Raw genomic sequence first — 143,657 nt, 5'->3', positions numbered from 1 at the left:
AGAAATACATCAGAGAAATTTCACCATAAATGACAATAGTAAGTGCTATTTTCAAATATACAAAAAGATACACAAAACAAAAAGGGCTACATCTCTGTGGCATATCAAAATGAAAGCTAGACTGTTTTTTTATCGGGTTTGCAGTGATTGTTTTGCTCGAATGTTCAGATTAAAATAATGACAGCAAATAGCTGAGCTTTGTTGATCTAATGTATAGGGGAAATCCTTGAAATGTTTCTGATGCCCATAATATCATCTTAACAAGAAGAAAATAATCTTCTGACCAGAGATGGGTTTTAAGTAATTCTAAATAAAGGAGGAAACCAGCATGCCAGAGTGATTCATTGATGAAATCAGACCGTAATATGAGACGGATACAGTAATTTGGACGGATACATCTGTGGTTGTGTGGTTCTCAAGCTTGAGGGACAACAGAAGTCATGTGAATGGAATGTGATGACTGTGGCATATCCAGATAGGGAACCAGATAGGGACAAAGGCTCCCTGGAGACGTAGGAGCTCAACTTCTGCAAAATCAAACTTTTCTAAGCCTTCCGGGGTATGGGACAGTGTCTCTTGCAGTCTGTTCTATCTTACGCAACTGATGGTAAATTTCACACAGCTCTGTCAATTTCAGAGGGTTTTCCAAAACTGATAACTGTGCAGGACTCATTTCATTAATCAAAGCCAAACCTGATCTCTGTCTGTGAGACAATAGTTTTAATTTGTCATAAATCAATTTCTCCAATGTGAGTTGTGATTCATGTTGTTTACTACAGCAAACCTTTAAAAGTGGGCAGGAAATGTCATTTGTCTTGGGTGTAATGTGTACCTATTAGTCAGGGCCTTAGAGAAATAGAACTTGCAGTCCCGTGGCCTCAAGCAGTTCTGCTACTGCTGCTTGTGACAGAAGGGCTGATGGTTCTGGCAGAACCCCAGGGAGTAGAAGAGGTTTGGTTGAGATATCCAAAAGCTGTTGCATAATGCTTTGAAATCTTTCATCCATTCAACATTTGTCTGCTGTCACTTAAGGCACAATATGATTTCGGGCTTGTCCTTGTCTGACAGGAAAATTTAAGAATTCACAAAGCAAGGTGGGATCCCATAATCAGGAGAACAATTAAGCTTGCACAGATTAAGGGCTGGGTTAAAAAGCCCTTGCATTTGGTGCGCTTTATGGTCATGCCCCCATTGATTAGATTCACTTGTAATTGGTTAGTATGTCCATCCATTAAAAGATGGGCATATTGATATGGCAGCAAATTTTATTTTTATCCTCTGCTGTTTGCTTGCTGTCTGGCCCTCCTTATCTGTGATGAAAGCAAACTTTAGGGTGATAGCATCATGGTGGCAGCAGGGTTGCAAAGCATCATCAATGTTTTCCCTGTCATTTTGTAAATCTGCTGGTTAGCTCAAGTGTTCTATCACAGTGCAGCCCAGTGTTTTTCTGATGGATAGAAAAACAAACAGAAAACAACAGCAGGAATAGGCTGTTTCTACAAACACACTGGCTTTGGGGATTTATCTGGTGTGTGTTCCTGAATGCCTTGATTCTTACATATTTGAACTGGCAGGCAGGCTAATCCTTGAGAGTTGGAATTTTCCCAGATACTTATTGTTGACATGAATTATTATAATTAGATAGTAAGAAATCAGTAGTGTCATTTACGTAGAATTAAAGTGAGCTGGACAGCCAGATCAGTGATAACGACTCAAAACAGGAATATGACCTGCATCGTTAACTGATTATTTACTATTGAAAGAAAGCTGTAGTGTTGGAGAGTATCGGAAATATCAATCACGACTCTTACGTTAGAATTAGGGAACTGTCACATCATTGAATTAGTAGCCAGTAATCTTCTGACAAAATGGTCAACCTCATGCAGTGATTGCACATACATTTAAGTATTCCCCTCAAACAACTGTTGACCATTATGGGTGGGTCACTCAGCTGTCCAAGCACATCTTAGTGTCTTAAATTGGAGCAAGTCTGACTTAAAATCATTTCAAAAGAGACTATGGTGGGACTATTTCATTTGAAACTTACTGAACCTTTTTCCAGTTTACTCTCCACAGCTTTTTTCAGGGTACACTTGATAGCTTTTATGTAAAACTAATACATTTCAATCCACAAATCCAATGATTATTGGCTGATCCCACCATATTATGTGTTAATTTGATTCTCTGGTGGCCTTTATTTTCATTCCATTGAAATGTAGATGTGACATTTATAATCAAGTTTGTTCTAAATAGCATATCTGGTACAGCAGCAATTATTCGTTATGCTTTGGCAGAAATAGCGAAAGACACAATAACTCATACACAACTTAAACCACATACTTAATATTTAGTACTTTCTACTTCTACTGTAGACAGTGATTATAACTAAAGTCGGACCCTGTGGCTTATAGCCTTCAGTGATCTGCTGCTATTTTACTGCTGTTAAGCATCATGGTTGGGTGGAAGCATTTCAAGCCAGCTACTTAAACACCACAGAGCGCTGCCTTTTTTGATTATGATTTAGCACAATATACAGCTGTCGAGATTTGAAAACATGCTCCTACTATTTCATCAAGAAAGCCTTTAGGTAGTACATACATTGTATGACTAACACATCAGCAAAAATCAGGAAACGTCTTTCAGAAGGATAAATGTCAGATACTGACTGCTTGTTTAAAAGGTTTTATGTTGAGACATCGCGTGAATGTTTACAATAGTTGCAAGTAAAATCTCCTGGATGTCAAAGCCAAGAACTGGTGGTTGCCAAGCTGTCTTTTAATAACTTTTTTATTAAAGATATGAAGTTATAATTCACCAGAAGTGTTTTCAAAGCTGTGAATAAGTAAAATAACGCAGGAAAACAATTCTTCCTTCATATCAAAGAGACACGTTATTACATTCTCCCCTTCATGGAACTATGTCATAAACTTATGATGAACTGTTTTTTTTTGTTTCTTTTTTATTTATTCCCCCTTAAAAAACCTTCAAGAAAGAGGAAAAATACAGTCGGTATTTTAGATGGACCTTAATTTAGATGGACCTGATCAGAAGGAGTACACCCTTGATCCACCTTTTTAGAAAGGGGGATCACCACCCCGGTCCATGCCATGGGGCAGAGGCATGTCAGCCAGGACAGCCCTACAGCATTGAGGAGCCCAGAGCCTTTAGGGACCCTGGGCGGGCCTCATCCACCCCCGATGCCCCCCCTACTGAAGAGCTTTTTTGACTGCTTCAGCAACTTCAGCCCCGAAAATTGGCGTGTCTGCTCCAGAGTCCCCAAACTCTGCTTCCTCATTGGAGGGCGTTTCAACGGGGTTGAGGAGGTCTCGGAAGTATTCCTGCCACCGGTCTACAACGCCTCGAGTTGAGGTCAGCAGCACTCCGCTCCCACTGTACACAGTGCTGACGGAGCACTGCTTCCCACTCCTGAGCTGCCGGATGGTAGACCACAATCTCCTCGACGCCCACAGGAAGTCATTCACCATGGTCTTCCCGAAGGTTGCCCGAGTTATTGCCACCGAAGCCACATGCTGCTTACCTGTCAGCTGCCTCCGGAGCCCCACAGGCCAGAAAGGTCCGATAGAACTCCTCCTTCAGTTTGACAGCATCCCTCACCACTGGAGTCCACCAGCGGGTTCGAGGGTTGCCGCACCCCAACAGGCACCCCATCAGGCCTTACAGCTGCAGCTCAGGTCTGTCGCCTCAACAATGGAAGCATGGAACATGGCCCATTTGGACACAATGTCCCCCGCCTCCCTCAGGACGTGGTTGACAGCTCCGCCCCACACTTCACCCAAGTGTTCAGGACATGCGGCCGCAAGTCTGATGATTCGGACACAAGGTTGATCAAAGAACTGTGACCTAAGGTGTGTTGGTGCCAAGTGCACATATGGACACCTTTATGTCTGAACATGGTGCTTGTTATGGATAATCCGTGACAAGCACAGAAGTCCAATAACAAATCCACAATCTACTAAATATGACTATAATTTTTCAGCCACACAATCAATACTGACACATCCTATAATGCCTATAATGGGGCCATTTTTATACAAATATTCCCTGGTGTTCAGTAACTGTCAACGTGGTAACTTGTTTTGAGTTGTGTTTTTGAATCCATACTTAATGGTTCTGCCGATGTTAATCAAATAATAATTGCTCAGCAATCCTCTGACCCCTTTTAGGGTCCTGACCCTGTGCTGGAGAAAAAAAAAACAAAGCTAAAACTTGCAAGAAGTACCAGTAACCTTCTGAAACATTTGCATCATGTCAGCATAATGATCACACCTCTGGATAAATAGACACATATTTATTCATTTATGCATCATCTTCCTATCTTTTCTCTCATGGCTTTTCTTGTTTTTGTTGTGTGACCTTATGCTACTTTACATTTGTATTCATTGGACTTTCATCACTTTCAAAAACTAGATCAAGTAGAGTAATTTCCTGTTTATTCTGCCTCAATGTACTTTGTAATGGCATGCACACTAATTATCTACCCATGGAAAACTGTAAATCACTAAAATTACTGAATAGATTGGTAAAATGTATATTGTATTTACTTATAATGCATTCAAGCAGGCATTTTTGTCAGCTTTGACGAGTGCGGATATGTATTTGGTCCCACACTGTGAGGGCTTGATATTTTCAAACAGTGTCTGACTAATAACGTTTTGATCCATAAAAGGCTATTTATGTAATTACTGCAGCTGTGATTGAGCTTTGCTATTCTGATGAGGGAAAATGTTTGAAGAATTTTCTTTATGATCGTGTAAACATTGCCTGGTCTTTTTTAACATGACATTTAATGATGTCATTTTTAATTTTGTTTGACAAATGACATTACCATGCGGCTTTAATGCCCACTTGTTCGAAATCCGCCCCCCTTAGATGTCAGTATTTGTGAAAGCTGTTATGTGGCTCTCTTGTTTGTTTAAATTTCAGAAGATTTAACATAAGTGGTGATAAAAAATGTACCTGTTGACCAGGCATGTGCGACTCAGTTTGAATCATCACATAAATTGAAAATCATTTATTGGTTGGGTTCTTTGCCTCTATATGAGATCAGATCAGTAAACAATAAAGTGCTGTGGTTCGTGCATGTGCTTGGCACAGCTGGCTGAGGAAATATTTATATTAACAAAAGCAGCGTGCTTGGATTGGACTGTCTCTGTCTTTCTCTTTATCTGTGTGTCTGTCTTGTCAAGTTAATCTAGATTAATTCATTAGCATGATTAATTGCCTTAAAAAAATTAATGGAAGTAGTGCATGCACAGGCCATTGTGACTCAAAATCCTCCAATTCCACTGACTTTAACACTATCATGATGAACAACTCTAAAGAACTTACTGGCCTTAATTTCAATGGAAAGTCTGAGTACACAAAAACCCAGGACACAAAAATTGACGACAGTTTTAGCACGTTTTTGAGAGCTTTTAATTCACTAAAGCGCTTCCAGGCTAAGGAGCAAAGAGTCTATATAACATGTCTTATTAGGCGTTTATTATAAGGAGAATGGATAAGAAAGCAATACCTTTTAGAAGATTCCCTTCAGTAGAAATTTTTGACTACACTTCACAATGTTCAACTTTCATTTTAACAGTTTGAAACTGTTTGATTATCTTACAAATTGATTTTGTGACTCATACTCAAAACATGACATTTTTTTCTGATATCAGATTCATCTGATGTTCGATGGAAATGTTTTGTTCGTAGGTGATTTGCCACATTTCCTGCTCTACCATTGTCTGTGTAGCGATTATGGGAAGAAAAAAAGATAGAACCACATGGACTCATAATAACTTGCAAAATTCTCGGTTAATTATGGCTCATTTCACAGTGTTACTGGCATTGTTTCTGCTTTGACCGAATATTCTGTTTACCAATTTGTTGTCTCGTACTCCCCTCTTTACCACTGATCTTGTTGATCTTGTTTTCCTGTCAAGTGGTGTGATGCATCTTCCCTTGTCTCTAATTTCTGTGTCTCTTACCCATGTTGTCACTTGCAGTTTAAGTGTTGTGGGGGTCAAGAGTATAAAGACTGGGCGGTCAACATGTACCACAACTGTACTGCACCTGGTCCTTTAGCCTGTGGTGTCCCCTACACCTGCTGCATTACTACTAAAGTAAGTATCACTATGGTCAGTTTGTAAGCCATATTAGCAGCACTCCTTAATAAGTAATAATTAATTAGTAATTTAATTTATTAGTTCTTAATTTCCTGCTACTTTAGCTGCTTTAATTTCGATACCTGAACTAGTGGATACACTTTCTAGTTAACTCTGTACTGCTAAACTACACTGCTAAGCTCTAACTATGTGTCTTGCTTATTTTATTTTATTTGAGAATAAACAGATGCGGTATGCCATGAAACACCTCACTGAAACAATATGTGCCAGTATTTTTGTGATTTCCTGTTTTATAATTGTTTTCAAAATTCTACAGCTGCTTTGTACGCTTTTTTTTTTTTTTTTAGATCTCAATGTGCCTGTTTCTTTTGTCTGATTCCCAATTAAAGTGAATATTGAAAAATATTCTAAATAAGACACCTAAATAAAGAAACTGGAACTGAATAGTTAAAAGTAATACAGAACAGTACATAGTTTAATTTTCCGCTGCAGTGACTTTAGAATTGTAATTCCAAAAATCCTGGGACACACCATGAAATATAAAACAAACTAACAAACAAATACAACCTTGGGCACCTATTGACTGTGGTTGCCTAGTAAATAGAGTGCATATCATGTATAGTGCTGGTATACTTAAGCCCCATTTTGAGTGCCTTACAATGCTGGCAACCATGCAAGTGCATGGGGAGAGTCAAACTAGCACCTTTCTAGTTGGTAAATTTCTGATTCTTGTTTAAGGGTTGGCGGTTAAAATTTTGGCTGATTATAAATATACTGGATAAAACAAGTGGCCAGCAGATCAGATCCCATGATGAATGTGATGAAATAGATGGCACTACCCTCATTATACATTTTTTCAATTTATACTTTATTAATCTCATGGAGAAAATTCCTTCTTTGCATTTAACCCATTATGGATGAACCATGAGCAGTTGGCTGCTGTCCATCTGCACCAGGCGAGAAGTTGGGGGTTCAATGTCTTTTGCTTCAGAACTTCGACACACTTTGAGGAGCCAGAAATCAAACCAGGAATGTTTGATTCCAAGGAGGATCGCTCTACCTCCTGTGCCACACCGCCCCTGCCTTATTAAATTTTTTCTTTTCTAAAGTCATGGCTATAATAGTTATGTTTCAAATACATCTCATTATCATTATTCTGATTATACTTTTGCTGTGCAAGTCATACTCTCAGGCAATTTCCTCCCACACAAAACAACATAGTATGTGCTCCGTGTTGATTTATACACCTGCACACTGCCCAGGCTTAAAATTGAGAAAAAAACAACTCCATATTCAGATTGTCAGCAGCTCTGGTGTACAAACTTGTTCCCCTTTAACCACAAAATCATTTTGTTTTCTACTGTTTTAGAACTGCATTTTCTCAATTAATTGAGGCATTGAAATTCATTTTTATTGAATGACCTGTACAAGGAACCAAAATAGGCATCAGATCCTCTGCCCACCCTGACTCAGTTGGTGTATAAAGTCCTTCTTGTTTACCTTTTTTCTGACCCAGTTCAAACATTTTAAGAAGTATACTTAACATTCATATTTATGGCATTAGATCTCCTTGTAATGATCTGGAAAAAGTATATCTGATTTTAATTAAGAATGGCTTTACTTCTATGATTATGATGGTGTAAGTGTTAGCAGTTTCAGCCAGCTGGAATGAGTTTCCCAGTTACACCTGTCCCAATCTGGATGAGTGATTATGCATGACTAAGGTAAAACTATGGTAACCATCACTATGAAGCCATAACAGTTTATAATATCATTAGACTTTCTATTTGAACTCAGTTATTCCTCTTCCTCATGCCATGCATTGAATTTATTGAATAGGACAAAAATAATGGACCACACAGGAATCATCACAACATTCAGAATATATCATGGTGAAGAAAACCGTATTCTGTCAGATGGCAGTACTGAATTATCAACATTATTAAAGTAATAAACCCCTTGTGACTGACATCGCAATATTGTATGCAGCTCTTTTTTTTTTAGTAACACGATGTCATCATGTGCCATCTGTGAGTAGACTTTACAGGCATCTCCATATCTCACTGTCTGAAGATCTGCTTGACATTATGTGCCGTTATGTGCGATTGTTATAAAGCCATTTAACCTTGGGGTCCAGAGCAGGGCAATCATTCAAGACTGCAAATGCTATTGCACCCTATTGTCTTGTACAGTGCACAATGTATTTGACTTAACATTGCTATATTGTGTATATATAATCACTGTATTTTACTAATGTTTTGTTTCCATCTGGCTATTTCCTCAGCCCAATGAGGTAGCCAACACTCTATGTGGTTATGAGGTCTTGAAACAAGAGGTAAGAAATCCATATGTAGAAATCATGTTTTCAGTATGTTACACTTATTATATACCATGGCATACTCTTATTTTTAGAAAATGTACAGAGCTTTATTAGCACAAGTGTACAGTAATTTAAACCTTGTTGTTCCAATTGAAACATAAAGTGGCTGTAGTTCCTCGGGTATCTGTTTCATGATATTTGGTTGCTTCTCATTGGCATCGCAATGGATGTAGTTATGACAACGGTATGTGCTCTGTCAGTTTACAAGTCACATATTGCTGCTCAGTAATTTTATGTAAGCAAACAAGTGTTGAAAAACTAGTACTAACCGCAGTGAAAAACGGATTAGGCTTTGAGAGATAATTAGATTGGATAGAATTAGATATTGGAGTTGAAATAACTTTAACATGAAAAATATATTCAAATCAAATTGATACTTGTAGTGCCCTCTTGCTCTACATTTTCTAATATATGATGTGGAATATGCTGTAAACACAATCTTGACTATCTCTCAGCGTTTGGACTTGATCGACATTATTCACATCAGAGGCTGCACTGATGCTTTCTTCATCTGGCTGATGGACAACTATAAGATTATGGCTGGACTTCTGTTAGGAATCCTACTACCCCAGGTACACACACACACACAACACACACTCATAAAGACAAAATTAATATATTCATGTTTCATCTTGGCAAGGCTATGGGAAGATCGTCACACTGACACCAAACAGAAAATAAAAAAAAAAACACACCGACTGCATTGCTATAGTTTACTATCCTGACTGCCCCTAACTGCTATCAGCTGGTATGAATTTGAAAGCAAAACTTTGTTTTCTGTTTCCTCATGTAAGGCTGAATCATGTTCAATTAGTGTTTATCCATATTCCACTGCCTGGTTAACTCAAGCAAGTCAGATGGCTAAGTGGAATAAAATTCAAATCACTTCACCTCCGGTCCATCCAACAAACCAGCTCCTGACACCAGCTGGCAGCAGCATTGGTAAAATAAGCAGTGCTTTCTTCCACAAAGTGCATTTCATGCCAGTGTATTGCATTCAGGTTTGCTGTTCATTGAGATGAATCATGCATTTTGGTACATTACTCAGGTGTAATAGATAAATAAATAAAAATAAATGTAAAAAATGAGTTCATCAGTTCATGGAAAACGTGTTCTAATTACATCTTTTTTTTTTTACATTTTCAAAGTTGAGCACTTTCTAGTACTAAGGAATATTTTCTCGAAGCTGCTGTGACCCTTATTATATGAACGAGCATGCTCATCAATTCACACCATACATGGGCACGATCGAGGCTGTTTAAATTCCCAAATTGGATATTAATTGATAAATAAGTGAACCTCTCAGTGACAAGCATTCTTAACAGATCAGTAATATGTGAAATGTTATGAGTTTCTGCTTCTAATGGTGTTGCTGAACTGTTAGCATTCTTCTGAAATGCAAATGGACTTCATGGAAGACTTCAGCGCAGGCTAACAAGTATCTAGATTTCTGTTGCCTCCATAACATCTGCTGCATATTTAAAGCATCATTCGACAGATCTGGTAATGGCACTGAATTGACAGAGGTGCTGTATCATAGCTGCCCTGGAGCCTCTACCAGCAGTCTGCAGCTACCTAGAGTATGGGGTAGAAGCAGTCTTTGCTTAGAGGGGTGAGGCAGTTTTGGAGTCAATGTCACAGCCCCTCAAAAGTGTAGACTTATGGATAGTTGGCCTTTTAAGCTGCTTCATCTTGTTAAGCTGATCAAAGTGCAATTGTTTGTTTCATTTGTCTCTTTAGTTCTTTGGCGTGATAGTAAGCTGGTTGTACATCACTCGTGTTGAGGATGCCATTAATGAGTGTGGTCACTACATAGACGGGCTTCTGGATTCACAAATGCAACAAAGAGCAGCCAAGAGGCATGGCCGCATGTCCAAATGGTTTAAGTGTATGCCCGAGATCGACTGATGAAGACAGATAACAACAAACAGTAATCACTTCACTTCAAACCACTTCAATATCACAGCTGCAGCCATTGACCTGCAAACTTTAAAATTTACTGTAGGGGAATAAAATAATAATTGTGGGAAGAATTTTTTTTTTAATCACCAACCTTTTTGTGAGCTTCATTTTTGCTTTTATGCTGTTAATGTCTGAATTTGATTGACTACATTTTTGATGTAATGTCACCTCAAACTTATTTGGTTGTTTTGCTTTTAGCAACATTGTGCCTTAGCCAGCCTCAGGGATAAACACATTGACTTGGCACAGTGACCAAATGTATTATACTGCCAACGACTGCTTTTTATTGTTTTTGCAGCTTTTTTCTCCTTTACCTTGTGTTAAATGATGATATGAAATTATGAAAATCATGAAATGTCTGTTGTGTGGTAATTACAGGAATCACAGAAAATGTGGATTTAACCTTGAGTAAGCAAGATATATAAAAGATCATAGAAATTATGAATTTGTATCTCTGTTAAGGCTTTTTTGTCAGTTTGACCAAAAGTGATAAATTATCTCAAATTATGTCTCTACAGCTACCAATATCCAATATTCTCCAATACTTTCTTTAACCAGCCTTCAGTTCAACTAAGCTGTTATTTTTTTTATAAGTAAGTATGAAGGTGTGTGTGTGTGTGTGTGTGTGTGTGTGTGTGTGTGTGTGTGTGTGTGTGTGTGTGTGTGTGTGTGTGTGTGTGTGTGTGTGTGTGTGTGTGTGTGTGTGTGTGTGTGTGTGTGTGTGTGTGTGTGTGTGTGTGTGTGTGTGTGTGTGTGTGTGTGTGTGTGTGTGTGTGTGTGTGGTAACTACTGAATGTTTGTTCAAGTTCAGTGTCTTATTGATTTGGTGCCTACAAACATAGTCAGATTATGTTTGTAAGTATACACTGTATAATACTGACAACTGCCCTGGTGTCAAGAACATCTCATTTTGACATAATGGCACTCATTTTTTTATTTCATTCACTTTATCTCATCGAACAACATGCAAACATATTGAATATGTGCCTTAAGGGGATATTTGTTTTAATCTGAAATTTTGCATATCATAAAACGTTTATCCTTTTAAAAGTTTTGTTGTTCTTTTTGAATTGAAAGTGTGTGCATCAAGCGCTGACTCAAAATAAAGTTTACCATCACGTTTTATAGCTTGCTTTGTTTTGTGGAGTCCAAAGATAAAATAATAGAAATAAAAGAATTCTGTTATACTACAATGGAAAAAGCAAATGTCTTGAATACAATTAGTGCCATCATTTTAGCCTGGAGGAAAAAAAAAACATTTGCCTGGGCTCACAGGCCATGAACCACCCAGCATCCTTAGCCAGACTCAAGAACTGAGGCAAAGCAAATACTCTATTAATAGCCTTTAGAATAACATCCACAAATCAATGAAAAGATAATTTTAACACGACTGATTTTGGAAATTACTCCAAAACATCAAAATTTTTTGCAAAAAGTTCAGTTCCCTAGAAAACAAAAAATTCTACCTGAAATTATATTTAATGTATATTAAATTCAATTTCTTGATTAGATCACGGCAATTGTAAAAAAAAAAACAATTAGAAAGGATTTTAATGTATGTGGGGGGAAAAGATCCATTTTTATTCCATCATATTTTCTCCCTTTTTTTTCCATTTCCTTGATTTCCAGAAATTGAAGTTCAAATTGCCTCAACATTGTTTTTCGTATAAATTTTCTTTTCAATAAAGGTCTCCATTTCAGTAAAGCAGATATCTGGTCAGGGAGTCTAGTCTGTGTACGTTGTATCTTACAAACCAAAATGGACATAATGTTCACCCTGGGATTCATGTATATATTTAAAGATACTGACTTTTCATGGCATGTTAGCCCAAAACCCCAAAACCATATTATATAAATTTGGTTTGTTTACAATTGTAAAATTAGACAACAACTTTCTTTCTGACATGTGTTGAGTTTGATTTGAGTGCAATGATGGTTTTGTGGTGTACGGATATTTTGCAGTTCATGTGATTTAATAATTTATGAGAACATCAGACTGTTCATTTTTCCTGTTGGGCATCTTCCTGAGGAGCTGGGGTGTGTAAATATTTCATAGAATAGGTGATAGGCTTAAATATTCTTTTAATCTAGATGAAACTGGATTTGGCATAATCCTCTGTGACCAGAGCAGTGGTGGGTCATGCCTGTTTGGCCTGTAAAAATTCTACATCATAAAATAAAAGCTTTTTTTGGTGTCATAATTTTGCTATGCATTTATAGGCTTTTTTTTTTTTTTTTTTTTTTAATTTCTCTGGTTGGTTGGTGCTTTAATGAGAAATGTATAAATGGTTTAAGAGAATTATCAAATTGTGAATAGGAATCTAGATTAAACTTATTGACATGGCACTGAGGAATGGACTGGTTTGTGCATTGCGAAATGTTCAATGATTTTCTGGTCAAAGATGTTGCCATCTCGGGAGCCCTGTTTTCTGTTCTAGGATAATGTCTTTTTCATGAAAACAGAACAAAATAGCAATTTATGTATGAAATTAAAATGGAATGCAATGGAAATAGTGTGTTGGATGACTTGCCAAGGATGCAGGTTGTTGAGGCTGCCCTCGCATGTCCCTAGCTAACTAGGAAGAGGCAGGCATATTTCTTTAAATCAATAGATATTTAATCTTTGCAGTTATTTGGAGGATGAGGAGTATGAATTAATAGTTGAGCTGTATTAATCTGTAACTAATAAATTTTCTCAAAATTTTGAAAGGTATATTCTCATGTTATGGAAAGCTAAGCACATATCTTTATTAAGCTGAATATTTCTGACTTGCACATCGGGACTTGATGATCTTTACGACTATTCCTAGACCTTCCAGATTGGACTTCAGTGGGATGCAAAAAAAAAAAAATCCATCCATCCATATAATAACATTTAAGAACTTTGACAGAAGGGATTACTCGACATACAGTGGGGCAAAAAAGTATGTAGTCAGGCACCAACTGTGCAAGTTATGCCACTTGAAAAGGTGATAGAGGCCTGTAATTTTCATTATAGGTACACTTCAACTATGGGACAGAATGAGAAAAAAAATCCAGAAAATCACTTTGTCAGATTTTTAAAGAATTTATTTATAGATGATGGTAGAAAATAAGTATTTGTTATGATCAATAACAAATGTTCATCTAAATACTTTGACCTCTGTCATTGCCAACAAAGGGTATATTACAAATATTTTCTGTAAGTCTTCACAGGGTTTTCACACACTGTTGCTGATATTTTGGCCCATTCCTCCATGCAGATCTCCTCCGGAGCAGTGATGTTTTGGGCCTGTCGCTGGGCAACACAGGCTTTCAACTCCCTCCAAAGATTTTCTGTGGGGTTGAGATCTGGAGACTGGCTAAGCCACTCCAGGACCTCGAAATCCTTCTTACAAAGCCACTCCTTTGTAGCCCGGGCGGTGTGTTTTGGATCATTGTCATGCTGAAAGACCCAGCCATGTTTCATCTTCAGTGCCCTTGCTGATGGAAGGAGGTTTTCACTTAAAATCTCACAATACATGGCCCCATTCATTCTTTCCTTTACACAGATCAGTTGTCCTTGTCCCTTTGCAGAAAAACAGCATAATATTTCCACTGCCATGTTTCACAGTAGGTATGGTGTTATTTGGATACAGCTCAGCATTCTTTCTCCTCCAAACACGACAAGTTGAGTTTTTACCAAAAAGTTGTATTTTGGCACGGCGTATTGTGTTACTGATGGTAGCCTTTGTTACTTTGGGCCCAACTGTCTGCAGTTCATTCACTCGGTCCACCTGCATGTTTCTGAGATTTTTGCTCACCGTTCTTGTTATCATTTTGACCCCACAGGGTGAGATCTTGCGTGAAACCGCAGATCGAGGGAGATTATCAGTGGTCTTGTATGTCTTCAATTTTCTAATAATTGCTCCCACATTTGATTTCTTCACACCAAGCTGCTTACCTATTGCAGATTCAGTCTTCCTAACCGAGTGCAGATTTACAATTTTGTTTCGGTTGTCCTTTGACAGCTCTTTGGTCTTGGTCATTGTGGAGTTTGGATGTGAATGTTTGAGGTTGTGGACAAGTGTTTTTATACTGATAACCAGTTAAAACAGTTGCCATTAATGCAGTTAACATATGGAAGACTAAGGATCCTCTTAAAAAAGAAGTTACAGGTCTGTGAGAGCCAGAAATCTTGCATGTTTGTAGGTGACCAAATACTTATTTTCCACCATAATTTGCAAATATATTCTTAAAAATCAGACAAAGTGATTTTCAGGATTTTTTCCTCATTCTGTCTCTCATAGTTGGAGTGACCTATGATGAAAATTTCAGGTCTCCATTATCTTTTTAAGTGGGAGAACTTGCACAATTGGTGGCTGACTAAATACTTTCTTGCCCCATGGTACCTTTCTCACCGTAACCAAGGGGACCTGGAAAGAGAAATAAGCCACAAGATGCTCCCTCACATACAAACATGCAGAAACACAAATACAAAGCTACGAAAAATGTTTCCAAATTGAATACTTCATCTTTTATAATCTAGTTAGTAAGTTCTTACAATTGAGACCTCGGGGGTGACCTCGAGAAGTGGTTGTTTTCCTGTTCTTTCTGTACTCCACGGCCTCCAGCTGTTTCAAGGACTTCCTGCTGAATGGACGTTATTAATATTTTACTCTTCCAACCAGAAAACGAGAAGTGGATTGAACTGAGACATCGCTACCAAAGAAGGAGAGGCAGCTGTGGTCTGGAAGAAGACACAATGTTGCTTCACTCCTACACAGCAGTCTAGAGCTGCTTGATGGGTGTCTCTCATTCTCTCCTTCACACTCTTAAGGAGGTGTCTTAAGAAGCGAGGTAATCAAGCAGTTTTCATAAGACAGTTGTGGTACATCAGAATCATTGAAACTCCTCCAATTAGGGGAGACAAATCGTTTCTCTGATTCTAATTCTATATATAACCAAAGCAATGCGTTTCTCTGTTACAGTGCTTCCTTCCCTATAACATGCAAACTAAGCTGAAATACAAAATGTAATGTTTTCCTGCATTTCAAAGCAGAAAAGAGAGGGAAATGATGGAATGAGAGATTGACAAGCGGATAGGTTTGGCGTCAACAGTGATGTAGACTCTGCACCGGTCTGTGTGGGTGCTGAGCCAAAAGGCGAAGCGCTCAGGTTGATATACATTCCTACCCTCACCTATGGTCATGTGCTGTGGGTTGTGACTGCAAGAAAAAGGTCATGGATGCAAGTGGACAAAATTAGTTTTCTTTGTAGGCTGTCCAGGCTTTCCCTTAGAGAAAGGATGAGGACTTTGGCCTTTCGGTACGGGCTTAGAGTAGAGTTGCTGCTCCTCCATGTGGAGAAGAGGCAGATGAGGTGGCTTGGGTATCTGATCAGGATGCCTTCTGGACACCTCCCTGGTGAGGTGTTACGGGTATGTCTAAGTGGTAGGAGGCCCAGGGAAGACCCAGGACACAGAAGGAAGGACTATGTATCTAGGCTGGCCAAGGGATGCTTCAGGATCCCCCTGGAAGAGCTGGACCAACTGGCAGGGGAGAGGGAAGTCTGGGCCTCTCTGCTTCAGCTGCTGGACCTGTGACCTGACCCTGGATAAGCAGCAGAAAATGGATGCATGGATACAGTCAGCATAGATTAACTTTCATCACCTTTCCTTAATGGTGCTTTGACCTTCATCAATTAAATCCTGTACTTTTAGTAATTGAAAACTGACTAAGAAAAACAAACCTTTCTTTTCGTAATCAAACACTGGGCAATAATCTGATTTTGTTTTGAACAGAACACATTATTACATCATACACTTGCTTGATACAGAACCAGATCAGTGTGTAATAGAATTACATGTAAAATTCCAGGTAAAACGAGGAAAAGTCGGCATTTATAATCAATGTGCATGTTTGAGGATTTTAATTTGAGGAGTTTCAAAGTAGACTGACACCTCATTTGCGAAGCTTTTTTCCTTCCATTCCCAAACATTTTTGACCTTCTAGGTTTTCAGTCCTTTGACATCTCGACAAGCATCAATTCTCATTTTTCACACGTTCTTATTCTTCACAACAGTTTTTGAGCTTTTCTGTCTAGAAAATGATACAAACATGCAAATGAAATCATTGACACTTTCCATTCTAACCTGATGAGAAAACCATGTGACATATGAAAAATTACTTTTAAATCAACTCATTGCACATTGTGCAGATTGATAATTTTTTGATTGTGGTGGGTGATCTTCATATGAAATGGAAAATGCTTTCAATTTGCAACCAGCAACCTGATCCCTTGTATGAAGCCAGCGTCTCTCTCTCACACACACACACACACACACACACACACACACACAGACACACACACACACACACACACACACACACACACACACACACACACACACACACACACACAGAGTAACATTGTGTCACTTTGTCCAATAATGTGAAGGAGAGTGGGAGGCTCAGGTCATTCATTAGTCTGGCGGCTGACATTTAACACTGCACAATGGAACAAGATTGCCTCCTCTCTTCACAGTGATGCTGGCTGGAGCAAAGATTGACAGGCCAATGCCTTTTTATTATGTTCAGGGGTGAAAATGGGGAATTATTTCTCACCACCCAAAAATGTGTCTGTATCATGACTGTAGACCATTTGCACATTTCTTCTCTTGTGTTCTCTCTTTTACTGTTATTGTAACAATTCATGTTTTTATTGTGCCGGTCAAAGAACAGGCATCAGGGAATTCGGTCTGTTTTGAATGTATCAACCAAGTTACTACACTATGACAACCAATACTACACGGGACTCATCTGTTTGCCTGGTAATCATCTGGATTTAATGTTGGCATTTAACAGTGAGCAAAACACTCAATAAACTAATAGGGGAAAAATGAGTCTGCAAGGCAAAAACAAACACAGCTTGGACTAAACAGAAAAATACAGATGTAATTGATGAGACTGGCACAATAGAAATAGTAGTTTTTTTTATCGTGTCAGAGAAGCAAGCTGCTGCTTTTCTAGAAAGGCTAATCATTTAATAAACTGCAACTGATTCTTAAACAGCATTTCCCCCCTGCTTGTGGACCAGTGGGCTCATGCAGCACAGTGGTCTTTGCCATCTGCATATTTAACTGCATGCATTTTTTGGTTTAAAACTGAGCTTATAGTGAAAGAGTCGACTACTTGTTCTGTGTGATGGGCAAGGAAAGACAAATGAGTGTGATGTAATGCAAAAGCTTAACTGAAAGATGGACAGAATAAATAAAAAAACTGCATCATAAAATACTTATCAATATCTGTTTCTATATCTGCCTGTTATTAGGTTTTTGTTCGTCTTTCAATGCCACACGGACTGACTACTTTAAATTGAGTAGAAACTGACATCCCTGTAATAATGTCAAGATAAAAAGATTTTTGCCAAATTTCCTGAAAGACTGCTGTTGGGACATTTTGATCACCTCATACACAAAATATGATGGAAGTGATGCTTTCACAAGTTGTAATTCTCCAGTTTTTGAGCGTCATTTAGCCCTTGAAATGCGATGTGTGGATTTTGCTAACAAAAGTGGAATTCATTCACATTTAGTCACAAACCAGAGCAATTTGACAGATCACTTAATCACTTAAAACTGACAAAGGATTTAGATTGAGAGGATAAAAGGCAGCAGGTGCAGTTTGCCTGCACTTTTATATACATAGATGAGGAAGCCTCTCAGGCCCAAGACCCACTTTGACTCTACTCTGTGTGTGTGTGTGTGTGTGTGTGTGTGTGTGTGTGTGTGTGTGTGTGTGTGCGTGCGCGTTAGTGTTTCGCACACAATCAGGGTTTTTTTTTCGAACTTTCCCAAGAGGCTAACATCAATAAAAAAAACAAAAATGTTACTTATTTGATTTGAAGTCGTACGTGGTAATTTTATGTACTCAATGAAGTATCAAGGATGGGCTTTATGGTAATATTGCTAAGTATCCTACTTATTCACTGTATTATTCTCAAGAATACAAGGAGTAAACAAGAGTAGACATTATTAGTTATTTCCCTGATTCATACATCTGCATATCTAAGTTTATTAGTTATTTCTATCTGAACATAACAGGTGGAGATGGGACTTCATCAGGGATGAAGGTCAGAGGTCAGACAGGAATCTTCATGGACCATGATGTTTGCAGATGACATTGTGATCCGTAGTGAGAGCAGGGAACAGTTTTAGGAAAATCTAGAGAGGTGGAGGTTTGCTCTGGAAAGGAGAATAATAAAGGTTCATCACAGCAAGACAGAATTTATGTGTGTGAATGAGAGAGCCCAGGTGGAATGGTGAGGCTCTTGGGGGTGGAGATCAAGAAGATGAAATAAAAGATGAATTAAACATGCTTATATTAATAGTTGAAAGGTTACCTTACATCAAACTGGGAGTGTGTGTTGATAAAACCAAAGTAAAGTTGTTTACTTGTAAAAGTTGGGATCAGATTTATCTCTTGAAAACACTCACAACTTGTGCACAAGACCTTATTATGCTGTAACTGAGAGAAGGGAGTTAAACATCTTGGTCTGACAAACGTTTGCCATTTTTAAACCAATGTAAATAATTCTCTGTTATAAAATGTGCATGTGACATCGTGGATTATAAAAAAAAAATCTATCTTGGTCCCACAGCTAGATCAGAAAACATTATTTGATGCTCTGCCTTCGCTTGGCAGTCATGGCAGCATAGTTTGTCGATCATTTTTGTATTTATATCCATGTTATATAACAAGTGTTGGGTGGGATGGTAACATTGTTTTCATTTTTTATATTTGATTGTAGAACCTTATATATTAGCTTAAAATACAGGAACTGATTCCAAAGTTGAATTATATTGCACGGTTAATGGTATGATGTAGTGTTTCATTGTGATGTTTGCACCCTCCAGTCGCTTTTTTTTTATGTGATACAATTTGCTGTTGTGACTAATTTGGCTTCATTGCATCGTTCTTGAATATCTACACTGCTACGACAAAATTACTCACTTTGTAGAAGAAAAAGATAGCAACATTCTCTGAAAATGATTTTATAGACTAATTTAAAAGGAGATAATGGTGAAGGAGGAAGCCCTGGTATTCAACGTTTCAAGGACTGCTCGCTGTCAACAGAATTCCATTACAATTTTATTACATGACTTTCCCACAAATTAGATTCCATTTCCGGGTTTCGTTTCCCGGTGCAGTGGCTGAATCACAGGACTGATAATAGAGGCAAAGGCATGACAAAGATCATAAAGATCAAGGTCCGCAAACACAGAAAGAGCAGATATGCAACACTGGAGGTGGTTGCATGGGAGGCAGGCCCTGAGATTTACATCAGCAACATTCACTTCATGATTTGGGTTCAGATAATGAAAGTATTTTGATGTTCATTAGTGAATTTAAAATATACAATCTGGGTTGAGAGATGTATGGAAGCTCTTTCTTGGGACAAACCTAGTGGTCTTTCATGAAACAACGTGTAAATAGTGTGTCTTATTTGAAAAAAAATTAAAAAAAAATAACAGAACCACCCCTTTAGTACTTAAGTTGCCAAATATACCCCACTTCTACTACTATGAACTACTATGCTACTATACTTTTCTCTTTGTTGAATTTATACATTTATTTCAAATCTAATTCACCAAAAATTCCATTAAACACAGGAATTTTAGATGCAAGGTTTTCATCACGATTGTTGTGCATATTGCTTTTTTATTGAAATGCTTAAATTGCTCCTCTGTTGCCCCTCATGCCTGTAATCAGCCCACCCTGTGCGAGGATGACAGTTGAAAAGCCCTTTCACAGTCTTTATGATTTTAAACAGCATGAATGCTGTTGATCAGAGTCTGAGGCTGATGCCAAACTGCACTTGGGGAAGCGAGGCTGGTATCGCTGGCCTTAAAAAAGGTCTAGAAGTGTGAGTGCTAGTTTATGTAATAATTATGTGAATGCACATGTAAAAAAGTGTTCAGCACCTTTTTTTGCATTTTTAGTGTTTTGGAATCATGCCGTTTGTCATCATGTGTTCTCTTGGGTAATGAGCAGGAGTGAGGCATTGGTCCTGTTTTACATGCTGTCAAATGGTATTGGGTTGTTACAAATGAATATAGTTAAGGATCTTTACATGTTGTCTCATTTACACATATTGTAATGAAACATAAGATTAATTGCAGAGAAGTTTTTATGGAAGATTGGTTTTATGGGGGTGATACTCATGTCGTGGTTGGACCAAATGTAGATACAGTCCAATCCATTAATACTTGGAATTTTCAATTCAGTTAACGATTTGTTTATATATCTGTTATATGATTCTTGTCAAAATCTTCTCATAAAAACTGGACTTGATTTTCTTCCCTTTAAGAGGTTTCACTTCCATCTGAGAGGCTTCTTCAGTTTGAGCGATCTGTTGGGAGTTTCCAAATATAACCACCGTGGTTTGGGACCAGTCTTGGTTGGGATGGCTTCTAATACAAACGGGAACGTTTTTTGAAGAATCTTGGTCGAATGGGGGTGTTGTGTTAGTGCGGTTGTGTTTAGGTGGTATATCCAGGTGTATCCAGTATTCTCAGAATGTGAAATAAAGGGGAGAAACATGTTGGATCACATGGGCTGAGGCTCAGTTGGTAATTACCAAGTTCTGATTCCGATGGTGGATCTTTTTCGGTGGTGTGGAGAGTGCAGGGCGGCTTGGTCTGTGTTAGTTAATGTCTTGGGATGGATCTCGGTACGGTGATCCATGTTGCCGAAAGGTCCAGTTATTACAAGAAGGTGATTTTGACAAGAATTAACCATGACCAGGGTGTACCCCACCTCTCGGTCGATGACAGCTGGAATAGGCTCCAGCATCCCCTGACTGCAGGATAAGCAGTGGACAATGGATGGATTAACCATGACCAGGATAACTTAGGACCTCTACAGACATATTTGTTGCTTGCTTGACTTCCATTATATCAGAATAAAGCATACTAATGAACAGGGAAATGGGCTTATTTGGGTAAATACATCAAATCTAAACATAGAGGATAAGTTCTGTATATTAATTCAACCATAGGCTAAACAATACAACAACTAAAGCACAATTTAATTTATTGCTCAAATTGTTAATGATTAAAATTATGGAATTAGTGAGACTGACATGACCTGTTGTCACAGCTCATGAATGACTGTATCCATGTGCATAGATGTGTAATCAATGTAATCTGTGAGCACACATTCGTGAGAAGTCATTAATCAAAATAAGCTCCTCAGGCCTGCCGTGACCCCTTATTTCCTTTCCAAGTGACGAATCTAAGATCTGAGTTTAAGCCCAAGGTTAATTAAATGTGTCTTATGATTAAGTGCTAGATAGGTCAACTACCAGGTCCACCCACACAGAATGTCTGCATCTTCAATAGAAATGAATATTTTTAATATTTCATTATAATGTGACTTGTAAAAGAAGTGCATGGATTCTAATAAGACCTACCTATCTATCTGTAAAAATAGCTCAAATACAAAATATATAACGTTATAACACAAGGCAGTCTGTGTTATTTTAGTATCCGATTGAGACGTTTTTGATTAAACATCCAGTTTTTTGGTTGCACTTTCAGGAATTTTGCTTGCGAAGGAAGTTTTCAAACATGAAGAGCTAAGTACTTCATCCACTACTGGTCACTTCTTTATTGAACAGATGAAAGTAGTGAATTTTCAGTGTCAAAAATCTGGTGGGAGCAGGTGGGTGCTAAAGGAAAAGCCCTTAAAACAAAAAGGACAACATACCTTTGTGTATCAAATAAAAAAGAAATTTTTGATCTGTATCTCCGTGTACTTTCAGTTGGTTAATGTGTTTCTTTCAGGACTGTTAACAGCTTCAGACATCTGGCTCCTCTGTGTCCCCCGAGAATCAATTTACAGAATTCGCATTGTGTTAGATATTTTTTGGTTAACTGTGTCTGCCTGTGAACATCATGTGTTATTGTGACTGCGTATGTTGAATAAGTGTTGTTCATATAGGACAAGGAAAAGATAAATTTAATTTCAAGCATTTAAGAAATCTCATAATTAATGATGTTATTATTTTTATTTTCGTCTGGTAAGAATAACATAACATTAATAACAGAGGAAAAGAGGAAAGAATAATAACTTCTTGTTGAAAACTTCTTGTCCTGGTAACTGGACCTAATAGATCATTAGAACTGAAGAAGCCTCTTGGATGAGGAGTGAAACGTCTTCAAGTGAAGAAATTCAAGTCCAGTAGCAAAGAAAAGAAGATTTCGGCAGGAGTTCACCATGACCTGGATGCCGGGGAACCTCCACTGACAAAGAGTAATAACCTCAACCAAGGTGGGATTTTCATAGTGATAATTTAAATGGATTTTAAGGGAGATGAGAATATTGGAAAAAGAATGAATCAAAGGAAACGAGAGAATCATAGGGGAAGTTAATGGGTTAAAAATACCTGAGGGGTAGTCGATGAAAAAAGTAGAGGAATAATGACCATGTTAAAAGTCTTGATGAGTTTTATTTTTCGATTTTCTGCTCTTTTCATCAATTATCCATCCTTAATGACATTTGTTCGCTGGAGATCATCTCCTCTCTCTTTCCACACTGGAGTGCTCTAAACAGACACATTCCATTAAGTTGTCATATTTACATGAGAGCTGTGTCACAGAATGCAAGACACGTGTCACACATTTACAACATTTAGTTCAATAGACGTCAGTCAAGAGATTCCTTTGAGATGATCTCAAAAAATATATTATTTTCTGGTAACCTTTGGGATTTATCAAATGAGAGAAGTTTATTGACTCATTACAGAATGTATATGTGTGCATTATTTCTATGTGTATTGTAGATTTCCTGTTGTGTATTGTAAAGAAAAACACTATAAATGATGGTGTTTAAAATACATGATATGTACATGAGATACAATAAGGGACAGGACAAGAGTTCACCCGGGGACATGAGAACATTACTTGGAAAATATAAGTTAGCACATGCACCCACACACACTGACGGAAAACGACATAATGCAGAGACCTCTAAAAGTCAATTTTAACCCCATTTCCCAGGGAACAAACCACAAGCATTGCAGTTCGAGTTAACAATCGTTATCCTTCCTGTCAATCAGATCCTGTAAACAAAGCAACTCTATTTTATAATGAATAACCTATTTTCTATCTTCCTGAATGTTCACACATTGATAATGTTTTTCATGATGCCCACTGCCATTCACCTCGTTGCTCCAGACAGATCAGCTTACCATGAAATATAGATGAACAAAATAAAGTTATTTTAGTAAGCCTCTATAACTATAACTATAACCTTTTCGATCACTCCTTATCCTGCACCTTCACACAAACGTTTCATTATCTTGTCAAAGCATAGCACTTCAATTAAGATAGCTTACTCAGATATTTGCGCAGAATAATACAGCTGTAAGATGGTGGTTGTTCCTAAAATGGTCCCAAGACTGACATAAAATGTTCTATAAATTCACTATGCTATTAGAAAACGTATGGCCCATTAGTTTGCTGTTCACGCCAAACCGATTGTGATTCTATTTGTGTAGAACATTCAACTCATTCAAAGAATAGGAAAGTAATGAAAATAACAAGATAGATTACAGTTATGACAATGTTTAGTGAACTTTCAAAGAATAACACACCCCCAAAAAATAAAATGAAGACAGATGGGAATGGGTTCAACTATTTGAAAAGCTCTATCGTCTTGCAGGCAGATCACTAAAAAGCAGATCTCTACTGAGCCCAATTTGTTGCCCTAAGTTATGTGATCGCTCCTGCACATTCAAAATGCCTCGCAGGTCTTTTTCAGCAGGGCCAGAATTATTCACCTACCAGACTCATATCGTCTGCTGTGCAAGTTACTAAATTTCATCAGTCTGAAGAGAATTATTTAAGAAATGACAAAGGACAAGGTTCACCTGCAAAAAGAATTCCACATTTGACCTGAAACTAAAAGATAATGGTGCTGTTTGAATCCGATGCCTCCTTAGAATACCCCTACATTGTCTCACATTCAAACTTTCCTTTATGGAAATGTTGTCGTTATGGCCATGCTATAGTTACTGTATGTTATCTCCTCTCTAGATACATGCTCGTGTTGAATTAATTCTGACATGCATCCATGCAACAATGCGTTTTCATATTGTAACATGATGTTTTTGCAGAAAGAAACAATGCTTCCTTATAGTAAATAAATAAAGCAGCTTTTTACTCTGCCTTCTGCTTCGCAAAAGTGGTGGCATGACTAGTGCACTAAGGAAATCTACTATTTCCTATAATATTGATAAATAATTGACCAATCTCATTCTAGTAGTCCAGTAATTACTGACAACATTCAGTCAGGGTTATGGTAAACACAAAGAGGATCAGCCCATTCTGTAGTCCTATGTATATTTCAAACTAGAGTACCATATCCTGAGAAGCAATCCAATTTAAATGACTGCTGTTTGAGCCTCGACCTCTTTGAAGTGGGGATCTGTTGCACTGTCCCATGCTGGCTCATGGGAGCCAGCATGGGAATAGATGTGTTTTCACAAGTGCACAGAGCCTGAAACCTACAGTATCTCTGGTCTTCTGTTTGAAAAGAAAATATAAGCAGGCACATCTGTGAGTCATACTGTTATAATACACACACACACACACACACACACGTCATTATCCACCACCCAGTAGTGTCAACAGTAATGTCAAGACCTGATTGTTGTGTTGATGCTCTGCAGAGGGTGAGCTTTCAGTCTTCTGTTCGATGACATCCAGAGACACTTCATTGTCACATAAAAAAGCATTTTTTTCAGTGTTATTTGTGAGGAGATATTTCATTTCATATAAACACCAAATAGAGATGAAGGTTTGGCTCTAATGGCATCTACTACCAAAGTTGCATCATCATGTTGAAACCTCCTGTATCGCAGGACACTTATCTGTCTCTTGCAACAGGAAGAGGCATACATAATTTAGAATTTTCAATTGATCTCAGGTTCACTGAGGGAATACTCTGACAATACCTACCAGTGCATAAGTACATCTCTGTCTCTTTGGGTTCTTGAGCAGCAATAAGCAGACAGCTGTCAGATAGAGTTTTACAAAAACTCTTTATCTTGTGTGGCATCGTTGAATCCCCTTCACACAAATATCATACCATTCAAAGTACTACATAATTAGTGTCACAATCTCTGTGATATGTGATTTAATCCTAAAATAAAAACATAACACCCTCCTTCCATAGAATTCTAAAATTATATGAAAGTACAATTTCATTGAATGAAATAGGGAAAATTTTTTACTTACCATCTTACTACAGAGTGCAGAATACTGGACCAGAATGGAGGACTACAACATGAAGGTGGCTGTAACTGAAGCTCTTTGAACTAAACTTCTTCTGCATACCTGCCATCTTCAGCTCTGTGCAGGGATTGCTGCTTTGTGTTTTCATTTTTTCTATTTGCTTCATGTTGATTTGGACTTTCCCACCACCTGTCACCTGGCAGGTTTATGCCATTTAACTAAATAGGAGGGACACTTCACGGTGACAATTGCTGCCAACTGTTGTTTTCCTCTATCTGTTTGCTCACTGAAAAATCTCTGAGGGGACTTCTTACCTGAGTAAAATACTTCAAGGTTTATACTATAAATCTCTGATGCTCATGTCTTTAATTTCACATCACGTAGAACTGTGAAATATATTCTTTCATTGTTCTGCAATGATCACAGTTCTGCCCTCCAGGACTTCATGCTCAGGTGTGAAGCCTCCTGCCAGAAGCTGAATGTGAGCAAGACTAAGGTCATCGTCATCATGTTCTCCAGTAGACAGAGGCAACTGGCAGAGGCAATCACCACCACCATACAGGGGGAGCCAGTAGAAACGGTAAAGGAGTACAGATACCTGGGCACTGTCATTGATTACCTCCTGAGGTTCTCCTCTAACATCAGGAAATGTCACCAATGGCAGTATCTGCTCAGGAAAGAAAAAATAATTGGCTACCCCTCAGACCTCTCTCCCGCTCCCATAACATCCAAATTTTAAAAACAGCCACAAAGATCCGCACGGATAAGTCCCGCATCTTACACCCGGCCTTCAAGTGGCTCCCCTCAGGTCGCAGATTCTGCTACCCTGCCTGCAAAGCCCAGAAGCCCCACCAACCTTTGCTGAGTGTAATGCCACTCATGATATATTTAATATATAAATACAGAGTGCAGCTTACTTCACAGTCTCTTAACAATGGTATATTTGCACAATTCTATACAGTAATTTGTTATACCTATATTTTATATATATATATGTATATATATATATATACATATATATACTATAACATGAAGGGTGTACCCTGTTCGTTGCCTAGCGTTGCTAGGCGATCAGCTTCATTGTTTTTTCCTTCTCAGGACCAGCTGTTTGTAAGTGACCTTTCCCCTTCTTCCAGTGTCATACCCCGGTCCATCTGGCTTGTGACCAGATGGTTGCAAGCCAGGAAGAGTTCAGAGTTCTTAACCTTGCCTCTGCCATTTCTCCTACTGTTCCTTATCCACACTGGGAGATGAGAAATGAAGATGTGATGAGCGTAGTTGGAGTCTGCACAGATCCCCAGCTGAGCCATAGTCATCTTGGCGGCTTGTTGGAGTGCGATGAGGACTGCGGCACACTCCAGAAGCGTTGTGTCACTTCAAAGACCCTGGGCAGACTTGATAAGGAAATGCCAGAAGTACAACAGAGGCTCCTTATGGAACAAGAACAACGACAGGGACTGTTTCAAACCCTCCAAGGTACCATAGTCACTGTAAACTTACATTCTGCCCTCATCAACAATACATTGCATGCCTTAGAGACCCTTTCCGAAGTTGTCAAGGAGGACATAACATGTGAGTGTTGTTAGAGATCTATTTTTCTATATATTCACCCATTTATTTGTTGACGTCCACAATTTGATGCTGCTACCCAATGTGTCCCCCCCCCCCCATGAGCCTCTCAGGGACAAATAAAGTTTTTTCTGATTCTAATTCTAATGAAATCCTTTTGGGATGCCACCTGCTCTGACAGTGGCTCAAGGGCTATTGCAGTATCAAAGGTAAGAAAATGAAGACCAAACCTTCTTCCCAATTATTGTTTGATGAGTTGAGATGCCTATTTGGTTCCTCAAATGCTTGTGAATGATTTTCTTTGTAATTGTTTTGCAAAATTGACCATGTAAAATTAATTCTTCTAATTTTAAGGTAACTGTAACTGGTAACTGTCATGTATTTTTCAAGTTTCATGGGAATTTCTGTTATTTAAAGCATTTATGGTTGGTTTCAAAATAACATCCGCATCACTGATCTTGAGTTGAATGTGTGATTTAGAAAATTGCATTCACAATTGCAATTTGCATCTCTTTTAGTAAATCATTTCTATGGGAATATCAAACCTGTTTTAATCCTGACTTTTAATGATCACATCCCTGCCATGACAAGGCTTGGAGCTGTCATAAAAAACATATACGGTGTTAAGTCAACATTCAATCATGTGTTGAGATTAAAGCCATAGATTTGAAACAAGTTAAATAAAATATATAAAATGAAGTTCAACAGTGATCGTTAATCAATGAGTTTTGCCATTTGTCTGGAAATTCATCCGGAGTTAAAAGCTCAAGTGTACGTACTTATTTCTGCTGTCTTTTAGAAATACCAAGCGGAGCTGTTATCTGAAATCTATAGGAAGCTTTGTGGTTTAATCGACAGTAGGCTGCATCACCGATTTTCTGTCGGCTGTTCCCAGAAATGTCCAATAACCCAACAACCAAAGAGGGGAGTGTTCTTGCAGGAAAGTAGTGGACCCTTCCTTGTTTGTCAAATTCTGCTGGATTATCTGCCAGAATTACAGATGTGTCTGCCAAATCCTTGATAAATGATAGTGGCAGCTTAATGAGCTTCACATGAGCGAGCATGATAACAAGACTGATTGTTAATTTGTACGGTGAGAGTAAAAGGTCAGTGTGGTCAGGTGCTCAGGTGATCTTGCTGAATGTTTGCTTCAAATGGGTTCAGCATAACTCAATTAATGCTCTGTATCACTTCTTCAATGTGTGTCTGTGTTTGTGAGTCCATTTTTCTCTTCTACCTTTTGTGCTCTTATTTTGGCGATGACCTTTGCAAGAACGGGAAGGAAGCAAGCCAACAAAACAACCGGAGTCTGAAACAAAGACTAAACTAAACAGTTTAATGAAGAGGAAATTAGTCAAGCAGTCAGAACATTAAGGATCACTGACTGTTGCCCTAGTTTTTCACATTGCTGTTGGCCCGTGATAAAAAAACTTTAGACAGTTCACTGAGATAGGCTTTTAGCAGGTGAGACCAATATTAAGCTCCAAATAACAATTACAAATGCACGCATTTGACTTAAAGGTCAAGGTGAATGATCAGAGAGATTACATGAGAAAAGCACACCAGAGCAGCCGAAGTTCAAGTGATGACCTATGGAAATTCATTTATCTTTTTTTTTTTTTTTTGGAGACAATGCCTCACTGCTGCAAACACTTTGCATTTAATTACAGGAGAAAAGGGTAATGGAGAGAATAATGTTCTTGTCTCATATCCAATGTATACTTTAAAAACAGTGTTAGGGTGTGTTAGGTAGGAAAAGCAGAGGGGGCAATATACTTTAAATTATTTGAATGCATTTAAACAAAATACACATTAAATCAATCAATTTAATCATAAGCTTTTCTAAGCTTGTTTTTTTAAGAAAGTATGCATGTTTGAGGACATTCTAAGTGAATGGACCAAGTTCACAGCTCAGGGGAAACCAGTCTGAAAAATCACTCTTGTTGTGCAACAGAATGTGAACTTTGCTAAAGCAGTATGAGAGAGGGAAATTATTTATACTCTATATACACTCTGTGCAAGGTACAGTGAATAACTTAACTTCAATTACATGCAGTTTTTCGGAGGTGGAATTATACACGATGTATCTGTTAATATTTAAATGTGGTAGTAATGTGTAATAATTAAATTGGATCAAACAAACTAGAACGGATCGAGTCATAAAATAGGTCCCACCATAAAATAGGAGGGACCAATTAATTTTACTGTTCCCAAGTAAATCTCAAGTCTACATTTTAATCTAGTCGAAGTCCAGTCGAAAGAAACTGCATTAAAAATGTGTCGGGCATCTACCCAGAGCCACTGTCTGGGTAGATGCCCAGAAACACTTTGAAATGTGAAATGTTTCAACTTGTGGTTGTATATATGATAAACACTTTGAATCTTGAATCTGGCTGCTACAGTATCAAAGATAAGAAAATGAAGAAGAAACGGTCCTCCCCTCTCATGTTGATAAGTTGAAATTTTTGGCATTTTGGCAAACGCTTTGACCCTGCAAAAATGTATTCATGTTTACTAATTGCAAGGTAACCATCATGTATTTTTTTTATAGTTTAATGGACATTTTTTTGGTTCAACACATTTTCGATCGGTTTCAAAATAACATCTGCATCTGCAGTGAAATGTATGACTCACAAAATTTCATTTACAACAGCAATTTTCAGATAGAGTTGACATGCCTGTTTTTCCTTCCTTTCATTATCACTGACCTGCCATGACAAGGTTTGTAGCAGTCCTAAAAAATGTATATATAAACAACATCCATCATGTGTCTTGATTAAAACCATAGATTTGAAACAAGTAAATTAAAACATATTACAAATGTATGGTTTAAAAATTGTTACATTTTGTGAAGGGTAAAGAAGCATACTAATTCAACAAAGAGTGCATCTGTTGGCCCACATTCAGTCAAAATGGACTGAGTGAATGCTGCCATCTCTTGGGCCTATGCACCATTATATGGTTGTGAAACAAAAAGAGGCTGAGGAAGAGTGCACTATAATATGTAATATAGAGTTAATCATTATCTTGCACCAAAAAAAGCATCCATAAGTGAATTTGGATATCCTAAGACCCACAAACTAACTTTGTAGTTTTGACTTTGTTGCTTTTAAAATTATCCAAGCCCAAATCGAAAATAAAACAATGTAACAGCCGATTCATGCCACTGCAACCTGGATGAAAAGTCAGTGTGAAAAGTGACTTCCACACGGGATACAAGGACAGAAAATGAACAAAACAAACAATGTTTTACCAGATCTCACCAGCAGAGGACAGACCTTTCACCCGCTTGTGGAAGCGGAACTGCTTTTTGACGCCACGTCCTGTGCGCCAAATGTAATTCTCGCGAACTCCTATAAACGGGCGCAAAGAAGGTAAAAGCGAGTATATTTGCGATTGCTCTCCGCTGGTTTAATATCTAAAGACTGAAAGGGGAGTCACTATTTTAGCCTTCCGTTTAAATTAATTTTTATCCTAACTAAGACATGGAGAGTTGGCTGTTAAACCTCATCGAAGAAGACAATGGAATTTAGGCTAACGTAATATCTGGAGCCGTGTTTTCCACGCATTCTCAATGCAGAAAGCCAAGCAGATGAGGACAAAGGTGAGCTTTCTTTTGCAGTTCTAAGACATAAATCTTCATTGCCGTAGCTGACAGCCGCGTTTGCTCGTCTGACGTTTTTTTTTAACCAACCCTGTTTCGAATTTCTTATCAGTAAAATTCAAATTCATAGGCAGAATTCAAGTTGTTTGCAGACGACATTGTGACCTGTAGTGACAGCAGAGAACAGGTTGAGGAAAATCTAGCGAGGTAGATATATGCTCTGGAAAGGAGAGGAATGAAGGTTAGTCGCAGCAAGACAGAATATATGTGTGTGAATGAGAGGAACCCAGGTGGGACGGTGACGTTACAGGGAGTGGAGATCACGAGGTTGGAGGATTTCAAGTACTTAGGGTCAACAGTCCAGAGCAACGTAGTGTGGAAAAGAGATAAAGAAAGTGGTTCAAGCACGTTAGAATGGGTAGAGAAAAGTGTCACGGGTACTATTTGATAGAAGACCTTCGGCCAGACTGAAATGAAAGGCGTACAAGACGCTGGTGAGACCAGCGATGCTGTATGGCCTAGAAACAGTAACATTGACGTAAACAAAGGAGGCAGAGATGAAGATGCTGAGGTTCTTTTTGAGAGTGATGAGATTGGATAGGATCAGGAATGAGTCCATCAGAGTGACAGAAAATGTTAGATGTTTTGGAGAGAAGGTCAGAAAAGCGAGATTGAGCTGGTTCGGTCATGTGCAGAGAAGGGATAGTGAATATATATGTAGACGGATGCTGGAATTGGAGCTGCCAGGCAGGAGGTCTAGAGGAAGACCAAAGAGAAGATTTATGGTTGTAGTGAGGGAGGACATGATATTAGTTGGTGTGAGAGAGAATGTTACAGAGAATAGGATTAGTTGAAGATGGTTGATTTGCTGTGGTGACTTCTGAAGGGACAAGCTGAAAGGAAAAGAAAAAAAGTAAGTCCGAATTTACGTGTCGCTGTCAATGAAATGTAAAGTCCAACCGAATAATCCGTAAATAGTCCTTGGGCCGCGACGACTTCCAAGCAGTCCGGGCAATGGATGGAGGAATAAGTTGCAGCTAGTTGCCCAAAGCAGACTTGCACAGTTCATGATCTGTTGAACGAGGCAGCTCGTTCTTTTAATTTTGCCAGATGCCATTCTTGAAATGTGTCAACTTTTGCCGCAAAATAGATTACAAAAAAAATGTCATTATTCCATTCTCATCAGGTGATGCCAGGGGGGCAGATGAGCATCTCCAGCTTTGTCTCAAAAAATAGTGTAAACCAGGTAAATATTGATTTTTATAGCTAATTCTCACCCTTAACACCTCTCAAATACACACGTCATGCTATCAGTATGCACCTTTGAGGTAGTTCCCCAGAAAATTACAAATAATGACTCTAATATGCTGTATGTTACTAAAACAGTCATAATTACAATGTTGTTGTAAGACTATATTCCACTATACCTATGCAGGTTTTGTGTAGAGGTTTTAAAATATGCAGGCCATTGTGTAGAGAATACTTTTTTTCCTGTACTGTACTGTTTTTTTCTCATGTTTTTAAAATTCAAAAATAGATTAAAATTTTTTCTGTTCTTTTTTTCTTTCAGGACTCTTCTTCAGCAAAACTGTCAGTTGCACAAACTAAACTTGGCCAGGTGGAGAAGCCGATAAAAGATGAAGGGCTCATTGCATTCACAGCCCATTCCCCCTTAAAGAAGAGTGTCCTGAGAGATCTAGAGAACCTCCTTCCATCCTCGCCAGACCTCCTCTCTGTGCCTGAGACCCCGAATAGCCAAATTAGACTCTCCCCTTCCAGAGATCACGCTAAAATTATCCCCAAACCGAAATGCGATGTTGCAATGTGGGGCAAACATGCCCAACTGTCACCCATCTGTCGAAGTACATATTCAAAAGGGGCAAGTTTCTGCAGACTTAAGTCTGAAAATGGAGGAAGAAACCAATCTGGGTCATTGAAAAGACTTTTAATTCCTTTTGAAGAGTTCCATCATGCCAAGAGGGCAAGAACTACCAATTCAGCTGCAGATTCAACCCTTCGTATAACAGCCAACAGCTTGAGATGCAACCAGATACAACCACAGGAAGAAACAGAACAAGTGATGAAAGTCTCTGGTTTTACTCTGATAACAGAGCAGAAAGTGTTGGAGGGGAAAGTCAGTGGACGGCTCCAGACTGCTGGATTGCACAAGCCCTACGAACAAATGGTCAAAGCAGCACCACAGACAGAGGTTAAGCAGAAGGCTGGCCTCAATGAGAGAGAGGCTGCAAAAACATCATCAGATGGAGAAAAGGATAAAGGAAGGTCATTGGATCAAGAACAGGCTGGAGGTATGGTGGCCCATGAGGAGCAATATCTGGAGCACACCTGCTCCATCCTTAATCTTATAACCCCTGATATGTGTTGTCAACATTTTATGCCTCCCTGTCAAGAAGCTGCAGGAATATCAGCACTTTCTGTGGAAAATGGGTTGGATGACATATGGTTCAGAGAGGAGATGGTTCCTTTTGAAGGTCATTTGTCAAAGAATAAAACCGGGTAAGCTACAGATTGAGTCCGTTCTGACTGTGTGACCCACCCTGATAATGGTGCTTGACATCATGGAGAAGTTTCAAATGAATTCACAGCATATAAATATGTAAAGCGCAATCATCCAAGTCATGGTCTTTTCAAAGTCACATATAGAGTCACATATATAGTCAAAAACAACGTAACCAAAGAAGGAAAAACAAAATTAAATGACACGATCTACAAACAAACAAGAATACAAAATGATCTTATAGCTATCTTTTAAAACTGCATTTTTCAGTCATGGGTATTAGAGGACAAGGGAGATATTGTATTCTTTAAATATGGTTATTTTCCATTTGTATACATTCATTTAATGCCCTTTCTTCCCATACAGTAAAGTACCAGACCATGTGATTCTTTGTGGAGGCCTCAACAATCGCTATTGGGTTTTGGACACTGAAGACAGACCAGACTGTAAGATGCTAACCATCTCATGTTTCAAATCTCTGCATCCCACTGAGACATGTCTTCTTAAAGATGGATGGTAATTTTATCCCCAGCATAGTTGCTGTGTTTTTTCTCAACACATGTTTTTTTAATATTTTTAAGTAAATTAAATTATTGTAGAATGAAGTGTATATTATACATCATACATACATCACACATAAACATATCACGGTAATTGTAAGGGATAATCAAAGGAAGATTACTGCACTATTTTTCAAGGGAGACAACGCCTGTTGGTCGTGGTGATGTGGTGCACCTGGAGGGTCACTTTGATAATGGGTCCTGGCTGGTGGACAGGGAGCAAGGTTTTCTGGTTTTACGTCCTGATTACCTCGTCTCAGGCACCAGCATCTCAAGCTCCATCCGCTGCATGAGGCGTGCAGTACTGGGTGACATATTTAAGGTAAAAAGGCTTTACAACTTTGAATGATGTCTAACATTGAGATCTGTTGTTTGATTATTCATAGGGTTGCGTGCCTTTTGTTTGACTTTTTTCCCCCAATTTTTCTGCTTGGCTCTGATTGCGATGGTGCAGAGTTTTGACGGTGGCTCAAAGCAGATGCTCAATGGCACTATGGTCCATGAAGTCTTCCAAAAAGCTGCTATATCTAAAGATTTCTCCCTTGAAAATCTGTCTAAGCTCGCTGATGAGGCAGTGTGCAGTCCTCAGCACCTTGGAGAGATGTAAGTGGTTCCATTGTGCCTTTTCTTCCACCTGTAAAAAGTGTTGAACAGTTTAATTTAAGTCTTTTGGTGTGCATTTCTATATATGGAATCAGCAGAGCTGGGCTTTGTTTGTTTTGGTTTGCACCATCATTTGTTTTTCTACTGGGTTAACCTTGAAGGAGTGTTAGCCCATTGTTATTAATCATGACAAACATTGACTCCTAAAATAGATTATGAGTTGAAACCCAATTCAAACTCAACTCAATCAGTGATTGTAGTCCAGGAGTCCGACACTCTCCCGGGCTCAGGCTCAGACATCCAATTCCTTTCAGTGACTCAGCTGATTTTATATGGTATGAACCCAAAGGGTTGAAGCCCTCCTGGCCAGAGGATTAACAGCTGGCTCAGGATAGTGGCAGGCAGTGTGGTTGTAGCTACTCTTTGGCAATTTCTTTACATTCCTCTTTTCTAGTGATGTTTTATAGCAGCCAAATCAAGTAAAATACCCACACTAGTCTGCTGTCACACTGCATTCTTACACGGGTTAGAGTTTTTTCACGCTTCATTGCATTCACTGAACAATCAGTGCTATTGTCACATTTAGTGTTACCTCACTATGCTTGGAATCCAAAGGCAGGTGGAATTAAATAAGAGCCTAGTACTATCATATCTGATGTTTATCCATTTGCTTTCTGTGCACATGTTTTTGTCATATTGAGTTATGCTCTTTTCATGTCTCCAGATACCGTTTGGGTGTAAGTCAGGACGAGATGAAGCAAGAGCTATATGATTACCTGCCATCAATGGAAAACTGGCTAAAGGAATACCTCAGCTCACCAGTGCCAAAAGGAGTCCATTTTAAAATGTACAATATATACATATACAGTACCACAGCCCTAGTGTGTGCAAAGCCTGTTAGGGTGGCCTTTTGCACAGCTGTAGGAGAGACTGATCAAGTTTAGAAAGCTTCAGTATGTTTTTTTTGCAACTTGAACATCTAATAATAGGCTGCTTTTTTTTCTTAGCCAAAGCAACTATGCTGCTTCAAACAAAGGGCTGGAAGATGTAACTGCCACTGTTACTGAGCTGGAAGATATAGAAGAGAATGTGTGGTCTCCACGGTTTGGCCTGAAGGGAAAAATTGACCTCACAGCAAGAGTTAAAATCCAAAGGCCAAGGAATAGCAATTGTAAAACTCTGGCGGTGAGGACCATCCCACTGGAATTGAAGACAGGAAGGGAGTCCAACTCAGTGGAGCATCGCAGTCAGGTTGGTGAAAACAAAGTAGAATTGGCTCAGCAGTAAAGCCATGTTTATGTCAGTGCAAACAAATGTTATGAGGTTGGTCATTTGGTTTCAAAGATGTCCTTTACCTTCTGTGTTCAGGTGATTCTATACACCTTGATGACCTTGGAGAGATATAATCCTGTAGCTGGTTTCCTGCTGTATCTCAAGACTGGCAACCTGCATCCTGTAGTGCCCAGCCACATGGACCGCAGAGGTGCAGTGTCACTACATTTACTCCAGTAATTTTGTGGCCCAAAAATTCAAATACAATATACAGTATATGTATATCCAGCTTTGGCAGTTCACTGCTCATTACTTTTTGACAGTATTATAGAAAATAAGAAATTCACTCATTATCATAGACTTACGCCAATTGCAATTAGAGGTAGATAGTGTTTACTGAAGACTTAAGTTTGATATAAAGAGGTGATGGATGATATGTGATCTATATTTCCTTTCCTTTACTATGTAGTAATTGCCTCACTCTTTACAAAAGAAGGGTTAATACTCCCAAGGTAGTTGGGGAATGTTTGACTGATTTTCCATTAGTTCGCATTATCTAGCATTTTTTCCTGACATACAGTTCTTATTTCTCTCTGCTGACATGATGGCTACAACTTCCTCATCAGAGCTGCTGAAGCTGAGGAACACCTTGGTTCATTACATTCACAACTGTGTGGAGAAAGAAGCTGAGGGCAGTTGTCTGGCTCGACTTCCCGATATCCTGACTGACAGAAAAACCTGCCAGTATTGCCCTCAGAGAAGAAACTGTGCGTTATATGAAAGGTAAACCTATCAAATCTTTTTACAGCTGTGTGAAATTGTCATAATCTGCAGAAATTCTCACTTAATACTAATAGGCCAGCAAAAGGCATTTTTAAGACAAGTTATTTAAAGTTCATTTCAGGGGCTCTTCAATTGATTTACCTCCTCTCCCCCTCTTTTTACTTCTGCCTGCTGTCCTCTCACATTAGAGCTCTGGATAGCAGTTCCACAGAGGAGTCTGTAGATGGTGTGCGTGATTTTCTACAAGAGGAGACCAGTCACCTATCCCCGCAACATCTGAACTATTTTTCCCACTGGGTGTTACTCTGTTGTCTTGAAGCTTCTACCATGGAGGCCAAGAACAGCCGGATGCGAGTGTGGCTCCAGACAGCTGAAGAACGGTACTACAAATAGATTTCAACATAGATAAATAACTTTGCATGCCTGTGTTGTCAACTATTTAAGAAACTTCCATTGAAAACTGTCTGTCTGTGAGGAATCTAGAATATCATTAAGTGATACCATGTGTTTTCAGTGAGAAGAATGGATGTTGTGTAGGGAACCTGCAGCTCAACAGACCCGTGACTATCCAGTCTGAAGGTGTTTTCCTCCATCGCTTCCAGCGAAGTAATAACATGCAGGGTTTCATTGGCTGTGGCCTGGCCAGTGGTGATCGTGTTGTTCTAAGTGACCAGGATGGTCGCTTTGTTGGCCTTGCAACAGGATACCTGTGTGAGGTCACCACGAATGTGATCAGTTGTACCCTGGACAGGTGAGAGCATACCAACATAAACAAAATGTTTGACAATGTTCACCAAATGACAGGTTTTGTTCATTTTCTATAACAGAGACCTTTCAAGGTTCAATCAGATGTTGTTTCGGATGGATGGGGATGAAGGTATGGTTGGCCTCAGTAGTCACCTCACCAATCTTTCCAGACTGATGGAAAGCTGTCAGAATAGGTACGTCCCTTAGTTTCTGTAAAAGGTAAAAGACGCTTGACCTTTTTTCTTACTGTCAGTCTATAGGAAAAAATTACATTTGTGATGTAACATTATCCTTGGACTGGGCTTTTTTTTTTCTTGGAATAAGTGTCAAATTTTATTTAACATGTCTATCTTTTTAGCAATCGCCTGAGGGAGTTGATTGTTGACCTTCGTCCTCCAGAATTTATCGATAATCTCAGTTCCGTTTTGCCAAGAGAGGCCAAGGAAACTGTGGCCAACATCCTCAAAGGTAATAGTGTTGTTCTACTCTGGTTTCCTTGTTTTCCTTTCTTATTTGAAGTAATTTGTCCCTTTGTCAGTTTTTTGATGTCTGTGCTGCTTTAGATCTGGTCTGTCTTTGATTTTCTATTCAATGTTCCTGACAAGCAGCTGCAAATTTCAGAGAATATGTTCTTGTCAACATTCCAGCATTAAAGTTCAAGGATCCAAATTGTCTATATAAGATCTATAAACATTAAAAGATTGATAAAGCACATAATATTATCGATATGGAAAAAGGAGTTCTCTGAGAACACTTGACATTTTACAATGATATTCCCAGTATTCAATGTTTTGTGTGGGTACGTTTTTAGGTCTGAACAAGCCACAGAAACAGGCCATGAAGAGGGTTTTGTTGTCTAAAGACTACACTCTTATTGTTGGTATGCCTGGAACAGGCAAAACCACAACCATCTGCTCTCTGGTAAAGTCAAAAACATGGCTTATTACATTCTTTTTATTTTTTTCCCCAGAATTTATAACAAGCCCTCTCTCTAATTTCTGACCCTACCCTCCTGCCTAGTTCATTGTCTCTATCTTTTTTCAGGCTGTCATACTCATCATCTCTGTTAATTTCAGGTACGCATTCTACATGCATGTGGCTTTAGTGTGTTGCTGACCAGCTACACACACTCTGCTGTTGACAACATCCTGTTGAAGCTCAAACGCTTCCGTGTTGGTTTTCTGCGTCTGGGGCAAGGACAGAAGGTAGCTGGATTTCAGTGAAAGCTTCCCCCAAGAATTATAACGATTTTGTCAGTTCAACTCTTACAGATGTTTTCAACTTTATTCACACACAAAGACATAAACATTTGAAAGCACTCTCTTCCATAGGTTTTAAAGCCGTACCTACATGTCATTCTGTTTAAGAAATCTCAATCATTTGTTTGCATTTGCACATGCACGAATCAACAAATCACCCCACAAACAGATGTAAATGAAGATTGACACACTCTTATTGAGTTGATTTCCAGGTAACCGGCCATTTTTGACACAACTGAAAAGAGCCAGTGGTAGAAAATAGGTGACTATGAGACTATAGGTGGAAAAAAAAATCTAAAAAGGGAGCAAAATAAGAACTACTGACTGACTTTTGATATACTTTTAAAACCCACATCAAAACACATAATTCCAGTGTTTTAAGCAGGGTTAATTAAAGTAGACACCAACTTTTTCCTAAATCTGAGCTCAGGAGTTTCATCCCTAGTTTTAAGCCACCATTGCTGTCGTGGTTCCCGTTATTTACACCCACACAGAGATTTAAATTCATCAAAGATTCTGAAATCACATCAGCATTCTGTTTTATACTGTACAAGTCATATTTCTCTTCACAATACATCTGGGATATATAGTGTGTCCCATATTATATACTAAACATGATTACATTGGATAATAAATACACAAGCATGTATTCAAATAACCATTTTTTCTCATCCCTCCTTTTAGCCTTCAACAACCCTTCAACAAGGGTTGTAATATGCTCGAAACTACATACAGTTACAGGGGTATTTGTTTATACAAACCGCTGTCTCTGAGAGATTAAATTAAAAAATGCATTATTGATGCATATTGTTGACAAAAATACCACTGAAGCTGTTGAGTTCTTCTTCAATAGTCCTTTATTGTGGAAAGTAGCCTGAGTTACTCGGTCATTCTCTCTAACTGTTTTCCTGCAACTTTCTCCAGGTTCATCCTGAAATTCTCCCTTACACAGAGGAAAATATCCAGAAAAAAGGAGTTCAGACTCTGTCAGAGCTAGAGCAATTTTATAGCAAAGAGGTAAGGAAATTATCGCCGGAAATAATCCCTTTTTAAAAATGTAATCTGTAATAAATGTGAGAAGCGCAAAATCACAATTCAAATATGGTTAGAGTCAGATGGAAATATTGATTCTCAACATTTGCTTTTCTTATATCAGCTGGTGGTGGGAACAACCTGCATGGGCATTAAGCATCCCATTTTTTCACGGCGCCAATTTGACTTCTGCATTGTTGATGAAGCATCTCAGATCAGCCAGCCCATCTGTGTGGGACCACTCTTCTATGCCAAAAAATTTGTCCTGGTTGGAGATCACCAGCAGTTACCACCAATAGTCCAAAATCAAGAAGCGAGGTAAAATGTTTGTGCTAATGTGCTAATGCAAGTGCAAAATTTATGGTTCCTCATACCTACTTCATAGTTGTGTTGTAATTCTGGTCTTTAGAACAATATTAACATTGGTAGTAAAATCATAAAGAGAAGTATTTTCATGTCAAAATACAGTGTTTTACAACTTTTTACATGACATTTTTTTCAAGGTCTACAGACATTGTCTCAATAATTCAAAGTTGAGGCCCATTTAAAAGTTGAGGCTCAACATGTAGGTTTGTGATTTGGATAGCTACATTATGTCGATGCAGCAGAAACATATTTTATGCATATTTTTCTTTTTTTTTTTTTTTTTACTTTCATCAGGAAACTTGGGATGGATGAAAGTTTATTTAAGCGACTTGAGCTTCATAGCGACGCTGTGGTCCAACTTAATGTACAGTACCGGATGAACAGGTAAATCTTGCTTATTGCTGTAGTATTCTTATTGATATTTTTCAAGGGCATTTGCACATCTCTGTTGTGTAACCAAGAGGTAAAACACAAATAATCCCACCACATGATGAAGATTTTTTTGTCTTTTCAGACGCATAATGTCTCTAAGTAACTGTTTGATGTACGAGGGCCGACTAGAATGTGGATCCGAGAGAACTGCTTCAGCCCTGATAACCCTGCCCTTCCTGCCATCTGTCCAGTCAGAGCTTGATTCCCTTTCTGAGACTGTTCCACAGAAGCATCAGTCATGGATAGAGGCTACATTGTTACCGAGCAACCCTGTCTGCTTCCTGGATTGTTCATTGGTAAGTACTAGCTTGCAGTAGGGATGGAATTTATGACAGATCCCAGTCAAGATGAGGTGGGACAACTTATTGATACTGCGATGCACCGTGGATACCCTCACACCAAATATTGATATTTTGTTGGAAAAAGACTTTTCAAGATTCTATGTCATAATTTTTAATGCATGTTTATAGAGCCTTAGTGGGCATTTTTAGGCTATTTAGTTTGGTGACAAACCCCTCAAAATTGCAGATATATCAGAGCCTAATAATGATAATAATATGGTGGATGCCCAAGATTACTCTTACCTCTCAACAAGGTGCCCGCACTGGAGACAGTGGAGCAGGGAGGTGTAAGCAACCCAACCGAGGCTGCCCTCATACACCTCCTCCTCTCACTTTTGATAAAGGTACTCCTGCTCCCTTACTCATTCTCAGGATAAAAACTGGATTATTTTCTAACACGTTTTTTCCCGTCTTCAAGGCTGGCTGCAAGCCTGGTGATATTGGTGTTATCGCCCCCTATAGACAGCAGTTAAAGAGTATCTCTGCTCGACTGCAGTCTCCTGCCTTTAGTGGGGTGGAGGTGAAGACAGTGGACAAATATCAAGGGCGGGACAAAAGTCTCATTGTGCTGTCTTTTGTCAGGAGCACTGCAGAGGAAGAAAATGTATGTTTTTTGTTTTTTCATATGTATATGTTTTCTTTCATCCTTGTCATGGAATTCATTCAGCTGATCTAAAGGCAACTGGCCCTGCTTAATTTCTTCAACATGTTTCATCTCATCTGAGATGTTTTTATCAGTTTTGGCTGCGGGGCATTTGGGCTATTTAGGTTTTGGTCTCACCTGCACTTTTGAGTTACAAATCAGTATACAAATAACAAATAACTGTATGAATAAGCAGAATCCTAACCTTTTTTTCTGCTCCCTGTTGATTCTCAGCTAGGAGAGTTGTTGAAGGACTGGCGCCGCCTGAATGTAGCCATCACCAGAGCTAAAAATAAACTGGTTATGGTGGGCTCGACAACTACCCTTCGACAATATGCTCCTGTGAAGAAACTGTTGAATCACCTCAAGCAAGAGAACATGATATCCTTTTGTATTTATCTATTTATTATTTACATTGCTATTTATAAGAGCAGAGGAATTGGACATTAATGCTGCTTTAACAAGTAGAAATTGGTCAAAAATACTTGTCCATTGTAATTGTATATTCTGAGGACTAGTGATTCTACCGTGATGATATTTGATAGTGTCAGCTTGTCAGTTAACTCCTAAACTTCATTCCTCTGTTGTAGAATTAGAATAAATGAAATAATGAGATGATTTTCCTAAACCTTGACATCACATTATCCAGCTCCCTCCCTCTGCCCATAAAGCATATCCAGGCATGTACTTGGCATAAATGTTGAAACAACCTGTGTGTCCTGCAGCAGAGCCGCATTAAACTGTAATGCAGACTGTTAAGCTCATCAACCTCAGTTTATTTAATTACCAGTACCTCAGCTTTATTTGAAGAGATGATAGAAGTACAGAGGCATCTACACATACAGCTATATCAATATTAGTTTCTTTAGTTGAGCAGATATATTGCTGGGCCGCCTCAGCATTCAGAAAGAAACCTGCCCGGTTTCCTAATAAGCCAAATTTTCTTAGATGTTTGCAAAGAATACTTCTCTACTGACCTCATTCAAAGAAGGTAAACTAATTATTACTTTTTGATTGCTATTTATTAATTCATCAGTTTTTGTGATTTTAATTCAGATGGTTGTCTTGTAGACCAACGGTCAAATTTCCTTAGTTGGTGTGATGTTGTAGTCTTTCATGTGTTGTTTGTCTAATGAACTTTTGTACTTGAATAATAAATTTACTTGATGAAATGTGACCGGCAACCTGAGTGATGTTTCTTTAAAAGTTTATTCTTGTCTTTCAAACACTGATTTTAATCTAGAAAAATTGGTTTCTGACACTTCTGCATGCAAACAACAGCCTTTTACTGGCAGCATGTGTATTTGGCTATATGGTGATCTTTCCCTGCAGCACAGTGACAGTCTTCCCAGCAATGTTGATTCTTCCATCGTCCTTCACTTCCAGCTCCATCTCTCCACCTCGTCTGGAGCACTGGTAAGCTACATAAACATTTTTTATAAACACTTGTGATGGTTTAGCATACGTCAGTAAATTACAAAAGTTGAGTCTTAAGAAGTCATTTGTCAAAGATGTGCAAATAGTTTCATTACCAAGTAGTTTCTTCTTGCCTAGTTTATCAGACCAGTAGCTACCCAGAACGGTGTGTGCGGAACCTGCAGGATGGACATTTGACTTCATTTTAAGAATATTGAAGATTTCTGTGGAACTGTCTGGCATTTGAATCCACCTTTTACATAGATTACTATGCACAGTTTGTTAAATCTGAAGGTGTGGCAGCATCAGAGAATAAAGGTAGGAACAAAAGCCACTGCACTCCAGGTGCCAATGGATAGGTGGAAAGCTGTGGTGAATCATTTGTTGCCTTCATCTTACCAGTGACAGGATCTTCCGGGATTCCATTCCACGGAGCAAAATATCTGGAGTAGAAGTCATATCCTGGCTGGCAGGCTGGAGATCCTAGAATCAGTCATAGAAACAGTTGATAGGGAGGACATGTCACTCACCACTTTCTTATTTTTCGAATTTGGTAGTTCGTATAGATCTTTTATTCTCAATGTGAAACTTGTTTTGTAAATCTATTTTAATTCCCAATATATATATTGGAATATAAAACACCAATTAAGCATTATTTTTCCACAAATTGAGCTTCTTGATATTGGATTACTAAAATTGATTCAACTGTAAAACAGAAGTTTATATTGAATTACCTTCCATGGTAATGATAAGCCCTCTGACTTTTCCACTTTTGTCACTATTATGAAGAGTTTCTGGATTTATCTTCAAACTGGTCAGCACTGACCTGGAGAGAATACATGGATGCACTGAGGGATTTAATATCCATACCACTGACTTGAGATCAGGCATCTATTTAACGGTATTCAAAGAAATTTCATTGTTTCATTCAACTCAAAAAAGTGACATAGTGAGTGGTTCACTAAAGAGGACTTTGCCACAAGTTTATCTTTGCCTTATTATGGACTGTACTCAGCCCAATGAGTTACCTGTGAGTGAATACATCAACTAACTGTGTGTATGACTGTGTGTTGTGACCTGTCACAGCTGTCAGCCAATCGAACCAAGAGTTTCTTTGTGCTGATGCTCAGACAAACATCCTGCACTGGGTGGTCTCCTACTGATGCCTGTAGCATTCATGCAAGACAATCACAGTAATCACTGAAAATAATTGAAAAATGTACATGTTTTAGGTTCTTAAAGATATTTCATCTCACATCTAGGAGTTATCTTCAATTGTAAATTAAAAATGTCTACTGAATAAATGCTGACCCTAAAGCAAGCCCTTTGTCCTATAACAAGTCTGTAGCCGTTTTTACTTGACTGACTGAATCTTCTGACAGTTAAGTGAGCGTTTTCTATAAATACAAAAAATATATTAACACTATCGCACGCACGCACGCACGCTTGCTTGTGTGTGTGTGTAGTGAAGCAGGGGGTTGATGCAAATTTGTTACAATGTTATGATTACTGACCTTGATGATGTCTTTGTAGTCATTAGGATCCTAAACACATAAAAGTATTAGAGTACAGTTTTTTCATTTCCATACTGTAAAGTTCCTGAAAAAATCTGAATACCCATAACGAGATAGTGTTATGAGATGTCAGCCCATGAGGTTAGCCGACCCACATACAGTACCTCCTTAGTGGGTGGGTTGAGGGGGAAGTCCATGATAAAGTCCTCCCCTTGCTGAGTGACAGACAATTCTCCACTCCTTGTCTCAAATGCCACCGTGGTGTTTACATTTTCTTAAAAAAAGGTCAAATCAGTTTAGGTACCCTGGAGTTTAGACATCCGATGTCCACCTGGTCTAATTTAAAACATGGTGTTTTGCATTAAGCTGCAGTGTATAATTGTTGTAAATTTTTTAAACGTCTTGATTTTTTGAAAATACCAAATTATCAACATCTTCCGTAAAATGAAGTATGCAGGGTAATCAGTGAATTATGGAGACTTGGAACTGTTTACACTGCAACTTAAATTTGCACCTCATGTGTTTGTCTTCTTACTGTGATGCTGAAACAGCACAGCAGCAGAGGCCAGCGTGGCGTGACCGCACAAATTCACTTCAGTAGTTGGCGTGAACCAACGAAGGCCGAACCTAGATCCTGTTACGCATATCAAAAATTCCATGAAGGCCATGTCACACACAGACAAACTTGATTTTACAGTTATCAAAAATTGACACTTCATTTTTTCTGCATATTTCCTTATGTGTTTTCCTTGTGCTCATTTCTTTGCAGCGGAACAGTATTTTATGTTGACTGCCATGATGATTGCACCAGTGATTTGATGTTGAGGTATTTTACATATCCTCACCCTCTTAAAATAATCACCTAAGTCATTTTTTCAAAATTTTCAGGAAACAAAAAACTGAACCATTTGACACACTCTTTACATAGGCAATTTCCAGGTAAACTAAACGGGTAGAATGGCATAATCTGTTAAACTGATGTAGGCAATTTTGCCAGAGGTGGTCAGCATCATGAGGAGATGATTTAGGCAAAAAAAAAACATTTTTGTAAAAAACTGTGGCAGTTTACTGAAGTCAGAGTGAAACTGAGCTGGAAAAATGAGAGAAGATAATTTTAACAGAAATGTATATTATCTTATAATATGCAATGCTGTTCGGTTCTTTTTAAATCAGGCAGATGTGTAACAATAATGAAATTATGCAATAATTAAATATTATAATTCTATCTGACCGTTGGTGAAATCGTCAGAAAGTTTTAGTCTGGTGATGAAAGCGGTTTCTGACAGGTTCATTTCTGCTGCAATCTTCTGATACAGATCATCGCTCAGCCCCTGTAAGAAACAAAAGAGCGATTGTCGATCACACTGTTAAAAACGCGTATGACAATACAAAATATGTGCTGCATGAAACACCACAATGAAAACAGTAGTTGAACCATGTGACCTGGGTCCCCCCACTGCAAGCTGTCAGCTCACAAGCAGCTTCGCACTATTCATCGAATGATCATGTGTCTTTACTCACTTGCATTAGCGGACAAACTGCAGCAGGATTTCCTTTGAACGGTAAATTGGTGAAAGCATCGACGATAAACACTGATATTTCCATTACGACGAACTGTAGTTGGGCTTGAAATGGTGCACGTCAACAGACCCCGAGCTGTTCATGGACTTTTGACCCGGGTTGCTTCAGCGGTTTTCGTTCAATACATCCTTCCCTTTATCTGAAATGACTAATTTTTAGACTTCGTTTACTTAGCTTAGTTTTCTTCTAACTATCTCCGCTTTTTTAAACCACCATTCGCCTATATATGCTGTCACTTTGCAATCAAATTAATGTTAGGTTGAGTAAAAATTATATGGTATTTATCCATTCATATGTTTTATTGACGTCACTATGCAAAGAAATGTGGAATTGAAGAAATAAATGTCATCTAAAGAAGGAAAAGTCATGAGGTCTGTTATGGTAAACAATCAGCCCACAAAATATCGTTATGTTAAGCAATGAAACTTCAATTTGAAAAAGAGCCATTGTCCAATTTATTTATTTTGATTGCACTCCGTATGATCTCACGATTTTGACCGATCATCAGCTCTCGCGATATCATACCTGAGCGAGTTTTCTGGCAGTTAGGCAGTGTCACCTGAGGATCAGAACAAGACCAGAGACAAGTAACTATAGTGAGATCATTTCACGTTTTCCTTGCACTAGTTTTATCTAGTTTTACTGGGATATGTGTTTATTTTTTCGGCAAAGGCATATCGTTATTGTAAACTAAACGAACGTTCTCCGTTCGTTTGACCGCTGTCTATGTCCTAGAGTTAGCCAAAATGCCTGTCAGCTAACTGCTAACATTGCCAAGCTAATGTTAGCGCAGTAGGAAGGACTAGAATGCTTGTTAAAAGCAGTACCCCAAGTGTCAAATTGTCTCCTGATATGAATTTGGAAGAATAATATGAATTATTTTGGGTTAAAATTACGCATTTATAGCGTCACGGTGATTAAGTGTGCAACGCAACGTTCATGTTAGCTTACACATCCATCGAGTTGTTTCAACACTGTTTTGGGGACCATCATTCAGATGCTATGTGATAGACATGTCGTTACCGAACATGGCATTACAGAGCACAGGGCAAAGTAAAAAAAAACAACAAACAAAATACATTCTATATCACTGAGTCGTGTTACCGCAGTAGTAACTTTCATCGCCGGGTAACAGTTTTTTTTTATCATACTTCCATCCGGTTATTATTTTCTCAGCTGGAACGCACTACGGACGTTGTCGTTTTAACAGCAGCTGTATATCAATTATCCTGTCAAAATACGTTATGCATTATTTCATAACAGGCTCACAAAGATGCTGCTGCTTTAGCACTTCTCGGATTATCTGTCAATATAATAAAACGCAATTTCCAACTCCAGGAATGTAAGCTCATTTTGCAAGCTATTTGTTCAAAAGTCCTGTGCACAAACTACATGACATCCACTCTTTTGCACTTCTAAAAGCATACCTAAAAGAGATGTCCAAAAAAAACACTATTGTGATGTCCCAGCCTTGTGCTTGTAGTTAAAATCTTGAAGCATTATTTTGCTCATCTTGTTATTCTAGGAATGTGCAGATATTGTTAAAACATGTAATAACTGTCATTTGTTGTTACTATAAGAATCGTGAAAGTGACTTTTTCATGGATACTTGTAAAGAATAAAATTTTCACCTGTTGTGAAACTTGAGTGTTGCCAGTTAGTTTAGCTTTACACAATAAAACTACATACCATATACACTTTTATTCTTTATTGCATACATTCATGATCATGAATTCATGAATGTATTTAATACACTCATGATCAGAAATAAAAACATGCACATTTTATTTTGATTCCAAACACAGTTTTACAGGACTTTACTCTGGTTTTACTTCAGGTGTTGTTGCAACCTGTGGCAGTGAGGATGTCTTTGACTGACGAGGGTTATGTGGTAAGGATCAGAGGTCTTCCTTGGTCCTGCACACAAGAAGAGGTGGCCAGTTTCTTCTCTGGTGAGAATATCCAAACAAATGGATCACAGTGTTATCCAATGTTTTTGCAAATTATGTGATAAACTTTAATATTTTATAAACATTGCCATGGAATATGATTGATTATTTAAGAAACACAAAGAAAGTGGGTATTGTTTTTGTTTGTGAAATATGCCAAAAAATATTCTAGTGATTAAAAAGACACAGAATTTCATCATACTTCATCAGATCATACAACAGTGTAATCAATATCTTGGATGTAAAAACAAATTACTATGTATGTTTTCAAGTAAATGTGTTTTAATATGTCAAAAAATGTCATAAAGATTATTTAAGTTAATGACTGAAATGTTCACTTACAGATTGTGACATTGTGGGGAAAGTAAATGGAGTGTGTTTCACATATTCTAAAGAAGGCCGTCCCAGTGGAGAAGCTTTTATAGAGCTGAAAACAGCAGAGGATTTCAAGAATGCCCTTTCTAAGGACCGTAAATACATGGGACACCGATACATAGAAGGTAAACAAGTGAATTTGGCATCATAGCTTTTCTAACAATTCAGTGAATATGTTTTGATCACATTAAAAATCTCCGATATAATTGAAGTACACATTCTACTGTCATCTTGCAAGATACTCAAAGTGTGCTTTTCACACGTCAGCACTGATGTGATGACTCCCCTGTGCAATGTCTGTTTGACCAGCTTCAACTGGAAAAATGTGTATAATTGTAACCTAAATTGTGATCTTAGTTGATGTTTTTTGTGTTTTTGTGTCTGATTAAGTGTTCAAGTCAAACCGCAGTGAGATGGACTGGGTGCTGAAGCGTAGCGGCCCCGCTGACTATGACAGCTGCAGTGGCTGCATGCTCAGACTGAGAGGCCTGCCCTTCGGCTGCAGCAAGGAAGAGATTGTTCAGTTCTTTTCAGGTATACAAAAACATAACCTCACAGGCCTTTTTACACACATTTCGTCATATTGCAGTTATCTGTAGTCCTTACCACAGTGGAGTGGTTTAGTCTGGCTAGATAACTGACCTTTTACACATTTAAATGGCATGCTATACAATAAAAACCCCAAACATTGATGATGTACTTTTGGGACTCTGCAATTAAAAAATGTTTCTCAAAAGGGCTCAAGCAGCATAAGTTAGAGGCATTAAAGTTTGTAAAGCAACAAGTCATTACACAGCAGCCAATACCGCTCTAAATTGTAAAAAATAAAAAAGTTAAAAACAAAGATGAAAATACATCTCAATAAGAGATCTGAGTGGGGAAGATGGCTGTTCACAGATAAAAAAAATGTAAATTAGAATTAAGATAGCAGACAATGCCACAGCGTCTTTAATTTTAAGTTGGAAGGATATAAGACTAACACAGTGACAATGTTCTTTCTACTCTGTTGACAATTTGTAAACTATTTTAGATTCTGTTGTTACACAGTAGGACTTTTAAATAGGGATTTGCACATTTCCCATTATCATTTTATGTTAAACCCCAGCAGTAGCAAGGTAATTTTCAACATTTCATCTCTCATTAAAAAATGCAATATGTATCACATGAGCACCAGCTGTAATGTAAATCCCACAGTGAGAGGATGGCATGGCCCTTTTGATTAGAAATGCTGCTGCTGATATCCCCTCCCCCCCAAAAGGCCTCTGACATTATCATTTAGCTCAGCTTTTCATAAACAGCAACAGTTTAGCCATGAGAACAGAGGGACATCCATACTCTCTTTGTTCTCTATCAATAACAAATAAGCTATCTTCTTTAAACTACTGAAGATGAATGACTGTCTGGAGACATTCACCCTTTCACACCACTCTTCTTTTAAAAAAAAGCATTTTGCATTTTTTCATAACTAATTGGGTTATAAATCAGTCTTTAAAGTTTGGAATATGTCCATTTCTATAGTCATAGTGTTTAAACTAAACTGTCCTTGTCATAGATTATCTGTCATGAAATTTGAAGAATGCTTGTCCTGTATTATCCAATTCTTAAGCTCCTTCAGGTAGTTAAATAACAGAATGGGCTGGGCTGGTTTGACTGAGAGGAGATTGTCCCATGACACTGACCTGGAATCAATAATGTGATTCTGGTAACAAGAAATCTTTTTGTTTAACAGTCAGCATCCTTTTTATTTGGTGCTCACTCAACAAAGCCTTTGTCTGATGAACGCAATTCATTTCAATATATGCACATATATTCCTCTGTCTGTTTAAAGTTGCAGTGTATAAAATGTTATGGATATCTAGGAAACAAGATGCATACTTCATGTGATCAGGTTACCTCATGCCCCCTCCTTGATACATCAGGCAAGTGAGTCTAGTTTAGATTCCATCGTGATTTAATTGTATCAGTACTGAAATAACCACATCTTACTGCTTTTTTTTAGTGAATACCCGGTACATTAAATACATATTCTTCATCAGTATTCATATACTTACTCATATTCTTCATCACAGATATATTCTTCATCAGTTCTAAATTATTTAGATCAAACTCAACAGAAAAAAAACCTTGACCATCTCTTCAACTCTCCATTTCACAACTTCACACTGAATAGTAATAAAGTAATAGCTAGAAAGTCTGGCTCATATGTACCCTTATCCATTAGATTTTTTCTGGACCCCTTCTTTTGCTTCGGTCCTTCCCTTTATGTTACCTAATCCGTCTTGAATGACTGAAGATACAAGTCGGGCTTCAGTGGAAGATGTTTGCTTCTTATGAATACAGAGGTGCCCATTCCAAGTGGACACATTAACTATTAAATTTCAGGCAATACATAAAAGTAAGCATTTAATAATAACACATTTGCTGAAAGATTCCTAAAATTTCTACATACCGCTTCTTTAAAGTATTTGTGGTGTATACTGACTCCAGGTCAGTATTTTTCCTGGGCTGATTGTAGATGTAATTATGTTCGTCTTGAGATGCTCAGCTTTCTTGCAGTGTCATCAGACACAAAAGCATCTATGTGAACGCTGTCATGCCACATATTAATCCTGAAAGCTCCAGTGATACAGTGGGTGTTGTCTATATCTCAGTCTACCTACCGACCTATGTATTTATGTGTGCTTGGGTTAAAGGGTTGAGAATCGTGCCAAATGGGATTACTCTGCCAGTGGACTACCAGGGGAGGAGCACAGGGGAAGCCTTCGTGCAGTTTGCCTCAAAGGAGATAGCAGAAAAGGCTCTGGGGAAACACAAGGAAAGAATAGGGCACAGGTGGGACAGACGGGAAGGGGACGGGCTGGACTGGGTTGGGCTTTAATTGCAGTACATTCTTTGGGTCATATTAAGGGGGTGGTTTGTGATATAGTTGATAAGCATGGGGTGGTCTACTGGAATAATCATGTTAAAGATAATTTTCATTGGGTTAATTTTCTCAAAATGTTGCAGGGTTGGGTTAAATGGGTAAATACATCATTATTATTTTAGTGACCTGCTCAACGTTGGCATTAAAGATCATCCATCCAATCTGTACATTTGGCTTTGATTTCATGGAATACCTGGGAGCTTCTAATTTATAAAGAAGAGCATTTGGGTTTATTAGCTATTCTGGCATCCCCATATTTGTCAGAAACAAAAATTAATGGTGGGATTAAACATAGAAGTAGAAGTCATAGAAGTCAAGGCAGCTTGGTGAGGTAGCTGTAGTCAAAGTCACATTGGTTTACAGCCCTATGCCCAGTTAATGAGATTTTGTTCAGGGTGTTCTGTCAATCAGACGCTTCAGCTCCAGGTTTAATATTAGAATATTATTTGGAATATTTGTCTTCTGTGTGTTACTCCTTTCTCTGTGTAAATAATTTGGATGCACATCACCTGAGCAAAGTCATTTTCATTTTTCATAACCCTCTCCTCTGCCCAACCCTCACCCCACGGGCATCTGATTTTGCAGGTATATAGAGATCTTTAAGAGCAGTCGTAATGAAATCAGAGCCTACTATGAGGTTCCCCGGCGGGGAATGTGTGGCCAAAGACCCGGGCCTTACGACAGACCCATTATGGGGGGCCCCAGGGGAGGGTTTTTTGGTCCCGTGCCTGGTCGGGCCGGAGCCCTGATGGACACCTTAAGGAGTGGAGGGGGCTATGGAGGAGGTAAGAAGTAAGAATTTCTACGCTTGGTGTAAAGCCTTGAATTGGCTAACAGAAAATATGAATCTGCTGCTCAAGAAAATTATTTCTAACAGCTCAAGTAATATCCAGTGTGCCGTAATTTCAGAACTATTACCCGTTACTTTGAGGCTTTGAACACTGCAGCTTAAACAATGATGCTGGTGATTTATGTTTTTTTTTAAGAGCTAACAAACATCATACAGCCAAAAAATTAGCCTCATAACATCGGATCAATAAATTACACATAGACACCGCAGAACACAGGCGTGTGGTTTACACATGTTACATTGAGATGTTACATTGAGAGCAACTAAAGAGACCAAGGAAGGGTGTGACGGGGGAATTCTGAGGCTGTTTAATTCTGACACTGAAAAAGACAACTTTAGTGGTTTTAGTGCACAGGATAAAGATCAAGATAGTGATCAATGTCTTTTCCTGGTAGGTTACTGTATTTTTTCAGACAAGTTAGAATTAAACAAATCTTTATAAATATCTCATGTTACAAATGTACACTTGCGGATTATGAACAAGTACAGCATGTGTATGAACAAATTTTTATTTATTTACTCAAATTTTGTAGGTGCAGCTTATATTCAGGTGTCCTCAATAGCCCGAAACTTACGGTGATTTGGTTACAAGGGCTTTGTAGTTATTTTAGTAGCCTTATTTGTAGGACCAGAAGGATGCAGAACACCTTATCATCCCTATTGAGATCCTTTAATAGTGCCGGATATTGTTAAGTGGAGCTAAAACCCCAGTCACTTGTGAAGAAGTTGTATTCATTCACTTACCTTGCAATATTTGACTTTTTTATTTGCTTTAATAACAATGTGATGAAGCAACATCGTGTGTGTGTGTGTGTGTGTGTGTGTGTGTGTGTGTGTGTGTGTGTGTGTGTGTGTGTGTGTGTGTGTGTGTGTGTGTGTGTGTGTGTGTGTGTGTGTGTGTGTGTGTGTGTGTGTGTGTGTGTGTGTGTGTGTGTGTGTGTGTGTGTGTGTGTGTGTGTGTGTGTGTGTGTGTGTGTCCTCTAGGATATGGTGGCTTTGACAATTACAATGGTTTAAACAACTACGGGTTTGGAAACGGCATATTTGATGATCGGATGAGAGGAGATAGAGGAGGAAGAGGTAATGTCTCAACTGAGTGTCAAAATCATGGGAAAATGCCATTTGTGAAGTGATCACTTTTCAAAAATCCGCAGTAAAATACTGTGCTATTAGTAAAACATTTAAAAATCTAAAAGAGCTTCTAAACAAAACACTTTTTATTAGTACCCTAAAAGTGGAACTGTGTTAGTACGCCGATTAATATGTGTTAAAGTGAAAAAAATAATTATTCACCAACCACTGAACTAAGGTTTTAATCTTGTGTTTGTACATTCCGGAGTGAGCAGCTACCATGTATCAAGTCTCGCAATATTTGTTTTTAAAGTGTTTCCCGAATCTGTATGAATAATGCAGGTACCTCGAAAGAATATTTCACGTCCATAACAATTACATTGAAATGGTGGTCATTTTCTCAGTGGTAGTTTTTACCGATCTTCATATATATGTGTATGTATATATATATATATATATATATATATATATATGTATATGTTTTGTTTTTTTCTGTCGTGTGTAATTTGCTGTTTGTCGCCATGATATGTGTGTGTGTGTGTGTGTGTGTGTGTGTGTGTGTGTGTGTGTGTGTGTGTGTGTGTGTGTGTGTGTGTTTGTGTGTGTGTGTCGGTATTGATTCTTAGGTATGGGAGGCCACAGCTACAGTGGCCAGAGTGATAGTGGCTCTGGTTTCCACAACGGCCATTTTGTCCATATGAGGGGTCTGCCATTCCGTGCCACAGAGGGAGACATTGCCAAAGTGAGAGAATGCGCTCAGACTCCGACTTAATGATTCACATTCACATCTGTATTACATCGTATGCTGTTTTTTTTGACTGTGGTTCATAGATGTTAATAAACATTCACTAATAAATCGATTACCGTATCTAAGATTTTGTTGTTTTGTTTCAGTTCTTCGCCCCTTTGAACCCAATGAGGGTCCACATTGATGTAGCTCCAAATGGAAAGTCAACAGGAGAGGCAGATGTTGAGTTCCGCTCCCATGAAGATGCTGTGGCAGCTATGTCCAAAGACAAGAACCACATGCGTATGTCCTCTTTCCCTTCTCCCATCTCCTTTTTTGTTCGCTGCAATTTGCTAACAGAGTTGGACAAGTAAGTCTTAGCTGATCATCTGCTTAAGTAACATACAAGTATTTGAAATTAATAGCAATTGATGTATCCAAATAGTTAAATAAAGTCCCTTGGAGTCAGTCTGACAGTGGATGTTTTTCCATATATTACATTTGCAATCAAGAAAATGGTAACATTATTGTATATTATTTTACAGTTAAATGGGGAAATTAAAATTTCCTCTATCTCTGTTCTCTCTATATGTAGTTTATAGCCACTTGAATCTTTATTCCCTATTTTTTTTTAACGTTGGGCAGCAACTGCAGAAGGATTGAATAATTTGAACTTTGATGCACAATATTGTTTCAAACTCAAGTTGTGCAAAGTATTTTGATCCCATTTCCTTTTCTGAAAAAAAAAAAAAATCTTAGCCTGTGCTGAATAAACAGTTTTTTACATCCTACGGTCCGAAAACCCTCAGTGCATCACCGCAACACACGACTCTCTGTAATTGGTCATCAAAAAAGTTGTTGGATTCCTGCTTATCATATAAGTTCAATGATTGTACTTTTCCTGAAGTAGCATCAAGCTGAGTGATGGCTTCTCTTTTCTCCACAGAACATCGCTACATTGAGCTATTCCTCAACTCAACAGCCAGTGGTGCCACAGATATGAGTGAGTCTTTGTGGCTTCATCTGTCATCCATACTTGGCTCTCTCCATCCTGAAAACTATCATCATTCTCCAGTGTGAAACACAAAAATCATAATTTCTTTTGTAGGTCGTGGCGGTGGTAGTGGTTACTATGGAAACGTTGGAGGGGGTGGTGGCTCGCGCAGCGGCGGACTACGAGGAGCATACTGAAGATGTTATCCCACTCTTCCAATCCATCCTGATGTTTGTCTCATGTCTGAGGCCACATTTCATTATCAAGTGTTTCCAAGCAGATCTGACCTGAAGTTGTATTTATAATTTAACCTCTAACTTACCACAAATATGATCTTAAGATCATGAATGACAGGCACCTGAAAATGTCAGAAAACTCAAGAGGTGCTGAAAATGGCTCCTAGAGGTTTATGGTGTGTATTTTATTTATTTTATTTCATAACATCTAAAGTTTAAAATATGTAGAATACAAAGTGACTGGCTTGACATAGCAACACAGGTCATTGTATGTATCTTTAAAAGAACATACAAATTTAAACATTAAATATTACTGACAAATACCATTTTAAAGCTACCAACCAGACACCATTGAACTTAATGATTTCAGATCAGCTTTGCTCTTTGAAAAGTTTGATAAATGTGAGCCAGTTGTGTTTTTCTATTAATGTTTTCACAGACCATTACGGAATTTAAAACAAAGTTGAATATTATATTCCATTCGCACAGAATGGAAATAAAAGTCTATATTTGAGCTGTAAAATAGCTTGTGGAGCTGTTGTACATTTTGCCTAATAAATTTTATATTTAATGATCTTGCTTTTTCTTTTTTTTAATTGTGATAATGGGTGGGGGGGGGTCACATTTATCATGATGCAATTTCAGAAGGGTAAAGAATCCAAGTTGTTGTATTATTTACTGTAAAGTTTATTGTAGGAAACCAGAACAGGTGACATTGTGCTTGGCAGGCAGAGCCTGATCTCTGTCTAGCCTCCCTGACGTTTGGTTTCGTGGTGTTGTCATACATCATATCCCCCTGACTTCTGTATGAAGAAAATTTATTTTCCCACCTAAGTTTTGTCTTAAACACCTAGTGTCTATCTAACACCGCACTATACAGACAACAGACAATTTCTAACTTGTATAAAAGTCAGCTGGAGTGACACGGGCATATCAATGACAGGTGGCCAGTCAGAACTGAAGATATGGAGACCTGGGCCACAATGAAGCAGATTGCCCCTGCAATACCGCGTTTGGCCACACGAGGGCGCTGTTGGCGCGATGAATTGGAGCCATGAGGACAGATCCGATTACAAGTTAATCAAACTCGAAATCACGTATCATCTGCAAATGATACAACTAGTATGAAGTGCAACGTGGCTAAAACATGAATGTTGCCGAGCTAACTGCAGGAGCCTCACTGGTCTTGCTCGCTACTGCAGGATTTAATGTGATGTTCTGGCATAAAAATCAAAACACCTCTTGAATATAAAGGGCGCTGAACCGTTTGAACTAGCTGATCAGTCGTTTAATGACAACAAAAATACCTTGTTATGAAACTGGAGCAAAAAGGAGGTTGATAAGGCAAAATAACCCTGTAGTCGACCCCAAATGGACTGCAAGATTTCAAACCTGGAAATGTCATATTCCTAGAGGTAGGTAAGGATGCTTATTCTAGTTGCTTATTGCCTCAACAAAACCGTCTGGAATTTTGATACGACATATGGTGCATCCATGGAAATACGGAGCTACACCAGCTACAGTCGTTATCAAGATTTTTATTTTTTTGAAATATTTGTTTCTCTCACAGGGTTCCAGATTGGGACTCCTTCTGTTGCAGCCTCAGTATCAACTCAAGGAGATTCACCTGCATTGTCAGCTCCTAAAAACACGCAGCAGCAAAGTGGCAGTTAGAGGGAAGAAACAGCGCTCTCTAGTGGACATCTGTCAACACTACAAGGTACTGAATTGATGCTTGTACTTTTCCAGTTTGGGAGTTTTACCTGGGGATTAGTAGTGATATAAAAACCGGGGACTCCAGCCTCATACAGCGTGCTTTGTTGGTCTATCACTTTTTGATCCATTTCCAACACGATTTTCTTATCCATCATTCTTTGTTCTTCTTGCACATGGATGTCGAGAGCCTTACAACACAATAAAGGGCCACAGCAGTGGTCAACCCATTTCTTTCATTAATACATTTATTTATTTGTGTGTGTGTGTGTGTGTGTGTGTGTGTGTGTGTGTGTGTGTGTGTGTGTGTGTGTGTGTGTGTGTGTGTTTGTGTGTCAAGGTGGCTGACAGTTGATAGTTTGGGTGGATGTAGACATTTTAAATGAATGTGAACTCTAACAGGGCTGTTTATATTAGCAAGATTTATGTAGAAAGACATTGAAAAAAAAGCGAGCTATACAATCATTTTTTATAATTAGAAGAAATAAAAGAAATTGAGGGATTCTCTCATTATAAACATGTACAAAAATAACACCGACACCGAAAAATATCCAATCAGACATCTGATTTTACAATTAACGGCTATTTTAATAAGTTTCTCATTACAGATCAGGGAAATACAAAGTGATTTACCTCTTTTTCAGCTTGTTGGTTCAATTTGAGTAGAGTGAGGTTGTGTGTCTTGCATGACTGCAGAGCCTCTTTATGCTTCCGTGCCAGCTCTTGTTTGAGTGCTGCACATAAATTAAAGTGATGAAGAAGTTAAGCTACATGTGAACTGAGCTTAATTCTTGAGAAGCAGTTCAGGAAGTAGGATTCTTGTTATTAGTGTCCAGTTTTTGGGGAAAGAACACCAACCTTGATGTTCCCAGTATTGTTTTTGCCTCTGATTGTGTAGAATTTTCTCTGTCATGTGCTGAATATCCAGAAGACCCTGTACAATCTCATATACCTTCCCGTCCATGAGTGACAGAGCCAGGTCACTCAGCGTGTTGTACGGCAAACGCTGCTGGGATGAGCTATGGGGGGACGGGGGGTCAAAATACAGTAACAACTATATAAATAATAATCAATTAAATTGGTATGACAAGACTTTTGACGTCAGCTGAGTTTTATAAACATTACCTCGGTAAATCTCTGACTAACGTTTGCAGCTCTGACAACAGATAGTAATGTCTCTCTTGTTGTTTAGTAGAATCACCGCCTGCTGGATAACCATCCATGTCCTCAACTAGAGACATGAGCACAATATGACAAGCAATACACCGAGTTCACTGTTATGTCACAAAGGGGAATCTATGATAGGTGAGAGGAATGATATCACATTGATAGACCATGGAAAGACAGTGATATCATATAGGGGGAGCTGGGAGGAGGGGATGAGTTGCTATAATCTAAAATGGGGAAGTGGAGAGCAGACGCCTGCTGTGACATCACAAGGGGAATTACTAATAACATCACAGTGTTACAGACCTTCCATATATCACTACAGAAGTCAGACTAGTGCAACCCTGCTGGTACAATCATAAGTTAAACTTCGTAGAAAAATCCCACACCATTTGAAGTTGTGATGTCACTCTAGCACGTTGCAATGTATTGCATTTGCGTTTTTAGCTCATGAGCAGTCATGAATAAATCCCAGCAGACAACAGAAAAGGTAGGCTGACTGCCTACAGAACTCCAGGTTCAGCCCACTGCTGGTGCTGGGAACTTGCCATCACAACATAGTTCTTCCTAACATGCGGTTTACAAATAATTCACAGGTGGCCTGTTCGATTCACTTGTTCCGATGATGTGAAACGTCTTTGCTTTGCTGGTTATAACGTTGATGTTTAATTTCCTTCAAGGATATTAAAAAGAACTGTCTATAAATTGACCTGTACATTTTTTTCTTGTGAACAGTATTCAGGTTTTGTTCCCTTGGACATCTTACCAAGAGCAACTCGGAACAGACATACATTTTGCTGCTAATTTTCAGTCCACGTGATTCAATGCAGACAGACTGGTTTTCTTTCTTTACTTTATTAATAAGATAATTCGTTCAAAGGTTGAACTATGCTGTCAGGAATGTTGCAATATCATACTGTTCTCTGACAGCTTCTTCATGGATGATGACACATTTATTGGGGTTCTGACAATAAGAAAAATGATTGTGCACAAAAATTGAATACAAATACTGTCAAATGAATCATTTGAGATATTGCCAAGTGATTGAATTTTGACATTTGTGTTATCAAGAGTTAACCAACACCTTTTCATATCAACCACCAACATGTTGGCCAAGTGGTTACCAGTCAGACGGCCTGTCTTCAAATGGAAATGAGTCACCTGAGAGGGCAAGACATCCGTTTTCTTCTCAGTCTCTGAACCAGCTTCCATGGAATTACAAGTGTCCCAAGTGCTGAGAAATGTGCCTTCAACGGGACCTGCTTGCTTGGCTGTCTGAGCTAGTGTTGCTACATTTAATGTTTAAGGACCGGGCTCATGTAGAAATAGAGATGGCATACAGGGTTTTTTTGGGAGCAAATTATTCTTTCAGGGCTTTTACTCGGGCAATAATGCTGACAACATAGTTCAGACGTGGTTGAGTCAGGACCTTGTGAGGAACAGCAAACATCTCAGCAATTATTATGCAGTGCTTCGCAGCAGTGCACATTTCCAACAGGGCAGATCTTACAGCAGGCTTTTCAGTCTGTTGCCTGTTTGTACAACCCCATCATGATGGAATGTATCATTTGATGGCACAGTTCTAATATTATTTCAGTCAATATCACAGAAATCTTAGTTTCTGTTCATATTATTTTTTTCTTAGATGGTAGCACTAAGCTTTTTACATTGCCTTTTTCTCTAGTACTAGTGGAAAATTGGCAGTTGGAATGGCACAGAATAGGATCAGTCAGACACAACAATAAGTTATATATAATAATTGCAATAATTGTATATATAATAACTGTCTTGACTGCATGAATGTTCAGCTAGATTCAAATATCCACTTATGCAGTGAGTTGTTTTAAAGTTTCGTTGCGAAAAGAATCTGCATTAGGTTTTAGTGTTCGTCACTATTTGTGCAGCTTTCCATTTTTGAGCCTTTAGGATTTTTAGTTTTTCAGATTTCAAAATGACATGGATGATGATTTGTGGGCTAATTTCCCAACACCTTCACCATCTCTTGGCAAAGCCCATCTGTGTGATTTGAATGTGTAAAACTGTCCATCATCCTTTGAACAGCTTTTCAAGAGTGGTTTGGTGTGCTTGGTACTCAGTTGCATTTTCTGTCCTTCATAACCTTGTGGTTTTGTATGACTGAGGTAAGCTTGTTTAAAGCTCGGTTTAGGCCAAAGGTTAAAGACAAGATAAAGAGCACTGCAGTGGTTTAAACATGCCTGACACTGGGATTTGCCTGTAACACAACTTGTGATGTCATTATTGGCTGCTTAAGAAGGAAGTGAAGATTTTTTTTGCTTAACTGAAACCGTCAACTTGTTGCAGTGATGAACCGCCATGTTTTCGAATGTTGCAGGGAGCTGCAACACTTATAACTTCTCATCCTTAATCTTTGGTCTAAACCGGTCTTTACATGTGGGGATTGTTTTCACAATTTAGCAGGTAAGACATTGTGGTGCTATGGCGCTTTGACTTCTTGGCTGTGACTCATGAAACACTGACATTTGTACCAGCATCAAAGACGAGTGATGATGAGATTGAAGCAAATGTCTGTGAAACTGTCTGCGATGAGCTTTTTCGAAAATGAAAATCAGACGAATCAAAAGTTCATGTTCATGCACGTTCATAGCAGCAAATACTGTCAAGATGAGCAACAAAATGGATCTTGCAGAAGATTGTTTCTCAGGTTGCTTGAAACACTTTTGGCAGATCTGTAGAACTCATGTGGGGTTGGAGGAGCATCGCTGTAGCAGGAGGGCATGGCAGGTATCACACACTCTGACTGGCTTCGGAGAAGCTGGCAGAGGAAGCTCATTGTCTGAGCAGCTGTTACAGAAAATCTCCCCACAGTTCCTACAGTGATGCTGGAGACACAAACAGAACCACGATTAATATTCATGAAATGACTTTGACATACACAGATTAGTTGAAATGAACTTATTAACTGTTAGTTATTTAAGTTGCATTAAGAACTTGCCTTTTTTGAAATGCAATGTGTATGTGTATATATATATATACACAATACATACAGAATGTGTATACACACACATACATATGTATGTATATATTTATATAAATGTATGTACATATATATGTATATATGCATATGTATATATACATATATGTCTATATGCATGTGCACACATACATACATATATACACACATATATACACACACACATCTATATATATATATATACACACACATACATATGCACATATATATACATAAATATACATTATATATATACATACATACACACACTCACACACACACACACACACACACACACACACACACACACACACACACACACACACACACACACACACACACACACACACACACACACACACACACACACACACACATATATGTCAGGAGCCCTCTGGTTGCTTTCATGCTGGGGGTCGTAGTAGCCCAAGTTCATTTTGTAGACTTACCTTCCGTCTAGAAATGGAAAACTCTTTTTCACACAGCTTGCAGTGACTGGCCTCTTTGTCCTTCAACCAAACCTGCCCCCCCTGCAATAACACATTTAATCAGTGGACACACATTTCTGGAAATCGCACTTCAATAGTTCCGGGTCAAACTGATAACCCAAAGTTCATACAATGGAATTCTGACAGAGGAGATTATTTTATGCACTGGTTTACCTGGAGAGCCTTATTGGCTTCTTTGATGTCTTCAATCTTCATCTTGGATCTGGGTAATAAGACAAAAGCAAAATGAAAAGTTCACCGAAAATGTATTTTTCATATTCATATTTGCCAATTAGTCCTATGATTAAAGCCCTTGTGATGACATATAGTTATTGCATGGTCACATGGATCCTGGGAAAGGTCTCCACCTCTTCTATCAAACATACATACTCGCTAAGTTTTGAACCTAATTCCTCAAGAGCCTGTTCTTGGTCTTCACAAATGCTCTTCAGCTGCATGTTTTCATCCTGGAGGCGATGAAACTCCTAGAAAGTGAAAGTAAAAGTAAATGCATACCCACAATAGTTGACCTGAATGAGGTTATAGTGCACACCAATGTTAGCACATATGAGTGTTTTTCTTACCATCTTGAGCCCATTGATCTGCTGTGCCTCTGTGCTGAGTTGAGCAACTGCGTCTCTCTCTCTGTCCAGGTCGTTCTGTAACGTTTGCCTCCACTCCCTCTCTATCTTCAGATCCGTTTCCAGCTGCTGGCTAAAGAAACAAAAATGCCAAAATGTACAGAGTAATCATCACAATCTGATACTGTTGTTACAGCACTTCAGAAAATATGACATCATCAGAGCAGTTAAGCTCTAGCGCTGCCGTACCATAGGTTCATGTTTGATATCAATGGAATTTATCGGTTTTACAACAATGATTCAGAACCAGTTTAATGCCAATACATTTAAGTTTTTTTTTTACAGATGTACTGGTAGTATTTTAGATGATTATTTGAGAAGTTTTTGAGTGTTTTTATGAAATTGAATCATTCAAATAGATATCTGTCTGGGGAAAATGAAATTGTTGACTGAGAACTAATGTTACATGTAACATTAGTTCTCAGCCAACCTGAGAACATTACTATGATTTTAAAAATGCCTTTTACAAGAGCACAACAGCAACAAAGAACAAAATTGTATTAGCCCAACTAATGTAGACCTTTTTTTCTACATTGCTTTAATAGGGCCATCCAGTTGCTTCATCTTCCGTAGAATTACTTCCTGTTTTATTTCTGTCAATTTAAATTCAAACAGATAAAATCTTGGCTGACAATAGACGGCAAAATCATGTGGGCAGTCAAGCTCTGTCACTGCTGGTAGCTTGCAGGTGGATAGATGGCTGTATTTCTTTGTCACGCTGGCAACCAATCAACCAGTCACAGTGGGAGACATTCACTTGTCTTAAGATGTGGACAGTTGACTGGAGTTAATAACTGACCACCCAAATGGCACATCCACGTATCTCTCCGAGCTGCGCAGCACCTCGTACATAAAGTCTGTATGTTGTCTGTTTGCTTTGCTTACAGCTGTCTCTCTTTGTGTTCGATCTGCCGCTGCAGGCTGTCGGCCTTGTTGGCAAAGTCCAACTTGAAGCGTCTGGTTCCCTCCTCAGCTGTGCTGCGGTGCCTCTCTGCCTCCTGTAATCTGCACCATTATAACCAGGGACAAACTCAGGACCATGGAAAGAAAAAAACAGGGAAGGAAGGATGAAGAGAAAGAGGTATGGAGAGGAAAAAAAACTGAGAGGAATGGTAAGGAGAAAGGTTGAGGTTTGCAGGTGGAAATATGAAGGATGAAAGGATGGCTGAGGGTGAGTGAAAAACAACTGACAATATTTGAACTTCAAAATTACAACAATGAGTGAGTGAACTTAATCGAGTGGATCCGGAGATCAGGTCAACGGAGAACCATAGGAAATGCAGTGATAATAAAGAAAAAGATGGAATGATAAAATGGAGAACACCTCAAAGGAAACTGAAACAAAGAGGGTTGCTGTTTAAATTAATTACACAGCAGACAACTGTTGCCCAGCATCATCACGCATTCTTTTTCTTTACATACTCACATAACTCTGAGCATAAAAAAACTGTTTGACATGCAGGCAACAGCAGTCACAGGATCTGCCTTCTGAAACCCGTCTGTTCTTTTTATCCATTCACTATTCTGTAACCCGTTGGTGGGCCTTCTCAGATACTTAGAAAACACTAGATGATGTGTTGTTTTGAATCACTTGAAACAGGAAGTCACATGATACATATTTGCCAGTCTACCTACACACCAGTCAGAACGTGGACAGAGATTCAAATTGGACTCAGGACCTTCAAAACATCTAACTTTATTGATCATGGTGGTAAACAACATTAAGGGTGAGGTTTAATGGCTGTGTTCATTCTACAAATTTAAAGGGGTTACAGTACTATGAACATTGACTTATAATAGGTAGAATAATAATATCCTGATCTATTACAAAAGTCAATACTTCTCAAGATAACACAAAACACCGAATGTTTCTTCATAGAAACTAAAATAGGTTTACAACTGTTTAAGTACCACTGATTTAAACTGTAAGTTGTCTTTTTTGGGGGAAAAAGCACATGAACTGAGCAAAAGCTGCTGGTCCCACTGGACTGTTTACATCTGCAAGACATTGGCTTACAAGCTTACAATTCTTAGTTTAAGTGATTCTTCAAGAGGATGATGAGCGAGAAGGAGACAGGCTAACAGGTGAGGGGAGGAGCAACACATGCAGAGCAAAGTGGCAAGAAATTAAAGGCAGGAGGCTGCACAGGCACACTCCTGTCAGACTGAAGCCCACTAACCAAACTGCAGTGACATGCAGACACAAGTTTGGCGAGATCGATTACTGTTACTGTCGTACCGGCCGCATTTATTGTGGACTGGCTCGTGAATTTTTGAGTGCGATTGTTCAGATGACAAACACATCAATTCTCAAAAATTGCCTTTGAAGGACATAAATTAACAAAACTGTTCCTTGGTTCTCTTATGAATTTAATATGACAGCTATTTTTTAAGGTAGTTTCCAAATTAACCTGTTCAAAATGTGTTTTCTAAATTCATTCTTCTTTGGACTAAGAGTTATCTTATTGTCCAAAAATTGCGAAATGTCTGATCTGTTTTTTTTCTGCTGCAAATCTCTCAGATAATGTGTTCAGCTTTTCACTTAAATCAAATGACCAAAAAACTTTCCAAAATAATCTGATATTTTAGGCATTTTGGGTGGAAATTCTACCCGTAATATCTTTTCACAGATTATTTGGGACCCATTTTGAAAAATGGCCACTTGTAACAAATTTTTAAGAGGCTGATCAGGCAGATTACTGAATCATATTCCAATCACTGTGCTAAATTTGGTTCTTGTATCACCTGTTGCATGAGTTTTCTCCTTGCTGCTCCCGTCAAGTGAATTTGCCCACTAACACAGATCAAGATGGGCAAAGATTCACCAATTACTTAACAATTGCTGTAAAGCCAAGATCAACGTCAACAGACCAGACCTGTGGCTCTGGTTAAATAGATCTGTAGTCCAATAATCAGTTTTTTGCAATGTCAGACTAATTATGGAACGTCAAAGACAAGACACATCATTGGAACCAAGGTTTCCATGTCAAAACCCAAAGCGGCCCAAAATTCGTTGATCTTCATTATATGCTATTGCATGAATATTGACTAGAGAAAGTTTGTGCACGTACATGTGTAGTCAAGACCACGTGAGTAAGTAGATAGAAGTATGATTAATAGTTCTTTAGTAATTCTTTAGCAATGTTTAACTGATGCAATTTTCATACAGTTACTGGAGGAACTAACAACAGTCCTTGCTCAATGTGAAGAAGTGAGAGGACAAGATTTGTCTTTTAGCAAAGATGTTCAAGTTGTTGGTGTTTAAATTGAACTAATAAACATGAAATGTTGCATTGGTTTGTATGAATCCCAGCACCCGGCTGTATTTCTTCAGGAAAAAAGAAAAAGTTCTGATATATTTATCTAATATCAGGTCATAAAACCTTTAGAGTATTAGCTGCATAAAACAGGAATGTTCCATTAAGTTACGTCAAATCATTCACTAGGTCGAAAACACTGCGTCCACAACCACGTGCAAGTCCACGTGTTGATCCTCAGAAGGATATGTCTTTGACTAGTTTGTACTGGTGTTCTGTGTCGGTGCTGGCACACTTTACAAATGACATAGCAAGCGTTCTAGTCTGACTTAACAAATCCTTATCACTGAACAGAGGAGCAGGAATAAAATCACACGCAAAAAAATGCAGAGGTTTCATAGTAGTGAACGGATGGAAGGATGGATGGATGGAGGATTCAAAGGATGATATGAAAGAGAAACAAGGGAAGAAGGAAGGAGGAAAGAAAAGGAATAAGGATGTCAATTCACCAGTGTTTTAAGTGGCCCTTAGATAACTCTAAATCCTAAATCCTAAAAGGAATTTTACTAATCATCAACAAAGTGACACTTGCAAATATAATTGATTTCATGTTGTTGGGATTATGCTGTCATTAGTTATCAGCAGTCTGGATATAATTCATGTCACAATAGGAGAGTAATGAAGCAAAGAGGAAAAGCAGGTGAAGATAGGTTGGACAAAATAGAACCAGACACTTAATCGACTGTAGTTTAAAGATGGAGCAAGCTATTTTTAGGTTACAGCAACATGGAAGCTGCAGGATACTTTAATAGTTTGATCCCTGTATAGTAAAAAAATCATTTCAACTTTGAGTGAATGTTTTGGACTGGCTGATAGTTCCTACTATTTCAATTAGAAACTTATGGCTGAGATGTGAGCATTTTTAATTTCTCTATGACGAACACTGACATTCAAGAACCTCACCATGACCAAACTTCTCTCGTCAGTGAAACGTTGGTCACCCAAACATGGCATACAACACTAAACTTCGTCCGCTGTAAACCATAAAGATGCAAAACACATTCGCAACCAATTATAAATAGGATGGAACAGATTTAAATCAATGGGTGAAGGGATGTGGAACTGAGGGGGTGAGAAGGGTTCTTGAGGTGAACCAGCATACAGCTCCAAGCTTCCACAATGAAAGATGTAGACATAAAGGACATGGTGCAGCACTGACTGAGGAAATCTGGCATGCAATGAAAATGCCTACCTTTCTTTTTTTTTTTTACCTTTGATGAAAAATATGAATGGGGTTTCCCCCTTGAGCTCAGAAGTTTTAGCTGCTTTAACTTGACTGATCTTGTCTTCTGATGAACACTTCTAGTAAGCCAATATTATCAACGTATAACATTTACTTTGTGAAAAGGTATTTGCTCTTTTTCTCTTGAACTTAAATATTTTATTGTTTATCGGAAGAAAACAGTTTTGGTGGAGGTGGTCCTCTTTCCTCGTATGGGGTCCTCAATCTTATAAACATTAATTTAGCAAGGTCCTGTAATTAATTTATTTCCTGAGGTCAACATTTAGAATGCAGCAGGCAAAATATTTTTAGAACTTGTCACTCAAAGGCAATTTCTAATTAATTTGTCCAAGTGTCTCTGTGCTCACCTGAGACCTGAGACCTCCAGTAAGAAGCAGGTTCTGTGACACTGAGATGGGTGGCAGTAAAACTAAATGTAGCATTGGCCTTGTAAACAACAGGAACCCCCCACATGAGTTGATAACAACCTTCTGGAAAAGGCTTTTTTTTAAACTTGAAATGTCCTGAATGTGTTCTGCTAGCTTTATGATAAAGGTAAACTGATGTGTGTTACAATGTGTTACATTGATAAGCACTTTGGTCAAATCAATTCAGCAAGTGAAGTTTTTTTTAAGTGTTTGCTGGACTTGGGAGAAGAAAAAGCATATTGGGGTGAAGTTATCTGCATTATTATCCTAATCCTAGGGAGAAACTTTGAAATGAGGGATGCGAATGAACACCAATGATCCTGTCCCTGTTTTCCTCAAATTCTCTTCAGCACAGTTCCAACCAGAACTGACTAATATAGAAATGATATTTTAATTTCTTTAGCACTTCTTTTTGCTGAAGGAACTCACAAACATTTGGGGAAATTCAACTGGTTTGTCATGATCAGAGAGATGAGAGAATATTTGCTTTCCTTTTTTGTTGTATGTGCACCACATAATAAAAGATGACATAATTGTCATTTCATTGAGAAGGGTAAACAGGCAAATGTCCCAAAATGTTGGTGTATCCCTTTTAAAATAATGTGATTTTCATCATAAACTTAGATAAGTAGAGTCATAGGACATAAAAGTAAATGGGAGTTATCTTCACTTTTATTCATTGGGCCTGGTTTTTACTGCAGGAAGAAATAGGAAGACACAAAGGAGAAACGCAACCGTTTTTTTTAAACATGTGAGGAAACTTTGAGTAGGTGTATCTCACCTTTGCTCCAGCTGCTTCATAGTGGCAGTGATCTGATTTGTCTTCTCTTCCAGGCGGCTGATCATATTGTTCTTCTTCTTCAACTCTTCATCGGAGGACTAAGAAATGAAAATGAGTGGCTGTCATACAGTATGTTGTTGTGAGTATTTCTATAGATGGAAGAATACAGTGGACATTTGTGATAACATTTTACAAAAATTCATCATTAATATGAATGAATCTGCCATGGTGTTTATAGCTAAGCACTTTCAACATAAGAACAAACTGTTAAGCAGAGATGTTGGATAGTAATGATTGTGACTTACTGGATTTTTGGTAAAATTGTAAACTGATGCAACTGACAATTGTCATCATTTGTTTCATCATTGTATTGACATGCTTAAATGTGTTTCTGAAACTATATAAACATTACTAAACCTCAATGTGTTCATGCATTTTTGATCCTGTAAAGTTATTGCACAAATAATTCTACACAAATGCCTCAGGCTAATAAATAAATATCATTGGACCCTATTTAGTCATGTGTTATTATACCCATCAGGTTTTGATGCTTATTATTGTTTGAACAGTTCAGTAAACTACTCAATGATGGGTAAAAAAATCTTCGAGTGAGTACATCAGTTAATAGTATTGTGACAAATGTTAATATAAGGTTTCAAGCTATTGGTGAGCTAGCTCAGATGATGAATAAAAATTCATTCCTGCATTTTTAAAGGCTATCTAATGTAACCTCTGTTTCTATTTATGCGCACACCTGCATCTTCTGGTACATTTCAACATTAATGGCTTTGACCTCGTCCAGTTGCTGTCTCAATCCAATCAGTGTATCCTGTTGATAAGACAAAAAAGAATGTTATGTGAAGCAAATGTTGTTTTTTTTTGCAATATTATCTAACTGTGAAAGGGGGCAGGGTCATTAGCTGGCAAAATGAGGTTTTTCCATATTCATAGTTTAAACTACTCAAGGTCTTATCTTTATTTTCACTTTTCCTAATGATGAAGGGTTCATGCCACCTTTTTAGGACTGATTAGCAGCCTTTGAACTCTTAATACATTGTGAATTCTGCTCTGAAAATACAGGCTTCCTATTTCTATGGCCCCCTCCCACTGCTACAACCCCTCTTGAAGATTCAGTTCCTGTGAACGCTATGCTACATTATAGTTTCCATAGCCCCTTATCTGACACTGCCTAAACACACACTGACTGCTTTAGTCAATCTCTATTCGAAACACTACAAAATATTACCTGACACCCCAAATGGCCTAAGAAATTTGTTCTGCAAAGAAAATTGACTTTGCAAAAACAATTTATCGAGCTGAATCTGAATATTTTCTTTAAATATAAAACAAAAAAGGGATTAGGCCTACTGAGCCTGGCCTACTGCTCTCCTCTATAAAAACTAAACTCTAGTTTCACATGTTCAAACCTCCCCCATTTCTCAAATGTATTTTTTCCCATTTACAAAATTAAAATTCCTATTAGTTACTCAACCCACCGACAACCATAGCCCCATACAGCAGCTGCTGCTGTGGTTGCGGCTTTCACCTAATAAAACCCTTTTAAATATATTTAATGGTTGTTCTGCATCAGTTTTTAAAAAGAACCTTTTTGTAATTGGACTCAAATGTCACTCGCTTTAACCCAGGAACACAAAACCAAAATATTCAATGTGAATCAACAATTTTCATTGTCAATATAATTCTGTTTTTATATACTGCTATCTTACCTGTTTCTCATGAATATCTTTTTCAAGAAGTTTCATGGCCAGTTCCATTTCCTGCTTCATTGACACTTGAACCACCAGCTCATTCTCCACATCCTGTAATCGAATTCCAATCAAATATTCCTATTTAGAAATGCAAAAAAATCTGTACATTGGCCGTGTACTTCGACACACGCAGTTAAAGTCTGACCTGTCTGAGCTGACATTCCTCCTTTAATTGTCTTCGAGCCTCGTTGTACATTTCATCCAGACCCTGACGAGACTGTTTGTAGGTGTCTCTCTCAACTGACACATCACCCTGGGTTACCTGCAGCAGAAATAATGCAACAAGATAATTTTATGGGCTTCCAATTGCATCAGTTGTTTCAGTTTGAGGCGTGCAGTGTAAACCCCACAGTGACAGTTTGGCTTAAAATAGCTCGATATGATTAGATAGCCAATGCTGCCAATCAGGGTGACTTTGTATCTTAATAGACGGATGCAATCAGTTTCTCAGCACTATAACCGCGAAACCCATGTTTTGCAGCCATAAAATTAAAATTTGTGTTTCTTCACACAAAAAAATACACTTTTTAAAGTCTCATCCTTGTTTACAAACCATGTCTCAACTTACACAAGCCCTCCTTGTATGTTCTCTCTAAATATGTGTGAAAAGCTGGTACAAAAACAAATCTCAAATTGTATCTCCCCCCTTTCCTACCTTTGACTCAAGAGAAGAAGAAATAATGCAATTCTTTGTCTGTAAATGTACCTCTAAATGCTGTTGTGCCTTGAGAAGAATAAGGCTGTTTTCACTCCTTAGCTGCTGGTTTTCTTCTTGCAGTTTGATGATGTTATTTTTAGCTATTGCTAACTGCAAACAAACAAACACGTGGAGATATACAAAGACAGAAACACACAAACAACATTGCGGGAATTATTAAGGAAGGACCGGTTTTTATTCCGTTGACTCTACTTGAGCAAATGTTCAACTCTGATTTTTTCTCACCTCCTCAATGAGTTTTGAGTTTGACTTCTCTAGAGAGTCTACTCTGCCTTGGAGACCATGCACCGTGGAGCTGGACGTGCAAACACATGCAGAGAGACACTCAGTAAAATGCTAATGATTTTAACTTCACAACAGAGGAGTAGCAGCTCTGAATCTTCACTTCGTCTTCTAATATTTAGCTGATATTCACAAAGAAGAATGCTTTTTGTTTGTTTTGTAGTAATGTCTCTTCTCACAGCAACAGAAGTCGGGCAAATTCACAAAGCCTAGAGCTACTTCTAAGGCAGTTGAAAAAAAATAATTATAAGGAGCTGGGTGAACATAAATATTAAAGATATGATTTACAGCACCAGTTATGAAATACAGGAAAGAATAACTTTAAAAAAAAGGGATAAACAGACAATGGGATTAAGTTAAACTTCTGAAAATCCCCAATATATTCATTAGAAACTAGATGATCAAAAACATGCATTGTCTTGACAGAATGCATAATACTAACAGGTAATCCCCAAAATATGTGTGATGTGGATTCAAATAACCACATCTTAAAGAACACCATCTTTGACACAGCTGTTTGTCCTGAAACACCCATCACAGTCCATCAATATCAAAGAGTAATCACCCCCAAGGAATTCAGACAACTCGACAACAGGTGTGGCTTACTTGAGTTGTCGATTCAATTCTTCAACATAGTTTTTCTGATCCAAGATGGATGCTATCTGGCTATTCCTGTTGTCATAGAAACAGACATTCAGATTTGAACAAGATATAATGAGAAAGGTTTTGGAGAATGGTGACTAAAAGCAACATACCTCTCTTCACTTCTGTAATCATCAATGTCATTCTTCAAGTACATGGAAAAGTCGATCACCCCAACCTCAAAAAATAAAGATAGAAATTTTAAAAATGGTATCAGTCAAAAGACTAAAAAAACTCATAGTAACAGACAAGAAGAGTAGTTACCGTAGATCAAATGAGTCAGTCACCACTGGTACAGAATTCATACTTGATGTGAATGATTGAATGATTGGGTCAATGAATGTGGGAGCTCAAACAGGAGATTATTTCATTTTTGGAGCTACTTGAGAACGCTTGAGAATTTTCCTTAGGTGAATGACACAGGCTTTGTAATTTAGGAGTTACCGTGGACATACTGACCCACATAAATGAGCTGGATGTGAAGCAAGGGAAAAAACGATTTGTCCATGAAACGCAAGCAAACATCAGACCCTTCAAAACCAAACTGGTAACATTTCAAAGTACATGTCAGATGAGTCTGATATGATGAGTCTGTCAAATTTTATAAGTCAATGTGGCCCCTGAGCCAAAAAGTTTGCCTACCCCAGGTCTAAACTAAGGATCATCACTACAACCAGAGCAGTTTGAATAACGAATTAATTTATGTCTAATTATCTTTGATTTAATCCAATATCCACTGTATCAAAATATCATCATTTTAAAAGAAACTATCTTGGTTTCGTATGTAGAATTCAATCATCATTAACCTTTGGTCATAAAAACAACTTATAACCAAATAACATCTGTAGATAGACATTATCATAACAAAAATTTCATATTAACAGTACAAGTTTTTTTTTAATAGTAGGAGAGTATGATTTAAGTTGTAATGTAGAGTCAACATAATGCAGAGTTATAATACTTTTAACTAGCTTATTAAAAGCATTAAAACATGTATCACAACAGACCTATATCTGCACTCTTACTGTTCAGTCAAACAGTAAGATAGCAAATACAAGTCAAAAACTGTAACTGTTCGACTGAACCGATATAATCAAACAACTTAGTTTACATTACATTATTAGTTTACATTAAAGCTGCAGCGGCAAAAAGTCAGTGCTCTCATTGTTCTTAAGCCATTTAACATATTGTGTAAATGTTTCCCTAACACACACGTCCAGGAGTCAGTCAACACGAGTCACTACTTCGAAAATGTTCTTAGAACTTGGACTAGAAACATGACACCAGTGTCTGCGCTCCATTCGGACGATGCCAGGAAAATGTAACAAACTAAAATTCTTGGGAGGCAAGTCGGTCTCCCAGAACAGAAAGTCAATCAAGGTAAAATACACATCAGCAATAAAGGATGTTTAATGAAATAAAGTCAAATAACATTTTCTTTTTTTACAAATTATAATACACATATACCTTTGCTTGCTGAGAAAATACAATACTGCTTAGGGAGGGGGGTTAAAAAATACCACGATGATGGTAAAAATACCACTTCAAGATTAGAGGAAGAATACAAACATAAAGGAGGTGGTTACCTGGGAGTCCAGGTCCTCCCCTTTGACACACAGGTTGGCATCAATGACATTCAGGCCCACCAGCAGGCCCACAATAACAGCTCCCTCCTCTTCCAACATCAATGCTGAATTTTCATAGAAATCACTATGGTAGAAAGACAACATAGTGGAACACTGAGGTGCCTGAACAGGCAATGTAGTTATTTGATGTTGTCAGAGTTAATACATTGTGATCATGTATATAATACATCTTTATTTTCTTTATACGTGTTCCCTTCTGGGGTCACCAAATCCAATCATATTTTTTGTCAGTATAGTATGTCAGTATGTGAGTATTACATATTCATATATACACATACATACATAAATACATACATACACATATATTATTCTATAACATTACATAATATCTATATACTTCTCTGGCTGGTACCTGAGTAGGTCTTTTCTGGTGATGAGGAGTCGCAGATAGTCGGCCAGCCGCTTCTGCATTAGAGCTAGACGCAGCCACGCCCTGGCCCTGCCTAATGGAGTCCTGCATTTAAAAAGAGCATCAATAGTAGAGCTGCATTTTAAAGAAGTTCAATGGGTCTTGGTCCAGTGACACACAAGAATTGTGGCAACCTGCCTGTTTCTTAAACTTCAGTAAATGTTCCTCAGTTGAATATTTGCCTACTTTAATAGATTTCCATATAAAAAGTATTCTGTTACAATCTGAATCATGAATGTTTCAAACTTCCTCTCTCTTTACTAATAAAACTGATGATACCATAATAATGACATAAGACTGCTACTGCAGAATATTACTGGTATTTGTCTAGTGCCATTATCTGGAGTAACTTGAGAATCTCTGCAGCAGATGCACACACGCAATCTCTCTCTCTCTCTCTCTCTCTCTCTCTCTCTCTCTCTCTCTCTCTCTCTCTCTCTCTCTCTCTCTCTCTCTCTCTCTCTCTCTCTCTCTCTCTCTCTCTCTCTCTCTCTCTCTCTCTCTCTCTCTCTCTCTCTCCCCCTCCCTCCCTCCCTCCCTCCCTCCCTCCCTCCCTCCCTCCCTCCCTCCCTCTCCCTCTCCCTCTCCCTCTCCCTCTCCCTCTCTCTCTCCCTCCCTGATGCTTACTACTCTATTATATTTTCAAATTAGAAACACCTTAAAACACACTGCTGGTGTATTAGATTGCTGATCAACGAATGTGGACATCAAAGTAACAATTTCATTGTTCAGGGAAACACATTTCCTTACTACGCATCTAACAATTAACACTTTGAATACTTGAATCCAAGTATCTCGCCGCTACCCCTCTATATCGAAGTGGCAATAAACACCAATGAAGCCTCATTTCAAAATAAACAGCCCTCATTAAATAAATGCTTATTCAATGCTTAAGAAAGGTGTGTATTCTTAAATGCTCCGCCTGCAAGCTCATGCCCCCTAAATTATTCATGGCCAAAGTCCTTTTGACTGTTTGGATGCAGAAGGAACCACAACTGCCTCTGAATTCTGAGCAAGTAATACTTGCCATGTGCACTGTTTTGTGTTATCTCCTAAACACATCTTCAAGTTTTACAAATATTTCCACTGAAAGCTACAATCGGTTTGACTGTCTCACTGTTTGTCGGAGAGTGCTCTACTTTGGTTTGATCCATTCATATCCCGCAGAACAATTGGGGCGGGGTTTTCAGAGTCAAAGGAAATGTTGCATTCCATCATTAGATTTGAGTCTAAAGTCTAGCTGCTGTTGTTTTCAGAGCAGCTAGCAGACTGGTTCTGTCTCAAGTGATGTGTTCAAAGACAGCCGGTGTAACGCAATGAGTTCAGATTGGCGTTTCAAAGAGGAATGGACTGAAAAATATATGTTCATCCTCCTACACACTTCAAAAAGAGATTATTCTGCTTTAATTGAAGAATGTGCAACTCTGGCACTCACATCCTGAGAGCTTACAGTCACAACATTCAGTTGAAGTGACAGCAGATCTACAACTGAAAGCACAAAACGTGTCCAGATTGTTTCACAATGACATGAAAAACTTTCCAAACTTTATCTTTATATTTAGTATTTCCAGAGTTTAATTCCTTTTCTTAAAAATAAAGATAGTAAGCGAGAGAAACAGCACTGAATAAGACTATTACTTCTGGAATTTTTTTTTGAATTAGGTAACAGTTTCGAATGTTTTACTGACCATAATTTACTGATCTTTGATTTCATTATATTTTCATTTGTAAATCCTTGAAATTTGGACTAAGACTCCCTCCACAAAGGAAACAAAATATTTGGATATTTTCTTAAAAAAAAAAAACGTCACAGTGACTCAAAACTTGTATCATCCAAAAAAAAAAAAGGAAATCCAAGACACAAATGTCAACAGACTGCAATGTGTGTTGCTCAACCATTGTCTGATAGACATCAGACTCAGTAGCACCAGGGGAAACAGATTATAGTATCTCTTTGAAACTCAGCTATACAACTGTTCCTCATTTTGTGGAATCAGAAATGAAGTGTCAGCTGATTCACAGCCTTGGCAGGATTTTCTCAAGTAGCTGGTTACGAAGTTAAATAGCCCTGATACTACTTTGATAACGTGACCAAATAGTGCCAATTACAACTTCAAACATTACCAATCATTAAAAATTCAATGTTGCTAAACCATAATTCATTTGGATTTTTCTACAAGCTGGTTATTTGTCATTTCCATTAATCCAAATCAGTTCTTAAAAAATAAATTAATAAATAAATATTTTGGTTAGCAAGAAGGGAAAAGAAAATAGGAGGAGGTGAGTCAATGAAGGATGAAGTGAAAATTTCATTCAGGTATTTCCTTGCTATGGCAAACTAATGTTGTGGTTTGTGTCACTATACAGGATATTATTTTGAATCATTTTACACACAGATGTAAAGTATTCCTTACTTAAGCCCGGGCAGATCTCGCACAGAGGCTGAGATCTCTGCTGCTTCAGGACACAGCTTTTCCACCAGCTCGAGAGGACCCCACAGAGATTTGTTGAAGCCCAGAAAGGATTTCTTCACTGTAAAGAGTTGAAATCAAGAGGATCAGGAGAAAAAGAATCAGAGACATATATATAAAGGTAATGTCTCTTTACCTCTGAGTCCATGCTTGAGGCAGTGCTCCATGACCACAAAGAACTGCTGCAGAGGTGGGTAGTCAGAGTCCAGGGTTCTTCCAAAGCTAAGAGCTGACTCAATCAGCCCTTTAATACTCAGCTTTGCCATATTCAACAAGTTGGCTCGCTCCATGGCCATAGGGTCTCGCAGGGCTATGAAACAGGGGCAGTTCACAGAGAAGCCAGGTTCAGCTGATAGTTACGAGGGGAGGAACAAATGAGAGTCCTACAAAATAGGTCCATATTAAATTCTGTTATTTCCATATGTGTAATACTGTGAAAACACCCCAAACTGATACGTGAATCCACATATGGTACTTACAATACAAGTGCCGGGAGTCTTGAAGGTCACAATGCAATACCCACAAAGTATATTTTCACATCTAACTACTTATGCGCTTTAAATAATCAGACATCTGTACCGGTTATTTAAACAAAAACAAAATAAAGATTCATAGATGAATATGCAGATTACAGCTGAGTTGATAGCCAACTGTCCAAGATGAAAGGGAACTGTTGGGTAGTCCTGTTGTAACGGATTATAACTAACTGCAAGTGTGAAGAGCAACCCCACTGTGGCTATAAATCATGTAAAACTAAAGCAGAAATCCTCAAATAACCTTGATATTAAAAATATATAATTTTTGTATGATATACACTTTTCTCTCGTGCGCATGAGTGTGCTGTTGTGGCCTCCCAACCAAAGTATTTCTTTTTCATGTGGACCACCGAGTTAATGCATAACCAAACACCGGAACAATGTCAGGTGAAAATGGAACAAGAGTTTGCCTCTGAATAGATGATTGAATGAATGAAAGGGAAATTTTCTGCCCAATTTTCTGCTGGACCCAAAACAGCGTGTTACTGCTTAGGCACAGACTAGAACATCAAACAGTTTTCAGGATGGTGCTGTAGAGCCAGGGGTCCTGAGAGAGAAAAAATAGGGCCCTTTTGAGTTCATTATGTGACATCAATGCAGGAGGGATAGAATATTTCAGGGTATTCAAATTGTCTTTCAACTTTATATCTTGACTTTTAAAAATATTGATGATATGTTTCGGTCTGTAGTCATGCATGGATGGCAGCTCTGAAATCGAAACTAAATTTACCTGTGGGTTGAGGCTTGCTGCTATAAGTGATGTATGCACCAGTATTTTTAACAGAGTTGGTGACTTTGCGCAAAAACAGAATGTAAATCACAAAACAATTCGTACAGACACAAGGTGCAAAAGCAGCAACCCCAAAGCATGAAAGATAGACCCTTTCCCACTGTTGGCGGTGCAGTATGTGATCACACAGTAGCAGCACTTTTGGCAGATGAGGATAAAACTAGCAAAGAGTGAACAGAACCGAGACAGTAAACATGATCAGACCGTACATACATTTGGTGGTGATCTCAAACATGAGAGGAGGGGACAGTTTTGTCAGAGCTATCCAGGCTAGCTGTGCTGCGATTGCATGGTCGTTCGTTCCTATGCATATTGAAATTCCTTTTTCAGTATTATGAGGAATAAACATGCGGTTAGGTGACATTTCACTCGGCTACGCGATGTTGGCCGCTGTCATTAAACTGTAAAACCTGTTGTCGTAACCTACCTTGAACGCTCCATTCTCCGGACAGCGATGTCCTGTGTTCCGACACTTTGGGCAAGACATGAATGCTCCCTGACAGGGTTTCTGATGCTTTCCTGGCTAAAGCAAAAATAGGAGCCTGCCATCGCCCGTCCCCTCCTCCTCCACCCACTCCTCTCGTTGTGCCGCTACTGTTTGCCTTGTCACAGGCACCGGATTTGTCCTCTTGCAACCGTAAAATCCCGAACACCTGAGCTTTCTCCTTGCTGCCGTCTGCCTCCGATAGGGTCAGGTCGTGCTCTGGGGGCGATGCCATCTTCATCTGCCTCTGGGAAGATTTTAGCGGGTGGCCTGGTGCCAAAGCAGCCAGATTCAGACGGTTTCGGAGACCGAACGCGGATACAGCATGGATAGACGAATTACCTGGCTGCCACCATGACAACAGCAGCTTACAAATGCACGTTTTTACCGCGAGCTAAACAATGACAGGTTTAGCTAGTGTCAGAAAAATCATCTGCCGCGGCTCCCGGACGGCCGAACCCGGCTAAGCGTCGGTTTACATAGTGAACGTTAGCATCGGTGGCGACCAAGGACACGGCAGCCCCTCGGGAAAACCGTGTATTCCGTGCATCGCGTCGTTGTGGAGATTTGTTTACAATGGAGTAAACCTGACCTACAGTTCGATTCTGACGGTCCCGCTGCACCTTCCGAAGGGGCGGTGTCAACACTCACAAGACACACAAAAGGCAACACTACGTCATGATTTCACTGGCTGCTCCTCCGCCGCTCTGCTGCCCCCTAGTGTCAGAAACAGGAACTGCTCCGCTGTGCCTTAGTGACGGTACGCCATGGTTGACATCAAGGGAGGAACCTTGTCCATGTCATTCACTTTACCTCACTAAAAATCCCTCAAATGCTACATTCGATGTGTTATTTACAAACATACATTTGTGTAAAATAATTATCCTTTTTCAAGAACATTCGGCCTCATATTTTGTATTTTACTTGATACTTCATCAGTGAATCATCTGCCATATGCCACTTCAAGCTCCAACTTAGGGGCACAACACCCATAAAAAGAAATTAAAAAACATGTAAAAACATGTCTCAGGGGGAGAAAACATGTTTCTCCCCTGAGGAACATGCCAATGCATGTTTCTCCACATGCATTGGCTTTAAAAAAATAATATCAACAATACAATCGAAATGCTCAAACTTACTGTCATGCAGTTAGGTTGGTGGCTAATGCATGGTATGAAAGCTATTATTCAATTTCAATGGGTGCAACCAATGGTGGAAATGGTTAAAAAAAAAGTGAAATGAAAGACAGAATTGTTCTGTTTTGAAGCTTTATAGTGGAGACAAACCTACCTTGGCTGTAGGCTAACCGCTCCATACTCTCGCTATGAGTGATGCCCCATCGATGGAGACTCTGTGGTGAGTACATGACGAGTCGGAGCCTCTGCCTGATGTGGCGTTGCGGAGAGGAAGGTAAGCCAAGCAGAGTCTTATTGAGTCTTTAAGTGGGTCACTCCTATCCTGATACAATCTAGCCAGTCAATGTTCATTTGATCTTCGGATACCTGGAAAGACAGTAACACCAGACATCTTGTTTTAAATCATAGTGATGTTGAGTATTTCCATTTGCAAGGAAGACTGAGCTGCAGCCTGCAAACGATCTGACGAAGCAAATAATACATTTTTGTTGTTGTTTTTCATCAGCAGCACTCCATTCAAGGAATACAGACACATCAACTGTGGATGCTTTTCTCCTCTTAACAAAATCCTTTCATTTGATGATTTGAAGTTCAAGATGTACTTTGCCTAACACTACATTGACCGGTCCCCAAAATAACCCTGCCCAAACAGAAAGTATTGCAGTTGACTTGCCTGCCAAGATGCTCAAGTACATAGAATTTTGAAGGGAATGATAATCTAAAACAAAAAAAAAGACCTCTCATCAACATTGCTCGGATAGAATGAAGAAATCAATCAAAGTGTATATGATAATGCAGATGTATGTAATGTAATGTGTAATGTACTGTATGTAATGTACATAATCTCTATATATGCCTTGTCATAAGGGCGCAACACATCCTCAAAATGTAGAACTGACACTCAAGTTGTAGTCCTGCATGTATCATGACTGTCTCACAATCACCTCCTATCTCTTGTCTCAGATAAACACACAAGTCACAACTTCCTCTGTAATGTTAGCAATTACTGTTGCTAGCTATTCTTGCAATTAATGTTGACTTAAGACCACTATTTCTTACCTACTCAAGGACCAAAGTCTTTTCCCCGGTCAGCAGAGTCCTTCACCGCACCATTATATGGATGTGAAAACCACCAGCTCTACCAAGACAGATCCATTACGGCACTCAACAGAATATTGTAATAGCAAGAAAACTACAGCAAAGTGCATTCACAATGAGCAGTGTTTGGCTTTCCTTTCTCTTTTCTTCTTCTCTCTCTCACACTCTCTGTCACTCTCTCTCTTTAATAGCTCAGGGCTGACCGGGGATCATATGACCGGTTTCTTGCAGATCTCTAGTGCCTGTGTTAAATGTTTGAATGACTGATTGTCAGCCCCTTCTATAGGAAATGCACAATTCTTCTGGCATTTCTGCGTGTTTCATTTCTCTCAACGTCACTGCATCATACTGTATTGCTCCATACGTGCTGTTACTTCCTCCGATTATCAGACACAGTAAAACTACAAGATACATATCCAAGCTTTTGAATCTGATTGGATGTGTAATATTTTTCTCCAGAACATGAATATATGGTCTGGCTGTGCAGAAATTTGGGCCCAGGAATGAAATGTATTGATAACCCGCATCTAACAAAGACAGCTTTTCAGTAAGTCTCAAGTATAAATGAATTGGTCTCCTCGAATGATTTTCATTTGGATGTAAGGGAAAACTGCATTATCATGTCAGGCGTACGCAAACAGATATTTTGTTTTTGCGATGAATCTGCCAAGTATTTTGTCAATCAATGAACAGCCAGCTTGAGGGGGTAAACAAGGGGGTAAACAACTTCCCAAGTTTCCATTACTGCCTTACAATTTAAAATTGTCTTTTTTGGTCGGATTAATTCGCAGATCCGTTACATTTTAAAAGCCCGTAAACAGTAATTGAATCCTTCAGATCAGAAATGCTCTTGATTTGAGGTAAACTGTTTGTGCAATAGGAATATTTATATTGTTATTTGGGCGCACCCTTCCACAACAGACAGCTGAAGCAACCAATAAATATTTCTCAGTGAACTCTCTGTCCACCAATAGGAAATGGATGCTGTTTCATTGCTTGCCTTCCTCTCTGCAGCACAGCTGGAATTGCAGGGTTTAATCCTGACAGCTTCTGATACAGCCATTCATTATTATCATTTGAATTAAGACAATAACAAATCACTCAAATGTAACAAGACAGTAGACAGCAATTTTATTTTAGTTTAATCTGAAGTCAAACACAATACCCAGGGTGTTGATTCCATGTTTTCATGCCATTGTTCCTTATTGCTATAAACATGTAAGTTATCATGCGATTATTGTGCGCCACTTTATGCTGTGTTAAATAAAGTTGGTCCTTCAGTAATGTCTCGCCCAAACAATCAGAATGTGTATGCTGTCCTAACACATGACAGTTCATATGCGATGAATCAGGGAAAACTGTTTGAGAGAGGTTTGATTTACCTTGAGAAAACGAAAAGCCTTGATTTGCAAGTGTAATAGTCCTAAATTGCAGCGGCTACAGGCAGTAATCGCCGGATCCCAGATGTCCCATGATAAACAGTTCAGATTGCACCATTGCCATCTAGCTTTCTGCTCCAACACGGCTGCTCAATCGGGAAAATCTCTTACAGCTCTGAGCAGGAAGCCGGTACACGCTGTGGAGACATCACGGACAGAAACCACAACCATCACCCCACAAAGCACCCAATGACAGGAGAGCTGGGAGACTGAAAGGGGGGGAGGGGTTTGAGAGTAACACCAGAGGGAGGAGAGGGATGTGAGGGGAGGGAGGAGGCTTAAGGGAGGATGGGCACAGGACAGAGAGCCAACCACTGTAAATATGCAGACATTAGCATACGTGGATCATGACATAAATACATAAAGACACAAATGAAAGCAATTTAATCAACTCTTTGAGAGGAGGATCGAGCTTTGTGTTATAGGATACATAAGCACAAGTTACCTGTTCATTTCAAAATAGGGATGGATTAGGCACTGTTTATACCTATAAAGATCAAAATGATAAACCACAGAGAGAGAGAGAGAGGGAGAGAAATTGCAGACGAGTATGGCAAAAAAATAAGAAAGAAGGTAAAAAAAAGTTAAAAATAAGTAATAAATATTCAAAAGATTCAACAATGTATGAATTCAAGATAGAACTAAAATGTTTTAAGAGGATTAGTTGTACAGCTATTGTATTTGATAGCCTCATAATTAACTGTGAAAGTGACAGAGGCTCCACTTTTCTGTGTCATCATCAGGGATGACAAATCCAGTACAGAGACAGCAGAACTTAAAAAATTCAAATAGTATTAATCATCCAAAGATAAAGATGAATATATTGTAAAGATAACGCATGAACAACAGGGTCTATTTGTGGGTCCTGGTCATTCTGCTGACACACACACTCCAAGCCTCCTCTTTTTCAATATTAAGTCATTTTAGTGATGGCAGAAGACTGAATAAACAATACATCTTCATCTCTGAAGTTGATGAGGACATCATTTCAAGTTTCAGAGGCTGACCGCCTGTTTCGGTTTATCATTGCGGTTAAGACTGTACAAGGGAGATCTGATCTTTCCATTAATATCCTGCTATTTCTTCAGGTTTGCTCCGCTCTCCAGCCAGGGTACAACACTGAGGCCGGCATTTATTCAAACATCTCTTCCATAAATGACACTTAAAAGATATTAATGTGTACTAAACCTGTAAAATGCTGGTGCGTTTTGAGTGCCCCTCTTTTCAAGCTAGAAGTGATTACCTTTCTTAAAACCAAAATAAATGAGAAAATTAAATTTGACTTTGTATCTAAGATTTACAATTAGTGTTTGAGTTTATATTAGCGTATTGTATGTTGGATTATTGAGGATTTGGGACAATTAACTTTTATTTCATCTGCCGTTTTATTATTTAGTAGCAGAGTAGTCAGCAAATTTAACAAGACTTCTTTTTAAAATCATGTCATGCCATAAGCAATGGTAAAATAATTATAAAAACATACGTGAATGTTTATAATGAGTCTAATGGCTTATTATATTCGGTCATTTTTGCTTTTTATTTTGTTTTTTAATCCGTTTCTTCAACGCGAGGCCTGATCAGCTGTCAGCTCCACACGTGACTTGTGACTCCACTTCCTTGTCTTCGCGTGGAGTTTGATCGACAACAGTCAAATGAAGCGGCCTTCCATCACGCGTGTCTCCGCCGCATTATTTGGCCCATGGGTGGTTGTTTACGCTCGTCAAACGTCAGCGATCGTTGAATCCCGCTCGACCACAAACGCACATTATTTACCACCTCGGCACCACGCCGGCAGTTGTGGGGCCTACTACGCCTGCGCGAAAGGAACAGGAACTAAAATTAAAACGTGTCGCTCAAACGCTTGCAGTGGCAAAACACTTGGACAACGTCCATTCGCATTTATTTTAAAAGCATCTCAGGAAAAGTTCGCCCTGAATCAGTGTCCTACCGGCTTATTAACGGATTGTAACTTGAACAACGCTGAGGCGCTTCTCACTTGTAATGTCGCTCAGCGGAATCCTGTGCGTCATCTCTTTTTCCACAAGATGACGCGCTTACCCTTTATTTTCGATCTGCCATCACCACTAAGATGAGATAGAAAACAGAAAATAGTTCAATTCAGCGGTGTATCATGCTGGTGATCATAACACATAAATTACTGGGCATGAAATTATTTTCAATTTCCTTCTTCCATCCAAACGCAACTGAAGGGTCTAGAATGACATTTTTATTTCTATTTTTCTCCCATGCTGAACTTGGAAAAAGACATTGATTTAGTTTAATGAGTCACAAGTAAAGGGATATACTACATTGCCACAAAATTAAAAAGATAAATAAAGATCACAAGGAAAAAAGAAGTCTAAGTCATATGTTCAGAGATTTGACAACACAGATATACATAGGAATGGGAATAGTAAAGTTCGTGAGTTGCAGGTATTGCACAGTAGTGAGAAGAGGGAATAGCAGTACATTGAAGACATTGACTGTTTTGGGAGAAGCAGTATCTTGCTCAGACCTTCCATATTATCTAGATAGGTGTTGATGAAGATGGATGAACACTTGGCAAATAAGTTTCTCTCAATTACTTCCTCTAAAGGGTCGAGTGGAAAGTCCAGGACAGAATGTGACATTGTTGTCAGTTTGTTGAGTAATTTTCTGTCCTCCCCAGTTCTCAGTCTTCCCTTTCAGCAAAACACGATAAGATTGTAAAGAATTGTCTTCAAAATAGTTCCTCGATCATCCTTTCGCTTGTCGTGGGACAATCAATCTCTGCAGCAGATCCCGATGACTTTTGGAGTTCTATTACAGAACATATCAATGATGCAAGCGGTTGAATTTGTCATTGGGGAGACATCCAGATTGCCTTTGACAGTATTAAATATCCAAAACCTGGATTTTCAAAGTTTACCGCCACGCCCAGCAGACATCCATATGCATCTAGTTTGTCTGTCTTTTTGCTGATGTGAAGCTATTTGAATGTGACAGCAGTCTATTTTGTATTCAAAATGATTGAGTTTTATTTGTCTGTAGTAATTAGTAATGCTGTAAAAGGGTCCTTGTGTGGATGTTTTTTATAACTACCCTTGAAAAATAGCTTGTATACACATATTTTGATTGGTGTAACATTAGCTTTGAAATTCTTGTCAGGGACAATAGAATAGTCAAAGAATAGGGTTGAAATAAAGGCAGAATTAAATACTTTTAAGTGGCAACCACATAGAGACTGCAGGCAGGTGTTGTGAATTCATGACTGCATTGAATTTCATTTACATATGAAGGCCATGATGCTGAGCTGTGACACACCGTCTCTGCTGGAGGTGACCAGAGAGAGTCTCTGTAATGCAATAGAGATTACAGAGACAGACAGGGACAACAGCAATTATGAGGACATCACTTATTATCATATGAATGTCACATGTGAGCTCATGTAACAGCAACAGTTGACTGACTCAACTGTCTTTGCACAGTCTGCAAGACAACCCTTTATTACTGGATCCAAAAGCCAGGGCATTATAATTTAAGGAAATTATATAGACGCTACTGATGATAAACTGATGAACATGAAGCTTTGTCATTCTTGTTGGCAGAGAACACACTGGAAAAGTGAAGTTGGTCAATTTTTCATCCCATTGATGCTCTTTGAAAACCATTTGTCAGATTTAGCAAAAGAAAGCTGCGAGATTTTGACAGCGTATGTGTGTGTGTGCATATTTACCTGTGTGTGCACAGTTACTGTATGTTTGTGTGTGTGTGTGGCGAAGGTAATCAAACAGGATACAACTTGAATTTAATAGATTAAAAATTTGACTCTGAAACAAAGTGACCATTACAAGCTCACGATACCAAACTGAAAGGTTTCTAACTGATAATTGACATTGGCATTGTCTTCATTATGTAGACTTATAACACACAAATTATTGTATTTGTACAATAGTACCATTGTTTTGTTCACAGCACCACATCATTGTTGACAGTATTAATAGTTTTCTACCCAACTACACTACTATTCTGAATTTATTTCTGTTCCCTAAGTTCAACCTACTCTCTAAACAAAATAAAAGACAAATCTGATGGCTTATTATGATTATCATTCCACAAATGACGTTGCATTCCCGCGGTCACTGTAATCATAATATAAAAATCTGATATCTTAATAGCTTGGCTGCTAATGTCTAAACTTAGGATGGGGAATCAATCAAAGGAGTAGCAATCGTCTTCATACAGATGCTGAGCTAAGAGCCTACAATATCATGGAGTTTCAGTTTCACGGTATCATGATATCTTGTGACCATTTTGCAATCTTTGTTCTATTTTAAATACATAGTCAGTCAGTATGAGCATGCTGATTACAACAGAAATGCTTTGACAAAAAATCCCATCAGATCCAAAAACAATTGATTGAAAACCATGTATATATACTTGCACCCTTCCCGGCAGCACATAGAGGACAGTCCACCGTCTGCCAAGGTATTTGAACCATTGACCGGTTGGTCACAGGGTCACTTCTACAACCATTTGGCACAACTTTGTTTATTTATTTGATCTTTTTGTTGTCATAAAATCTTGTTATCCCATTACCTTTTTTTTTCACCATTATCCTGATAAAATGTCATGTGTTGGTTTATTGATGCCAAAGTGTCTCTCTTATCTGTCCTTCAGTGGATGACTCAACATCCCAAATTGTCACAACACATGCACTTTTTTTTTCTCTCTGCCACACAGAATTGCGTACTTTGCGGTGTGACTGACATATTTATCTTCAGAGGAAAGGAGGAGGGAGACAGACTGATATACACGACCTAAAACCAGACACCCATCAGGTAGTCATAGATAAGTCTTTAAATGAATCTGTGTGTTAGAAACCTAGACCAGACTAAACTGATCCAGTGTTTAGTTTGATAATATAATTCAGTGTAACACACAAGCCAAGGTCTTTGAATAAACAGGTTTATAGTGAGCTCCGATATTGTCAAAGCCATTCTGGTCTAAGTTCAGATCTCGCACAATTCTGTGTTTTGCAAGAAAACTCACAGGTTTTTATCATTTTCGTCTGGACCTGATAATCTATAAAAGTGTATATCTGGTGAGGGAAGACATTTTCCAACTCAGGCCTTTCACTGATACCTCTCTCCCTCTCTTTTTCTCTTCTTTGTGCGTGTGCGTGTGCGTGTTGTTGCAGAACAGCTCTTTCCCAGACCAGTGAAAACTGTCACCTCAGTGGGGGCTTTGACACCTGGGCTGGTGTAAAGGGGGCTTGGGGGGACATGAGAAATCTGGGGTTCACACCTCATTGATGGTAGGAGATGATCCTGTAACTAACCCCCTAATACACACACACACACACATACAGTCTAAGTCATTTTACTTGTTTGAGTTTATTAAAGAATATGTGACTTGACTGCGACCCTAATTTAAGCTAAATGATGTGCAAAGAAGTCTTACGAAACATACAAGATTTAGATTACTCACTGAAATGGGATGGAGTGCTTGACGATTTCCAAGACATTACAAATCATATAACATTAGCCAATAGCGGATGAATATCTTCTTTTAAACCAATGGGATTTTCACGACGACCGCTATCTTTTATGATCAAACTCAACCTAATATATCTCCACGTACACCGACCAGAGTTAGACACAGTCACAGGATAACTTGTGTCATGACCACCTAACTTAATGTAAGTTTCATAACCATAAAGATATTTCATATGTCAGGATAGTTGGCTTTAGACCCCTGACATACACAGACAATAGTCAGTGTGCATCGATGGCTCTGGTCCCGCATGTTGGCTGCGCTCTGCCCAGGTCACTGGCTTTTCCAGTTGATTGATCATGCTGAATCAGGGGCAGATAAATCACTTTGAGTGGTTGATCAGCTTTGGTGAATTGGTGTAGGAAAAGAGAGACTGAATCCAGCAAAGCTGCACCCTAATCAGTTTTAGCAGCGCCAGTACTTTTTTTTTTTTCAACTTTTTAATAGATGCACTAGTAGCCAGTAGTAGAAGTTAAAAGTCAGCAGAATCTTATTTGCATTTGTCCATGGTCAGAAGTCTACAGCTCTCTTGCTTCAAACAAAGCATACAGACTATTGCTATCCCCTTGTAGGTAGTTATTTCCTCACATGTGAGTGTACGTCAAAATCACCACTTGAACCATCGCAAAAGTTTCAGTGTGTTAAAAAGTACATTTTGGGGGGTATCATTAGGTTAAATAGCAAGTGGGATTCAGTATCTGACTTTGTTTTAATGTTTCTTTGTCTAGAGTAAAGTAAAAGTAAAGCATATCATCATGAGTACAAAACACATTTGTATGAATCTGTTGCTCTCTTACAGACACAGAAGTCTGTACATCCATCAGACTGAGTAAATGCATTGACATGATGCATTTACTGGTCCTTTAAGTGCTTAACCCTGATCACTTAAGTTGAATGTTAACTCGAATCTAAGCTTTTTAACGCCATGTCAGAACTGTCACGATGTCCTGAAAGCTGCTGGGGAATGTGAGGACTGACCAATTTGTTCTCACATTACCTAAACACAGTGTGTTACAATTGGAAGGTCATTGTGTTGAGCTCTATTTATGATGGACAACCCAAACTTAAATTCATGCCTAACTGTAAATTTAATCTCCCTTCAGTTCACACCTGTCCTTGAACCTTCACCGCAAAGTAGGAATGGACATATTGCCATGTTAAGACACGGCCCATGACAAGGATGGTGTTTATACCAAAAGGTGGCCAAGAGTTAACAAACGTGTCCCCTGGAGCGCGCGCGCGCGCACACACACACACACACACACACACACACACACACACACACACACACACACACACGCGCACACACACACACACACACATCCTGTGACTTTTATCAGTTTGATGCGAAAGAGTGCTGCTGGAGATCTATATACTCTATCTAAGGCATCAATGAAAGCCTTTTCCTCATCCTTTGTCTTGATGAGCAGATAACTTCTGGATGTTTGTAAGGTTAAATGCTCTGATATACTGTCTCTCTTTTTCAGCTGCGCAGACACCCTCGTGTCATTCAAAATCAATGCACTTGTGAAAACTCTAAAGCTGTGTCCAGTCTCGCATTTTAATGTTTCATTTCACACACTAAGACCACAGTATTCCACGCATGCAGCCATGTGTGTATGTGTGTGTAAGTGTGTGCGTTTGTCAGGTTTGTCAGTTCCATGCTAAAGGGAAGTGTCTCTGGTTATCAAAGAGTAGAATGAGGTGACATCTACCTGCTGAAGAGCCATCATCTCTTTTACTGGGCTGTTGCCCCAGTGAGTATTTTAGTGAGTCAGTGAGCGAGTAAGCAAGCAAGCGCCTGCGCGCGCGCGTGTGTGTGTGTGTGTGTGTGTGTGTGTGTGTGTGTGTGTGTGTGTGTGTGTGTGTGTGTGTGTGTGTGTGTGTGGCATCATACTATGCCTTTGAGAGCTAATTCTGTAAATACAGTTCTCCTACTTGTGCAGTTATATATGTTACCAGGAAGAGTTACCACTATAGCTATTCAAACTTGAAGTCTACTAGACTTATTTTGTGCATTTGGAAGTGGATGTTTGTACTGAACCTGTATGCTGTTCACAGAAAAATAAACAGGAGACAATCTTATTTAAAAGCCAGAGAGCTAGGAATTAAAAAAGAACCTTTGAAAAAGGCTGACTCAGTCACACCTTGGCAACTCATTTCAAATGAAATGAATACATGCTCCTTATCCTTTTTTTTCTGTGATCAAAGAGTTTCCAGTTAGGTATTTATAGCCATGGCAGTGATTTACACAGAGCAAGATGCCACTGTTGTGTGACTGAAAAAGTTCTGTATGAACTGTCCAGCACCATTTTTCAGACTCAGATTATTTATGTTTGTCTTGTGCTCATATACATATAAGACCCTCATGAGAAAATTCATGGTATATTATGTTATTAACCTCTTACCTTTTTCAAGTGACCATAAACAACTCCCACCAAATCTAGTTTTAAACAAATAGCTTTACATAGAAAGTGATCTCGCCATCACTTATACTTGTAGAAGACATTCCGCGTTAATTTGGAGAAACTCACTTAAGATACATTTGGGGTAATCAGCTCTCATCAGAAAATGACATTTAAACATTTGTTTTACTTGGCAGTTACTTACTTCTGTTTCATCAAGTGGTTTGTCCTTTTACTTACAATCCACCCTCTGCTCAAGCTTACGGTCAGCAGGGCTATCAGACAGGGGCGGGTGTAAATGGTAAACGGTCTCCACTTATACAGCACTTTCATCAACAAGTGGTTCAAAGCGCTTTACACCTAATTACATTCATCCATTCACACAAAATCCCACATGATAGCGGCAGAGCTTCCATGCAAGGTGCTTGCCAGACCATAGGGAGCAACTGGGGGGGTTCAGTAGCTGGCCCAAGGACACTTCAGCACACACACAGGAAGAGCCAGGAATCAGACAACATACCTTCCAGTTGGGGAGACACCCATTTTACCAAGTGAGCCACAGCCGCCTCATGTGGCATCCCAATGTGGCGCCCCATGTGGCGCCCCTTGTTCCAGTGGGTTGCCTGGGTGGGCCATGCACTGAAATAAATGGATACAATGTGTTAGTCGAGGGGCTAAAATGTTACTATTCATCATAGAAATGCACAATATCATGAAGAGTTATTGCTGGATTTCCTCGCAGAAGTTATTTTTGTATCATTTTATTTTCATGCTTGTGTGAAGGACAAGATCTGCCAAGACTCTTTTCTCTTTCTGGCTATCCTGTGGGTGCAATAGGACAGAGATATTAGGAAGTGTGAATAGTTAAATAATAGTAGCAAGGCAGGAGACAACTAGTGCAGATCAAAGAAGTATTGTAGAGAAATCATCCCACGAGAGAATCATTGGCGTGTTTGTGAGCGCTGAGATTTCCCTGTTATCCCGACCTTTGACCATGACCATCTATTCCAGCCTCCTGCTGTCTGTGGTCTTCATTCATGTGACCCATCAGCACTTCAGAGGAAATCCTAACAGAAAGTCATCTGTGTGGGGTTAGACCGTTACAGAAAGTGAGAGAGGGAAAGAGGGAAAGTGACATGAATGAGAAACAAGGAACAGAAGAAAAGACAAACTCGCAAAGTCAAAGTGTCATGATTCATGCATTAACACAGGAATGCCATTGAGAATCAGACAGTGGGGACACAGTGAGTATGAGACTCATGATCTAGTTTAAAGGAGATTTCACTGAAAAACAAATTCCATGTGTGCTCCTCTGTTCACATGGATTTGAAGACACCAATAACAAACAAATGTCGTAATAGAAATACAGTAAAGCTGCAAGAAATGGGGTGTATTTCCAATAAGTAATTTCACTCTACCTTTATATAGAATGCTTTACATTATTATTTACATTACTATTTAATATAATTTCTTACGGATAAGAAAAACAGACAAGTCTACAAACTGAAGGTAGGATGGTCACATCATTAAGATTGACTTGACAACAAAAAATGTTTTTCAGTAACAACCCTAGTTCATATAGAAATAACATGGGCCAATTGTATCGTAACTGTCAAGTGTAATAATAACTAAAAGAGTAAAACAGCAACACAACTGCGAAGAGGACAAGTGGCTTTGTGTGTGTGTGTGTTTGTGTTTCTTTATTAGGACAAGTAAATGGTTCACTGTTTGCAGACAATCACAAAAGTAGATTACAGACAGAAACTGCTTAGGTGAGGTTAGAGTGCAGAATGGACTCAGTTAGGTTGAATCCATTGAACGTGCAGTGTGGACTTTGAATGTCCCAACATATGTCTGAAGGGTGTCATGGCTTATTTTGACTGCCAGACCAAAAATGTGCTGTTGAACAGGCAGGTGCACATCAACAAACATTCCTATCGTGACCCCAGTGAAGAATAAATTATCTTAACAGCTTTGCTATGTGCAGAACCAAACACATGAGTCTGTGTGTGTGTGTGTGTGGGGGGGGGCAGTCATTGTGGCACTAAATTACACAAAGCTCCTCACAGTTTTACTTAATATAGGTAGATGAAGAAAGAAACATGCAAAATGAAAACATAAGAGGAGGCAATAAAACTGTACTCAGATGGAGATGTCAGAGCTCCAGCAAATTGGAATTATTTATCTTACAAGTACATTGATATTTGGAAGTAAAACTAAATCTGATATTGATAATAATGACTGCTTGAAATGTATTGAATTAATATGTTGTCATTTCAAGCAGGGGATGTCAGACATAAAGTTTAGAAAATATAAACATCAAAAGATTAAATGTCTCACAAAGACATGTGTCCACATGTGTTTTGTGGACCCAGAGAATGCATTTGACCGTGTCTTGCAGGGAATCCTGTGTGGGGTGCCATGGGAGTATGAGGTACTGAATCTAGTAATACTGGTTGTTCGCTCCCTGTATAACTGATGTCAGAGCTTGATGTGCAATGCCTGCTGTAAGTCGGATTTGTTTCCGATGAGAGTTGGACTACACCGGGGCTATCCTTTGTCATTCTGTTCACATCCTTTATGGACAGAATTTCTAGGTGCGGCAAGGGTGTTGATGGGAGCCGGTTTGGTGATCGTAGGATTGGGTCTTGGCCTCGGGATACCCCTGGCAGAGCTGGATCAAATGGCCTCTGGGTCTGAGTCTGGGCCTCTCTGCATCGGCTGCTACCCTCGCAACACAGATAAGTTGTAGAGGATGGATGGATAGTTATCTATCTATCTATCTATCTATCTATCTATCTATCTATCTATCTATCTATCTATCTATCTATCTATCTATCTATCTATCTATCTATCTATCTATCTATCTATCTATCTATCTGAAATTAAATTATCTTAATGCTTTATACAGTATAATATATATTTGGGGTAATATAGAGATATTTCAATGCACTCAGACACAGGACTGAAAGTGAGAGAACATTTTCACAGGTTCAAAATCATTTGCAGAGTTTGACCTTGAAGGTCTGATAAAAGTCACTTGTTTGTAACCTTGTCATATTTTCACATTTACATTAACCTATTCTGAGATAGTAATGCAAATCAGGAAATTCTCTGTTATGCATGTACAGCTGTATTAAATTGGGGAATCCCCAGGAGAACTGGAAACAAGTGCATGAAGAGCCACAATGGCACAGGTATCTGTATTAACTTTGGCAGTTAAAAAAGAACATCTGGAACAGTCACTTCACTTGTTTGACATTTGTTTTAAAATAATAATTTAATCAAATTCATTCTAGTAGTTACATGCCACAAGGATAATTTATATCAATAATGAATCAGTAATTAATAACCAAACCTCATAAAAAAAGAATAAACTTAATATGTTTTACAGACACAAGTTGAGGGCTGACAGCAGTTCAGAAATAAACGTCCATGAATGCAAACCTCAACTATATTTAAACAATGACATCATGTTTAACTAGAAAATAACATGAAAATTAAATGGGATTTTAGTCCATTTATAGACCCACAGAGGAAAGCCTGCCTCTTTTCATTCATTCACTAATACAAACCCCACAAACAGTCTTTACAGAAGTTGTGTTCTCACAGACTAAAAGACTCAATGTTGTTATGTGGATGTTTTCGACGTCTGTGTCTTCATGCTTTAACGTGACTGTGAATTTGGTTTTTCACTCTGAGGAATGGGTGAACAGTGGTCTCTTGTCAGTCCAGTGATGTGATACACTTCATGGACCTACCCAGTAATCTGCAATTAAAACTAATAACAACAAAGAATTTCTTCAGTAGAATGTAATTTTGATAAAGGCGCGCCTAACTTATTAGATAGTGGAGACAGTGGTAAGAGACCAGCAAAGTGGGAAAGAATTTCTATGGTTGACATTAAACCAAGAGAATAATTGGACTTGAAAACAAACCACCACAGCTGAGCCCTGGTCTACCAAACATTCTGGATCCTCCACTGTTCATTCTGTTGCGTCAAGACACAGTTTTATAAAAGACACCATAGAAGATGCTTGAAGTGGTTTTACATGTTTATAAATCATGGCAGCGTCTAAAGTGATTTCACTTTATTTTGATTCAATCCATTTCGTTTCCAAAATCGTCACCTGTGTCGTCCTGGCCATGAAATGACGTGGTGAGATGATGAGTTACAAGCAATGTGGTTGTCATAAAATAATGGCAAACAAGTTTAATGCATCGTATTATGACTGACCACATCTAGTGTTTTCTTTGCAAGATTTTCATTAAATGCATATTTTGTATGTGTTTCACCTTTTCAATTAAACTTTCAAAATAAATTCAAAGAGCAATGTAAGAATACAGAGCACAAATGTTCCAAAAACATTGTGCCTCTCTTTAACAATATAAGTGAACAACTGATGAATTCACATAGCCTGGGTTCATGCTTCTACTGATGAATTGGACATGTTTACAGTCAAAGTAGGTGGTTTATTCATGGTTTTCTCTCTCTCTCTCTCTCTCTCAGACACACACACACACACACAGAGCACTGACAACTCCCTGATATACAAGTTCTGGCCTCACCCTCATGTCTCAAGGAATCACTGTCACTGATGCCACACAGACACACAAGCCACAGGGACCCACTGCTGGTTTCAGCAGGTTCAAATTAAAACACAACTGCTAGAGAAAAGTCTTTGTCCTCATCAGACGACCCACAATAATACTGAATCAATGCAGATGTTATGTGGTCAGCTGGACTAAAACACTTTCTTTTATTTTTACATACTATGGTGATTAAGAGATGGATAGTGAGTGAAGATGGAAAACACATTAGAGAGCTTGCACACACACACACACATGCATGCACACAGGCCGACAAAAGGAGCGGGGGTCTCACAAGAGGTTTCACGGAGGAGATAGGCTGACATATGGCCAGCAGACCCCTGAACACTGGGTGGAGCAGGGTGTGTGTGTGTGTGTGTGTGTGTGTGCGTGCGTGCATGCTTGTGTATGTGTTTTTGTGTAGCGAGTAGGTGGGGTGAGTGTGTGTGTGAGGGTGGGGCTGCTGAATGGTCTGAGGGTACAGATGAATAGACCAGTGGTTGGAGACAGTTGAAACGCAATATTCATTTCACTGTTGCCCTGCTGCTGTTTCAATGTGCGTGTGCGTGTGCCTGTGAGTGTGCGTGCATGCATGTGTGTGTTCGTGGATACTCTGCCCTGAAGTAGCAAATATCAACAAGATTTTGATTATCCTAAAGTAAGAATAACAGGCCCTTAATCTCTTTTTCAATTAATACTTATTTGAAAGACAGCTTTTGAACAAACGATACAGCTCTCTAATATCACAGTAAAAATACCCAGTTAAAATCTGCTTTATCTTCTTATGTTTCCCGAGTTCATATAACAGCATACTACTATTACTAATTCTACAGTACTAGCAGTATTGTTTTCTCTTTGGGCTGACAGCTCTACAACACAATGCTACAGTAATTTAAAAAATCAGAGTCAATGTGAGGCCAAAGGAGAAGTGGGTAAGAGACTGGATGACAGAGAAGCTGGTCGTTTTGGAGGGTCAACCTCATTTCATCAACATGTGGGAATTCCTCCACTCTGCTAGTCAATTCCTAAACATAAACACATACAGACGCACACGCACACAAACTAACACACACACACACATACACGCAGAGGCTATTTGACTGAATGGCCTATTGCCATGGTTACAGCAGCACTCCATCAGTCCATTCAAGGAACAGATGGCCGATGTGCAACAGGAGGCATATGTTTCAATGAACACACACACACACACACACACATACACTCACACACACACACACACACACACACGCACGCGCGCACACATGCATGGATGCGCCCCTGCTCAGAGGGAGGGTATTGAACAACCAGCAGCATATGTTCCACTAGTCAAAGAGCATTCATTCAAGGACAGAGAGAGAGAGAGAGAGAGAGAGAGAGAGAGAGAGAGAGAGAGAGAGAGAGAGAGAGAGAAAGAGAGAGAGAGAGAGAGAGAAGGAGGAGGGGGTTGTGGAGGAAAAAGACACAGACAAGCGAAGAGCAGAGGAGTGAGAGAGGGATGGATGGAGGTAAAGGTAGATATGAAGAAGAGTGACACCATAGGCAGCACAACAGAGGTGCTGCTGTTTTCCTGTTTTCTTTTTGAGTTTGCTTCTAGGTGTTGGGTGTCCTACATCAAGTAAAAGAGTACAGTCATAGAGATTTTGGTGCATAAGGAGAGAAGAGAAAAGGAGAGGAGAAGAAAGGAAAACAGAGGAGAGGAGAGGAAAGGAGAAGAGATGAGAGGAGAGACTCCCGCAACATCATGCTATTTAACTGGACACACACACACACACACACACACACACACACACACATACACACACACACATACACACACACACACACACACACACACACAGGGAGCAGTAGGGGAGTTGTTCTCTCAGTGTTTTGGCCTCAGCTATAGAAAGCAGCTTGTATTTATAGACGCTGTTGTAAATACAGCAGGGTTATATTTGGTCACTAAGACTCTGTGTATTTCTGGATGCCAGTGTCACATTAGTGCGTGCCTCTGTAAAATCATCTAAAATAACAGACTCATTTTTGTTGCCAAGATCTATTCTTTGTGCGTACACACCCACACTCACACACTAAAAGAACAAACAGGGCCTCATCTTTGCCTGTCTGTCTGAACACACAATATTTTGGCTCACTATTGAGGCATCATACAACATGATCTCATTACCAAAGACATTCTGTGTCACAGAGACACATGTAAAGATATGTGTCATTTAACGCACAAACATTTGGTTTGTGTTGATAGAACACTAACATTAGGTTTAACTCTAGGGACTTTTGCTGCCAGGGTTAAAAGTAGTAATAAATAGTTAATATTATTAAACGAGAAACTGAACATCCTGGACTCAGCCTACTGACAACCAATAAGAGACAAACTTGCAAACTCAACAGCTTGTATTTTATAATAGCCTGTCACATCAGAGAAGTAATTGTATATTCTGTGTGTTGTTGATTTAATAAAGAGGTGTTCCTGTTTGTATTTTGGCAGTGTTTTCTCAAGCTGCTCTATATAGACCTCTGAAGGGCAGGTGTGAACAGGATTAGCTAAACTGTATGCAATGACAAGTAAAAAGGAACTATAATTAGACACATGCAAATATTTATTGGGACTATGCTGCTCCATTGTACTCATCGGGTTATCTCTGAGATGTCATATGCTTTGAATTATTTTTTTTCTATGATCTTACATCTGCCACTAAATAACAGAAAATACATGAAAACACCTGTTGGGCAGTTTTCAATTAACACCTTATCTAAGGTACTTGTTAACGTCCTTAAACATGTGTAATTTTCTCTCCAATATGTTATTTTCCATTCAGTAATGACTAGTACCTGATTACAGCTGCTCTGCCGGCAGGTTGTCCATGTGTTAAAAACTGGTGCTGTGTGAAGGAAAATTGATATCTGTGAGGAAGATTAAACAGAGCTTCCAGGAAGGCCTGAGAAGGCAGACGGTAAAACATGTTGAATTTCTAAAACAATTGCGATTTACTTTCATTTGTCCAAAAAAGGGAAAAAACACAAAATAAAACGCAGCTTACTAAATCACACTTGTTACTCCTCCAGACATTTGCCCCTCTCTTTTAAAGAGGAATTCGCCACTATAGGCCTGTCACTCTTGTCACTCATGTCACTAAGCGATGTCTTTTCCCTTCATAGTCTGTGCTCTTTAATTTAAATCATGTGAAAAAAATACAATTTACATCATACCATTGCTTCGAGTTCCTGGAAACAGACATCAAATCCTTTTATTTTGTCACATTCAGTAATACATGGTGGACAACAGCAACAATATTTTTCTTCTATATTTAACCCACCATGAATGAAAAAAAAGCAGTAAAAAAAGCCTGGTAAGCTGTTGGGGGTTCAGTGTCTTCCTCAACAACTCTTTGATAGGCAAGAAGGAGCTTCAGCCTTGAATGAGGAACTTTTGTTTCCAAGACAACCACTCTTACAACCTGAGCAACACTGCGCCAAGTAGTGGAGAAAAGTGATTTCATGTGTTTTCAATTAAGGGCAGTTAAACTAATGAGTCGGATTCTTCTTTTACTTCCGACTTTTCCATTCAGAGTCATTCATTCATCTTCCTCCATCTCACCCTTCTTCTCCCCCAGCAACTAACTTCATGTCCTCTTTCACTACTTCCATAAATCTTCTCTTTGGTCTTCCTCTTTACCTCTTCCTGTCCTGTCCTGTCTTCCTGTTCCAACCCCAGCATCCTCCTACTAATTTATTTACTATCTCTCCTCTGTACATGACCAGACTATTTCAGTCTGTCTTCTCTGATCTTATCGGAGTACGGATTATTAAAATACAGACCTGATTGAGAAGATGATTAACCCTCAATCTCAGGTTAATCTAGGTTAGATACACCTGCCACATAGCTAATGGTCCACAAGTTTAATAGATACAGTAATTAATGAGCACAGAGACATTTTGTGATAAAGGTAGGTGGGCATACTATGTATCTCGTTGCCGTTGTCTGAAATACATGAACGTTCGGATATAGTAAACTGAGCAGTACCTTCCATCGGCCCATGACACTCAAGAGGCAGGTGTTAGTGTGCTACAAGTAACACCTGTCTTCTCATATGGTAGTCGCCTGTTATTGGTCAACACAATAGCTTGAATCAAATCTGGTTGGTCAGGTGGGTGACAGTTAATGAGCACGGTGTGCACATGACAGAAAATACGGTTTACAGGCTGTTGAAAGACTGTCATCCGAGAGGAAAGAGCCCTGATCTGATGTTAGAGGCCTTGGGAAGGTTCTGATTGTTTGTGTCCGTGCTGCTGAGGCGCCACGCCCAAACCTCCACCACATACACATGCAGGATGCTGATCTGTCAGACAGCCAAAAGGGTTTCCTGTGGTTTGGGCAAGATCTACTCAAAACTCCTCTGTCTTCCCCTTTCCTCTCCTCCAATGTTACCCCCCCACCCCACCCCTTTTCTTCCCTCTCATCCTGTTTTTTGTTGGTCTCTCTATTCTTAGTTCTCCATCACCCACTTTTCTGGTATGTTTCCTTCTCTTCTTGCTCCATACCTCATAATGTTTACTTGCCCTCGCTCTTTTATTCTCGATTTCCTTCTCTGAATTTCTCTCCCCCCCTTTTCCTCTCTTCCATCTTTCACTTCCTCTTCACCACAGAAAACATGCCTCCTCCTGTTATTGTTAGTATCTGGAAGGGGCGACTACTCAAGCTGTGTGCCCCACCCTTATCACCCCTCCTCTCACACACTTGTTTTTTCTGAGGCTGTGATGCCACTAGACTGAGGGGTAAGACTGTGAGCCAGCAATGATCCTGGTTTGCATTGGCAACGAGTCTATTCCAGATATGAAGTCAATGTGTTTTTTTCATTTCTTTACTCTCTTGACCACTAAACTAGATTTATTCAGTCATCCCTCCAGAATCCTGTTTGACTGATTCAAGAAGGGAGGCAGAATTGATTTATCAATAATAATGAACACCCAAAAAAATTACGATGTCATTACACAAGAAATTGTTGCAAGCATGCAAATATATACAAACAAAAACTCAAAGTAGGACTTAACTGTTTAGACATTATCTTTGTAATATTATTGGCTAAATAGTTCTTGATATGTTTTTGTTGATAACTCACATATTTTAGGAGACATTCTGGCTGACTTTTAGCATCACTTCTAAATGATTTACATAATGTTTTCATCATGATTTGGGGAAAAAAAACGAAAAAACTGGCTGTGGAAAGATAAAATTAATAACTTTCACTAAGTAAAACACATGCCAAGGACAGATAAACATCAGAAATATAACAAAACCTGTAATGACTTAAAAAGTGCTTGAGCAATGTCTGGATGTGCAGCTCTTTATATCACTTATGGCTGTTTAAATTACTTTTAATCTTGTGAGCCATGCCCAGGGAATTTTCATCCTAGTTTGTATCCACAAGGTTATTTTTCTTATGCAGAATATATAAGAATTAACAAAGAAAAACGAAAACATTTGTTATTTCTGAGACTGTTGTGTCATGATTTTGCTCAGAGAGGTTAATGGCTCCAAAATGGGTTTTACAATCCTAATCATATTCACCTCTGTTTAAAAACATTTCCATCTCCAAATAGTTTTGAAGACACTTTAAGGCCTGAAGACAGAATTGGATTATAAATGATATAAATGGTGTATCACAATTAACACTTTAGAATCTCAAATCACAATAGTCACATTATAATTAAAATCTTCCAAAAGTCAGTTCAGGACATAGATGAATAAAGTTCTCCGGCTGTGTCTGTTTTACATTGCTTCAAAGAAACAAGAAGATCAACGAACGGCCAAGTCTAAAGGACACTGCTGTTGATTTCAGCTGGGTTGCAACCAGGATTACAGTTTTTTATGTTGAAACCAATAAAAGTTTGTGATATTGGATCCACTAAGCTATGGTTTACATGATTTTAATTGCCAAAGACAGGAAGTGAAAAAAGAAGTATGATATTTCAGGTTCTTTCACAAGATTAGTTGCAATGAGATGGAAAAGATTTAGTTCAAAAGTGAGTTTAAAAATGAACACAGTCACAAATAGATTAAATTAACTTCAAAGTTTATATTCTGCCACATCTTAATCCATTTCTCCATGTTGCGCATCCTTTAGAAAATCACTCTTGACAGATGAGTCATTAAACAGTTTGTTCAGTGAAATTTGATTCTTTCTGTCCTTTCAACATGTCTTTCCCATCCTCTTAACTCCTCAAGTCCTCCCCTCTAATCCTCTATTCCTGCCCTCTTCGTTTGTGTCCTGCTATGTTCAAGGAGCTGGGGGCTGCGGCCATCTGAGAGGAGAAATACGACAACATACAAACAATAAGAAGAAGCTCAAGAAAGGAGAGGTCTGTCATCATTGGTGTTACCTGGGAGCAAGCTGGTACCTCCCTCTCCTGTGACGCCATCTGCCTCTGGGCTGGTTTGGAGGAGAGCTCATCGTCCTGAGACCTTGATCACCAGGGTGAGGATACAAATGAGAATGAAAACTTTGGCCTCCGTCTTTGTCTTCGCTCTCTTGCAGGTTATCACTTGGATGTCCTCTCTCTCTCCGCCAGCCTCCATGTTGATGACTGCCTGTCCCCCATCCTCTTTTCCTCCAGCTCTCACCACCAGACAAGGGCTGGCCTAACAAATAGACAGGTGTCATATTAATGCCCTGAAAACATTTGACTTTTAAACACTTTCATGAAACAAGCTGTGTGTGTAACATGAACTCTTTCAGACATAGACATGGGGAGGGAAGGCACAAAGTCCATAGAAAGACTGGAATCAGAAAAAAAAATCATAAACTAACTAAAGGTCAATGAACGCATGAACACCTTTATTGTTATGGCTCGGAAGCACAGAGACATTTGCATGGCTGCATCTCTTATAAAAGAATATGTTCAAAAATTTTACTTCGGTATTTATACATCACCATAATTTGTCAAGACTTTTTTAAATGTGACAATAAGTACTTGTTTGTTTTATCTTACCAACAAAAATTTGCATCCAACACTTAATTAAATGAAGATGTTTGATAAAAAGCTATCATTTTGTAGCTTTATACACAATTTAAAAATCTAAATGCAAGCAACAGTGCCTGCCAATTAAGATTGTCCACAAGCAGTAGACCACAGAGACCATATCAGAGTACATAACACACTCAGCATGTAAAACGATAAGTGAAGCTGAATACTTTCACTTTTGGAAAGCCTTTTTAACAGATGACAAAACAAAAAAAATGTTCATTTTCAACTGAAATGGTTGTGACAGAAGTAAGTATTTTTCTGTTATGGGTTATACAAATGATTAACTGATGGAAAAGGAGAAATGTTTTCCGCCTATTCTTAAGTTTATGGTGGAATTTTCACTCTGGTAAAGTTGATTGATGCGGTAGATTTTAAGTCAATTACCAAGTGCTTGAAATAAAACATCCTGTCCTGCCTGAAAATCAGTCAACCATTCTAACTTCAATGCAAATGTGGAGGGAACAAATGAAAGCATACCATGGATAAATGGGTGATGTGTCCGTTGAACCACAAGCACCAACGTGTTTAAGGCTGTCATTTGGTTTCTGGAAAATAGTTAAGTTTTAGTTTTCTGATATAGACTCAGATAAATCCAAGTGGGAGACAAATAGCATTCGAACAGAGCCTGGATGTTGTTTTACTGAAATAACAGCCAATGAAAACGAAAATTAACACCATCAAAGGGAGAGTTAGAAAGGAGATCAGAGGCATGCCACTAATCTCACTTACAGCTGAGGATAATGTACTCCCTCATGTGAGCGGGTCAAGAAATGAGGCTGCGTTTATTGTCTTGTCATTGTTTTCGTCATTACGTTGTCTTTTTCAGACAGAAATAAACTCACAAGAGACATGGGAGAGCAACTACACTGGATCCACTGTTGAAGGCGGGCAGGAGAGATATTTGCTGAGGAGACTAAACATCAGGCCTGATTCCAAACAAAAACCAAACGAGGCCCTCCACGATACCACATAGCGCCACCACTACTCTCACACGCGCACCCTCTCTCTCTCACACACACACACACACACACACACACACACACACACACACACACACACACACGCAATACAGATCCCCACAGTTCTGTAGTAATGATTGGTGTCTGTGTCTGGCAGAAATGAAGCACTGAGGTATAAAGAGCATACAGCCTTCCATCTGTAAAACCAGAAACATCCTCATGAGACCCACAATGGTTGACTTGGGCAAAAAGCAGACAGTTCGGCGCAAATCGGAGACTGCACCAACCTCTGCATTTTAGAAACGGGTGCAAAAGGTTTATAAGTCACAGAATAAAAACAATGGTTTCAGATTTCATGAGCTACTGCTGACTGATCCTCTGTGACTGACCACCAAGCTATACAGTACACGACACGTCATCTACAGACATCCACATCGTGATCAAAACAGATCTAAGAAGCTGAGCTGCTTTACGGATAACTAATATTTTATTGATATAGTGATATTTTATTTTATTTTATTGAACAAAAAAATTAGAAACACATGAATAATGTATGTTGGAAGCATGTTGATGTCCCTTCGTTGGTGATCTATTCTCAGTCGAAAGCAGACTTTCAATGTTTTTTGGGGGGGGCAGCAGAAAGCCCTTTCAAATTGTTTTCTGAAAAAATGTTCAGTGACTTTGAAGAGTTGAGAATGAACTTTTGATTAAATTATTTTGGTTCTCGTTAGCCAATGCTGGTGTTTTACACAGGAGCAAAGCTTTCTGTCAATTTTATTTAATTTTAATCCTCTATCAGATGTAGATGTGCTGTGTTTTGGTTCCTGCAGCTAAGCTCCTATGGAAGCCACCTTTTTGCCGTGATATTTACACAATGTTTAATTTATCTTGCAGCCGTTGATGACTTTTGGACAGTTTATTTTTTTTGACAAGCCGCTAGAAGTGGATAAAGAATAGTGCAAGGGTGAGCTGCTTTCCGTAAAGAACCCAGCAAAGATGTGAGAGACTGAACACTTGAGTGATTGCCTGAAGAGTCTTTTTATCCATAGAGCACTCTCTCTGAAGTGGAATAGTTTCGGATGTAAAACACACAGCTAAAAAAAAAAACAAGCTGACATGATATGAAAAAGTTTGTGGTATGATAGTATTATGCTGCTCACACCGTTTTTGCCCAGATAGCAATATCTACAAAGGAGCTTGATTCTGAGACACACGGCATACTTTTTTAAAAATACAAGCACTGAAAATTGACATCTGACATTGCTTCTTTTAAAAGCTGCCCACTACTATCAAACACATCATACAGTGTATTACTGGGCAGACAACAAGCGGTGCTTGCTAAAGTAACTGTGTTGGAAAGTGACCACTAGTCTGAGGTTCTGAATGAAAAACAAGAAAAAAGAGATTATAAAGGATGAGGGAAGGCTAGCAAAAATGAAAGAATGAAGAATAAAACAGGGGGGAAACACCAGGGAAAGGGGGACAGAGGGGAGACAGAGAGAGAAGTCTGTAATCAGTTAGTCTTGTTGTGTGTCCTAAAATAGAGCTCTCCCAGCCTATAAACAGAAACCTACTATTACTAGACACTGACAAAGCAAGTGTTGGATCCAAGCGTGTGCATGCAGACTGTGTGTGTGTATATGTGTGTGTGTGTGTGTGGGCACACACGCAATGGTATGTGTTAAGGCCACAACACACATGGAGCTAGTTACAGCACAGCCCTCTGGGTAATGTGGTTCTGTGAGGGAGACCAGAAAACTACAACCACATATCAACTGTCAGATTAAAATGCTGCTTCTCCATTTGGCTCGAGGAGTTATCTCATTTGTGAGTCAAGGATCTAGACTTTTGAGAATAACAAAGTAAGTCGAGTTTAGGCCAGACATCCAATAAATATATAAAGGTAGCTTGGATAACATGAATTTCTCATGTCTCAAGATTATAAATAATTCTTATACTTCAAACTTTGAGGCTTTAAATAAAAATAGTGTTTTTTATATTTATAGGATTGCTTTATTATAATATATTATTATTTGATAGATGGTATGTTCTGTATATTCATAATCAGGCCATGAGAACACCCATCAATTCTGATTTCTAATTTTAATTATTTTTTTCCAAACACTTACGTTTTATTACCTGAGGGAGCCTTTTGATCAAAAACACTGATTTAAAGAGTCCTGGCCAAAGTAGCATCGTAACAATGCACGCATGTTTGCACACATGTTTGCATGCACGCACGCACAAAATTCCATTAATTACAGGCGTGACCAGTGGCTCACAGACAAGGCAGGCAGATGGGTGGTGTATATGTGAAAATGAGTGTCAGTAGGTCAAACTTCTCACCTATGTGTCTGTATCCGTGTTCAAGTGTCTGTGTTCTTGGACTTTGCTGTGCTGTGCAGTGTTTGGGACTGGATTGCAGCACTCTCTTTCTCTTTCCGCATGCATCCACAACTTTGTTTTTCAGATAAAGAAACAAGGACAGGCTAGAGGGCTGCAAGGGAAGGTAGACAGCAACAATTAGCTTGAACCTGCACATTACAAATCAGTGAAGAATCTTACTTCATGTGTTTTGCCACATGGCTGAAACAGAACTAACAAAGCAGTAATTGCATCAGAGCAAAGCTTTGTTCCTCCAAAAAAGTCTCCACTCACATCACTGTCCAACAGCACAGTTGCTTCCACGCCACTATGAGCCAGCAAGTACTTTGAGTGGAACAGCCGTCCATCAAAGCTGTGCCAAGGCATGAGGGCAGCACAAGGCAGCGGGCAGCCGGTGGCACAGTTTGCACCCAGCAGGTGGCCAAGTCCTCGGATGTAGAGAGACCCCAGTTGTACTGCTCGACTACAGAGGAAAGGCAGCTGAGAGGGGGCAGAAAAAACATTTGGAATTTGCAATTTGTTTGTACTAGAACTCGGTACAAACCTTGAATGTGTAAACACGAATCTGTTTAGTCGAACAAATAAATAAACCTATTAAAAGACTCGACCACCCACTTCATGTTAGACACTTGCCTTCCAGTGTGCCTGCCACTACTTTACTTGCACAGAGCTGAGTTTGTCTCACACTTTCCATGATTATCTTTTATGATAACTTAAATGTTGCTGGCCACTATCAAACCCCATCAGCAATGTCAAAGCTAAGGCAGCATATATAAATAATGTGGATGTTATTTAGAAAATATATTTTCAACCACGACAGGATTTTAAATGTTCCCATCAACGGTTATGCCATTGTCTTAATGTTTGGGTTTCATGTGTGTTGCATTATTTTTTGTTGGTATCAATTTAGGAGAGCTTTTAGGAATACATGTTTTTCATGTTTTGCTTTGCTTCAGTGTAATGTAGTCTTTCTTTCTAAAGGCCCTGAGCCTAACACAAAAATTCCATCTAAAATGATAAAATAAAACATGAAATTTACTGCAATTTCATGAGCACATGCACCCGTCTCACTGTGTGTACTTTGACTTGTAAATAAAAAGCACAGGTGTAAATGTAGCCATTATCACTATTCATTGTAACAGTTGTCCATCATTGGATAACCATGCCTTGGTCTTGCTCAACTAAACTGAATGAAGCCATGTAATATTCATTTGTCTGGCCCTTTGCTTTTCCTGCTGCTACAAGTCAAGCTGTCTGCCTTGAAAAGGACCCATTGATAAGAAGGACAAATGGGGCAGGGCTAGATTGCTTATTATAATTCAATACCCATGAAGGGAAAAGAAGAAGACAATGAAGAAAACAAGGATGACATGTTAGACAGCAAGGTAACTGTAACAACAGCAGTCACTAACAGCAGGCAGATGTTCTCCGTGTGTGTGTGCTCTCTGCTCCCACCTGTCTTCTGGCTGATAGCACTGATAACGGTGATTAAGTGGGTGCGCACGCACACGCACACACACACGCACACACACACGCACACACACGCACATGCAGTCCAGTCTGTCACCTGCTTCCAGTCAAACACAGCTTCACCTATTGAAAACAATGAAATTCTGAACAGACACAAAAGCCTGAATCTACACACACACAAATGCAGTCACACAAAGAGAAGTAATTAAAGAGTTGTAAAAAAGGGATGGCAAAAAAATTGGGTGAGTGTAAAAAGTTGAGGAAAATGACAACACAGTAAGTGAAAGGGACAAAAGACAGAAACACAAACACACAAGAGTTTATGTGTGTGCGTGTCTGTGTGTGTTCAACAGGCCAAAGTGTATTTGATGTAAATAGCTCCATGTGGTGAGTGTCAGCCAGGGCAGACAGGCGACTGTCGCCAGCACACACTGTCACACACACATACAGTACATAAACACACATTCTGTAAAGACACGCAGCCCTTTGGGCAAGATTGTAGCAAAGGAACCCAAACCCACACACAGTGCTTTCCCGTCAGTAATATGAAAAATGATTGGTGTGACTCATTTTTATCCAGTTGAACATTTTAATTAAAAAAAAACCTTGTTTACTGTGGTGAAATAAAAAGGCATAATTTCATGGGAACATATTGCATGTCTATTTGGTTATGTACATGATTCTGAACATGCAATATAATACAAACACCTGTAAGTATTTACAAATTAATTTAAGTTTTTTTTGTGTGTGTATACACAGGTAAGTCATATACTATAATTTTCAGTTTACCTTCCCCTGAAACTTTGCCGAGACAGCAAAATCTAAATCAACGCCCATCCCTAATTATTGTGTAGAAAACAGACAAGCAGCAAAAATACAAATTACTAGACATAAGTATGGTAATTAAGCAGTAAAAATAAATGGGGCTACAACAAGGCAGCAGTCGTCACTGCCATTTTCCCAGAGGATGGAAAAGAGCTTTACGGTTCTGGGAGACGAGAACTGAGTGAGAAGATATCTGACTAATCAAAGGACCACATTTTCTGTGAACTGCTAAAAAACTTGGATAAATTGCTTTCTACAAGTTTGCTGGCTTTAAATCCAAATGGTATCAATAATTAGATGATGGTATCTGGTACTAGTTATTAGATTACTCACCAAACTCATTGCTGATATGGTAAATACACCCCACTTGTATATTACTTTCATCATCTTGCATTTTCCAAAGTGCTTTACACTGAATTTTGCATTCACCCACTTCAACACACACTCACAAACCCATGGCAGCAGAGCTGACGTGCAAGGCACTTACCAGAACATTGAGAGCAACTGGGAGTGTCTTGCCCAAAGTGGAATGGGAATAGTGGAAGCCAAGCAAAAAAGAAAATGCTTTGCCTCTATCTCTGCTCAATCTAACAGTCAGAGAGAACTAGTCCAATTCAAAGTATTTATTAGAAGTGAATATAAATTGAGATTCAAAACTATAAAATCACAACTCCAGTTATTTCTTTGCAGTTTTCATCTTCATACCCATTTCAGAATTATATCTATACTGGTCCTTGTTTCACATGAAAGTTTACATCACAGTTCTCATCACCTGCAAAAAGCTTTTTTTTTTCAAAAGACGAAAAAAAAAACTCTTTGTTTAGCGTGAATACTTTTTTTTTTAAATCACCTTAAGCTTTTATTAATGTCACTTTAAATTCAAAGTGTCTTGCAAATGAAAACAAAAAAATGATGGCAATGACTGCTTGTTTTCAAGGAACAACAGATTACAAGAGTGTGAGTAAATGTGTTGGCTTATTTTGAAACAAAAACAAGTGGTGAAACACAACAGCTCCTTTGAACAAGCTGTTCCCCTGTTGCAAATCTTCATTCACACAGATGTCAGTATGGCGATGTGACAATCTGGGCTGCCAGCTCAGAGGCAGAAGGATTCGTTCCCCTACTTTATAACTGTAAGGCATAAGAACACTTCAGTAATACTGTACTGAAAACTGTGTGTTAAGGAGTCCTGTACAATAGTATAATAAAGGGCTTTTATTATTATTTACACTTGATGTGTGTAAGGACAATTATGGGGAACATTAAATGAAAATCGTTATGAAAGACTGAAGTATATTTTCAGACCAAGCAGGCAGCAATAACTTATCTTGTGTGTTTTTTTTTCTCCTAGACTCATTCAACCTCCTATTTATGTTTTTTTATGATTTTAACTTGGAAGTATTTTCAGAGATGTGCAACTAGAGGACCATGTTTACTGTAAACTGTAGAGGGGCTTTGTTTTTTGTCTTGAAGTAGAAAACGGAACACACTCTTTGCAAAGTGGACATAAGAATCCAAATCACACAGTCTCTTTTTTTTAACATCAGTAACAAGCACGGACTTAAGTGTATATGGTCTGTTTTGTGTGTTGGTGCTGACCTTGATCTGTTGAAGCTCTTTTGCAGATTTTTGTTTCAGACAGACAGTCTGACTCAGGTAAGCATCTACATCCTCTGAAGATAAAGATGGAACCTACAAACACACACACACACACACACACACACACACACACACGTGCGTAAATATGCAATACAATTCAATCACATCCCAGTGTGTTTTCTGTGTGGGTCAATTTGTTTGGTCTGCTTTGTGTGCAACAAATCAACAGAGAAAGAAACAATGCTGAATGCAGAAACAGGGCTGCCCAGTGGTGTGTTCAAAACAAACAAACCCTGAAGCTATTTCAATAGTAGAGTGACGAGCGAATGTGAATGAAGTGCGGATCAGACAACAACAGCTACTGTTGTCTGTCGGCCTGTCTGATTGTCTACTCGTCTAACGTTCCAGCTAACAGGCTGTTCATCTGTTTATCTGCTAGGCCTTGGTCCATTTAAATTATTGTCTTGAAAAGTTTGTCCAAAAATCTGTCTGGAAGCCTAGGTCTATGTTGTGTCTATCTAGCTGAGAGACCTTTGAAAAATGACTCATTTGATATAACTGTGTATTTGTCTGTCTTTGACAGTTAGTTCAAACAAGACTAAATCCAATTCTACATGTCTATTGTCTTCTTTTAACTATGAGCTTCTAAAGGTAGAATGAATGACTAAAATTCAAAAAAGTTGTTACGGATGTTCAACAACGTAATAAAGAAAACTATTTAAAAACTATTCAAAGCGTCTGTAATAAATGGTTAACACATTTTTATAATTAAAAAAAATCACGGGCAATCTTGGTAGCTTACTGGCAAGAATATCACAGGACCCTTACATCCTTTTATTTCCATCTGTAGATATTTGTTGACCAAACCTATCCTATTACTGCGCCAATCCTGACATTATAGTCTAATTGTACAGTCCAAGATGTATCAAATCTCTAAAATGACCTCCTTTAAAACCTGCATATTACAGAGTTGATGATGGATATAATTTTTGTTTAACTTCAATAATAGGCCGCATGCAGTTTCATCCGGGTGATATAAGGATTCTGTCATCCTACATTAAATCATTACAAAATACACATAACTCTTAACAGTGGAGATGGCTTGCAAAAATGAAGAACAAGTTATTACTTGAATAAGAAGTAAAAATTTGAACCCAATTACTGAACCCAAGCTAAATCTCCATTACAATTCAATGCCCTAAGAGCAGCTGTTGACGTCAGATCAGCAGTAACAAAGATCACTGTCTGTGGCTAAACTGGGCCCTTGGTGGGTGATAATGGCACCCGCAAAGCCTGGCAAAACAACATAGAAGACACTGTCAACAAAGATGTTTAACTTAGCATCAAATGTTGACAAAAGACTGGAATAATTGGTGTATTTATTATATCAGTCATTCCGAAATCAAAAGCTAACTGTTGTATATAAGTATCACCAGATAAATTGTGGCTGTCATTCTGTTTACATAAACCTCCAGGTGTGGTGACACCATTATGGTGTGACACCACATTGCCATTATCTCATCTGATACAGTTAAAAGCTGAAAAACATGCAGCCTTGTCAATTAAAACAGATGGACAGAAATGTCACGGGGGAGAGGCCACATCTTCCAGAGCAGCAATCACTGATGATTACAACAGAAAACACTACAAATAAGTGTGCTTTACTTACGGATTACTTCAAATTATTCTTAGTTTGGAAAAATATAATCTAGCTGTGCTTCACACGCTGAGGTAGTTATTATGTAAAGGCAATCTTACCTGAAGGACAATATAGGTAACTAGACAGATAGCAGCAAGGAGAAAGTCCTCAACAGCTTCATGAAGCTCAGAGAACTCCTGGCAGTCAAAAATGGCAAAGAAAGACTTCAGGCGAAGCGCAGAAAATTCAGGACCAGAGCCAAACCACAGCAAGTCCAAACTGGGCTGATTGCCTGTAAAATCAGACACAAACAATTCTTTGGTACATGACTTTGTATTCAGAAGCATTGCATTGAGCCTGACATATCTTGAATGTGTTGTACATATAGTATTTCACATTATGTTGCTGTCTATTCCAACTGGAGGCAAGAACCAATTCCAAAGTCACTTTTTCTGTGACAGCTGTCTTGATTACAAAGGCATACTGTAGTTAAGGGAAACCATGACTCATTTTGTTGCTTGTTGCCTAGAAGTTTGGACAGTACCACTCTTGATTAAGACTGTTATCTCAATAGAGCCCATTTTTTTCTTTTCCATCTTATTAATTTGCATCAGCTGGTAAATTCATGTGAGCAAACACAACGAACACAAAAATAAATACATCAAAGAGTCAGAAGGTGTAGCACATGACGAACCAAATGGAATGGGGTTGATCATTTCAGGTTCCCTCAGAGGGTTTCCAGGGTAGACAAACCATTCCTTGACAGCCGGAAGTTCCTCAGCCCTGCCTTGATACACACAAGAGGAAACGCAAAGATTTAGAGTTGTGTCTGTATATGACTGGTCTTGACCTGGAGGGCTTCAGCATTAAGTTTCCACTTGATTTGTCTGCATCCATGTGAATGTTCCAATAGCTTGACTGTGCAGAGGTGGCCAGGATGTGAGGATTTGTACGTTTAAATTTGATTATTTGGTCTCATTCACACCTTGTAGTGAGATGCATCCTTAGATTTTATCACATGTGGATAGGCCAAACAAAGTCAGGGTGTTATGTATTCCAGTTACTCAAGCATCAGTCATCTGGACCGTGGGACACACATCCTATCAAAGCGTGAGCCTCGTGTAAATGGCTTGAGGCATATTCAATGACCAGCTTACAAGCAGATGTCCCCATTACACCCTAAAACAGCAAAAACACAGACATTTTGTTGCAAATATCAAGATATATATACTAGGTCTGTTGTTTAATCTTTAGTTGGCATCAGCAGGACTGCAGTTACATGTGCATGTTTCTTAATCTAAGTTTTGAAGTGATAACAGTTTGCTGCTCCCTCTTAGAGAAATAGCACAACAGCTGGTCTCCTCAACCTCTCTCACTCTCTGTTCTGGAAATGAAATTATAATATCAGAATTCCTGAGAAAAGATACGTAGTTTACATTCACAGAAAAAAAAAATTGAAAACAGAAAAAACAACGCAACTATAAATAGTATGCTTCCTTTTTTTAATAATTGAACAATAACTCCATGTGTCTTTGTTTATAACAATGACAAACAGGGAAATTTTCCCACTGTGGGATGATTAAAGGAATATTCTATTCTATTCAAACTGTTGAGGGTAAATATGCTATCGAATACGCATGTAGGGCTGTGAACTGAGATCAACTCACAAGTAGTCAACTAGAAAACAAGGCACATTTTAAGAGCAAATTTTAATGCATGCACTGACATCATTCCTCACATTTTAACACTAGGTCTAAAGGGCTTTAAGTGAATGATCTCTGATGGTCCTACCATTATGTGCATTCAGCAGCAGCAGACTGTAGATGTGTTGTCTGGAGGACCTGTATGCAAGTGCCTGTGGTAGTAGTTCAGTGTCCTCTTCATCCTCCAGCGTGTTGCTACATTCCAGCAATCCTTCATACAAAATCCCATATACCATGAAATGCTCTGCTGATATATGCTTTTCTCTGCAGGCCTAGAAAAAGAACCCACATATATTTATAGTATTTGTGTTTAATACAGCCAAAATTACAGATATTAACAGAACACTCTGGTTTGTGTTACAAAACATACCTTTAATATTTCTGGACTAACATATTTATCAAAGGCGGAGCGAGGAGGACACGCCAAGATGTCACCCAACTTAGAAGCACCCTCTCCAGGAAGTAAATAGGATTGAATCCCCTTCTTCACAAGTTCCCTGTCTGGAGCTGACAGGTTTAGAGACTGAGGAATAAGCCAAGTCTCATCTTCACCTTTTGCCCACAAAGTGCTCAAAAACTTGGACACAGCATGAACCATCTGCCCCTGAGAGGATCCTGAGTGTGGTGTTTGTGATGTGGGATGTGTGCTCCTGAGGAAAAAAAAATTGAACTTCACAACAAGACTGGAAAAGATTTTGTACAACAGACACATTTAATGTGCTTCCAACACAAGCTTAACTCAGCTCAACTGGGATGTAGAAGCCCCTAAATCCTGAGATAATTCAAATAGAAGACAAAAAAAATGTATCAAAAGCCACATCCAATATGAATTCTGCACAATTCATAACGACTTTGATCATCATAAGCAATAACGCTGTTTCTCCTATCTGAAACAAGTCTCACTAGAAAAATTACTACAAGGTGTTTTGGACTGACCAGATAAGACACTTGGAAAAACATATATATACAGTATGTAAAAATTACTGACAGATGTACCTCCTCTCCATATTGTTGTGTATTACTCAAAAGGTTGATACATGAAAATGAAGGGAAGACGAATGAGCAGGGTTTCTGGTTAATTTAATGCAATGTCCAATTGCAGATACAACTATTTAAAATAATGTCTATATTCTGAATAAAGACCAAAACTACATACCTGTACGTTGCCATGGCAGTACTCCTGATGTGTTGCATCCGTTTCTCCGACACAACATCATTACCGAGGAGACATGCCAGCAGTGGTAACTGGGTAATAGTTAATCCAATGGCCTGACAGAGTCTCTGGCGGTCATACAGGACAGTAGTGAGCCTTTCTATGTGCAGCTTTGCCACGGACAAGTAAGGAGCACTTCAAAAATCCAAATAACAAGGACAGTAAATTCAGACAGTTTACATTTCATAAGTCAATTCAAATTATGCTTAATGATGTTATATTGGTACTTGTGCATAATGAGAAGACACATTTAAAAGCAATTACTAGAGTTTCTGAATGTTTGCTGAATGTTTAATTCAGCATTTTTGACTAATTTTATAGAACAAAATTACTTTACAGATGATTTTTACATTGAAAAATATATTTTCCCATTTGCTGTGAATGACTTATACAATAGAAAAGTAGAACAAAGAATAACCCAATACATATCAAAACATGTGTGAAATTTTAGAAGTAAGTGAAGGTTTGGTGAAGACTTACTTTAGTCAATCACATTAAGTAAATTAAACTATAACTATGACAAAGTGACAGCTTTCATTGACCTGTCATATATGATGAAGTCCGAGTCCTGTCCAAGAATGCCCATGCAGCTTTGTTCATGAGCATATCTGGCAATCTCATAGTCAGCCTCCTTCACTGAGCGGAACACTTTGTGGCCCAACAGCCTGGAAACATCAAGAAATTCTATGCAAGTGATGAAAATCTATAATTTAATTAGATTTTAAAATTAAAAGTATGCATTGTGTATATAATACAAAAACTGGACCTCCACAGCAATTTACCAGTGAAGTATTTGCTTACCTAATTGCAATGCATGTGAATGTTGAAATGCCAGATGGCAGAAAGAAGAGATTTCTCCCAGGCTGCTCTCCATGTATCTTAACGTAACTAAATACTTTGGCAATATCGTTATTCACTTTTTGTCGCCTCCTAACCTGTGAAAAGGAAACTATTGATTTAACGCTCTGTAAAGGTTTAGTACCTGACACTTTCTGACCACTAAGACTGTAGCTTGTGCTATGGGGTAAATACCCCATAGTACACCCAGCAAATCAAACCAATACTGCAATGCTTTCTCAGTGGAGAATTTCAAACACAGGAATAAACTGCTCCTATCTGCTTAAGTATGTTAATGTTAAAATTTCCACAGGTCTGGGTATTTCTGACTTTCTTCCCTTACCCACTCCTGTCTCTTTTGCTCTTCAACCACCCCATCAAAGAAGAAGATTAGTCCAATGCCTGCAGAAGTGAAGGTGTCCAACCACTCCTTCAGTCTGGCTGTGTACTCCTTCCATTGTCCCCCGCACACCCAATCTTTACATGAGTACCAGTGTCGCAGGCAAGCCATTCCATCTACAACAAGCGTAGGACCTGTACGACAGTCACATGTGATCAGTTCTGAATCATCCTTTAATTTAAAACTATAATGCAATAATTTGATTTTGCTCTATGTCTGGAATACCTGCACTCGTTACCTTTCAAACTTTAAGCACAGATGTGCTATGAAAATGTCAGTATCAAAACTATGTTTTGAAAATCATGCTTATCGAGTGTGAATTGCATATCTACAATTCAAAGAAAATCACTGATTAACTGATTGCTTTAATGCTACTCATTAAAGTTGAAATTTTAAAACCTTGACCACATATGCATACATAGCATTGCATGCATAAATGCACCTTTATAACCTTTGATTCCCACCATGACTATCACCGGACTAAAAAGGATTTATGGGCAGTTGAGAAAACAAGGTTTAAACCAGATTTGTAGCCAAGCAGAACTCAACTGGTCATGGTTTTTGCCGCATATTGCCTGGCCATTTCTCTGAGGTTGACAGTCACACAAGCTTCTGGACAGCAGTGATCCATGAAGGACTGAAGACCTTTCACTCCCATGTCTATAAAAAAGAGACGCTCAATTTTACAACAAATACTGGCTCGTTAGATATCAGTAATAAGAATGTGATATATATAGAGCTATGTGTCTGCCAGCAACCTGCTGCTATGATACCATGTTTAAGAATAACTGAAAATTCAAGTCAGCTAAATGCTAAGTGTTAGCTTAACCATACTGATTGCATACAACATTACGTGCCTCGTGGCAACAAAACAAACCACATTTAGTGTTGTCTTTTCTGTACTTTAATACATTAAATGTCAAAGAACTTACTTTTATAATAGTGATGTAATGTAGCTACGTTCAGCCTGGTTGTGTTGACGCCGAGGTTTACTCCGTGTTAAATGTAAATAACTTCCTGTTATCTAGGCGTGGCGTCATTACGTTGCAAAACAAAGCGCACGTGCTCGGTGCATCGATCAAACTGCAAACAGGAGAAAGCGTCAACTCATGTTGACCTCAGATCTAAAAACAAGATATTGAAAGAATTTTCACCTTATCTAGGATCTTTTTCTAAATTAAAAAACGCTCTATTTCATGCCAGGGATTTTATTTTTCCAGTGTTAGATTCTGTCTATCTATTGTTTGCCAATGTTGTTTGTGCTTAATGTGTCATGTCCAAATTTTTGTCAATCATAAGTAGAAATAACAATCGAATTAAGTCATTATTAGGCCAGTTCCACTGAATTATCTTAAACAATCTCTGAATATGTATTTTTTGATCTTTGTATTGTATTTTGAATAAGAATTGATCTCTCAAGTGCTGTGGTCTATTTCCACCCATAAAAAGTCTCCAGGTCAGGATAAGAGGCAGACTAATTGCTCTCCAGGAGAATACAGGCTCTTTTCTGAAGTCACAAGCTATTAGGTCTACCTTCAACACAAAGCACCCCCATCCCTTCCACTCCATTGTTTGAGCTTAGCAGAAATAAAGAGAGTGACATATGCTGACTGTCAGTCCAGCTGTCAGCATCTGTCGTTCCCCAGCCAGATGCTCCGTGGAGTTGGAAGACAATCCACCTCTCACAGTCAACTGATCTTCAAGGGGGGCGGAGCTGTGTTGTAAATCTGCCTCCTGTGCTTGTGGTGGAAAGTTATGGTCACAGGAATCAATAAGACCACATAGGCCTTTTGGTCTAAGTCAGAAATCGGGTTGAAGACAAGCAACCAAAAGCACACAATGGATGTGCTGTGAGTCCTTTAATAATGATCACTTTGACTTTGACTGTGTAGACACTCATTTAGGTTTTGGTTTTAGTTAAAAGGTTTCCTCATAGGGTGAATTGTAAAATGTTGTAGCTGTCATGAAATTCCTCCCAAATATATATTCTTTTTATAAAAAAAACAAATTGGTAAGTCATGTGCATGTGAAACAAGTTTTTTTTAGCATTGAGGTATAAAATCATGCATTTAAGCATTGGCAGTTACATTATGTTTTTACATTACTGTGTCAAAAACTATATCAGAGTAAATTTAGGTTTTAAAGGTTTGGACAGCACAAGTGTTGACATATGTACTTAATCAAGGGATTTAAATTTAAAAACACATGTCTATTTTCTTGCGTGGTGTGTACCTCTAGGTTCCAAAGTAGACCTCACCATCATTAGTATGGGATAAATAGATCTTATTTAAACTTCATATAACATGCTTTACCATTCACCATCACTGAAATAATGTTTCCGTGTGTGTGTGTGTGTGTGTGTGTGTGTGTGTGTGTGTGTGTGAGTGCGCGCGTGTGTGTGTGTGTGTGTGTGTGTGTGTGTGTGTGTGTGTGTATGTGTGTGTGTGTGTGTGTGTGTGTGTGTGTGTGTGAGTGTGTGTGTGAGTGTGTGTGTGTAATTTATTTCTATATCAACAAAGGATTTGAATCTATAAGAACAACAATTATTACATAGACAGATTGAACACATGTTTGTCGGACATTAGAAATGTTAAATATTGATAGTTAATAAAACAATGAAAATAGTCATACTTCAATTCAACAATATAGTGGGACTTCAGCCTTCAGAAGAAAAGACAGCATCAGAATCAATTTGTTCAGTGTGGAGTTGCAGTGGATCAATAACTAACTTTTCTATCTTGAAAAATTACCACTACAACTACCACTAATTTAATCCAAATTGATAATATAGTAATACAACTAGAGGACTTTTCCCCCAATACTGCTGATGGACACTATATGTGTTCCTTTGACTTTTCTTCAGATGCACTCAAGTAACACAACCATTTCAATGAAGTGGTTGTAGGCGAAAGAGCTTGGCTGCAAAACCATAAAACTTTGTTACGTTATAATAGAAATAAAGCCGAAACGAATGGGATAACGTTATATAAAATACAAATCATGAACAAAAAAACATAATTAATAGAAATAGATGAAAAAGGAAATAATGAGCATACTTTCAGATGTGATAGAACCTTTTAAAATGTTCATTGTTAAAATAAATGACAAAAGTAAAATCTCCACTCATTTATTCTTTTATTATACATGACCAATAGTAGGGAAGGGGCATGATCCTCCAGTCCAGTGTTTAGCCCATTCATATTCAGCTCTTCCTCCTCCTACACTGACTCTTCCTTCACCTCTCTCTTCCTTCTCCTCTTTGATTTCCTCCCCTCTGTTCCATTGCCCCCACCCCCTGCCACTGACCAAAGCTTGACTCAGGAGAAACAGAGGCAGATGTTCAAGGACCACACGACTGCCCTCAGCACCACCCCCAACACCTCCCATTTGTACTGGATCAGCAGTTAACCCCCGGAAAGAATTGACCATACAGGCACACTCACACACACACACACACACACACACACACACACACACACACACACACACACAAACAGACCATTGCTGCCCAAATCTGTACTGGCTCAACAGTTGTCAAACTGAATGAACAAAACACACACGCACTAAGGGTTGTCCAAATCCCCCCCTCCCCATGTCCCTGATAGTCGCCACCCTGGGGTCAGGCCTGATGTCAGCGTCCAGAGCCCAGGGTCTTTCTGGGCAGCTGGCTTGGCTAATCCTGCTGCTGGAGGCCACTGGTTCTTAAACTAAAGACCAAAGACCCCCAGGGGGTCTCAAGAGCAGGCATCTCAGGGAGTGTGTGATTTGTTCTAAATGCAGGGGTTTTTGTTTGTTTACTTGCTTGTTTTGCTTTCCACATCGCAGACTTTGCTGTGACAGGGAGGTCTTGTGGGGGATTTCAAATGTACGGTTCATGGGTCATCGAGATCAAATACTTCATGTCATCATTTAGAGCGAATACATTGTTACGAATTCCAAAAAGGCTGAGCGTGATCCAGTCTTACAGATTATTATCAAACCTCAAATCAAACAGGAAATATGTGTCAAATATATCTCCAGTCAGGATTTTAAAGTTTTACTCAACATTATGAATAGTTTTAGTCATCAAAATCTGAAATAAAAAATGTGAATGCACCAGTCTCAATTATTAAGGCCAAAGTTTAGCAAAAAAGCAAAAATGTATCATCGAATATGGCAAAAGAAAGAACAAAATAAGAAATCATTGCTTTAGGCTAAATTTAAGCAAACCTTTGCATTCTTTTCAGACAATAGTGAAATCAGTTAAGCTTCAGGAGCTAGTGGTCTAGATGCTTCTAGCTGACATCAAACTGGACGTGTGAAATGGCAACACAACATGTGAAAGCAAGTGATAACTGAGTTGAAAAATGGCTTCCATTGGGCTAAGAAAAGATACAGACATGTATGAGCAATACTGAAGCCCAGAAAGAATTTTTATTATGAACTCTGCCCTACTGACATAGATTCATCATCACACGAACTGAGATTGGATGTTTTTGGATGGCGCCCGAAATTCCAGAGTTGTCCCGGATTTCAGTTATGATAGAGGATTCGTTTGCAAATTTAGGCTAACAGGTGGTATAAGTTGTTATATTTTCTGCTGGGATGCTGGCAGCCTCAGGTCTTTGTCACTCGAGTTGGGGGGGAAGGGATCTCAGGTTTCTGGCATCATAGTGTTGTTGGGGGGAGTGTCATCCATCAAGCCACTAGTCAGCCACACGACTCTCCTTTTATCATGACAGATACTGCAATCCTCGCTGCATTCTGCACCTGCATCTATCACTCTGTATACATATATGTGTATGTATGTGTGCATGTGTGTATATCCATCTATCTATCTATCTATCTATCTATCTATCTATCTATCTATCTATCTATCTATCTATCTATCTATCTATCTATCTATCTATCTATCTATCTATCTATCTATCTATCTATCTATCTAAATATCTATTTTCACAGGTTTGGAACCTAAGAACCTCAGAAGACACACCACCATACAGGAAAGTGAGAAGAGTGATGAAAAAAAAAAACATTTATATCAAAGGTTCCCTTATCCTTTTCAGCACTTTAGCACTTTACCCAATGTAAGGTCTCTACACCTGAAGTATGAGTGAACCATTTTAAGACCAGCTGGTTCCACATGTACCATATGCATGCAACTGTTCTTCTCTGTTCTTCCACGAATCTGATTATTTTAAAGCTCCCTTTATGGTGGAAATAGTGAAGAATGTGAGAAAATACTTAAAAATTGTTATGACCCTCTAGGCCTTCTGGATGTTTCCTGTCCTCCTAAACACCACTCTGGCACCAGCAAGGCATTTTTTTGCAGCAATATGTGTAATTTATTAAAATAGCCAAAATATGTCCCAAAGTACAACATTTGCCGCTTGTCCACACAGCGACAAAATAAGTTACAAAGTAATGGCTATCCCTGTAATGTTTTCAGCGTAATGACACTTTGGGCCTCTTTGTGCTGTCATGATTTGACAATTTGCCACCATATAACTATGTTGTTTATGTATCTCTGACAGATTTGAAGATGGGACTCAATCAATAATGACACAATGGCTTGAGCGAGGAAATCATTTTTTTAAATATATCATTCCAAAATATTTGTAATTACCACCAGGGAACAGTAGAGAGGATCAGTATACCTGAATGTGAGGGATGTATAAGGACTTCTGTTATGAGTCCAAGTGTGAACTTTCCTAACAGAGCGGATCTCAGTGCAACTGTATGCGTCTGAGTGCGCAAGATGGTGTGATGCTGATGATGCAGGGGTTCCCACGACGGCCATCCATCCATCCATTTCTTGGCACACACACACACACACACACACACACACACACACACACACACACACACACACACACACACACACACACACACACACACGCACAGAGCCATATGGCCACATCATACCGGTTGCATGCCTCCACTGTGCGCCGTCTCAGGGACAAACGAGCAACAAGTCGCTTCACCTCCAGAAAGTGTGCGGTTGGAAATCCCAGAGGAGAGCAGAGGAGAGCAGAGGAGAGGTGGGCAGATTTAAGGAGATGAATTATAGGACCTGAGAGAGACAGAGATGAGGGGGAAGCCTTTTGGTCGCCGCTCGGTGTTGTGGTGTTTGGTGAGCAGATGGCCGGGGCTCGAGGAGGGGCGTGTCTTGTCCTCGCGACCCTTCACAAATCACACGGTTCTCCCCCGAGGGGCTCGCGACTCGTCGTTCAATAAGAATCAATGGGAATTACTGCGCGAGAGAAAGGGATGAATGGGCGGCGGGGCGCGAGACCTCTTCCTTTGTTGTTGCCCCTCCCCGCCCCCACTCCCCGCGTGTCACAGAGCTCCTGGTCACACACACACACACACGCACACACACACGCACACACACGGAAAATAAGGAAAGCACTTCAAGTTAAACAACCGACCTCCAGTTAAACCATTTTAACCTCCGGGGGCGCGCGCACGCGAGCACGCGCAAGGGTGGTGGGTGGTGGGTGTCTATTTTTCTGCTGTTTCCTCTACATACGATTGGAGAATCGCCTGACGTGAATGATGTTTAAGGGGGAAAAGTGGTCTTGATCCCGCTGGAGGAAGATGAGGGGTGGGAGTTACCTCGCAGCTCACCATGCCTCTCAGTCACGCTTTGCTGGCGTAATCGGAAAATGTGTGCCATGTCATGGTGATGAATGACTGATAGTATATTGGCCTAATACAGAGAGGCAGGGAAAGAGCAGGGTATCTCTGAAAGTCGTGTTGGGCGCAAATGAAAGGGCTTCGAGAGAGGGATTTTACGCCACGCCACATAGGAGCTTTGTTAAAGTATTGAAAAAAGCCCCCCCGCCCTATGCTGTAGGCTGAAAATCAACTGGTTAAATTAAACGAGCAGCGTCCCCATAGCTAAATACGCACAGGCTGACCATGGCAGGCAAGGATAATGGCGTTAAATATGAAGGTTAAAGGTCCCTCCATCGGCCTGAGGGAGTGTAAAGAGCGCATCGAGGACATACAGGCTTTTTCATTCATCTGATTTACTGCCGGCCGGTAGGTTATCAAACCGCTTCGTTTGCGGCCCAAGCATTGCCGCGGTGCAGGAAAGACATCATGGAATGACTTCGAAGAGTGTAAACGTCCCCTGATAAGGCAACATAAAGCCTCACGATGCCGGAGTTGAATGGCAGATGCAAATTGAGCTTCGACTCCTTCCTGAGTGTTTGCATCTGTGCACATATCACGCAACATGTTTGATCCTTGGACATTGGACATTTCGCATTTACTGCCTCAGCACAATCATAAATAAAACCAGTATCGAACCAGGCCTCCGCCTGGATCATCTGCTTGTGGCTGACCTGACTGACAACAGCAAGACCCGGTCCCCCTAATGCCCTGCCCAATCACCAATAGTGTTTTGGCTTCTTCGCCCATGTACTGTATGCGAGGACTGATCTATCCCCATCTTACAAGGAATTACAACCAATCTTATGGGGGCCGCTTTGACAGCAAATGTAGTCATTCGTTTTTGATTTTTCTCAAAGCTTTCACGTTAGGGACTACTTGACACCCAGTAATCAAAATAACAACAAGCCAACAAGTGGGAGGTCTTGGCCATATCTCGCACAGATCGTAAAGTGTGGGAAATACGGTAAGCCAGCTTACGCGTCATTTATGGCATTTATCTACTTGGATTGTTTTGCAGAACACCAACATTTCATCATCAAATAGGTTTAAGATGACTGAGCTACCGAGCATGCTCGCTCTCTCTCTCTCTCTCTCTCTCTCTCTCTCTCTCTCTCTCGATCTCGTTGTATTATTGTGAGGGAGCAGGTGCTGCCGGCCCAATTACCATACAGCTGAAAGCACAAAGAAAAAAAAAACTTTACTCCCTGTATGCCCCCCTCTCCCCACAAAGTCCCTTAATGACAGCCACGCGAGTGACACACCACCAAGTCTCTTTTACTGCCTCCACCGGGGAGCGATTGAGCGGCGTGGACGCGCGGCGTGGGAGTGCCATGCGTGCGAAATGACGCATCGATCAGATCATTTTCTACTATAAAAAGCAGAAAGTGGAAGCTGGAAATGTGGCGTGTTTTTACTATCACGTGTAACTTCCACGCTAAGAGTTGTTCATCCAAAACACACCAGAATCGATGGAGCCATGACCTCCCCGCCCCCTCGCCAGGTGCCAGCCTGGCCAATGATCGGTACATGAAATCGATACGGGTGCGGTTTTTGGGTAGAAATGGCCTAAAGATGAGCTCTTCGGAACAGATCAGCGTGTGTTTTTTTTTGTGGAGTGTGAACATGTGAAAGCCACGGCGGTGGTAACACCATAGGAATGTGGCGGAGCAGATGGTCGTTGAAACGCAGTTGGGGCTGACTGGCCGACCGGCTGGCCCCGGGGAGCGGTCTTTTACCCCCCCCCCCAAACACACACACACCCGCTCAAACACAAAATATGAGTAACCACCGTGGGACCGACGGATGCGCACACAGCACTCGATGCGGCGCGTTTCGTGCAGAGGTTAGGGCAAAAAAAAAAGTGGGAATGTAAATGGGCCCCTGCGTGGTGCGTTGTGGAGGAGGGAGGCATCAGGGGGAAGCAAGAGGTTGTTGCACATTTAACAGCTCACTAGCCATTTGGTCTGTCCCTTTTGAGAGAAAGAGAGGAGAGGGGGTGAGGGGCGGGTTTGGAAAAGTTGTGCGCAATCCCCCCCACACCCCACACACCCCCATACCCCACACCACCACCACCCTCCTCCTCCTCTTTCATTGTGATGGCCCCGGGGCGGACTTGTGGTGGTGGAGGGAGGGGAAGAAGAGGAGCAGAGGGGCTCATTTGCATCTTATTACCCTTCGCCTGCTGGCCCGGTATAAAACGTTGCGCAGGGCAGGAGACCCAGCAGACATACGCACTGTTACTCCCGGGAAGGAGAAGAGAAAGAGAGACAGAGAGAGGGTCGGAGTCTTGTTTTCTGTGTTTAGGATCAGCATATCATTATCAACCGAGTGGAAAAATAAACAAGGCCATCGTGAGCTGCAGTTTTTCCTCCTCTTGCGCGCCGATACACCGACTGCCGACTCCTTGGGATTAAATTGGTGAACTTCGGAGATTCCATTCATACTTCTTTTCAGGGGATTCTCGTTGCGGATTACTCTTCATTATAAACTTTATTTTTATTTTTTCCCACACCCCATCCTGCCCCAAAGCTGTAGCGTCTCTCAGCGTGGGGAGGGGAGAAGAGGTGCTGTGGACAGACGCATCCATCGGGAAAAGCTTTAACTTGAATCCATCTTCTCTCCTGCGCGTCAACCTGGACTCTTGCACAAGACGTGGGGAAAGCGCGTAAAAAGTTTCTCCATGGTTTTTTGAGCCGGACGACACGGATCTGAGGAGCTTTCACTGCGTGTTGAAGGGCTGTCAACACAATGGGACGCCTGGGTCTGCCACTGGTTGTCACCCTCTCCCTGTTTACCTGCCAGGTGGGTCCAGTTCAAAAATATATACAAAAAAGTATTTTTTTTAGTGTTATAATTTTTTTTTTCTTCTAAAACACATGAGACTGATGTGTGTGTGTGTGTGTTACTGCGACAGGTTTTGTGCTCCGGAGTCTTTGAGTTGAAGCTGCAGGAGTTCCTCAATAAGAAAGGGGTAACTGGGAATGTCAACTGCTGCCCAGGAGGTTCGGCTCATCTGCAGGGCCACCAGCAGTGCGAGTGCAAGACTTTCTTTCGGATCTGTCTGAAACATTACCAGGCCAGTGTCTCCCCGGAGCCTCCCTGCACCTACGGCGGAGCTGTGACCCCCGTCCTGGGCTCCAACTCCTTCCAGGTGCCGGAGACCAACGCGGACAGCTTCACCAACCCAATCCGCTTCAACTTCGGCTTCACTTGGCCGGTGAGTGTCCCCAAGGATGCGCTGTTATTTTTCCTTGCTTTATTGATGACACTTTTCTGATCACCTGTTGTGTTATCCATATATATCGGTGTAATTACGGTCCATATGAACATACTATTTTGGGCGGCGCGTACTTCTTTTAACTCCAGCGGGGACATATCTAGCTTTTAAGAGTGCAAAACGCAGCAGATGCTCCCAAACTTGTGAGGGTCTTTGTCAGCAGTGTGTGAGAGGGGCTATTGTAGTATTTCTATGCTCTTTGGTATAGGGGAGGGGAGGAGGGTGTATGTGTGTGAGTGTTTGTGGGGAGGGTGGGAGGGGATGGAGTGGGGTGGGAGGGGGGGTGAGCGTTTTCACCAAACGCCTCTCTCCTCCGACCAGGCGTGGTGGGAAATTTAACATCCTCTGAGTTGGCACATCATTGGCAGCGCAGCGTGAAATTCCGCCTCGTTTGGTTTTACGGCGGTGCCACAGTGTGATAGTAGCAGGGCCGTGAAAGGGGAGCAGGTATTGGCCCTTATTAGGGCCCTAATCAAGAAGCGAATTAGGCTGTGAAGTTTATTGGGAGGCCTCCTAATGGCCCCTCTGCTGCTGTGCGGAGGGAGGGAAAGCTCCAGGCCCAGCAGCTGTTGACTCTCTCTCTCTCTGTCTCTCCTCAGGGGACGTTTTCACTGATCATTGAAGCTCTGCACACCAACTCCCTGGACGACCTGACAACAGGTGGGTTACAGCTAGAGGAGGCGGCAGTGTGACTCAAAAGACAAGCCAGGGAGGCAGTGGTCAGTCATTAGTGCACAGCAGGCGTCTGGAAGGATTTTTTTAAATTTTCATTCAATTTCATCCTATATTCCAAAGCAAACTACATTTGACATCAATGCGCTTAGGTGCTATATTTTCTATATATTTCCTAAAGACCACTTCTTTTTGTACTCATACTGCTGTATAAATGTAAATACCTCTGTCTGTTATCTCTGTTACGCTCGAAGGCCACCCATGCTTTTTGCAGGTGTCACTTGGGGTTCGGCTCCAGTGTGCCGTTATCTGCTGTTATCACCACACTAATGATGGCTAACTGACCACAGCACTAAAGTGCATGCTGTGGGCAAAGGAAAAAGCTGGTGGTCTCCGGACGTGAACTGCCACTGACCGGCTGACACATTGTTTGAAAAGATAGTTTAGAGACAATTATAAATGGCCACAGAACCATCAAAGTGTCTTTGTGCATTGTCTGATAGGAAAGACCCTGTTACACAGAGTTATAGGAATGGTGTACAGTAATGCGTGTCAGTCATTATGAATTTAATTTCCCAGATCGCCATGCTCATATGAAATAAGCATTGTCATAATACAGTAATATCAAAAGGCATTTGACAGTGGATTTTTTTTTTTTTTTCATTTTTTTTCATTTAGAAAACCCAGAACGTCTGATCAGTAGGATTACCACGCAGCGCCACCTGACTGTGGGAGAAGAATGGTTCAAAGACATGCAGATTGCTGGCAGAACAGAACTGCGATATTCCTACCGATTCCTGTGTGATGAGCACTATTACGGTGACGGTTGCTCTGTCTTCTGTCGGCCCCGAGATGATGCCTTTGGACACTTTACATGTGGCGAGCGGGGAGAGATCATATGCAACTCCGGCTGGAAGGGACAGTACTGCACTGAACGTAAGTCTTTTGCCACTTTGCATATTATCTGTCTGATCTGGGCTTCACGTAGCCATGTGACAAAGGGCTGTAAATGAGAGATATAGGGAACAAAAACACAGAGAATAATGTCCTTCGCCTTAGTATTGGTGCTCTAGTTAATATATAATTTACTAGCAGGTGCTTGTTAGAAAGAATACCTGAGGGAGCAGCATGCAAACTTAAGTAACTGGCACTGATGCTTCCCAGTGCCCGATTTCCATGTAACAACATTTGAAAAACAGTACGACACGCTTTACTTTTTTTTGTCGAAAGTGGAATCAGTGCCACCCTTATATCATAATTTAACTGTCAAAATTAAAGATCCGTGAACAAAGGTGATGGAACTGAACTTTGGTTTGAAGTTTCATAAACTAGTTTTCAAAGTTAATTTCCCCAACAGTCACTTGGCTATCTCTATTGTTTAGGGACTTTTCCACCTCCTAATGCGGGGCCCGTGTGCAACAGGCGTCAGTTAGTTATCCCATAGCACCAGAGGCCTCCATTCTAATGAGCCGCAGTGGCTCCTTGGTAATTCACACGCCGCGTGCCTTCCATTAGACCACTGGGGCCTCCTCACCCCAAACCTCCTCCCCGATTGGCCAAGTGGGGGTCCTGTATTGTTGTGGCTCAGGCTGGTGATTGGCCAAACGGGGTTGTGTATTGTTGTGGAGGGGGCAGCTGCTCAGTGAGAGGAGACAATGGAGCAGCTGTCTGGTGGTTAGCTCCACACAGACCAGCTGGCCCTGGGGGGGAGGTGGAGGGGAGTGAGGAGAAAAGGGAGGAGCAGAGAATGGAAAGGAAGGAAAGGAGAATGTTGAGAAGGAGAGGAAGAGGAGAGGAGGAGCAGAAAGGGGACACAATGATGGAATAGGAAAGAAGAAGAGGTGGATCAGAGGGAGGAGGGGAGAGGAGGAGAGGGGCCAAGGGTGAGAAAAGGGACTTCAGACCCACAGTCAAGGGGAGAAAGGAGGCTTTGTGTTGGATGCTTTTGTGTTGGAGAGCAACCATGTTAATGGAGAGAGCTTGTTGGCTGGTTCCCCCTTTGGTGTCCAAAGCTGTCGTAGCTACTAAGTCTCGAAGGTAAACAGTCCGACAATATGTGGAGCGCAGTTGACACTAATACATTACAGCTTGTGGTCTTTATCAGGAGTGACCTGATGACTTTGATTACCCTTGAGATATGATCATTTGCCACTATTGCCCGTGTGTGTGGCTCAGAGTGTCCCAAAGTAGCAAACACAAGTTCGCTCTAGTCTCCCATGAGCCGACCTGTACTCATGTGCAGTAAGCGTGTGTTTTATTGGGCTCCTATCTTTGGATACGAATGGCACCAGGAGTTAACAAAAGAGCTGACACAGAAACACATGGGCAGGTAGACAAAATGACAGGAAGTCCTCTAGACAGGCTGTGTGACAGGCAAACAGATAAGAAGGCCTGACGAACCCCTAGAAAGGCTAGTTGGAGATTCAAACGCTCTTGTATGAACAATGTACCGAACATGCTTTCCCATTGATTCACCTGTCATTTTCTTCCTCTCTGCAGCAATCTGTCTTCCTGGCTGCGATGAAGAACATGGCTTCTGTGATAAACCTGGAGAATGCAAGTAAGCAAAACAATTGTTCAGCTCTGCTTAAATAAAGCGTTAATGTATAAGTTGATGCGGTAACATTTTACAACAGCATTTACTTAATGTTGTGTTGTGTTTCAGATGTCGTGTGGGTTTCAGTGGCCGCTATTGTGATGACTGTATCCGTTACCCGGGCTGCCTCCATGGCACCTGCCAACAACCCTGGCAGTGTAATTGCCAGGAGGGATGGGGTGGACTCTTCTGCAACCAGGGTGAGTGTATTGAGTGTTACTACCCTTTGCGACCCACCCCCGAGTATATCAGGCCTCTTTGTTCCATATATCCACAGTAAGACTGTATTCTAACCCTGTTAATGAATTCTATTTTTTTTAGATCTGAACTACTGTACACACCACAAGCCCTGTCTTAACGGAGCCACCTGTACCAACACTGGCCAGGGCAGCTACACTTGCTCCTGTCTACCTGGATATACAGGTGCCAGCTGTGAGATCCAAGTCAATGAATGCTCCGGAAATCCCTGTCGCAATGGAGGCAGTTGCACTGTGAGTGTATATCAAGAAATGACGTCTGCAATTTTAAGAATGTTCATGAAAAAACAAAGTCTGTAAGTGGTGACGGTTTTCTATCTCTGTAACACAGGACAATGACAATGGCTACAAATGCACCTGCCCACCTGGTTTTTATGGAAACAACTGTGAACTGAGTGCAAGCACCTGTGCAGATGGACCCTGCTTCAATGAAGGGCGCTGCATTGATAATCCTGAAGGGGGCTACTTCTGTCAGTGTCCGACAGGATACGCTGGCTTTAACTGTGAGAAAAAAATCGATCACTGTTCTTCAAACCCCTGTTTAAATGGTAGGTTGTCCTCCCTGTTTGACAGTTCACCTATAATTAAACGTAGAAGTCCATTATCTGAGAACTGATCCCTATGTTTATCTCTGCAGGTGCTGAATGTGTGGATCTCGTTAATTCCTACGTATGTCAGTGTCCTGAGGGGTTCTCAGGTCCAAACTGTGAGGACAGCCGTAGCATATCTGGGTTTTGTTTGTCTTTCCCTTGTCAGAATGGTGGAACATGCCAGGAGGTGGCAAATGGATACACCTGCACCTGCCCTCCAGGTAATACGGCATTCAACGACATCGTTTTCAGACAGTCTTCTTGCAAAGCCTCACCCTTTTTTGGGTCTTGTTTAACATCCGTTTTTCTAATCATTGAATTCACTCCTCCTCCATAGGTTACATTGGCAAAAACTGCAGCTCCCCTATCTCCCGTTGCTCTCACAATCCCTGCCACAACGGAGCCACCTGCCATGAGCGTGGTGGCCGCTATGTTTGTGCCTGTGTACCCGGCTATGGTGGTCACAACTGCCAGTTTCTCTTACCAGAGGTCCCTCGGGGTCAGCCAGTGGTGGATGGGCCAGATAGACGATATTCCTCCCTAGAAAGTGAAACAGCTGAAGATGTGGATGACTATGAAAGAAGATTCCCCTGGACTGCAGTGTGTGCTGGCATCTTCCTAGTTCTTGTGATCCTGATTGGCTGCTCTGTGTTGGTGGTCTACGTTCGGGTCAAACTGCAGGAACGGCACAGTAACCATGGAGACAGTGTCCATAGTGACAGCCATGAAACAATGAACAATCTGACAACCACCAACAATTGCCTTCGCAGCGACAAGGAACTGGGTGCGATGATGACCACATCGATTAAGAACACCAATAAAAAGGCGGATTTCCATTCAGAGCTCACTGGTTCATTAGGTGGCCTGAGCGGTATCAGCGGACTCAATGGACTTGGTGGATCAGAGAAACACGGCTTTAAGACTCGCTATTCCAGTGTGGAATATAACCTGGTCCATGAGTTACGGACAGATGATCTGTCACTGTGTAAAGACGGGGAGCCGAGTGAGCTAGAGGTTAAATGTGAAGTGCTGGATGAGTTTGACATAGAAGAAAGATACAGGAAGAGACAAAACAGGTACACAGTTTTCAACTTAACTTGCAGTAGTTTACTTTTAGTGATAAATAATGATGAAAGGATGCATTTGTATGCGCTATAATGTCTAACAAACCACAACTCAGGACATGTCTTGATATTTTTGTTACTCTTCCTCTCACAGTGATGCATCAGAAATGAAACACTTAGAAGAATCACCAGGCTGCAGTGAAGTAAAGCATCAGTCCTCCAGCGATTTGAACCACCGTGCAGCCAGCGATCTCAAATGTCAGTCAACAAGTGATGTCAAATACCAGACAACCAGCGAAGTTGATTGCCACTCTCCCAGTGGTGACAACAGGTACCAGTGTGCCGCTGACACCAAATACCAATCTGTCTACGTCATATCAGACCAGAAAGACGAATGCATCATTGCCACAGAGGTGAGCCAAAACAATTTACATTTACACGGAGTATTGCCCCTGCTATTGTTATGCCTTGAGTTTCATCACAGAAACTTGATGGCCTGAACTAGCATACACGCATGCTCTGTGATGCTTAATTCGTTCCCATCAATGTTGTTTTTTGGGAAAATATCAATTTTTTATCAGTCTGCCCAAAGTTAAAAACTAAATTGCTCTTTTCTATATTGCAGGTATGATAGACCAGATCAGACCAGGTGTCTGGTTGTTCCACATGCCCTGAGCAGTATAGCTCAGCCTGTCTCCAGGAGGTTTTACTCCTGCTGTTTGCTGCTGTTCCCTGGAATTTACTAGAGGACTTTGAGCCAAGGTTCCACTGAGCCAGTATGGAGTTAGTTCTGACTTGGTATGGAAGATAGTACTACGGCTGTACTGCAGATGAAAACTGGACATTTGGACTTTTGATGGATGTTGGTCTAATACTGACTCAGTGCTAAGGACAATGACCCAGAAGACTTCCCACAAGCTCTCACAAAAGAACAAAACTGTTTACAGAAACAGTGCTGAACTATACAGACAAATAGCGATTGCTAAAGATCTTTTGAATAGCGCTTGCTGTCAGCTAAAGTCTTGACCGAGTTTATGCTCAACCACGGTGGATCCCTTAAACTCTTCTCCTGATACGGTCAACGGTGGAACATTCACTTGGATGTCGACAGACAATACTGTAGTACTATGGAGTACTGATTGCATGAACAGTGTGGTACCTTTGGAGTACTGAGAACTTTTCAAGTACAGTTGTAGTACTTTTATGTGCTGTGGTTTTTAAAATGCAGTGTGAAAGCTGTTATTGATATTGGACGTTTCATGTTCATGTGCTGTGCAGTGCTGCAGAGTGGAGGTGAGGCCTCAGCTGCAGTCACTTCCAAAATTATTTTGAAAACTCAAATCTCAATTCAAGTATGGCAAACAAAATTAAATCTATACATCTTGAGCTCTGCAGCACTGACAGAGAAAGTGTTGGCTGAGCTGGTTCTCAGCAGGAAATTAAGACTCCAGTAGTAGTGACTGCAGATTGATCCAACATGGATCCTGTTGGGCCATACTGGCCCCTGACCCCTGAAGGTTTTGATACACAGGGCAATGTTTTAGGCAGGGCGACTTGGGACGCATTCAACATTTCAGAGCAAATGGAGGGAAATTTAACTAAATTAATCAAACAAGAGGAATGAAACACATAAATTTTTGAACAAGGGTATCAGCCTTTTCAAATAAATGGTTTACTCTATCCAGGTAAAGACTTTTAAAAGTAACTTCCCGCTCTGTTTTATAATTTGCTTGACATAAATGTCAAAAAAGTTGCTTCATGAACAATTGTCCAGCCCTCTGAACATGTTCTGTTTCCATGTCAAGCTATAGTCTTAACTGCCAAGACCTCATTGCACTATGGAGGTGTGTGTGTGTATGAGTGTTCATGCATGTGTGTGTGTATAAAGGAGGAGATGCTTGTGAGGAGTGTCATATGCGGTGCACACTCCCACTCCTTACATGCCCATGTTTTCCACTATAAGCCAATTGAAGGACACCATCACCCTGCCTGCCATTGGTTAGGACCATTGGATTTGTCTTCTTATTTTATTTGTTATCTAAACAAAGATGTATTCTTTTAACTTAATTATGTTATTTGTGTTCCATTTTGGTGTGATATTTTTGTTAAACTTGCTATAATTTAAGTGGGATTGTTTTGTTTCGCAGATGTATGTATGTAAGTATGTATGCATGTATGTGTTAGGCACTTGAGACCACTGTGACTGTGTTGTATTTAAGAGAAGCCGTATGTACAGAGCCTGTCATTTTTATTACTGAAAACAACGCAATATTTTTCCAAAATAAAAGAGGAAATATAGCACATGTGATGTTTGTGATGGCATCTATATTTTACTTTTTGTTTTTTTAAAGCAACTTTCATATCTCGTGATTATGGAACATTTGGAAAACTTGAAAAGAAAAAATGTGACGCGAGGCAGACAAATTAGAATCAATTTTTACTTGCCGATTAAAACAGACAACTGTCATCCCCTGTGCTTATGGCTAATCTCATTATTGTGATCTTCAATAATTGGATTCAAAGTAGTTTTGCACATGTTAAAATGCAGTAGTAAATGCCAGACGTCATCATCTCTGAGTCGTCAGCCGCACATGATGATATTTTCTCTCACCTTTTTTCCTCTCTATTTTCTATCAAAGTTCACTTGGCTCCTTTTGCTTAGCCAGAAAACGACTTTCTACTTTTGCAAATGATTCAGCACTGCTGGCACTGCCAACCCAGTTTATCGTCCTGCAAAAACAGACCTTTGTAGCATTTAGAAGAAAGATTCAACATCTAAATTATGTAAATGCTGTTTGATTCAAGAGACATAGCAGAATGATATCGCTTGAGTCAGATATGCCAAAGAAAATAAGTCTCAAATATTGATTATGAAGCAAAGAAAGGAATTATTTCGCTGTATGGAGAAACTGGCGGATTTCAGAGATGAGGCACGATAACTTGAATGTGCAATATGTCAAGTGTTTATCTAGTGTTTATCTTGACATTAGAGGTTGGAAAGAAAGCCATTTTCACATTTTCAGTTAACTCCAAAGATGATTTGACAAAAGCTTGGATTTGTTGCCGTTTAATGACAGTATATTGGTATTTGTGTGCGAGCATATGTTCGTGTGTTTGTCTGACGCAGCAGAAGACTGTCTCCTTGTGGAACCACTAAATGAGACAAAGACACACCCCATAATCATAGACCACTTTGCTAGCCTCCTCTGAGGCCAGAGCCATCTCTTTGTGTGAGTATTTGTGTGTTACAGATTAAACTGGGAGGGATGGCCTATACAGTACACGAGTGTGTCTGTATGCGCACGACTTGGCATATGTGTTGCTATTAGCCTTGTGCTTGGATGTGTTTGCCATTGAATGTTTTCTTTTATGACCCTCTGTACATGAGATTTAGCGTTTGTGTGTGTGTGATCTTGTTTTATGCAGAGGGGTATTTATAGATGGAGGGAGAAACCACCAGTCTGGATTTAGTCCCGGTTGCCCCTGCCTGACTACGTTTGTGTGTGTTCCCGTGTATGTGTGTGTAAATCTGTGTGTTTGCGTGCGTGGGTGCATGTGTGTGTGTGTGTGTGTGTGTGTGTGTGTGTGTGTGTGTGTGTGTGTGTGTGTGTGTGTGCATGTCATTTAAAGACCACTGTGAGTGGAGTATTAGTCATCAAAGAAACACTTTTGGTCTATGGTCTCATCTAAACACACACAAAGAAGATGGGGAAACTGGAGGACAGTGGATCTGAATTTTACTTCATTTAAAGAGGGTTAACTTTATCAAGTGTCAACACTGAATACATCTCTCACACACAAATAAAAGAGTACACCATCCTGAAAACAGCCTTAATGTTGTGGGATTTATTTATGAACTGATTCAAAGTAAAAAGTTTAAATGGAAACGAAAGCAATGCAGAGGTTTCCCAACGAGAGCAATGGTTTTCCCAAAAAAAGACTGTGACTGCTCAAAAAGTATTTGCTTGTATTACACAAGCGGCAGGCAGTTGTTAGCACATACCATGCTAAGCTTTTTAACTTAACTTTTTTTCAGTGCTACAATAGCTTTTCGCTGAGTTGGAAAATCACAGGAGACAGGCTTAGGGCCAGTCCTTTGTTGCTGTTAGGCTGTCCTGCGACCCCGAACAGTCGCACAAGCTCGCATCCTCCCTCTCTGTATCACCGGTGTCAATAGCCAGACAAAGCCTGAGCCACTGGCCGCCATATGCCTCCATGCTGTACATAAAGAACAGTGGAGCATCTTTGATCTTCTTAGGAAGTGATAGCTGCTTCTTTACATTAAAATTAACCCAAATATCTATTTGAAACAAACTCTCTGCACAGTTCAATGCCTACATGTACTTCATTGCTATTTCCTCTTATTTTGAACATTTCCCTCTATCTTTTGGAACATCCAAGTCAAGCAATAATTTATGCTATTTGTTCACATTTCGGGGTTAGGGGTGTTACTAATAAGCAATGGATGATATTGAAATAAAAAGACCACGTAAACAGCACAACTCAGCTCTGTATGCTGGATTAATAACATGAAAATACGTTGCCTTTTTTTCCTTCTTTTCCCACTCACTCTCTCCTCACACACGCCTTTTATTCTTACAGGGAGGAGGCAGGACCGTAGCTAATCCAGAGAACAGGCTGTTTAAGTGTGTCTCTGCTATAATCTGATTAATCTGTCCATTCATATTCTCTCCTCTCCTCTCCTCTCCTCTCCTCTCCTCTCCTCTCCTCTCCTCTCCTCTCCTCTCCTCTCCTCTCCTCTCCTCTCCTTTCTCCACTTCTTCTTTCCTCTCTTCTCTCTTGGCCTCACCCAGTCTTGCCTCATGTTGTAGATCAGTGGTGGAAAATATTCCGTGAGTTTTCGACCTTTTTTTTTCTATTCTCATTTAATGCAGGTGGTGCTGTGGTTAGAGCTGTTGCCACACACCAAGAGGATTCTGGTATCCTGCCAGGGTCTTGTTTTCCCCAGCGTGTGTGTGTGTGTGTGTGTGTGTGTGTGTGTGTGTGTGTGTGTGTGTGTGTGTGTGTGTGTGGGAGGAGGGGGGGCTCTCTCCAGGTACTCTAGCTTCCTCTAAAAAAACAAATACATGCAAATTAGTTTAACAAAATATTCTAAATTACCTGCAAGTGTGACAGTGAGAATGGGTGGTTGTGTATCTTTGTGTGTACCCCCCCAGAAATTGACTTCTGGCTGTTGCTTGTTGTTGGGTTTACTCCAGGGCCTCAAGGCATTGTACATGACAGACACAATAGAGAATGTAATGGATGGATTTCAGATGAAAATGTTACTGAATAAACCATCAAAATGCAACCTATTGGGACTTTGATTCTCTTGTAAAAAGCAGCGTGGAATCATCGCATTTATGATTACACATCCAACAGTAGTGAGTCAAACTTTTAATCTCCTGTCATGGTTTTACTAAAACAAATGTTCAAATGTTCTCCTTAACAACAATGAACTATATTAAAAATGCTAGAACTCTTGAGTAATCGTCTAATGACCCCTCAGATTGATCTGATTACTCTTTATGTGACTACTGCCTACTTTACACTGATCCCTCACAATTAGGAAATTAATGCTAAAAAGGACCAAACCAATTTCCAGACTTCTGTCAATAATTGTGTAATTTATGCATAGTTCAAACTAATATTTTATTTGTTGTTTTCTGTTTTTCTTTATTTTTTGCCATGTTCAATTTTAGTTCAGAGTAGTTGAAGGATCTGATTATCATTTCCATCACTTCCAACAGAGGCAGCCCAAGGTCTCTATGACATTTGTTTACAATGTTATACTTAATTAATCTGGTTATTATTCAGTTGATACAACTGGACTTATTAAGCATTGTTAAAATGTACAGTGTAAAGTTGTTCACACGTACCTGTGTAAGACATATCTGTAGGAATATGCCTTGATATAAGATAAGATAAGATAAGATAAGATAAGATAAGATAAGATAAGATAAGATAAGATAAGATAAGATAAGATAAGATAAGATAAGTAAGATAAGATAAGATTAAACTCAACATCAACAACTTGTTTGAAATTCGGGGAATATTGATGAATTGCCTGTCGCACAGGCATCTTTGCACAGGCAAAGATGTTTCTGATGAAGATGCATCTTCACTTTACCAGTGTAAGTGGATGGTTTCTTTACATCACTACAACTAGGTTAGTATTGTATGTGACAGTATGTCAAATGGTAAACAGTATCTACGTGATTCACAAATCTCATTTGTTTTTCTGCCATCTGCGTCTCCCACAGAGACACTTCATTCAGCTTCTCTTTAGCTGGTTTGCTTGTTTTTCTTTATCAAACATTTAAATTAAAATTCAATTTGAACATTGTTCATCATGATAATATAAATGCAGATTATCTGAGAAAAGAAATCCATATGTGTAATCTCAGTGTGAATTTCAATCCCTTTCTTTTTGTAATTCAGCCACAACAAAAGAAACAGCATCATAACAGTGACTTGGCACCTCTCCACCTCTGTATTTTATTAGCATCACAATTTGTCACCAAGATAAATCCCCACACAGAGCATCACTGACTTGAGATTTTTGGGGCTAAATCTTGTGGGAAAATAGAGATTTCTCTCTCAGCCATCCACCATTGTTGCATTAGAACAAACGAAGTGACCACAGCAGCCCAAGTCACACAATGACAGACAGCTTATTCAGCTACTTCATCTGTTGCAGCTCCCCAGGGACTCAGCTCTGATCTTTTCCCAGAGCTCCATCTCTCTGGTTGACTTACTGATTTTGGCTCTCACCCTCCTCCTCTTTCCCGTCTTTCTTCTCTGCTCTCTGTCTCTGTTAATATTTGCGGACTATGACTCTATTAAATGTCTTTGTCCTTAATGGCCATCAACGTTCATGCATCTTTTATTAAACTCATATTTCTGCGGGTGTGAAATGGGGGGGGTCAAAGGAACAGAAACACATTTGCAGTTCTCTTTGAATAGATTGTTTTTATTTTTATTTTGTTTATTGTCATTTCTCCCTGGGGGCTAAAGTGGTTGTAAAGACCGAGCCATTCCTTCAGAGACACCAGCTCCTCCATCAGTGCCTTCTGGTCATTACTGGTGCATCGTGGGAACAGCTTGGCAGGGACAAATGATTGGCTAGAACAATGAAGCTGGGGGACAACACAAAAGACACACCCACTGCATGATGGGAAAGAGCAGTAGAAGAAGCAGATGTTGCCACAGAGGATGCATGGGAGGGGAGAGAGAGGGAAATACAGAGATGGCAGATGTCTCTCTATCTCTCTCTGATATATAGTCAACCCTTTAGAAGCAGGTGAGATGAGACAACAGCTTTACCTGCCTCTGACAGAAATACTGGGCTTTCAATAGGGGATGATATTAAAATTGCAAGTTTACATGACAATGTTGGATACTTCCTATCCACAGATATTTTTTCTGCGCACCCATTACGCTCATGACTCTTCTCTAAAAGATTTCCTTTCGTTCTTTGACATAAGGAAGACCAGAATAATATGTCACATCATTAATAATGTTGATGAATCTCAATCTGTAGCATCCCCGGTCACCAACCATACTCACTCCAGCAGGCCTACATGGCGGTTTTCCACCTCAAAATCGTACAAATGTGTCACCCGAAACATTATTTTCCTGATTTTAGAAACAATAAATACAGTATTGAGATGCTATCTCGACTTTAATAATAACCCAACATTTATAGAATTTATCACAATCAGTTGTAGGGTTTTATTCATTTCAACATGAAGCTGATGAAGCCATTGTTACAGTGAGTTCATTATTTATTGGACAGTTCCTCAAGAGACCATGTCAAAGGGTCCCTGATCAAGATAATGCACTCTGGTTTGCTTGGTGTTGGTTGGGCCCTTGATAGGCAGAATCATGAAATGGTCTGGATAAGGAAATAATTTGACATTTTAGGACACTTTGAAAACAAATACATACAAATTCCATTTGTCATCATTTTGTGTCATTATCAATTCAATAAAGTGCAATTCTCAGAATAAATAATTGAAAAGGCCATCATGCAGCACAGTGTCAGAGCAGTACTAGTCAATAACATATCGACATTAACCAGTGATACGTTTTGATCTTATTTAAAAATGACATGCTTTAAGGATCTTGACAGAGTGTTAAACAATGTTAACTGATTTCCAAGGCTATTTGAAAGATTCTCTTACAAACTATGACATAATGTTGGTTATTACAGAGCATATTTGAAAATAGAAACCATAAACTGTCATTTACTTTAAATGGATTCGATGGATTCCCAACTTTTAAATGGTCAATTTCTTCACATGTTGATGAGCTGATCGTTTTGAAATAATGAACCAGAACATTTCTTTAGGGATGGATAGGGGTCTGGGTTTTTTGTTTTATCTTTCCAACTGATAACTGGAGATTTGAACAAAATGTAACAGGGAGAAATGATGTTTTGGCAGGGCAGACAGACATGAAATCAAAGAACGAGCATTGAGCTATGGAACGATAACATATATGCAAAGCCATGTGGATATTAGCTTCAGCCTTATGATATTTTGGACACAGAATGAGCCAAAAAAAGTATCTTTATTTCTCTCTACCTGGTGGATCTACCCTTGAGTGACATATCATGAAAAAAAATAAAGAAGAAAAAAAGTCTGAGGGCTGGTGATTCTTAAACCACTGAGAAGTTAATTGGAGTATAGAATGCAATGGTTTTATACTTCTTCCATTCTGATAATTTTCTTTTGGAATTAAAATATTTTCAGTAGAGGTTTTGTTGCCACATCTCAGTCACCGTGTTCAAGGCAGGAACCACAAACCGAGCTGATGTGGATAATTCGTTCCGCGTTTCTCTGAGCTGGTTTGTCAGTCGAGGTGTTGGCAAGGCAATTTCATTTGGCTGGATCTGTTTGAGAGTATTCACCGTAGGAGGGCTGGCAAGATCGGGCTTGGAAGCCCAATAGTCAGACTGAATCAATAAAAAGTGGTTTGGACATCCCAGTTAGCAGGTGAGGAAAATATCAATAAAATGGACCATACTTTCAAAAATGTATCATTCTGTTCTGGATTCTTCCTTACCCTCCGAAAGCCTGTTGTGAAAAGTACAAGTCTATCTGACTGCATGATCCTGTTTCTCACCATTTCTCAGGGTGAATCCCTGCTGTGATATACTTAATAGATGTATTACATTACAAAATGCAAAATAATGAAAGAATTTCAATATTACAAGTTATTATTGTATTTAAACTGCTATGAAATATAATCGTGCTGTTCAATAACACAACAGGCAGAATAGTGGAAACTATGTCAGTATCTTGAGAAAAATGAAATTCTAAAAAAAATAAATAAACAAAAAACCAACAAACTTAGATAATAGGAAGCTATAATACTATAATACTACCGCTCTAAGTACTCATCCTTTTTTTCGTCTCTCTTCATCTGTCACTTGTATGGAAAAATGCCAGTTATGACACTGTTGCCTGTTGAAGGCAACAGCGAGGGTCATTGGTAAAATTGCATTCCAATACATTTCAATGTGTCTGAATTTATCTTACAATAGATACTTTTTATAATTACAAAAATAGGCAAATGTAATTATCAAGAGTTTCATCAATTTTAAAAATGTGAGCAGTTTGAGTTGCTGCTAATTTGGGTGTAACTTATTGCTTCTTTGTAAGCTACTGTGCTATAATTTGTCAATTACTTCTAGAAGGAAAAAATGCTTGTTTTGTCATATCTTATTTAGTTGCTCTTTTTAATCACTTTACATTTTCCGTAACTCCTTCGAAACATATGTAAAGTAATATCTTCCCTTATTTCTAGGTTTAACAGACTTTTTCTTCCCTATTTTCACAAGGTAGTAGGATTTTGTAGTTACTCTCTTCTCAATGCATCCATTCATGATGTCTTGACCAAGTAGACACCAGATTCTCATAACAATAAAGCAAAATGCTGATGAGAACAAATGTCCTTGTGTTTGCAGACGGTGCCACAAGGGAGCAGTCATCCCTTATAATAATAAGAGTTGATAGACAAAAATTGGGTTGCCAGGTCTGATCTATTGAGACAAGAGGTGTGGTTTGGGTAAGAGAAAAGTGTGCACTGGGATGTCTCTGTGATTAGGTACTGTGTCTGTTTGTATGGTCTTTGTGTTCATCTGTGTGGTGTGTATGTGTGGGAATGGACCCAGGTCTGACTTGTTGATTAATGGCCAGTGTGTGTATGTGTGAAAACGCTCCTGGTCCTGTTTCCATGCTAATGAGTAGCAGCAGATGGGAGAGAGGAGGCTGGACCAACAATGAACAAACACACCAGCAGTCGTACAATTTAGGAAGCCCCAGTGATCCTCCTGGAGGGCATGTTTCCTCAAACACAAAAACACCCTGATGTTACTCTTCTCCTCGTTGGTTGAAGTAGGTAAACACTGAACACTGTCAAATCTAATATTCATGGCATGTTGGGATATGTTGATAGTCAGCCACTATTTTACGGTAAATACAGAAGGCCAGGGTCCAATGCACATTCCATCAATGAAAGCGTGTCTTTTGTAAAGACACATTATAGTTTATCAGTATCTTCATTCAGCTTTGGATAGCTTTCTTTTTTTTACAAACCTGTCTTTGTGTAATGTAAACATACATCTTCTTCCCACTCAAGCAATTAGTTCTTTCCATCTGCTGCTTTATCATAACAAATGCTGAAATCTTCAAATCGTAATCTGATTCTTTTTTTTTTAACCTTTCTATATCACAAAAAAAAATGTTGTTTGTGTGAGTCGAATCAGTTAGATTTTCTAATTCATTTCAGAGAAACAAGGCCAAAAGTCATTAAAAAAGGGGAACCAAATGTGGATATGTGAGCTGAACCTTGCAGATATTTGAGTGAATGTTTTTGTAGCCCTGTTTTTTTGCTTGTGCACGTAAGTGTGTGTGTGTGTGTGTGTGTGTGTGTGTGCGTGTGTTAATCTGACACTTCCAATCAAGTCATGCATAAACATTTCGCCCAGTAGTCTTGATAATGCTGCCACTGATTAGGCACAAGACAGTGGGGTTGCATGTGTGTGTGTGTATGTCTGTGTGTGTGTGTGTGTCTGTTATACAGACTATAATGTTAACACCAGGAAGCCATGCCTGTTTCCTGAACACTTCTTAGTTTCACTTGTTCTGAAAGTCTCATCGATGTGACTCATTCCCGTCATTTTGATTCCTGTTCTCTTGTATCAGTCAGCATTGACTTTCCTCAAATCTTTCTCGTCCACCCCTTGGCAAAACTCTACCTTAAACTAATAATCTGTCAAATCCCTATACCTCTATGGCATCATGCTTTTGTATTTACATTTATATTCAGCCATTACAAAAAATAAAATTTGAGCTTTTTTTAAAAAAGAAAACATTTCCACTTGAGTTACAAGAAAACACATGTACATACTCATCCACCCACCCAATCAAATACCCCTCACATACATCGACAATAAAACCATACATCAAGAAATACTTATGTTAATATGCTTATAAAATGTTACCTACAAATCCAATGTTGACAACCGCAGAAAACACCATACCTTCTTGTGGTTTTAACTTCAAGGAGACCAGCATTTACCAATAATTTTGTAGCTTAAGGCAACTGTATCAAAATTAATCTTTAAAAAGACCGCAAACTTGGCTTTATGTCATGGTGAGACTCTTTTTATGTTCACATTGCAGCTTAATTTCATGTCTGAAGTTAAAGTCAGATGTTGAAAAAATTATACAGTGGCTGGCAACAGCCTCAGCATTCCAATAAAGTGCTACATGTGTGTGTATGTGTTACTGAATGGGATAGGTAATAACAAAACCCCAGGGACTCCGGTAAAAAAGATTGTAAATTTGGGAAAAGAATGGACCTTCTGCTCTTCCCATGATTTTGACTGTGTGTGTGTGTGTGTGTGTGCGCGCACGCGCACGTGTGTGTGTGTGTGTGTGTGTGTGTGTGTGTGTGTGTGTGTTTGCGCGCGCACGCACGTGTGTGTGTGTGATAGAGAAACTCCCAAGGAATGCTTTTAGTGCTGTTGTAGTAGCTGTGAGCAGGAAATGGATTCCCAGAGACAGGAAGTAACTTCGTGGAGAGAGGAAGTGTTTGCCTGCATCCGCCCTCTGTCTGCTGGATGGGGAAGGAAGGAGAGAGAGGGAGAGGGGAAGAGGGAGAGTGAGGGGAAGAGGAGACGAGTGAAAGGAGAGAAAAGTTGATATAAAGATTTGTTTTTGGTAGAAGAGAAAGAACAACAGAACGTGATCCAAGTGACGTTCGAGCAGCCCCAAAATCAACAGAATCCTACTGATGTCTTCCGCAGAGGGGGGTTGCCTTAGTAGATTGCTAGAGTCGGTTTTTATTACACTCTGCTCTGCAACAGAAAATCTCATTTGAGGTTTATTTACCTTGCTATATAATTTTGTAAGGAAATTTGAACATAGTTGTGTAACAGGGGGATCCTCCAGGTGGTTTAACTAAGCCTGTCCTTCATCGAATCTTAGTCTTGGAGACAGCAGACATGTCTCCTAAATATGTGTAAGTTGTCCTTCAACAAGAGAGCTGTGTGGCTGAACCCATCATTCTGAGGATGAGGATATTGTTATTTATATATATATACTGCAAGGGGGACTTTGCAAATAGTGGCACGCAAGATGTGGGCAAGGAAAAGGTTGCTCAAATGTGTGGTAAGCCACATTTTTATTATCGCTCATAATTTTGTGTCACAAGTAACCTTGCTTTCTATGAGGCCTTTGGAGGATGTCTGATTGTTGCATAAAGGACCTCAAGTGAGGTTGATACCTTTGTGAGGAGCTATGAAATGGTGCGGTGCATAGTGTGACATTGAGATTTGACAACGAGATAAACAAGAAAATAAACAGAAACTCAAAACAACATCTTTAATTAAAAGGGGGCTGTGCATGATTCAGATACATAAATATTGAAAGTTTCAATATCTAAAGTTAGAATGAAATGCTTTTTTAAGGACGGAGCCATTGGGTATGCAAAAAAATACCAATACCAAAATACCAATACCAATATACCTAATCAGACAAAAGACCACAGATGGTTTGTCAGTATATCGTCACATTCTCGTATAAGAACTTCTTGGAAAATAAAGTTTAGCTAATTTCTTCATTGATGCGTCTAATAGCACAAGAGTGGGGAAGGTTTAAACTCTAGGCATGTGATCTTCAGGTTTTTCTTGACTTTACTCGTATCTGTCTCATGGATTGTGGCTTCTTTATCACCTCTGACTTGAAGTGCACTACACTTGCTTATTATATTGTCAAACCCATCTCGGAAATTTTAACTGCCTCAGTAATGTACATCTCAACATGTGACATCCAACAACTCTTCATGCTCTTAAAAACTCTCCAGAGAGATTCTCTGAGGTGAAAGGTCAGGGGTCAACACACTCTGTGGGCCAGAATTGGTGAATAGTTGAGGACATTTGCAGGGTTCAGAACAAGAGCAACATGCCACACACACACTGGCCCTGCTCTGAAACTATTGTGGTTTGGTTGGATTGTCAGTGTGCTCAACAAAGATGAAGAAAAGTCTGTCAGACTCTGCACAGTCTGACTCATTACTCTCTGCTCCAGAGAGTGAAGCCAAAACTGGTGCAAGACTACAAGAAAGTGTAATTCAATGTTACATTTGTCTGTTGTGTGTGTGTGGGTGTGTGTGTGCGTGCATGCATGTGTGCGGAGATGGCACTCGATGGACAGATGGTCCTTTGTGACTCCTGACACCTGCCAGCTGCTTCTCTGCTCCTCCTCACCTCTTTCCTTCTTCTCTCACCTCATCCCTTTTCCTATCCTGTTTGACTCATACTCATCTCCTTTTCACTTTTAGTCCCTATTCATTGAAAAGGCATTTGGAGCATCATGTAGGTGAATTGAGGGGAGTGAGTTATGCTGGCCAGGAGTGATATACATTCAGGGGTTGTGAAAATATCTACAAATCCAGACAGATCTCAGATATTCTAAACTTTTGTCAGTTTTTTCTTGTCTTTAAAACTTTGTCTAGTATCAGGAGAATATTAGATTTTTGACATTGACCATAAAAAAAGCTTTAGATTCACAGACCTCATTTCTTTTGTGCAAAAAAGGGATACAATTCCACTGACCAATATGATTCTGCTTGGGTGGTTAATGGCAAATGCAATAAACACATGTTTAATAAACATACATTCATAAATGCATCCATGTCAAATATAGATACACATGAGACCTAAAAGACCAAATGAAGGTAATCATCCCCTGATGCATGTGAAAACATACTGTGTGAAATTGTCCAGAGGCCTGATTTGGGAGAAATCTTGGCTTTCTTGCAAAGTTGGGTCTTTTTATATATTTGTTTTGTAAACAAATACAAATGCCACCAAGGCAGTAAAATTGTTTCCCTGTAAAGCTGTTAGTTGTAAAACCTGACCAATATGGTCTTTAGAGAGGAAAATAAATTACAGATTGGCTCAAACACAGTGAATTTTTAACAGAGGTTAAAATAGACATTTTCAATGTGGGCTGTCTTTGGCTATTCTCAGAAGTCAACTTAAAAAAAAAAGAATATTAAATATTGTTATAAGAAGTAACTTGGATTGTATGTATTTTGCCCATTTCCAAATGGTTGAAAAATGTCATTCTTAATTACCTATGTCATAGTATGCATATTATGCTAATATGCATAATGCCAG

At 39.4% G+C, this 143,657-nt stretch overlaps 8 protein-coding genes across 15 annotated transcripts in view; 4 read left to right on the top strand and 4 right to left on the bottom strand.

The window, feature by feature from the left end:
* The window catches only part of tspan15 (tetraspanin 15), a 20,307-nt gene extending 8,716 nt beyond the window's left edge, over window positions 1–11,591 (top strand). The window contains exons 5-8 of the mRNA XM_086174952.1: window positions 6,009–6,125; window positions 8,413–8,463; window positions 8,964–9,080; window positions 10,249–11,591. Coding sequence (XP_086031078.1) covers window positions 6,009–6,125; window positions 8,413–8,463; window positions 8,964–9,080; window positions 10,249–10,416 — 453 coding nt within the window. The 3' untranslated portion in view covers window positions 10,417–11,591. The remainder of the gene's footprint in view (window positions 1–6,008; window positions 6,126–8,412; window positions 8,464–8,963; window positions 9,081–10,248) is intronic.
* An 18,937-nt stretch (window positions 11,592–30,528) lies between these two features.
* On the top strand, window positions 30,529–42,521 carry dna2 (DNA replication helicase/nuclease 2). 2 transcript variants are annotated; one of them, XM_086174857.1, is made up of 24 exons: window positions 30,529–30,902; window positions 32,089–32,148; window positions 32,473–33,211; window positions 33,314–33,419; window positions 33,787–33,936; window positions 34,119–34,302; window positions 34,435–34,583; window positions 35,308–35,430; window positions 35,591–35,834; window positions 35,952–36,066; window positions 36,482–36,638; window positions 36,827–37,018; window positions 37,153–37,389; window positions 37,466–37,579; window positions 37,744–37,853; window positions 38,197–38,306; window positions 38,462–38,590; window positions 39,569–39,661; window positions 39,801–39,994; window positions 40,337–40,426; window positions 40,557–40,770; window positions 41,070–41,159; window positions 41,234–41,419; window positions 41,693–42,521. In XM_086174857.1, exons 1-24 carry the CDS (start codon window positions 30,873–30,875, stop codon window positions 41,906–41,908), a joined length of 4,032 nt encoding a protein of 1,343 aa, XP_086030983.1. In that variant the 5' UTR covers window positions 30,529–30,872; the 3' UTR covers window positions 41,909–42,521. The 2 variants fall into 2 exon arrangements, with proteins under 2 accessions (XP_086030983.1, XP_086030982.1); XM_086174856.1 differs by having other exon boundaries at window positions 32,473–33,419.
* Window positions 42,522–42,664: 143 nt separating this feature from the next.
* Window positions 42,665–46,513, bottom strand: LOC147217904 (phenazine biosynthesis-like domain-containing protein 1). The gene is made up of 10 exons (XM_086174860.1): window positions 45,910–46,513; window positions 45,620–45,719; window positions 44,924–45,022; window positions 44,553–44,662; window positions 44,389–44,418; window positions 43,952–44,040; window positions 43,609–43,700; window positions 43,274–43,357; window positions 42,991–43,053; window positions 42,665–42,879 (listed from the first exon to the last, which is right to left on the bottom strand). Exons 1-10 carry the CDS (start codon window positions 45,991–45,993, stop codon window positions 42,767–42,769), a joined length of 864 nt encoding a protein of 287 aa, XP_086030986.1. The 5' UTR covers window positions 45,994–46,513; the 3' UTR covers window positions 42,665–42,766.
* hnrnph3 (heterogeneous nuclear ribonucleoprotein H3 (2H9)) lies at window positions 46,494–55,665 on the top strand. 2 transcript variants are annotated; one of them, XM_086174858.1, is made up of 11 exons: window positions 46,494–46,565; window positions 47,807–47,921; window positions 48,263–48,418; window positions 48,684–48,827; window positions 50,987–51,125; window positions 51,802–52,001; window positions 53,051–53,146; window positions 53,764–53,879; window positions 54,032–54,167; window positions 54,811–54,867; window positions 54,973–55,665. In XM_086174858.1, exons 2-11 carry the CDS (start codon window positions 47,834–47,836, stop codon window positions 55,053–55,055), a joined length of 1,215 nt encoding a protein of 404 aa, XP_086030984.1. In that variant the 5' UTR covers window positions 46,494–46,565; window positions 47,807–47,833; the 3' UTR covers window positions 55,056–55,665. The 2 variants fall into 2 exon arrangements, with proteins under 2 accessions (XP_086030984.1, XP_086030985.1); XM_086174859.1 differs by having other exon boundaries at window positions 46,497–46,556.
* A 993-nt stretch (window positions 55,666–56,658) lies between these two features.
* LOC147217902 (protein DGCR6-like) lies at window positions 56,659–58,153 on the bottom strand. The gene is made up of 5 exons (XM_086175121.1): window positions 57,933–58,153; window positions 57,666–57,826; window positions 57,441–57,541; window positions 56,858–56,998; window positions 56,659–56,736 (listed from the first exon to the last, which is right to left on the bottom strand). The coding sequence occupies exons 1-5, from the start codon at window positions 58,046–58,048 to the stop codon at window positions 56,659–56,661; spliced, it is 597 nt and encodes a 198-aa protein (XP_086031247.1). The 5' UTR covers window positions 58,049–58,153.
* A 657-nt stretch (window positions 58,154–58,810) lies between these two features.
* rufy2 (RUN and FYVE domain containing 2) lies at window positions 58,811–81,401 on the bottom strand. 5 transcript variants are annotated; one of them, XM_086175131.1, is made up of 22 exons: window positions 81,207–81,401; window positions 79,786–79,864; window positions 79,400–79,444; window positions 78,881–79,092; window positions 75,917–76,090; window positions 75,724–75,841; window positions 73,253–73,354; window positions 72,841–72,964; window positions 71,368–71,432; window positions 71,219–71,284; window positions 70,556–70,625; window positions 70,319–70,420; window positions 69,758–69,874; window positions 69,571–69,663; window positions 68,598–68,672; window positions 67,844–67,941; window positions 62,981–63,100; window positions 62,039–62,168; window positions 61,845–61,939; window positions 61,629–61,677; window positions 61,416–61,496; window positions 58,811–60,835 (listed from the first exon to the last, which is right to left on the bottom strand). In XM_086175131.1, the coding sequence occupies exons 4-22, from the start codon at window positions 78,954–78,956 to the stop codon at window positions 60,692–60,694; spliced, it is 1,899 nt and encodes a 632-aa protein (XP_086031257.1). In that variant the 5' UTR covers window positions 78,957–79,092; window positions 79,400–79,444; window positions 79,786–79,864; window positions 81,207–81,401; the 3' UTR covers window positions 58,811–60,691. The 5 variants fall into 5 exon arrangements, with proteins under 5 accessions (XP_086031257.1, XP_086031258.1, XP_086031260.1 ...); XM_086175132.1 differs by lacking the exon at window positions 79,400–79,444; XM_086175134.1 differs by lacking the exons at window positions 79,400–79,444; window positions 79,786–79,864.
* Window positions 81,402–97,448: 16,047 nt separating this feature from the next.
* On the bottom strand, window positions 97,449–114,867 carry fam120b (family with sequence similarity 120 member B). 2 transcript variants are annotated; one of them, XM_086174459.1, is made up of 16 exons: window positions 114,779–114,867; window positions 114,396–114,506; window positions 113,790–113,980; window positions 113,411–113,544; window positions 113,152–113,274; window positions 112,553–112,744; window positions 111,767–112,046; window positions 111,485–111,668; window positions 110,388–110,480; window positions 109,813–109,985; window positions 108,055–108,147; window positions 106,943–107,059; window positions 104,434–104,640; window positions 104,122–104,272; window positions 100,172–100,430; window positions 97,449–100,093 (listed from the first exon to the last, which is right to left on the bottom strand). In XM_086174459.1, the coding sequence occupies exons 2-16, from the start codon at window positions 114,502–114,504 to the stop codon at window positions 100,069–100,071; spliced, it is 2,331 nt and encodes a 776-aa protein (XP_086030585.1). In that variant the 5' UTR covers window positions 114,505–114,506; window positions 114,779–114,867; the 3' UTR covers window positions 97,449–100,068. The 2 variants fall into 2 exon arrangements, with proteins under 2 accessions (XP_086030585.1, XP_086030586.1); XM_086174460.1 differs by lacking the exon at window positions 106,943–107,059.
* Window positions 114,868–122,764: 7,897 nt separating this feature from the next.
* On the top strand, window positions 122,765–131,337 carry dldh (dihydrolipoamide dehydrogenase). The gene is made up of 12 exons (XM_086174821.1): window positions 122,765–123,308; window positions 123,421–123,723; window positions 124,383–124,443; window positions 125,134–125,391; window positions 126,955–127,015; window positions 127,121–127,251; window positions 127,373–127,542; window positions 127,640–127,856; window positions 127,946–128,119; window positions 128,236–128,974; window positions 129,117–129,375; window positions 129,588–131,337. Exons 1-12 carry the CDS (start codon window positions 123,255–123,257, stop codon window positions 129,591–129,593), a joined length of 2,433 nt encoding a protein of 810 aa, XP_086030947.1. The 5' UTR covers window positions 122,765–123,254; the 3' UTR covers window positions 129,594–131,337.
* Window positions 131,338–143,657: the final 12,320 nt, after the last annotated feature.

The sequence above is a fragment of the Fistularia commersonii genome, chromosome 27 (assembly GCF_037954325.1).
Source record: "Fistularia commersonii isolate RoL2024-O1a breed Wild chromosome 27, RoL_Fcom_v1.0, whole genome shotgun sequence".
Lineage (NCBI taxonomy): Eukaryota > Metazoa > Chordata > Actinopteri > Syngnathiformes > Fistulariidae > Fistularia > Fistularia commersonii.
The sequence above is the reverse complement of the archived record's forward strand: the minus strand, read 5'-3'. Positions and strand labels throughout refer to the sequence as shown.

What these genes read in the sequence shown, in the direction of transcription:
- dna2 (XM_086174856.1), top strand. Translation starts at nt 30,873, where the DNA reads ATGCAGAAAGCCAAGCAGATGAGGACAAAG. An exon ending in CCACAACCATCTGCTCTCTG is followed by an intron (nt 38,307 to 38,461) that starts GTAAAGTCAAAA and finishes TGTTAATTTCAG; the next exon opens with GTACGCATTCTACATGCATG. An exon ending in GCTTCCTGGATTGTTCATTG is followed by an intron (nt 40,771 to 41,069) that starts GTAAGTACTAGC and finishes CCTCTCAACAAG; the next exon opens with GTGCCCGCACTGGAGACAGT.
- LOC147217904 (XM_086174860.1), bottom strand. Translation starts at nt 45,993, where the DNA reads ATGGAAATATCAGTGTTTATCGTCGATGCTTTCACCAATTTACCGTTC. An exon ending in TGTGCTGTTTCAGCATCACA is followed by an intron (nt 44,663 to 44,923) that starts GTAAGAAGACAA and finishes CCTTTTTTTAAG; the next exon opens with AAAATGTAAACACCACGGTG. An exon ending in CCCGGAAGATCCTGTCACTG is followed by an intron (nt 43,054 to 43,273) that starts GTAAGATGAAGG and finishes TCCATCCTGCAG; the next exon opens with GTTCCGCACACACCGTTCTG.
- hnrnph3 (XM_086174858.1), top strand. Translation starts at nt 47,834, where the DNA reads ATGTCTTTGACTGACGAGGGTTATGTGGTAAGGATCAGAGGTCTTCCT. An exon ending in GATTGTTCAGTTCTTTTCAG is followed by an intron (nt 48,828 to 50,986) that starts GTATACAAAAAC and finishes CTTGGGTTAAAG; the next exon opens with GGTTGAGAATCGTGCCAAAT. An exon ending in CAGTGGTGCCACAGATATGA is followed by an intron (nt 54,868 to 54,972) that starts GTGAGTCTTTGT and finishes TTTCTTTTGTAG; the next exon opens with GTCGTGGCGGTGGTAGTGGT.
- LOC147217902 (XM_086175121.1), bottom strand. Translation starts at nt 58,048, where the DNA reads ATGTCTCTAGTTGAGGACATGGATGGTTATCCAGCAGGCGGTGATTCT. An exon ending in TTAGTCAGAGATTTACCGAG is followed by an intron (nt 57,827 to 57,932) that starts GTAATGTTTATA and finishes GTCCCCCCATAG; the next exon opens with CTCATCCCAGCAGCGTTTGC. An exon ending in ACCAACAAGCTGAAAAAGAG is followed by an intron (nt 56,999 to 57,440) that starts GTAAATCACTTT and finishes TTGTGTTGTAAG; the next exon opens with GCTCTCGACATCCATGTGCA.
- rufy2 (XM_086175130.1), bottom strand. Translation starts at nt 77,831, where the DNA reads ATGAAGATGGCATCGCCCCCAGAGCACGACCTGACCCTATCGGAGGCA. An exon ending in CGGAGAATGGAGCGTTCAAG is followed by an intron (nt 76,091 to 77,533) that starts GTAGGTTACGAC and finishes CCTGTTTCATAG; the next exon opens with CCCTGCGAGACCCTATGGCC. An exon ending in ACCAGAAAAGACCTACTCAG is followed by an intron (nt 72,965 to 73,252) that starts GTACCAGCCAGA and finishes TTTCTACCATAG; the next exon opens with TGATTTCTATGAAAATTCAG.
- fam120b (XM_086174459.1), bottom strand. Translation starts at nt 114,504, where the DNA reads ATGGGAGTGAAAGGTCTTCAGTCCTTCATGGATCACTGCTGTCCAGAA. An exon ending in TTAGTCCAGAAATATTAAAG is followed by an intron (nt 111,669 to 111,766) that starts GTATGTTTTGTA and finishes TTCTTTTTCTAG; the next exon opens with GCCTGCAGAGAAAAGCATAT. An exon ending in AGGTACCAGCTTGCTCCCAG is followed by an intron (nt 100,094 to 100,171) that starts GTAACACCAATG and finishes TTCTCCTCTCAG; the next exon opens with ATGGCCGCAGCCCCCAGCTC.
- dldh (XM_086174821.1), top strand. Translation starts at nt 123,255, where the DNA reads ATGGGACGCCTGGGTCTGCCACTGGTTGTCACCCTCTCCCTGTTTACC. An exon ending in GATAAACCTGGAGAATGCAA is followed by an intron (nt 127,016 to 127,120) that starts GTAAGCAAAACA and finishes GTTGTGTTTCAG; the next exon opens with ATGTCGTGTGGGTTTCAGTG. An exon ending in GCAATGGAGGCAGTTGCACT is followed by an intron (nt 127,543 to 127,639) that starts GTGAGTGTATAT and finishes TCTGTAACACAG; the next exon opens with GACAATGACAATGGCTACAA.